Genomic DNA, 144179 nt, shown 5'->3' with positions numbered 1-144179 from the left:
TGTGGAGGTTCCTCAAAAATTTAAAAATAGAGCTACCCTAGGACCCAGCAATTGCACTGCTGGGTATTTACCCCAAAGACACAGATGTAGTGAAAAGAAGGGCCATATGCACCCCAATGTTCGTAGCAGCAATGTCCGCAATAGCCAAACTGTGGAAAGAGCCGAGATGCCCTTCAACAGATGAATGGATAAAGAAGATGTGGTCCATATATACAATGGAATATTAGCCATCAGAAAAGATGAATACCCAAGTTTTACATCAACATGGATGGGACTGGAGGAGATTATGCTACGTGAAATAAGTCAAGCAGAGAAAGTCAATTATCATATGGTTTCACTTATTTGTGGAACATAAGGAATAACATGGAGGACATTAGGAGAAGGAAGGGAAAAATGGGGGGGGGGGGGGAATTGGAGGGAGAGATGAACCATGAGAGACTATGGACCTGAGAAACAAACAGGGTTTTAGAGGGGAGGGGGGAGGGGTGATTGGTTAGCCCGGTGATGGGTATTAAGGAGGGCACGTACTGCATGGAGCACTGGGTGTTATATGAAAACAATGGATCGTGGATCACTACATCAAAAACTAATGATGTATTGTATGGTGACTAACATAACATAATAAAATTAAAAAAAAAAAAAGATGTGGTCCATATATACAATGGAATATTACTCAGCCATCAGAAAGGATGAATACCCAAGTTTTACATCAACATGGATGGGACTGGAGGAGATTATGCTACGTGAAATAAGTCAAGCAGAGAAAGTCCACTATCATGGTTTCACTTATTTGTGGAACATAAGGAATAGCATGGAGGACACTAGGAGAAGGAAGGGAAAAATGAGAGGGGAGGAAATCGGAAGGGGAGACAACCATGAGACACTATGGACTCTGAGAAACAAACTGATGGTTCTAGAGGGGAGGGGTAGGGGGATGGGTTAGCCCGGTGATGGGTATTAAAGAGGGCACATACTGCACGGAGCACTAGGTGTTATATGAAAACAATGAATGATGGAACACTACATCAAAAACTAATGATGTATTGTATGGTGACTAACATAATAAAATTTAAAAATATATATATAAATATATTATTTGAAGGTAATACATGTATATTGTAAAACCTAGAGCAGGGGTCAGCAAACTCAAGACACAGGCCAAATCCAGCCTACTACCTATTTTTGTACAGTTCAGAGCTAAGAATGGCTTTCACAATTCAGAGGGAGTGGAGGGTGGAAAGGAGATGTAAGACCATATATGTCATACTGAGCCTAAAGTATTTACTATCTGGTTCTTTAGAGAAAAAGTTGCTGAGCCCAGTCCTGAAGCAGGATTTCTCAACCTTGGCACATTTGACATTTTAGGCCAAAATGTCATTCCGTGATGTGAGGGTAGTCTTGTGCATTATAAGGTGTTTAGTAGCATTCCTGGCCTCTACCTAATAAATGCCATTAGCACCACTCCCAACTGTGACAACAAAAATGTCTCCAGACACTGGCAAATGTCCTTTTGGGACTGGGGTAGGAGGCCAAACTTGCCTGTGGTTGATAACTATTGCCCTAGAGCACAACTTAAAAAAAAAAAAAAAAGTATAGCTAATTAGCCAAATCTATATATATAGCTATATATATTAGCCAATAGTAAGGATTAAAGGGATCCACTAAAAAATATTTTTTAAACCCTCAATCCAAAAGATGACAGGAAAAAAGATTTTTCAGATAAGACATAAAAACTATAGAGAGCAAAATGGAGTGTCTCGTGTCAAGCAGGAGCCCATGTCAAACAAGGACACAAGCAGGTAAGGTCCTGCAGCTAGGAGATATCATCACCAGGACCTGCGTCAGCTGAGGACCACCCCCGCACACACCCCCCGCTGCCGCCAGAACTGATAACGAGCAGAACCAGAGAAGGTCTGCAGAGACCCAAAACTGATTAAATCCCTTTAAAAGGGGATTTGGGCAGTAAACCGTCAGACTGTTCACACCTGACCCCTCTATGTCTGACCACTTAAAAAAGGCAGCTGCCCCCGAAGGCTCTGCCCGATGGGTCTCCGAACAGAACCAAGAGCCTTCCCTGCTTGAACATCAGAAGCAGTCAGTGCCGAGAGCTGACCCCGACCAGACCGAGCCCTTATCTCAACTGCGCCCCCACAGACCGACTTTGCGTTTGGTTCGTTCACTTCCTGCACCCTTCTGTTAGCTTGTCTGTTGTGTGGCTTGTCTTCTGTCCTGCTTTGTGTGCTGTAAAAAGCCATGTTTAATCACTTGGTGAATTGTCATTGAGTTTGGAATCCTGAACTTGCTTTATAATTGTGATTTAACTTCGCTTTATGATTGACTAAAGCTGACACCGTGGAAAGACACAACTCGTGTGTGCACCTTCTTAGCGTGCTCATGACAAAACGCAAACCATAAAAGAAAATATTGATAAACTGGACTTGATCAAAATTTAAATTTCTGCTACTCAAATTATACTGTTAAGAAAGTGAAAACCCAAGCCACAGATGGAAAGAAAATATTTGCAAAACATATATTGGATTAAAAACTTGCATCCAGAATTAAAAACAAACAAAACTTACTACTCAATAAGACAAATAACCTGATTGGGGCAGGGGAGGGAATAGGCAAAAGATTTGAATACACACTTCACCAAAGATAAAGAAATGGCACATAAGCACATTAAAAAGATGCTGGACATCATTAATCATAAGGGAAATGCAAATTGAAAACACAATGAGCTATCACAGCATACTCATTAGAACACTTAAAATTTTAAAGACTGTCAAATATCAAATATTGGAGAGGATGTAAAGCAACTAGAACTCTCATATACTGACAGTAGGGAAGCAAAGTGGGATAGCAACTTTGGAAAACAATTCGGGATTTTCTAACAGAGTAAAATGTTCACTTACTATTCAGCTTAGCAATCCCACTTGTAGGTGTTTACCCACAGAAAAATGAAAACCTATGTTCAGACAAAGACTTTTACTCAAATAGCCTTAGCAACTTATCCATAATAACCAAACACTACAACATCCAATGTGGCCCATCAACTGGTGAATGAATAGATAATACTCAATATCCACACAATGGAGAACTACTCAACAGTAAAAAGAAACAAACTAGTGACACATTAAACAATATAGATTTATTTTAAGCATATTATGCTAAGTTTAAGAAGATGGGCACAAAAGATTACATACTGAGTCGTTCTTTTTATTATGTACTCTAGAAAAGGCAAAAATGGTGACAGAAAGCAGATCAATAATCTCTAGGGTCCAAGCATTAGGGGAAGGGATTGACTGCAAAGGAAAATGAAGGAAATTTTAGAAATGATAGAAACATTCAACATTGTGGTTTTGATAGTGGTTACACAACTACATACATTTGTCAAGACCCAGAGAATTATATACTTAAAATAGATATTTTTTGGTATCCAAAAAACTGATAAGAGCAGATTAAAAAAAAAAAAAAGCTCAATAGCCAAGAAGGTTTTGAAAAATAAGAACGGAGTGGGAGTAAGACTACATTTTCCCCAAGTCACCTTACTAGGAAACACCTTGCTATATGGAAGGTAGCCAGGAAACAGTTTTTCCAGTCACATTTGATTGAATACTAGTGATTTGGATCTTGGTAACAGAATATACATTTAGCTGGAGATTATTAGCCAGTAGTACTTAAGCCAGAGAGTCAGAAGTAGACAAACAGGGGAACTTAATAAGATTCCAAGAGGGAAAAGGATGAACCATTCAATAAATGGCATGGAGAGAACTCACTAACCATTTAGCAAAAAAGAGTTCCATATTATACCATACATAAAACCGTATTACAGATGGATTAGAAATGTAAATTTAAACAAGATTATAAAAGTACTAAAATATAAAATATTTTTATAATCTGGTGATAGGTAAGCTTTATGTAAACAAGTCACAAGACCCAGAAGAGCAGATTTGACAATTAAAATTTAAAAATTTCAGTGAAACAAAATATCATAAACAAAGCTCAGATAGCTCAAGAGATTATTTTATATATATACATGTATACTACATATAAGCCTATACATTTTTGGGGCGCCTGGGTGGCTCAGTCGTTAAGCGTCTGCCTTCGGCTCAGGTCATGATCCCAGGGTCCTGGGATCAAGCCCCGCATCCGGCTTCCTGCTCCGCGGGAAGCCTGCTTCTCCCTCTCCCACTCCCCCTGCTTGTGTTCCTGCTCTCGCTATCTCTCTCTCTCTGTCAAATAATAAATAAAATCTTCAAAATAAAAAAAAAACATATACACTTTTATGTAAGTATGCTTATATGTAATATGCATACTATATATGTATATATATATACATGCTTGCAATATAAAGGATTAAAAAACACCCTATATAAAACTCTTATTAATAACAAAGTCGAGCCACCCAATAGAACAATAGACAAAAGATAACAGGCAATTTTCTGAAAAATAGATATATGAAAATATAGTTAATGATAAAATATCAAATAGTAATCAAATAAACACAAGTCCAAATTATTTTTTCACTCATGAGATAAGCAAACTTTTTAAGATTTTAAGTAATCTCTACACCCAAAATGGGGTTCGAACTTACAACCCCAAGATCAAGAGTTGCATGCTCTTCTGAGCCAGCCCAGTGCCCCAAGCATATTTTTTTAATTGACAATATTTGGTACTATCAGAATATGGCAAACTGTCACTCCCACATACTGTGGACAGAGTATAAGCCAGTGCTCGTTTTCTTAGTGAACAGTCTGGCAATAGCTATCAAAATTTAAATCCACAACCATCAACCCAAAAAGTCTTCATCCAATAATTTTTTTTTAAGATTTTATTTATTTGTCAGAGAGAGATCACAGGCAGGGGGTGCAGCAGGCAGAGGGAGGAGCAGGCTCCCCACTGAGCAAGGAACCTGATGTGGGACTCGATCCCAGGACCCTGGGATCATGACCCGAGCTGAAGGCAGATGCTTAACTGACTGACCCACCCAGGTATCCCTTCATCTAATAATTTAACCACAGAAAATCTTAGAGATGTCACACGTGTTGCATTGCATCCTTTTTTCTGTCTATTTGTAATAATGAAAAACTGAAAACCTGAAAGTCCATCAACACAGGGGGAATATGTTAAGTTATGCCTCATCCGTCTCTGGCGAGACATCTATGTTTTTGCCTCCAAAGCAGCCCTTCCATCTGCTTCTAGAAACAGAACCTTTTCCTCTAGAAACTGCTCTTTCACCACCTAGGGAATGAGTCAATCACGAACTTCGACCCCTCATTATGTGACTCATTGAGAGCAGATGGCACCATCCCTCAGGTTTCTAGTGACTGGTCAAAGGACAAGCAGATACTGGCAGAACCAACCAGACATTAGAAGGTCTCTCTCCCTTCTGGGGCCATAAAAACAGGCTACTGATGGCCATTTTTGCCACCACATGGAAAAAGCCAACCTGAGGATGACGCCAACACCAGGAAAGGCAGAATTAAAGGATAGAACTACCCAACCATGCCCAAAATCAGCTCTAGTCTTCAGACCTCCTACTTCCAGCAACCAACCCTCATCAGCCTGAGTTGGGTTTCTATCACTTATAAATGAAAGAATTCTGACAATGGAGTTTAACACGATCAACAAAAAGAATGAGATGTATCTGTACATACAGACATAGATTTCTATAATGTGTTAGAACAGCAAAAGTAATTTTCAGAGCATTATATACTATGTTTTTATTGCTTTTAAAGGATATGTATTTTTCTATTAATAGTGAAAACTGGGAAAAGAGGAGAATGTTCACTTTAACACATATAAGACTTTAAAAATAGGGGCGCCTGGGTGCCTCAGTCAGTTAAGCATCTGCCTTCAGCTCGGGTCATGATCTCAGGGTCCTAGGATCGAGCCCTGTATTGGGCTCCCTGCTCAGAGGGGAGTCTGCTTCTCCCTCTCCCTCTGCAGCTCCCCCTGCTTGTGCTCTCTTGCCCTCTCTCTGTCAAATAAATAAAAATCTTTAAAAAAAAACTTAAAAATTTTGTACATATATGTAATTTTTTAAGTCATAGAATAAAATGTTTTAAAATTACATGCTAGGTATAAAATTTGCATCAAGGCCTAATCATCAGTTTCCATAGAAGCCTATGGAATTTTTTTCCTAGAAAGTAATAGAAATAAAAAGAGTAAACTGAATTACAAAGCAACATAAGTGGGATTACTCCTAGGTACTCATCAAAGTTCTATAGGTAAGTTTCCTCAACCTCCCTCCAAAGAGCCAAATCTGATAAGTGGGTATTTCTCCAACCTCCTACAACTAGAAATGGCAGAAGTCCTAGAAAAGTGGGATGGCCACACTTGAGAATAAATGACCTCTGCTGAATGAATGAAAATACATTCATTTACATATCTGTGGCATAAGAGAATAAGAAACCAAAGGAGATACTTCTAGAGAACCTCAAATACTCAAATCAAGGTACAGAATTTTGCTACCTGCCATAAATTCCAAGATTACACTAAGAGCAGACCACAAGGATAGGACATATGGTACTTCAATCAACATAATTCAGTCAACATTGAAGATAGTCCTTCTCCCATGTCAATGTTTTCATCTCAAATGTCAAATCCACAGCCTTCCAGAGCTCTCTCTCTACCCCTATACTAAGTCATCTAAAGTGTTCAACTCTTCACAAATGAGGCAAAATGTACTCTACATAACTTAAATAAGAATGCATTAGGGCCTACTCACTAATAACTTATCACATGAATAAAAATTAATATAAGTTTAGATTTAAACTTAGAAATGAAATCTAAAAACTATCATGTTTTAAAAAAGAATAAAGGTATTCATTTTACTTATCTTGTTACTTGTCATTCTCTTGACACTCCAGCAAGTTACAATATATGAAATCTAAACTCCAAGATAAAGTGGAAATTTGACTGGAAAACCAATTTGATTTTTTTAAAAAGCTGAATAAGTGATTTTTAAATCAGTATTTGGCTCAAGTTGATGCAGAATTAATTAGCATTACCTCTGCAACAGGATTTAAAAAGAGTAAAAGAAAAATGCCTTTCAATGGTCAAACAAAATATCCAACATAAATTCTTCCACATTTAGTAGCACTGAAAAATAAGAATAATGTATGCGAATTTAAGAAATAAACAACCACACTGAAGAAAAAATTTAATACTCCTTCTGAAACGCTAAAAAGATAAACAATTTTGTGTGCATTCCAAAGGGCCACATATGCTACACAGCACTATGGCCCATAACGCGTCTGGAAAAATATAACAACATTCAATTTATTATTTTATCATTTTAATTTTAATAAGCATATTAATGTCACATATACTTTTTAAAAATATAAATATTTTTAAAAGCTGTGTTTTACAATACAATATTCAAGAACACAGAGCTGATACATATTGTAAAAGTAATCACTGTGTGTAAGACATTTGAATTCGATCAGAATACTGTTATGGCGAAAGAAAAACACCTTCTTTTTAATCATTCATATTCAGCAACAGTGAAAATGCTCTATATACGCATTGGCTCTGAATAACACATCTCATATGTTTCAAACCTGCCATGCTATCTATTACTGTTTTGATGATTACATAGTTCAACACAAAAATGCATCCCACTCAGATTCTCAATAATAAGCCTGATTATGCAGATAACCTCCCAATCATAAAAGCTTTTATTTTAAGACAAGTATTATGCAAATGCAGCATGGAAATCAAACTTGCTGTAATTGGGAGAAAAAGACAAGTGTAAGAACCCTGCACATTTGACACCTATTGCATTTCTGCGCACTCATCTTGCATTCTCTGACTTTTTTCCTCATCTTTGAAGTGCTAGGTTAAAGTGTATTTACACTAGAAAGTTACTGATAGGCTTAATAATATGACAGAATGATGTGTTTGAGAAAGCAAGACTTTCTAGATAAGAAATCTTTAAATATTTTCTATATGCTTTTATGACCTTCCTTATACAGAGGGAATGTTTCACGTGCAACACCTGCAGATAGAAATAGATGTACATTTCACTCAAACCCAATCAAATTTATCTAATATAAAATCCAGACATGAAGTGAACTATGATAGCAGCAGTGATTCTTGGGACAGCATGTGCAAAATCCAATATTTTGCTATCTATTTACATCATGGTGGTCAGAAAAGAAATGTGCCAAAACTCCCTTTCCCATTCCACTTGAACTGGTTGCCCACAATTGAAACAAACATCTCCTGTGACATTAAGTTGTCATCAGCTTGTGTGATCCCCAGTTCACTCAACCTTTTCTTCTTCATCTGGCCCTTCTGTGTGGAGGCAGCAACTAGTTCATTTACAATTTCACAGTTGCCTTCAACCTGCTCAGAAAGGCTGGATCTTGCATAAAGCTCCATTTTGCCAGTTGCACACTGAATCAACTCTTCTAGATCCACCCTTTCCGCTGTGCCTGCCTCCTCACTTGTCAGAATTTTAAGTGCTCTATTTTCTGGAGAAACAAATTATAACAAAGTTAAATGTACAAAATAACCCAACAAAATATATTATATATATATATATATAATATATATATTTCTACATTCTATTAGAGCTTTCAAGTGTTTTCTGCCAAGGATTCCTGCTGTCATCCGACTGGATTCTACAAACTCTTTGCCATTAAGTATCTCAATGAAAAGCTGTCTTACTCTTTGTACCAAGGCTTTCTGACCCTCATACAGGATTACCAGTTTTGAATTCTTTTCTCTTATTATCCTAGAATGTCATTCACTCAACGGACCTTTTTTGGGTATTTACCTACTAAGCGTGGTGGTAAGGAGCTAGATGCACAGATTAATAAGACAGTGCCACTCTTCCTAAAAGAATTCCCACTCTAGCAGCTAATGCCAGCATTATGAGTGTTATAGAGGAGCAGAATTCTGGATGGTTCCTATGATGCCCAATCCCCGGTGTTACTTTCATGATTGTTAAATGGCAAAAGGATTTTCTGCATGTAATCAGCTGACTTTAAGAAGATAATTCAGGTTTCCCTAACCTAATCATATGGACTCTTTAAAAGCAGGGTTTTCTCTGGCTAGATGAAGAAGAGGAAAGCATGAAGAAATTCAAAACATGAGAAATTTGAAGGATGAGCAAAATTTGCCTTGAGGGAGGTTCTCTTAAGGAAGGTTGCTGAGACAGAGAGGTTATGGGGCAAGGACCTGACAGTGGCCTCTAGAAGCTGAGAACAATCCCCAGCCAATAGCAAAAAAATGGAGACCTCATTCCTACAGCCTCAAGGAAATGGATTCTGCCAATACGAATGAGCTCCGAAGCAGATGTTCCCCCCAGAGCTCTCAGATAAAAGCCCATTCACCTTAATTTCACCCTGTGAGACCCTAAGTACATAATGCAGCCAAGCCCACCTGAACTTCTGACCTACAGAACTGTGAGAAGAAAAAGACCTCAGAGAACTGGAGTGGGTCCTGAAGGCTGATGAGGACTACTTTCCTCACCCATGCCAATGCTTAATCCCTCGGACTGAGATTTCATAGTAATCTAGGTCATGGCTTGAAAGTCATGAATTAATGCTGAAATAAAGCAAACTAGATCTGGTTTTTATTTTTATTTATTTATTTTTAAAGATTTATTTGACAGAGAGAGACAGCAAGAGAGGGAACACAAGCAGGCGGGGGAGTGGGAGAGGGAGAAACAGGCTTCCCACTGAGCAGAGAGCCCGATGCGAAGCTCGATCCCAGGACCCTGTGATCACGACCTGAGCTGAAGGCAGACATTTAACAACTGAGCCACCCAGGTGCCCAATCTGATTTTTATTTTAAAAAATCACTAAATATAGCATACCTTCAATTTCATCTTGGACATTTTCCTGCAGGTCAGAGAAGATTGTAGGTTTCACCAAGACAACACCATAACCTTCATTATTATGTATGACATTATTCACCATGGATATTTTGGGAATGTCATAATGCTCATCTAAGAAGTCCTGTGACATTGAAAACAAATGTTTTAAGGAACTGTCATATTCAACACGGCCTGATTTTAAAAATCTTCTTTTTTCAGGCTATTCTAAAAATAAAGGAGAAAGCTATGCTTACTAATAAGTGGTAGCACAGTCTGAGTGACACAGCATTCCTCTGTCATTTCTGCAGATCTATAGACAGCAAAGTATTCTCACAAAAGACCCTCAATCACCAACTACTAATATCAAGAGCATTATTTTTTTTTTTTTAGATTTTATTTATTTGCGAGACAGAGAATGAGAGACAGAGAGCATGAGAGGGAGGAGAGTCAGAGGGAGAAGCAGACTCCCTGCTGAGCAGGGAGCCCGATGTGGGACTCGATCCTGGAACTCCAGGATCATGACCTGAGCCGAAGGCAGTCGCTTAACCAACTGAGCCACCCAGGCGCCCTATCAAGAGCATTATTAAGATGTATATACTGTTGGTGCTTTTCAAAACCAGAAAACAATAGAACTCAACATGGGAATTTAATGAAACATAACTATTTCTTAGATGAAACCATTCTAACTAACCTTTGGAAAGAGGGTGTTTTAGCAGGTGCACTTACCTTAATGAGTATCCCTTCCTTGCAGTGATGGATTTCATTGTCACTTAAGGTGCACTTACTCCCAGGATATATTTCTATACCAGCACCCTACAAGTTACATTTTAAGGTATCATAATCAGTTTTTTAAAGGCAGGACTACAAGAGAAGGTTTATTACAATCACTTCTTAAACCTTAACACAGTGCAAATATAAAGTGTTTTACAGAAAGTTTTATTAGATATTTCTAACCTACATTTCCATTTGCTCCATTTCCAGCAAGTTGTCTATCATTTATCACTTTCAAAACCATACACAGATACACACACAAAACACTGGCTAAGATTATCAACACCTGATTACTGTCCCACTCCCTTTCATTCTGGACAAGTCAGTTTTCTGATTCTGCCAAAGAAAAAGAACAAATTATTTGTTTTTGCACTTTTTTAAAATGAACATCCTCTCTGAGATAGTCAATTAGTTGGAGAACAGTATGAGTTTAGTAAATTTTTTTTTGCACTTATTTAAAATGAACATCCTCTCTGAGATAGTCAATTAGTTGGAGAACAGTATGAGTCTAGTAAAATATTGTAACATAAGGATAGAAAAAAGACCCGATATTTTTAAAAACACATCAGTTTTAAAACATCCCAATATAACTTAAAAATCACTTCTATGAGCTAAACAATTAATGGCCTCCACTACTACACACATGTTAAAATTAGCAGCCAATTCAAGTGTCTCATTTGTACAAAGTAACCAGAAAGATCCATGCATGCCCCAATTCTTTCATACTGTCCCTTGGGACCACAAGGTACCAATTAAGAAGTAATAGTAACAGTCATAATTTATTTCCTGAAGTTATACTAAGCACTTTGGGAAGTAAAAATAATTTACTCAAACCTCTATAGTTATTTAAGAAATCACTTTTTGGAATAATTTCATACACAATATCACACATGAAGAAGAGCTGCTATTAACCATTTATAACACACCTACTGCATGTATATTGAGTTGTTTCTCTAACAGTAATACATGCCATGAGAAAACATTTATTATTAATTCCCCCTTTGGGGATACGAGAACATATATGCCCACATGGCCCACCACACACCAGGGTAACTCTCTGTTAGGTAAAAGATCTGCTAAGTGGGCTTTCTTCCCCAGACTTGAGGCTGAAGAAGCTGGCAATCCATAAACACCAAACACAGACCAGAAAAGCCTCCTGAAAAGCCTGCTCTCTCTAGCCAAAGGACCAGGCAGCCCAGAGAGAAAACTTTCAGACAATTATAGCTCCCTTCCAGCCAAACACCAAAGATAGAAACAGTGGCCCATCCCCATGCATGCTGGCAAATGCCAAGAGAGAACAGAATTCCACCTTCTCAAGGCTGTTACCAGGCACCCCAACTCTCCCCATGGTGTGGTGTCAGAGAAGGCCAATCAAGAAGCCAGGATGTGCATACCCACCAGCCAATAACAAGGCCCTAGCAGCATCAGTGGAGACTACACACTCCCACCCGACAGTAACAAAGGGCCACTCCCCCTCCCCACTAGAGTGGTATCAGAGCAGGCCTGGTAGAAAGTCTGGACTTTCACCATTGCCCAGTGGTAACAAGGCCACTGCTGTGGGCCACAGTGTCAGTGGACACCATGTAAGAAACCAGAATTTCCAACCCCTCTCAGCAGTAACACCTCCCCCATTCAAACCGGGTATCAATGGAGGCTAAATGGGGAACCTGGACTTCTATGACCCTCCACCTGGCAGTAACAAGGCAGTGGCCTCCACCCCATCCCTCCCTGCAGTGGTGTCACTAAAACAGAAGATCCAGGCTCTCATAATACAGTACAAAATACCCAGGTTTTAGCTGAAAATCACTTGCCATACCAAGAGCAAGGAAGATGTCAAACTGAATAAGATGGTCAATAGATGCCAAAACCAAGATGTCCAGCGATGTTAGAATTAGCTGACAATCATTTTAAAGCAGCCATGTTAAAAATGTTTAATGAGCATTATGAACATACTTAAAACAAATGAAAAATGAAAGGCACATACAGAAATAGAAAGTCTCAGCGAAGAAACAGAAAATATAAAGGACCAAATGGAAATTTCAGAACTCAAAAATAACAAATAAAGAGCTCCATGGATGGGCTCACCAGCAGAAAGGAAAAGACAGAGCAAAGATTCAGCGAACTGGGAAGACAGAACAGAAATTACCCAATCTGAACAACAGAGAGAGCATGCACTGAAAAAGAAAAGTGAATAGAGCCTCAGGGATCTGTGGGACTATAACAAACTTATCAATATCAAGAATAAAATGAGACAGCAGCACTGACCCTGCAGACATCCAAAAATTAAAGGAACACTACAAACAACTCAAAACATGTAAACTTGACAACTTAGCAGAAGAGATGTCACCTGCCTCCCCAGGCTGGTGTGAGGCCTAAGAGGCTGGGTGGGAGGTGGTGCATATAACACCCGTAACACCAGAAGCCATGCTACCACTGCCAACAAACAGGAAAGCCCTTCACCACCACCCTGATGCCCACTCACAGGGGCTCTGTAACCTATGAGCATATCTGCTAACTCACCTCATACGAAATAGGTCATTTGAACAGCCCTATAACTACTAAGGATATTGAATTCATAATTTTAAAACTGCCAAAAAAGAAATCTCCAGGTTGAAACGGTTTCACTGGAAAAACCTACTAAACATTTAAAGAATTAATGCAAGCTAGTGAAGGGAACACTTCTAAATTTGTTTTATGAAGCTAATATCCTGATGCCAAAACTTGACAAAGACAGTGCAAATAAAGAAAACTTCAATATCCCTCATGAATACAGATGTAAAAACTCCTCACAACATATTAGCAAATATAATACAGCAATATATAAAAAAATATACACTATGACTAAATTGTGTTTATTCTAGGGATGCAAAACTGGTTCAAAATTTGAAAAAACAATGTAATCCACCATTTCTTTTGTCCAAAAAGAAAAATCATGTAATCATATGAAATGATGAAGAAAAAACATCTGACAAATGTCAACACACATTCATTATAAAAATTCTCACAATACAGGGTGCCTCAGATGGTTGGGCGTCTGCCTTCGGCTCAGGTCATGATCTCAGGGTCCTGGGATCGAGTCCCGCATCAGGCTCCCTGCTCCTTGGGAGCCTGCTTCTCCCTCTGCCTCTCTCTCTCTCTGTCTCTCATGAATAAATAAATTAAAAAAAAAAAAAATTCTCACAATACAAAAATAGAGAACTTCTTCAACTTGATAAAAAATATCTACAGGGCACCTCGGTGGCTCAGTCGGTTAAGTGTCTGCCTTTGGCTCAGGTCATGATCTCAGGGTCCTGTGATTGAGCCCCATGTCGAGCTCCCAGCTCAGCGGGGAGCCTGCTTCTCCCTCTCCCTCTGCTTTTCCCACGGATTGTGTTCTGTCTCTCTCTCTCTCTCAAATGAATAAATAAAATCTTAAAAAAAAAAAAGAATATCTACAAAAAGCCTACTTACCCTGTACTTAATGGTATAATACTGATACATTCTCCCTAATATCGAGAACAAGGTAAAGATGTCCACTCTGACCACTCTTATTCAACATAGTGCTAGAAGTTCTAGTCAGTGCCGTAAAGCAAAAAAAGGAAAAACACCATTCAGATCAGAAAGGAAGAAATAAAACTGTCCCTATTAGCAGATGACATGATTGTCTACATAGAAAATCCCAAGGAATCTACAACACTCCTAGAACTAAGAAAAGTCAGGAAGGTCACATGAGATAAGACAAAAGTCAATTGTGTTTCTATATAGTAGAAATGAACACATGGAATTGAAATTAAAAACATGAGATGACTTACAATCACCTAAAAAAATGAAATATTTACATACAAATCTAACAAAATACATACAAGACTTGTATACTGAAAATTATAGAAATGCTGACGAAAGAAATCAAAGATGTAAATAAATGGGAGAGACACAGTGTTCACAACATTGAAAGATTCAACATAAAAAAGATGTCCATCCTCCCCAAATTGATATACAGGTTTACTAGAATTCATATCACAATTTCAGCTAGATTTTTTGTAGATAGAGAACAATATTTTTCTAAAACTTTTATTGAAAGGCAAAGGAACTAGAATAGCTGAAGCAATTTTAGAAAAGACCAATAAAGTGGGAGGAATCATTCTATCAGATTTTAAGACTTTACAGGAGCAGGTTATGGTGGAGGGATAGCTACACAGATCAGTGGAACGGAACAGAGAACCCAGAAATGGGCCCACACAAATTTCCCAGATGATTTTTGACAAAGGTGCAAAACCAATCTCTTGGAAGAAGGACAGGCTTTTCAAGAGATGATGTGGTTACAATTGAACATTTATGGGCAAATAAATAAACCTTAACCTAAAACTCACATTAACACCAAAATTTACTCAAAAATAGATCATGATCTTAAGTGTAAAAGGTAAACTATAAAATTTTTAGAAAAAAAAAAAAAAGAGAAAATCTTTGCGATCTAAGGCTGGGCAAAGAGTTCTTACACTTAACACCAAAAGCACTGCCCATACAAGGAAAAATCGATAAATTATACTTCATCAAAATTTAAAGCTTTGCTCTATAAAAGCCTGTGTGAAGAAAATGAAAAGATAAGCTATAGACTAGCATAAAAATCTGCAGGGGCACCTAGGTGGCTCAGTCGGTTGAGCATCCAACTCTTTTTTTTTTTCTTTCTTTCTTTCTTTCTTTATTTATTTACTTGAGAGAGAGAGAGAAACAGCATGAGAGGGGATAGGGTCAGAGGGAGAAGCAGGCTCTCCGCCGAGCCGGGAGCCCGATGTGGGACTCGATCCCAGGACTCCGGGATCATGACCTGAGCTGAAGGCAGTCGCTTAACCAACTGAGCCACCCAGGCACCCGAGCATCCAACTCTTGATTTTGATTTGGGTCATGATTTCAGGGTCATGGGATCAAACCCCAGGTAGGGCTCTGAGCTGGACATGGTGCCATGGCTGGACTTGGGATTCTCTCTCTCCCTCTCTCTCTGCCCTTCCCTCCCCACCTGCTTGCAGACGTATGTGCACATTCTCTCTCTCTCTCAAAAAAAAAAAATCTGCAAAACAAATACCCACCAGAGGACTAGTATCTAGAATATAAAAAGAACTCTCAAAACTCTACAGTAAAAAAGAATAATCTAATTAGAAAATGGGCAGAAGTCACAAATAGACATTTCACTGAAGAGAAGGATGGCAAGTAAGCATATGAAAAAATGTTCCACATCACTAACCACTAGGTAAATGCAAATTAAAACCATACACCTATCAGAATGGCTAAAATTAAACAGTAAAAATACCAAATGCTGGTGAGGATATGGAGAAACTGTATCATTCAAACATCATTGATGGGAATGTAAAATGATAGAACTACCCTGGAAAAGTTTGACCATGTCTTTAAAAAGGGTATATAGTAGATGCAGCTACCATGTGACCTACAACCACACTCCTGGGCATTTACTCCAGAGAAATGAAAACTGTTCACATAGTAACCTGTGCACAAATGTTTGCTGCAGCTTGATTTACAATAGCCAAAACCTGGAAACAATCCAGATATCCTTCAACAGGTGAACAGTTAAACTGTGCAACAACCATATGCTGGAATACTATTCAGCAATAAAAAAGAACAAACACTTGGTACCTACAACTTGGATGAAGCTCCAGAAAACTGTGCTGAGTGAAAAAAACCAATCCCAGAAGGTTATGATGATTTACATTTACATAACATTCCTGAAATAGTGAAATAACAGAAATGGAGAAGAGAGTGATTTAAAAAGTCTGTAGGAGAAGCAAGTGGATGTCACTATCAAAAGGCAATATGCAGGATGCTTGGAATGATGGAAATACTCAACTTGACTGAGTGGATGCTATCCTGTTGTGCTATACAGTTTTGCAAGATGTTACAACTGGGGGAAACTAGTACAGAATACACATATAGGATCTCTGTATTACTTCTAACAACAACATATTATCTCAGCAATTCTCTCAAAACAAAAAGTCTAATTAAAAAACAAAAGCAACTGAGCTTCAATTGCTACAAAATCATTTACAAAGTTAAGAAATGTGAAGGGTCTAAATTTCTCAAAGTTACCACAGAGAAACTGAGATTTCTTATTTTTCTTCCTTATACAACTGAAATCTGCCTGACTTAGTACATAAACGTGTCTGACCTGCTTTGAAGAAAGAGAACAGGAGTCTGCATTTACATGTTGGTCCGACATTTTGTTTATGTATTTAGAACTTAAACCTAAGCTACTTCCCCAAAGGATAAGAGATTTTCCTACCTTGGCACCATATAAATCCGAGTTCTTCATTAACAATTCTGCTGATGTTCGCACTGTGACTCCTGTAGTTTCACACTGCAGCACACAGCTTTCCAATGTGGTCTTACCACGGTGAATTACTAGGATGAAAACATGCAGTCAAATGCTTTAAGTAATATGTGTTTCCAGTATTAGAAATGGTCTAGAGCTGACATTAGGTGGTCTAAATATTTCTCTAGCTACCATTTAAACTTTGTTACTGGAATTACAAATTCATAATATACAAAATAATGACTAAAATCTAAAAGCAGCATTCTTAAAAACAAATGAATTGATCTCAGAAATGCAAAATTAGGTTAAAAAGCACTTTTCATTACCAAAAAAGTATCAGAAAGTAACTTTCATGAGTATCTTGGAAGGGAGAAAAAAAGGAGACCCAATTTAAGAAAGGGGAATACAGATTCTAGAAAACCAATACCAGCACAATGTGAATAGAGCTGCATTGAGTCTAGGGCTAAGTCAAATACAAAGAACACAGACCACAATATTGGAATGTTTAAAAAAAAAAAAAAGTGATCACAAGGAAACCAATATTAAACTAACAAATTTTCAAGAATAGACTATTTTTTAGAGTAAGCTTCCTAAGTCATCATGTTATGTACATAAATAATCAGCCTTCCTTCCATATACTCAAAAGTGGTTTATTAAATTGCATCTTCCAGGAAAAGTAAAGTTTTCTTTTAAAACCTGAAACAAAATAATACAGGAAATATTCACATACTTACTCAAGATTCCTTCTACAGCATCATGCTGAATAAATTTTATTCCTGAGATTTTAATATCCACACCTGTACAATCCACAAAAGTATCTCCTTTGCCCCTCTTTTCTATCACAATATCATCTGGTAGACCATATCCTAAGGAAGAGAACAAGAGCATTTAAGATGGGTGAGGGGAAATGTCTAAACATAAAACTGCTACAATAGATTTCTCTATTTCAATGGCTCCAAATGATATGAGACCAGTCAACCGAGTTGCATTTAAATAAAATCTAATTATCTCCCCACATATCTTGTTTAATTTAAACCAGGGTATACAACTTTTAATAATAACAATTCCTCAATTTGCCACCATATCAGGAAGACTACCCTATCAACCAACTCAGACTAACTCAGCACTAAATTTGCTTATAAAACTGCTATATAAAAATAAATAACCCTAAATACAGCTGGTTCAAAAAGCTTTAAAGCATTTAACCCTTATAGGTTTTTTCCCAACTCTAAAATTCTATCATTCTAATATAAATTAGGTTTAAAAACCTAAGTATTTCTCAAGATTTTCTAATTTTAGTAGTCTCTTAGACTGACTTAGAATGTGACAAACTGACTTAAAACATTTTAATTATTGAAAAAATAGGTCTACTTTGTAAACCAATAAAAAAACATTGGATCTCTACAAATCCCAAACTAATAATACAGGCCAGACCTCTGAACAGGAGTACAAAAAACTGGAATATCAGAAAACTAGAGAAGTTGCCTGACTTTTATCATAAAACAAAGCACATAGACAAAGCTGTAAGAAATAACTCTCGTTGTCTAAGATGAGTCTTTGCTTGAGTAAATGAAAGCAGTCACTACATTAAAGGCAAAACCAGTGAAGTTGTACTCAAAGGACACAGACAAGCTTTCAGGGGCACTGAAGGAGAATGCAAGAGGACTCCATACTCGGGAATGCTGCCAGTGGTGGACTCTGGATGACTGGATTATAAGTATTTTTTTTCCCTGATTCTTTTTGTGTCTGCCTGTAGTTGGAACATTTTCTTTAATAACCATTGTTTTTTATCATCAAAAAAAAATTTAAAAATCAAATGTCGTATTGAGAGAAAAACAGATTACTGCATAAACAAGCTACATATTCTTATGTAGATAAAACCATCACTTAAGCGAATATATGTTCTAAACAAGAAAGAAAAACCCTACTACAAGTACTGTTAACACCCTACACACAGTGGTACTCAATTATATACCTCCTGTGATAAGTGTTAGCTATAGATCAGAAAAGATATCAGATAACCTTTAATCTTACTCATGAACAAGTACTCCATAAATTCACATTAGAGATACCATAGGATTTCTCAAATTCTCAGAAATGCCTTCTGTCAGTAAATCTAGTTATCTTTACACTTAACTATCAGAATTCTATATGGTTATTTATTATACTTTGGCAATTTCATTATTAATATCCTTACCAATCTAGGAAGAACTCTTATCCACCATACAATCTATAATATCAATGCTATTTTCACTAGGCCAAAAAGTAAAGTGTTTTTATTGCAGTGATTTATCCTGCAGATGTGTTATTTATACACACACATCTATTATATATCAAATATTGGAGAGGAGAAAGAACAAAAATTACATACATAAAACAAAAAAGGGGGTGAGGTGATGTACTAGTGAACAGCAGGAAATTAAACTCCCAGCCTTGCTTCCATTAAGAAGTTTTGACAAGATAAAGATAAAGAACATAGCTTAAGCAGTTTGTGAACAGCTGCACAAGTCCCAAAATGATAAACGATTTTTTGCATTACAAGCTTTATTGCTAACTTGAAGCTCTTTTGGTAAATAGTTGAACAGGTGCATCTAAATTTGACATGTTATAGAAATACACAGGACAAGATGAACAATTGTAAAGTAACCTAAATTTAGGAATCACTCTAAATGTACAATAAGATTATGACTGCTAAAAAGTTATTTTTAATAGAATCTTTCAACATAAATGTTCTCAAAAGTACACTTTGGTTACGATACGAAGTGTAGAATTTGACATTCAGCAAGCTTTTATTTATTTATTTTTTTCTCTAGAGAGAGAGAGTGCAAGAGCATGAGTTGGGTAAGGGCAGAGGGAGAGAGAGAGAAGCAGACTCCCCACAGAGCGTGAAGCCCATAGCTGGGTTTGATCCCAAGACCCTGAGATCATGACCTGAGCCAAAACCAAGAGTCAGACACTCAACTAACTGAGCCACCTTTAAAAGCCCCTCAGCAAGCTTTTAAATAATTAATAAGGATGCCTGGGTGGCTAAGTCTGTTTGGCATCTGCCTTCAGCTCAGGTCATGATCCCGGAGTTCTGGGATCGAGTCCCTGCTCAGTAGAGTCTGCTTCCCCCCTCTAACCCCCACCCCTTGATCGTGCTCTCTCTCATTCTCTCTCAAATAAATAAAATCTCTTAAAAAGAAAATTAAAAATAATTTAAAATAAAAAATAAAAAATTAATAAGATAAAAGATTTTTGGTCCACTTTCAAGTTGGACCTATACCCATGCAAAAATATGTTAAATTTAAAAACAAAAAACAAAAAAAACATGCATCAACATATTCATAACATATAAGAAATAAGAGTAAGCAAGAAATAAAAAATAAACTCTAAAAAAATATTGCTAGGAAAAATTTTTATTCTAGAAATGAGATTTCCTCTTCATAAACCACCTACAATCTAGAAATATACTTCTTCCTAATGGTCTTTTTTTCTCTATGTGCTTGTTTTCCCCAACACATACAAAGAATCATACCTCAAGTTGCTCAAACATGGAGTCAATCCCCCATACACTTTATTTTTTTTTTTTTTAAGATTTTATTTATTTGACAGAGAGAGCACAAGCAGAGGGAGAGAAAGGGAGAAGCAGGTTCCCTGCTGAGCAAGGAGCCCAATGTGGGACTCGATCCCAGGACCCTGGGATCATGACCTGGGCTGAAGGCAGCCGCTTAACTGACTGAGCCATCCAGGCGTCCCCCGATACACTTTAAATACTTTTAATATTTTAAGGCAACTCATTTGAGATCAAATGGATTAAATCATATTCTTGGAGCTTCAACAAGATCAGTGACTTACTGTCTTCTTAAGCGTATCATGCAAGAGAGTTTGGTTGCATGATATCCCAGACTCACCTTCCAACTCAATGGAATCAGCAATGGCGAATGTGCCATGTACCATGTAATGGCCAGGACAAACAATCACAGTGTCCCCTTCATAGCAGGCATTTATAGCAGACAACGGGTCACTATGGAACTAGAAAACAACAACAGATTGCAAATATATACCCCCCAAAATGGCAACCTACATATCACTCCAGGTCCCTCCTGCTTCACTTTATAAAGGGAGCCCAAACTGCATACTTAAGTATCTCCTCATGATCAACACATGCTTGGTAAGTCACTAATGCTGATGAAAGGCAGGGCTCTCACTACTACCCATTTCACAAATAAACAACTCTGGTAAGCTCCTGTAAACGCTTTGTAGGATTCAGGAAAACCGGAGTGAATTAGAAGAAAAAAAGCCACCTGAGGTAAAAACCTCCTTTTACCTGAATTTCTGTTTCCTCCTTACAAGGCTCCTGACAAAGCCTGTCCCTGAGCAGAGACCGCAGGAGACCAGTCATCATGGTGGAGGAGACTACATGCATGACCTTCTGACCATTTGGACGAATGCCCTTTGCTTGGATGTTCGAATTCTTCTGATAACCAAACACGTATCTTAGAGAAACCAACAGACCCATCAGTTCTTAGTAAGATAGCTGGTTAGAAAAGATGCCAACTAACTAAGAATAACAAAGACACACATACCTCAACAAAGGATTCTCAATGAGTTTTAGCTTTTGTTTCAACTGTTCAATCTCTGAATACAATTTTAACCCTTCAACCATGGAGATGTTTTCCTGCTCAGAATCAGAGCTACAATTTGACAAACTGCTTCTCAGATTTAAAAATGTCCTGTAACTCTCCTCACATTGGGACAACAGATTGCGGTAATCAACAATAAGTCCTGAAGGAACTCGGTCTTCAAGGATGTCATAATGCCTGAAAGTTTAAAAGCAAATTGAAATCCACTGCCTTTCTGACACATTTTCCTATCATTAAAACAACCCATTTAGTCCTCAAAGACCAGAAAGAAAAGCATTTTATCGTACATAACTCAGGTACATGGAAAGTCTTTCTGAATAGCACTCTATTATAAGTGGAAGCTATTGAAAGTTTTAAGAACCACTTCATTAAGGTCACTAACTTTTCTTGTTATGGGGAGTTGCTGGGTTTTGTCCTTAGATCCAAGCATTTGTGCTTTAGAAACACTGAAATTCACATTTTACCATTTGTAATCATTATTTAATAAAAAATTATGTTCTCATATATTAGATTCTTAATAAGCAGATGTCAGAGGGCAATCTGGGGGTGTGGGGTGGGGAGGAGGGACGTATCCCAATAGTTTCACAATGTTGAAGATTACCATATTTATAGGATCAAAAATTAAAAATGATTCAAGCATTGGCTTTAGTCCTTCCTCACATTTAAAGCACTACAGCACAAAATTATGCTGAATATTCTCTTAGGAAGATTATTACAGTATGTTTCAAAAACGTAAGTCTTTGAGATTCTCAGAAAAAAAATATAAAGCTGCCATTACTAAACTAGAGAGTGATTAAAACAAAATAACCTTGTATTGGACAACCTTATTGGCACTTAAAATTTATTATTAGTTTATATACCTTCTCAAACATATAGACAGAACCAAAAGTATTTCTAGATGCAATAAAATAATTTATGAATGTAGTACAATCACGTTAATGGATGTGAAATTAATGGATTTGAAAATAAACTGCAATTTTATTGTCATTACCTATAGTTTTAAAATAATTGCTTTATTTCTCAGTTAAAAGTGTATTGACTAGCTATGCCTGAGGCCAGAGTTTTTCAACCTTGGCTGCATATTAGAATCACTGGGGAGCTTTTAAAAATACAAATGCTCAGGTCCCCATTCAGACCAATTTGGTCTCTAGAAGTAGAGAGGTTTTTTTTAAAGTTCCTTGGGGATTCCAATGTGCAGTCAAGGTTGAAAACCATTGCCTTAGATGATGTTTTATCAACTTAGTCATGCTCTAAATAAGATAGGGGGAAAAACAAAACCGCATCCTAAACAAATTTACATGAAATTACAGTTAACATTCAAACAGTATTTAAAATAAATAAAAAATAATTTTTTTCCACTTTTCAAGGGAATGAATTAGGTGAAGCTTGAAAAGCATGGATTTTGTCTGCTTTCGTTAATCCATACTCATTTAAAGATATTGTAGAAATCCACTTTGCAAACAAACAATTGGGAACCAAACCACTGACTGCTTGATCAGGTCTATTAAGTTATGAAGATTAAGACTCAAATTTTAAAAGAAGTTTCTTAGCATTTCCAATATCATGCCAATCACCTTATTTCTTCTCATTAAAGTGATACTTTGTGGCCTGGAAGCAATGAACCAACATCCGTGTCTCAGACCCATAAGCTTTGAAGCACAGTGTTTTGAATTAAAAAGGAAGAACATTTACCTTACAGGACAAAATCAAGACAATATGGCTTGATTCCCTTTAAATCCTGCCTGTTGATAACACTACTCCTACCTTTGCCTAGGGACCTTCTATAGAGTCTGCCTACTTTTGATAACATTCCAGTTTCCCCAACAAGTACCGTAGTTTCTTCTCCATAACTGAAAGCAATTCCTCCCTTAGGCTTTCCCACCTGCCAGTGATGTACAAGGTATGTATGTAAATCATTTCTTGTTTTAACAGGTAAAGCAGTCAACTCAGAATACAGTCTTTTGCAAGATCAAATTTGCTAGATACATAATACTCACCTACCATTACATTTCACTTCAATCAAAACCAATCACTGCTTTCTAAGAGCAAGTGTACCAAAACTAGAAAATATGTAAGCTTATTGAAATCCTGGCATTTTATTGAATACACTATGGGAAAACAGGAAATGCACAATGGAAAAATTGGAAAGGCTAAATAGAAATCATACATAATTCTAAATCAGGTAGAACCATTAACCAGATTTTTCACATATTTTTTTACTTATTATTTACTACATAAACCAAGAGAAACTTACTAAATCTAATTGGGTTCCAAAAAATGTAAAGGGTAACTGCCTTATCTTATGTAACCAATCATCTTTCACAGAGGAAAAAAAATTTTTTTTGAGTGCAAGTTCTAATTTCTTATTGCAGCACTGCCTTTAAATTACCACTTATGAATAGAAGAAAAATTACCTGCTCTTTGAGTACCATCTAGTGGAAATCTGAATGAACATTTAACAAAACCACTGCAGAACAACTACTTGGGTTGCATGGTTAAGCTAGGTTTTTTATAACGTAAGCATTTTTCCCGATTAAAATATGACAAATTAGACTCCTAGGGCAAGATGGCAGAGGAGTAGGAGACCTGGATTCCGTCTCCTCTCAGGAATTCAGCTGGATAGGGATCAAACCATTCTGAACACCTACAAACTCAACAGGAGATCGAAAAAAAGAAGAGCAAAAACTCTCTCATCAGAAAAGCGACCACTTTCTGGAAGGTAGGACGTGCGGAGAAGTGAATCCGAGGCGATATTCGGGAGGATAGACGGCGGGGGAGGGGCCTCTGTCGGCCACTTCTGGCAAGTGATAGAGCCGCGGAGCACAAAATTGGAACTTTTAAAAGTCTGCTCCGCTGAGGGACGTCACTCTGGTGGCTAAGCGGGGGGTGGAACCCTCCGGGACAGTGTGGTCTCAGGACCCTCGGGGTCACAGAAAGACCAGGGCTGCCTGAGTGTGGCAGAGCTGCCAGGTAACGGAGCAGGGAAGCCGGTTGCAGAGGCGGAGCCCAGGCGCAGGCTCTCAGCTCGGGGTGGCCATAAACCGTGATCCGCGGCACAGTCGGGCCCCTGCTCCTCCAGCAGGGACCCAACAAACGGCAGATCCGGGGAGACTCACCTTCCTCCCCCGGGAGGAGCCGCGCGGGAGTGCACCGCAGGGATCTGCTGGGTTTGGAGACTCCACCCGGGGTCGGGGGCCAGAGATAGAGGCGCACGGTCGCAGGCCGGGTGAGCATGGAGTGCGGCCGGAGACCGGGGAGACGGGAGTGACTGACTGCTTTTCTCTGGGGGCTCACTGAGAAGCGGGGCCCAAGTTCTCAGCTCCTCTGGGGCGGAGATTGGGAGGCCGCCATTTTCACTCTCCGCCTCCAAAGCTCTACGGAAAGCTCCAGGGAGCAAAAGCACCTGAGAGCAAACCCGAGCAGATTACGTAGCCGGGAGGGGGCAAGGGCGGGGCAATTCCGCCTCCGGCAGAGACATTTGGAAACCACAGCAACAGGCCCGTCCCCAGAAGATCAGCAAGAACAGCCAGCCAAGACCAAGTTTACTGATCAATGAGAACGGCAGAACTCCAGCGCTAGGGGACTACTGCACATAGAATTCACGGCTTTTTTACCATGATTCTTTAGTCTTTTAAAGTTAATTTTTTTTAACTGTCTTTTTGTCTTTTTATTTCTTTTTGAATTTTTCTTTTTCCCTTTTTCAACCAACATCTTATCAATCCTTTTTTAAAAAAAAAATTTATTTTTCATTTTTAGAGTCATATTCTATCCCTTCATAGTAGTTACCCCTATTTTCGGCTTATATATATAAGTTGTTCTCTCTTTAAAATTTTGAGATAGTTTCTTCTAACAGATTAAAATATACCCTAAATCTCTACTATATGGTGTTTTCTATTCCCCTGCCTGATCACATCCTCTCCCTTTTTTTTTTCTTTTCTTTTTCTTTTTTCTTTTTTTAAATCCTCTTCTTTCTTTTTTCAAACAACTTCTTATCAATTCCTTTTATAAAATTTTTTATAATTTCCATTTTTACAGTCATATTCCATCCCTTCATCATATCAACCCTTATTTTTGTACATATATAAGTTTTTCTTTCTTTAAAATTTTGGGAGGCACTTTCTTCTAAAAGACCAAAATACACCCCAAATCTAGTGTGTGGCACTGATCTATATACCATATAGATCATATTTGATCACATTCTGGTTTTTTTTGTTGTTGTTGTTGTTGTTGTTGTTTTTTCTTTTTGTTTTTTATCTTTATCTTTTTCTTTTTTTTCTTTTTCTTTTTTCTCTCTTTCCGTTTCTTTTTCCACTGCTTCAGGTCTTTTCTGATTTGTTTAGAGTATATTTTCTGGGGACGTGGTTACTCTGCTAGCATTTTGTTCTCTCATTAATCTATTCTCCTCTGCACAAAATGACAAGACGGAAAAAATCACCTCAACAAAAAGAACAAGAGGTAGTACCGACTGCCAGGGACCTACTCGATACGGACATTAGTACGATGTCAGATCTAGAGTTCAGAATCATCACTTTAAAGATACTAGCTGGGCTTGAAAAAAATATGGAAGTTATTAGAGAAACCCTTTCTGGAGAAGTAAAAGAGCTAAAATCCAACCAAGTAGAAATCAAAAAGGCTATTAATGAGGTGCAATCAAAAATGGGGGCGCTAACTGCTAGAATAAATGAGGCAGAAGAGAGAATCAGTAATATAGAAGATGAAATGATGGAAAATAAAGAAGCTGAGAGAAAGAGAGATAAACAACTACTGGATCATGAGGGCAGAATTCGAGAGATAAGCGATACCATAAGACGAAACAACATTACAATAATTGGGATCCCAGAAGAAGAAGAAAGAGAGAGAGGGCCAGAAGGTATAATGAAGCAAATTATAGCAGAGAACTTCCCTAATTTGGGGAAAGAAACAGGCATGAAAATCCAGGAAGCACAGAGAACCCCTCTCAAAATCAATAAAAATAGGTCAACTCCCCAACATCTAATAGTAAAACTTATGAGTCTCATAGACAAAGAGAAAATCCTGAAAGCAGCTCGGGAGAAGAGATATGTAACCTACAAGGGTAGAAACATTAGATTGGCAACAGACTTATCCACAGAGACCTGGCAGGCCAGAAAGGACTGGCAGGATATATTCAGAGCACTAAATGAGAAAAATATGCAGCCAAGAATACTCTATCCAGCTAGGCTGTCATTGAAAATGGAAGGAGAGATAAAAATCCTCCAGGACAAACAAAAACTTTGCAAACACAAAACCAGCCCTACAGGAAATCTTGAAAGGGGTCCTCTAAGCAAAGAGAGACCCTAAAAGCAACATAGACCAGAAAGGAACACAGACAATATACGGTAACAGTCACCTTACAGGCAATACAGTGGCACTAAATTCCAATCTTTCAATAGTTACCCTGAATGTAAATGGGCTAAATGCCCCAATCAAAAGACACAGGCTAACAGACTGGATTAAAAAACAAGAGCCATCGATACGCTGTCTGCAAGAGACTCATTTTAGAACCAAAGACACCCCCAGATTGAAAGTGAGGGGGTGGAAAACCATTTACCATGCTAATGGACACCAAAAGAAAGCTGGGGTGGCAATCCTTATATCACACAAATTAGATTTTAAACCAAAGACTGTAATAAGAGATGAGGAAGGACACTATCTCCTGCTTAAAGGATTTATCCAACAAGAAGATCTACCAAGTGTAAATATCTATGCCCCTAACATGGGAGCAGCCAATTATATAAGCCAAGTAATAACAATAGCAAAGAAACACATCGACAACAATACAATAATAGTGGGGGACTTTAACACCCCCCTCACTGAAATGGACAGATCGTCTAAGCAAAAGATCAACAAGGAAATAAAGACTTTAAATGACACACTGGACCAAATGGACTTCACAGACCTATTCAGAACATTCCACCCCAAAGCAACGGAATACACATTCTTCTCTAGTGCCCATGGAACATTCTCCAGAATAGATCACATCCTAGGTCATAAATCAGGTCTCAACCGGTACCAAAAGATTGGGATCATTCCCTGCCTATTTCAGACCACAATGCTTTGAAACTAGAACTCAATCACAAGAGGAAAGTCGGAAAGAACTCAAATACATGGAGGCTAAAGAGCATCCTACTGAAGAATGAATGGGTCAACCAGGAAATTAAAGAAGAATTAAAAAAATACATGGAAACCCATGAAAATGAAAACACAACTGTTCAAAATCTTTGGGATGCAGCAAAGGCAGTCCTAAGAGGAAAGTATATAGCAATACAAGCCTTTCTCAAGAAACAAGAAAGGTCTCAAGTACACAACCTAACCCTACACCTAAAGGAGCTGGAGAAAGAACACCAAATAAAGCCTAAACCCAGCAGGAGAAGAGAAATCATAAAGATCAGAGCAGAAATCAATGAAATAGAAACTAAAAGAACAGTAGAACAGATCAACGAAACTAGGAGCTGGTTCTTTGAAAGAATTAACAAGATTGATAAACCCCTGGCCAGACTTATCAAAAAGAGAAGAGAAATGACCCAAATCAACAAAATCATGAATGAAAGAGGAGAGATCACACCAACACCAAAGAAATACAAACAATTATAAGAACATATTAGGAGCAACTCTATGCCAGCAAATTAGATAACCTGGAAGAGATGGATGCATTCCTAGAGATGTATAAACTACCAAAACTGAATCAGGATGAAATAGAAAACCTGAACAGACCTATAACCACTAAGGAAATTGAAGCAGTCATCAAAAATCTCCCAAAAAACAAAAGCCCAGGGCCAGATGGCTTCCCAGGGGAATTCTACCAAACATTTCAAGAAGAATGAATACCTATTCTTCTGAAACTGTTCCAAAAAATAGAAACGGAAGGAAAACTTCCAAACTCATTTTATGAGGCCAGCATTACCTTGATCCCAAAACCAGACAAACACCCCATCAAAAAGGAGAATTACAGACCAATATCCCTGATGAACATGGATGCAAAAATTCTCACCAAAATACTAGCCAATAGGATCCAACAGTACATTAAAAGGATTATTCACCATGACCAAGTGGGATTTATCCCTGGGCTGCAAGGTTGGTTCAACATCCGCAAATCAATCAATGTGATACAATACATTAAGAAAAGAAAGAACAAGAATCATATGATCCTCTCAACAGATGCAGAAAAAGCTTTGGACAAAGTACAGCATCCTTTCTTGATCAAAACTCTTCAGAGTATAGGGATCGAGGGTACATACCTCAATATCATAAAAGCCATCTATGAAAAACCTCTAGCGAATATCATTCTCAATGGGGAAAAACTGAGAGCTTTCCCCCTAAGGTCAGGAACGTGGCAGGGATGTCCACTATCACCACTGCTATTCAACATAGTATTGGAAGTCCTAGCCACAGCAATCAGACAACAAAAAGAAATCAAAGGCATCCAAATTGGCAAAGAAGAAGTCAAACTCTCACTCTTTGCAGATGATATGATACTTTATGTGGAAAACCCAAAGACTCCACCCCAAAACTGCTAGAACTCATACAGGAATTCAGTAAAGTGGCAGGATATAAAATCAATGCACAGAAGTCAGTGGCATTCCTATACACCAACAACAAGACAGAAGAAAGAGAAATTAAGGAGGCGATCCCATTTACAATTGCACCCAAAACCATAAGATACCTAGGAATAAATCTAACCAAAGAGACAAAGGATCTGTACTCAAAAAACTATAAAATACTCATGAAAGAAATTGAGGAAGACACAAAGAAATGGAAAAACGTTCCATGCTCATGGATTGGAAGAACAAATATTGTGAAGATGTCAATGCTACCTAGAGCAATCTAAACATTCAATGCATCCCCATCAAAATACCATCCACTTTTTTCAAAGAAATGGAACAAAGAATCCTAAAATTTGTATGGAACCAGAAAAGACCCCGCATAGCCAGAGGAATGTTGAAAAAGAAAAGCAAAGCTGGCGGCATCACAATTCCGGACTTCCAGCTCTATTACAAAGCTGTCATCATCAAGACAGTATGGTACTGGCACAAAAACAGACACATAGATCAATGGAACAGAATAGAGAGCCCAGAAATGGACCCTCAACTCTATGGTCAACTCATCTTCGACAAAGCAGGAAAGAATGTCCAATGGAACAAAGACAGTCTCTTCAACAAATGGTGTTGGGAAAATTGGATAGCCACATGCAGAAGAATGAAACTGGACCATTTCCTTACACCACACACAAAAATAGACTCCAAATGGTTGAAAGACCTCAATGTGAGACAGGAGTCCATCAAAATCCTAAAGGAGAACACAGGCAGCAACCTCTTTGACCTCAGCCGAAGCAACTTCTTCCTAGAAACATCGCCAAAGGCAAGGGAAGCAAGGGCAAAAATGAACTATTGGGACTTCATCAAGATAAAAAGCTTTTGCAAAGCAAAGGAAACAGTCAACAAAACCAAAAGACAACCGACAGAATGCGAGAAGATATTTGCAAATGACATATCAGATAAAGGGCTCGTATCCAAAATCTATAAAGAACTCATCAAACTCAACACCCTAAGAACAAAGAATCCAATCAAGAAATGGGCAGAAGACATGAACAGACATTTTTCCAAAGAAGACATCCAAATGGCCAACAGACACATGAAAAAGTGCTCAATATCGCTCAGCATCAGGGAAATCCAAATCAAAACCTCAATGAGATACCACCTCACACCAGTCAGAATGGCTAAAATTAACAAGTCAGGGAACGACAGGTGTTGGCGGGGATGCGGAGAAAGGGGAACCCTCCTGCACTGTTGGTGGGAATGCAAGCTGGTGCAGCCACTCTGGAAAACTGTATGGAGGTTCCTCAAAAAGTTGAAAATAGAGCTACCATATGATCCAGCAATTGCACTAATGGGTATTTACCCCAAAGATACAAAAGTAGGGATCCGAAGGGGTACGTGCACCCCGATGTTTATAGCAGCAATGTCCACAATAGCCAAATTGTGGAAAGAGCCAAGATGTCCATCGACAGATGAATGGATAAAGAAGATGTGGTATATATATACAATGGAATATTATGCTGCCATCAAAAGGAATGAGATCTTGCCATTTGCAACGACGTGGATGGAACTGGAGGGTATTATGTTGAGTGAAATAAGTCAAACAGAGAAAGACATGTATCATATGATCTCACTGATATGAGGAATTCTTAGTCACAGGAAACAAACTGAGTGTTGTTGGAGTGGGGGGTGGGGTGGGAGGGATGGTGTGACTGGGTGATAGACACTGGGGAGGGTATGTGCTCTGGTAAGCGCTGTGAATTGTGCAAGACTGTTGAATTTCAGATCTGTACCTCTGAAACAAATAATGCAATATATGTTAAGAAAAAAAAAAGAAGAAGAAGGTAGCGGGAGGGGAAGAATGAAGCGGGGGAAATCGGAGGGGTAGACGAACCATGAGAGACAATGGACTCTGAAAAACAAACAGGGTTCTAGAGGGGAGGGGGGTGGGAGGATGGGTTAGCCTGGTGATGGATATTGAGGAGGGCACATTCTGCATGGAGCACTGGGTGTTATGCACAAACAATGAATCATGGAACACTACATCTAAAACTAATGATGTAATGTATGGGGATTAACATAAGAATAAAAAAAAAAAGCTCTCCTAAAAAAAAAAAATATGACAAATTAGAAAAAGAATGTGTTTCAGTATTTAGGAAATTTTTATGCACACCAGTATTAACTGTTTAGTATTTTCATCCATTTGTCAAATAAGATTCAAAGACAAGAACTTGACAAAACACCCTGAAATAATTCTGTTAGTTTAACCTAGTGTGTTTTACTGTAGGAACTTAGAATAAAGCCAAATATTTTTTAAAGTACTCTTTTAAAAATTAAAGCAAAAGAAGTCTTCTATAATTCAACTAATTTCACTATTTTTCAAACAACTGTCTTTGAATTTAATACAGAGCTTTTTTTTTAAAACACATTAGCTCAACTGAGTTTTATTTAGACTTATAAAACAGTTAGCTATTTAACTTCAATGTCCCTGAACTCTGCTGTTACTCAGTTTATAAACTATGAGTAGGTTACTCTGCCTTTGCACAAGTTTCATTTAATAACTTTTCAATGGGTTATACTATTTGTATGGTGGCCTGTTCTTCTATGTGTGGGCCCCTTAAGTATATATACACCAGATGGGTAAAATTAAACCATGGACAACAATTTTTCCAAATGTACAAGGTCACTAATAAATACTTACAATCTCAGTCGAGGTTCAACACATCTGACAAAATAATCATACTCATCCTCCTCTTCTTCATCCCAGCTCCTCCAAATGTTTTGATAGAAAAACCTGAAAAGGAAATTCATATCATTCAAATTCAATCACTGGCTCAGTGTTAAGGTTTGGAGGGGTGCAAGCTAAAGAGTAAAACAAAACTGTATCAGCTCCAGTAGACAATGTTGCATAAATGTTAGACTCGATAGTCAGGAGTCATAGAACTTCTATGGATTGGCTAAAGAAATTTTTCTACAACACTGGTTCCATTATGATCTTTAATTAGAACTATTTATTGGGGTGCCTGGGTGACTCAGTTGCTTGAGTGTCTGCCTTCAGCTCAGGTCATGATCCCAGAAACCTGGGATCAAGTCCCAGGTCGACTGAGCAGGGATTCTCCTTCTTCTTCTCCATCTGCCCCTCCCCGCACCAGCTTGTGCTCTAAATAAATAAATAAAATCAAAAAAAGAAGAAAAAGATTTATTGACCATCTATAATTGGGTGTGGATGGTAGTGCCATTTGTTAAGACAGAAAAGACTGGTAGAGAAACAGGTTTAGGTTAAAAACAGAATTGTTTTCTCCATGTTTGAATGGAGATGCCTATCTGACCTCCAAGTGGATGATGTCAAGAGTCAAGATGAATATACAAGCCCAGAGTCCAAGGGAAAGGTCAGGGCTAAAAACATATATCTGGGAGTTGTCAGCATATTGATGGCATTAAAGCAACGGATGAGATCATCTAGGGACATAATATAAAGCAGCAGTTCTCAAACCTGACTGCATGTTAGAGTCCCCTTGGAAGCTTTTAAAAATTGGTTCCCAAACCTATTCCAGACCAATAAATCAGAATCTTTGGGGGAGTTGGGGGTTAGATACAGAATTCAATTTTTTTAAACCTCTCCAAGTGATCTAACAAATTTTTATTATGGAAAATTTCAAACATATACAAAAGCAAGTAGTATAATGAATACCATGTATGCATCACCCAGCTTCAACAATTATCAGTGCATAGGCAATCTTTTTTCATCTCTACCCTACCCACTTACTTCTCTGCTCTCCACCCCCACCATCCCAACACTGGATTACTTTAAAGCAAATGTCAAACATAGAACATCATTCACAAAATTTAGTATGTAGCTTTAAAATAAATCTTGATATCAAGAAAATGTCATAATTCCCTTAATATCCAAATATCCAGTTAGTGTTGAATTTTCCCTGTTTGTCTCTTCGGCTATTGTTGCTGTTGTTTTATCATTGGCTTGTTCAAGTAAGGATCCAAACAAGGGTCAACCATTGCATTTAATTAAATCACTTTTATTCTACAGATTATCCCCCCCTCCTTTTCTCCTTGCAATTTATTTAACAGTTTTCCACACTCTGAATTTTATTGATTGCATCCCCATGGGGTCATTTAACATGTTCTTCTGTTTCTTTTACTTCTGGTAAACAGTAAGATCTAAAGACTTGATCAGCTTTAGGAAAGATTTTTTTTAGCAAGGGTACTTAAAAGGAGACACAATGTACTTCCATCAGGAAGTATATGATACCTGGTCATCTCTTCTGATGATGAGGTTAAGAAACCACTGGATTCATGTTTGTCAGCCTGATACATCCACTACCAAGTTCCCCCTGTGAGTTTTTAACCAATGGTTGTAGTAGCCAATCATGATCATTGCCTAGAACCTTTATTTATTTTTTTTTTAAAGATTTATTTATTTATTTATTTGAGAGAGAGAGACTGAGAGAGAGCACATGAGAGGGGGGAGGGTCGGAGGGAGAAGCAGACTCCCTGCCAAGCAGGGAGCCCGATGCGGGACTCGATCCCGTGACTCCAGGATCATGACCTGAGCCGAAGGCAGTCACTTAACCAACTGAGCCACCCAGGCGCCCTAGAACCTTTATTTATTATAAGTTGTAAAATATTAATATTCTGATCCTATCATTCTCTCTTCATGTATTAGTTAGAACACTCCTATAAATAATGATCAGAAGAGCCACCACCAAAAATAGTGGGTGGTTTCTTTTTTTTTTTTTTTTCAAATAATGCTTAGAAAAAAGTGAATTTACCTGTAATCCCACTGAGAGATAATTGTTTTCAACAGTCTGGCATAAACATGCTTTCCAGACTTTGTCTCCATGAATGTGTATACATGTGTATATGTAGGTGTGTGTGTGCATGCACACGCTCATGCACACACATGTTCTCTTTAATTAAAAGAGGACAATACTATACATGCTGTGGGGAAGATTGCTGTATGCACTTAACATACAATCCTAATAACCTGGTCTTTTATATAAATTTGACCAGCAGGACGATAATGAGTAAAGGCAGCCAGGGGAGGCAGTAACAGTGGTCCATCCGATGGGTAAGAGAATTTATCAGTGGCATTGTTTATGAACACCAGAGCGTTGTGAATAAAAGCACACTGATTAAAAAAAAAAAAAACACTCCTATAAAATAACAATTCCAGGTGATTCTAATGTGCTTCCAAGGCTGATTAAAGAGAGAGAAGGGTAACTAGTCTAGGATGGATCCCTGGGTAACTCCAACATTTTAAAGTTTTGAGCAAGAGAGGAAAAGCAGGCCAAGATGACTAAGAAGCTGGAGGGGAGTGTGTTAAAAAGATGGAAATGATCAAATAACTAGAATGTGACCAAGAGGGAAAGCAAGATATGATCAGAGAAGAGGTGATGGGGAAGGAGAACATGGAGGACTTTGGTGACCTCAAGCACAGTTTCAGTGGGGCTGTGGGGCAGAAGCATTACTGGAATGCCAAGAAGTGCAGACTGAAACTACACAGAACTCTGTCAAGAAGTTCTGCTGTGAAAAGGAGCAGTGAAAATGAAGCCATCTCTTAATCCTTATAGATTGGACTGCCAGTCTCTTCATCCTCTAGAGTCATTTTTCTGTTGTTGTTTGGCGCTTTTTTTTTAAGATTTTTTTTTTTTTTTTTAATTTGAGGGAGAGAGAGAGCACAAGAGCAGGGGGAGGGAGAAGCAGACTCTCCACTGAGCAGGGAGTCTGACACTAGGCTCGATCCCAGAATCCTGGATCATGACTTGAGCCGAAGACAGACGCTTAAGAGAGAGCCACCCAGGTGTACCCTATAGAGTCATCTTTAAAAAAAATGAACCTGAGCATGCCTTTACTCAATTAAAAAAACTGCTGGCTCCTACCCTCAGAATGAAGTTCAAAATCCTGAGCGTGGCAGTGTTCCATGGGTTCACAATCTGGCTCTAGAGCTCCTCTCTTGCCTCAGACCTCCTACATGCCAACTCCCATTTCACAAGCTCTTGCAAACCTCCGTGTGACATACTGGTCAGGCTGTCCATCTTCTCCACCTGGTGAGCTTATACCCACATTTCAAGACCCAGCTCAAGTAGTAAGCTCACCAGTACCATACTGGACATTCATACACCATTCACATCTGCACCTCCTCCGGTGTTTATTCCCTCAAGACAGAAACCTTGACTTCTGCTATATCCACTCATATCTCCTCATCCCCCAGATCCACTCCACTATCAAGTCCCAGCCATCCTACCCTGTCGGGAAGCCTCCATGTGTCCCCTCCATACCCCACTCCCGTCTACTCTCTTGCCCCTCACCTGGTCTTCCTAGTCCATCTCCCTGCATTTGTTTTCCACACAGCAGCCAGAATGAACCTTTTAAAACAAAAAGCTGATCCTATTCACCTTTGAATAAAAACCTTTCAGTGCTTCCCCAGTGCTCTTAAAGACAAAATTGACTAACTGGCTGACAAAGCCCTGCATATTCTCCCTCCTGACCACCTATAAGCTGGTTTCCTAAGCCTCCCTCATTACTGTCTGTGTTCCAGCCACACTGGCCTTTCAGCGCCTTAAACTTACTCAGCTCCTGAAACTGTTCCCTCCCCACCCCTGCCACAGTCCCTTTCCACCTTGCCAACACTTCAGACCCAAGTTCAAATGCCATTTCCTCAGGAGACAACCATGTAACAGTCAGTGACCTAGTCTTAGAACACTCTACCTCTTCACTGCACTCACTGCAGTTTCCAATCACATATACACCGTTGTGTGATTAAGATTCATCTCCTACCTTTAGATTGACAGCCCCCTGGTGATGGTGATTGTGTCAGTTTCATGTACCAGTCAAATCTCCCCTTCAATTCAGGACCCAGCACTTGAATATTCATTGAATAAACAAATGAGAACCTGAATAATTTGAAATTTTCTGGGCATTGACCAGAATCTGAGCCCTCAAAATGAAGAATAAATTTAGTCAGGCTCACCTTCAAATAATACCATTACTAATTCTAAATACTAGTCTTTCTACCAACTTCAATACCCCTAGAGATTAGCTCCCTGACTCTTAATTTCCTAAACTCATCAATTATCCCTTTACCTTCAAATGCTTCAATTGACAGATTTTTTTCAAGTGAGAGAAACATAAGAGAATTATTCTGGTTCTGGACAGAAGCCAGTTGTTTAGATTTATATTGCTTGGCCTAATACTGAACATATAGGATTAAAAGTTCTTGGATACAATTAGAAGTTTTCCATAAGATCTTGGAAGCAGGGCCCGAGAAACATCCTGCTTCTTTGTAGAGCATTCAAATTAAGCTCAGCAAAACCAGGTTAACTCACTAATGGTTTAAAAACTGAAAACTATAAGACATTATGCCACACTATTAATGATCATTCTATTGTCCAGTCTCCCAGTTCCTAGAGGAATAGAAGTCCATTTTTAAATAGACAAAAGTCAGCTTTCCTTAGTGAATATACTTACAACACAGAAGATCCAAAAGAACTATCTGTATCAGGAACTATCTGACAAAAGATTTATCTGATGATGGTTATCAGAGGGGAGGTGATTGGGGAGACGGGTGAAATAGGTGATGGGGACTAAGGAGTGCACTTGTGTGATGAGCACTGGGTGATGTATGGAACTGCTGAATTACTATATTGTACACCTGGAACTAATATAACACTGTATGTTAACTACACTGTACTTAAAATTAAAAAAAAAAAAAAAAAAAAAACCCGCTCACCACTTAATCCAGGTAGGAGCTTTCCTCCTCATTCAAAGGACAAGGAGTGTACATGTTCAAGTGGAAATCAAGTATGCCAAAAAAGGTTGAAAGGTATGAACATATACCCTAAGGTTCCTGAAAATGACCTAAGAAGACACCTTCTTTGGCCAGATACATTCTTGGGGCGGGGGGGGGCGAGGGGGAGTGTGTCTTTTATCGGTGCACAAGACATGGTGTACCACCTACCTCACTTTCTCTCCTTTCCTCATATTCAAGTACATCAACCATAAACCTTAGCATCCACAACTTTTAAGAGTTTCTAAACATATGCAAACCAAATGAAGAATCTCCTATCCTTTGTTAACATTTGGGGACACTGAATAAAAGCCATACAGGAATTCTGTGTATTTTTTTCAACTTTTCTATAAGTCTGAAATTATCTCAAAATGAAAATTTAAAATGCTTTTTAAATCTTTTTAATTTAAAAAAGATTCCCCTATCTTTGAATATTTTAAAATACTGCAATGACCAACTTTATAGTATGAGTTTTAAATCTGGGTATATAACACAGACCAGAATTACTGCATTTCATCCAAAGTTTCTGGCCACGAGGTTATTTTTATCAACTCTCCTCTCTTCCTACCTGACATGTTCAATTGCAAGAGCTGTCTGGTCAAATACTCCAGAATCATCAAACACCACCCACAGCTCCTGCAGGGGCAACCGATGTTCCTTCAAATTGAGGAGCTCATTCATACACTCCAAGGTAAAAGAGCTCACTTGAGATTCACAGAGGTATGGGTCGGCAAGCCTCACCGCTGCCTTCAAGGCTGCAAAGTCCACATCGGTGACCTGAAATTTAAAATAATATGATTTACATGGAAATCAAAATTAAGATACTTAAAAAACACTACTAGTAGCCTGATTTTTTTTTTATGCGTGTAATGGGAACAGGGAGCCTTCTTCCATAATATAAAAAATAAACAAGAAGGGCCTGGCTCTTACCCAAATGGAGCTTACACTGTAACTGAGGAGACAAACAAGATGGTGATGAGCATGTGACAAAGTATAACCAGTAGGGGTGGTGGTCTGGTTTTGCTGGGATGGTCGGGAGAAGTCACTTCTTAGCTGTGATGTACAGAACAAAAGGGAAGCAGCCATCTGAAGAGCAGGAAGGTGAAAAGGCCCTGTGGCAGAGAAAAGCTTGGCTGCTGGAGTAGCAGACAGGCAGTATTTTTTGCTGGAACCAAAGGAAAGAAACGGGCCGGGAGAGGGGCAGCAGGAGATGAGGTGAGAGAAAAGGGCAAAGAGATCAGGACAGAAAGGGTATTGGAAGGAGCTTGGATTTTGTATTCTCTAGACAATGAGAAGCTACAAAGCCAACACCAGGGATTTGGTAAATGCAATGCATTCGAGGTTTTAAGCAGAGGAATGACACATTTCTCTCTTAAAACAATGACTTTGACAACTTTTAGAGAGTGGATCAGGGTGGAGGTCGGGGGTTGGACGTGGACAGCCGACAGGACAGATGACAACATTACCGTAACCAAATTAACAGGCCTTTACTGCAACCAAAGATATTAACATAATACGAAATTTAAATCACCAGGAACAGCTGCAATCCACTGCCTCTTCCATAATCACTGCAGTAAATGATATCATTTTCTAAAAGAGCTGCAGCAACAACTTGTATTCTCACTCCCTGGTTTAACATTTTAGTTAACAGGGTTTTCTGTGGTCCAGTTAACAAACACTGAGAAAAAAATCACAGCTGTAATTAGAATGCAAATTTAAGGTAAAAGGACCAGTCAGTTGAAAAATAAGATTGTTTTTACTTTTGACAATGGGACACATTATCAAGAGATTGACCATATATCTACGGATTTGTTAGGCAAAATATAGGCCAGTTTTAAAATGCCTGCTTGGTTTGAGTTATTTAATGGACTACAACTAAGAAGGTAAAAAATTAATTGAAATTCCATTGACTTCATAATGAGACCTCTTTATTTTTTAAATGGTCTCAAATACCTCCTCCACTTCATAGGTTTATAATTCATTTCCCCTTGTCAAAGGACACTGGAACTTTAACCATCTCAATTCCCTGGTAGCTCCTCCTTGGCTGCCTTTAAAATTTGCAGAACACTTCATACACCATGACAATTAGATGTGAAAAACATGCTATTTTCAATCAGCTCATAAACTTTAATTAAAAATAAGCACTTTGGCTGTAACAGTCTGAAGGAAAGTGCTTTTAGCTAGAGACAAATGTCTTAACAACAGAATTAAATTTACCTCAACCAGCACCTCAAACACATTAGTGTGCCAGACTGCCCGCCATCCAGATGGTTCAAGGACCTTCTCCAAGAACTCAGCTGTGAATTCTCTTACTTCAGAGGCCTTGCAGTCAGCTACAAACAGATTAAACACAGTAAGAATTGAGACTGCATAAAGCAGAGAAAAGTTAATAAATCCACTTTCTCAATACCAACTGGCAATCTGGAGACTGAGACAGACAATCTACTTGCAAACTGAAAAGATAAAAGCAGGGGGGAAAAAAGGAAAAGAAAAGAAAAACCTACTCACCTAAAATGTAATCTTGATAAGCTTTGAATCGCTCATAGAACAAAAGTTGACTTGTCTGGAATATTTCTGGGAAATGAGTCTTTCCTGAAGGCACAAAACTTGGTAAACTGGAACCTGGCTTATCATGATTGCTACAATCACTGCATGAATCTTCATCTTGGAACAGACCTAAAAGAACAAAGAAAATAAGCAGGCTTAACTATCCTAGACACTTCCAGTGCTTATAGACTGCTTCTAATTTCATATCCTTGCTTAGAAATTCCAAACAAAATACAAACAAGGATTTGGGTGTTTTATTTACCTTTATCACTGTCAGAAATTAGTTTTCCAAACTTGAAAATATCTCAAAATCCAAGTTCTACTTCAAAACAATAAGAACTTAAAATCTTTCATAGGTTAGGTCTTTGTTGTTCTGTGAAGTTTTTCAGGGAGGCAGAGACAAAGGGTCTTTTGATTCACTAGAAATCACTGAAGATCTCCTTCAAAGGTTAAAGCTATGATTCTTACTATAGTTAGCAACTTATAATGGTCAAATATCTTACAGTTATTTTTTTTTCCCCAAAACAATTCCATAAAGCTGAATTAAAGTTAGGAGCTGGTTTCCTATATTCCTTCACAAATGAGCTGAAGCCGGCGCTGGCTGGCTCAGTCGTTAAGCGTCTGCCTTCAGCTCAGGTCATGATCCTGGGGTCCCAGGATCGAGTCCCACATCGGGCTCCCTGCTCGGCGGGAGGCCTGCTTCTCCCTTTCCCACTCTCCCTGCTTGTGTTCCTGCTCTTGCTGTCTCTCTCTGTCAAATAAATAAAATCTTTAAAAAAAAAACCAAAAACACAAATGAGCTGAAGCCTCCCTTTATTTTCTGCAATATCAGTCAATGGCCCCTCAATAAACAGGGATGAGAGATTCTTTTTTTTTTTTTTTTTAAGATTTTACTTATTTATTTGACAGATAGAGAGACAGCACAAGTAGGCAGAGTGGCAGGCAGAGGGAGAGGGAGAAGCAGGCTTCCCGCTGAGCCGGGAGCCCGATGCGGGGCTCGATCCCAGGATCCTGGGATCATGACCTGAGCCGAAGGCAGCCGCTTGGCCGACTGAGCCACCCAGGCGCCCCGGGATGAGAGATTCTTAATAATGTGTAAGGTTTACTTTGCTAAAGCTACTTCGCTAAATGTTCCTCCTGATTTCAGTGATTGTCTAAAGAAAGGATTAGAAAATGCTAATCACATTAGGTTTGGGCTCTATGTAATTATGTTTCATAAGGCATGATTTGGTCAGTGGCATATCTAATTCTGTATAATACGATGGTTTTTGTTTTTGTTTTTTTAAGATTTTATTTATTTATTTGACACAGAGAGACACAGCGAGAGAGGGAACACAAGCAGGGGGAGTGGGAGAGGGAGAAGCAGACTCCCCGCTGAGCAGGGAGCCCGATGTGGGGCTCGATCCCAGGACCCTGGGATCCTGACCTGAGCCAAAGGCAGACGCTTAATGACTGAGCCACCCAGGCGCCCCTAATACGATGTTTTTAATAGACAAAACAACTACTAAATAAACAATGCTGGGCGCCTGGGTGGCTCAGTTGGTTAAGCGACTGCCTTCGGCTCAGGTCATGATCCTGGAGTCCCAGAATCGAGTCCCGCATCGGGCTCCCTGCTCGGCAGGGAGCCTGCTTCTCCCTCTGACCCTCCCCCCTCTCATGTGCTCTCTCTCTCTCATTCTGTCTCAAATAAATAAATAAATAAAATCTTTTTTTAAAAAAAATTAATTAAAAAAATAAACAATGCTGAGGGTAGCATTTAAGCTGGCAAAATAGTTTCCACAGGTTGTTTCAGGAAGGATATCTGAGACTATTATTAACAGCAATCTTTCTCTCCACCACACCCCACGCCACCGCCCCCTGCTCCTCATGTTTTCTCCTTCCTTCAACTTCTTTGCCTCTATTCAGGCCACCAGAACTACTTGACCCCACAAATGACCCACAGCCTACTCAAGTCTACTGCTCACATGCCAATGCACATGAGCCTCAGAGGACATCAATACCTCACTAGCTGTGTGGCAATCTCTCTGTGCCTCAGTTTCCTCTCCTATAAAGGGAAGATGAAAATAGCATGCCTATTTCAATTAAATTAACTAAATTACCTGTTAATCACTTACAACAGTACCCATCAAATAGTATATATAAATGTTTATTAAAGAAATAAGGGGCGCCTGGGTGGCTCAGTTGTTAAGTGTCTGCCTTCGGCTCAGGTCATGATCCCAGGGTCCTGGGATCGAGCCCCGCATTGGGCTCCCTGCTCAGCGGGAAGCCTGCTTCTCCCTCTCTCACTCCCCCTGCTTGTGTTCCCTCTCTCACTGCGTCTCTCTCTGTCAAATAAATTAATCTTAAGAAAAAAAGAAATAATACCTTCTCCTCACACCCATTAGGATGGCTATTATCAAAAAACAACAAGAAAAACTACCAAGGAAACAAGTGTTGGTGAGGATGTGGAGGAACAGGAACTCTTGCACACTGCTATAGGCAATGGAAAATGGTACATGGCTATGGGGAACAGTATGATGGTCCCTAAAAATTTAAAAATAGAATTACCATCCGATTCAGCAATTCCACTTCTGAGAATACATCCAAAAGAACTGAAAGCAGGATCTCCAAAAGATATTTGTACACCCATGCTCATTGCAGCATTATTCACAATAGCTAAGAGGTGGGAGCCACCCAAGTGTCCATTATTGGATGAATGGATAAGCAAAAGGTGATATCTACATACAAAGGAATATTATTCAACCTTAAAAAGGTAGGAAATGCTGACACCTGCTACATCATGGACGAACCCTGAGGACATTTCATGAGGTTAAATGAAATAAGCCAGTAACAGGAAGACAAATTCTGTATGAATTCATTGATATGAGGTACCTAGAGTAGCCAAAGTCATAGAGACAGAAAGTATAATGCTGGTAGCCAGGGGCTGGGAGAGCGGAAGATGGGGAGTGATAGGTACAGAGTTTCAATTTACAAGATGTAAGAGTTATGGGGAGGGATGGTGGTGACAGCTGCACAACAGTGTGAATATATTTAATACCACTGAACTATACAATTAAAAATGGTTAAGATGGTAAACTTTATGTGTATTTTAACACAATATAAAGAAGCAAAGAATACCTTGCTTCGGCACAATTCTTTACAGCCACTTTGAAAGTACTACTTTTCACACATTATTTCAATTCACCTTCAACATTCTGTAGGACCATGGCTCTGTTTTCCAGATAGGAAAACCAAGGCCAAGTGATTTTTGCCAGTTAACAAGAGGGATTAGTAGTGGAATCAAGTCACATGTATGTTTTCTCCGTTTGCCAGGACTCTTTCCGCTACATAATCCCACTGAAAATGTTAAAGGAAAAGTCTGAACAGCTTACAATATTAGGAAAAAAACCATAACGGAATCTCCATAAAGAGGTAGACAGGACTGAAAATTATACTTGGGCTCTATTTTTAGACTCTGCCCCATCCTGGCTCCGCTAACTTTGGGCGTGTCAGCTACCCTCAGTGCTCAGGGCAGCTACTGAGGCCAAGGGTTCACGTTTCTTTTCTTTTGGGAAAGGGTTCGTGATGTCCTCTGAGAATGAGATGAAAAAGAGGAGACGTCTCTCCACAGATGAACGCGCAAAAAACAAAACCCGGAAGCCCACCCAGACCTCCAGGTTGGAAATTCCTGAGCGGGCCCAACTCCCTTCCGTGTCAAGGAAGCTGAAGCCAGATGGGGAGAGAAGGGGAGATGCCCCGGGTACCTCCCGACTTTGACGTTCTGAGAAGGGGTCGGGGCCTCTCACAGTCACCGCCGCCACCCTAGCCGCCGGGTCCGGAAGGCCGATAAGACCCAGGGGCCCTCGGGGGGTCCCGACGCCCCAAGCCACCGCGGCGGACACGGCCGGCTGCTAGGAGGCGGCTCCTCGGACCCGACAAGACGGGCACTCACCTTTCTCCAGAGGCGCTGGCTCCTCCTCGACCGCCCAGCCCGTGCGCTCCGGCTGCGGAATCATAGCCTGCGACCCCAGCCCGACACCCGCCAGCAATCCGTCAGCCATTTCAAATTTCCGCGGGCAGCCGTCTAGCCCTGTCACAAGGTGACGCAGGCGTTTCTGATTGGATGGTGGCCGAGGCTCTCGGGCCAATTAAAGGAAAGCGTACGTTGCCCCATTTCCGAACGAGCTCCGCCCTCTCCAGCCTCCTCTAATCCCGGTAACAGCGCCTTTGCGCCACCTGCTGGGCGGGCGGACCGCTCTTCCCGTCCTCGCTCTTGGTCTTTTGTTTACTGTGACTAACGTGGACAAAATTGAACTGGAACGTAATTTGGGATGATTTCTGAAACATTACCAAGCGATGCCTGGAAATGGGTATTAGCATAAGAAGCACTGAACTGGGGATCAAAAAACATAGTATTTAGACTTGTTTCTGCCATTACGAGTGGTATTACCTTAAGCAAGTCACTTGACCCGTCGGAAGGTCATCTTCAGTTGTAATAGTGTATCGGCCTAGGTGGCTGTGAACTTTTCATCACTAAAAATCAGCCTCAGTGTCTTTCAACATCCCCCCCAACCTCTCTCTTATTTGCTATGTATGCACACACACAATATTTTCAAAGAATGTCAAATCAAATTTAGTAAGTAAAAGTATGTTTTACCCATAATTATTAATCAAAGGTAACTGTAATCTCCAATAATAACAGCTAACATGTATTGAGTATTGTGTGCAAGACATCACCTATACTATCTTTTTTCCAGTTTTATTGAGAAATAATTGACCTACATCACCCTATAAGTTTAAGGCATGCAGTGTAACCATTTGATTTACATATATTGTGAAATGATTACCACCCTGGGTCCAGCTAACATCCATTTTCTTTTTTTTTTTAAATCTCTACTTTTTTTTTTAAGATTTTATTTATTTATTTATTTGACATAGAGAGAGAGAGCAGCAGGTAGAGGGAGAGGGAGAAGCAGGCTCCCCGCCGAGCAAGGGGCCCGATGTGGGGCTCGATCCCAGGACTCTGGAATCATGACCTGAGCCGAAGGCAGCCACTCAACTGACTGAGCCACCCAGGCATCCCAGCTAACATCCATTTTCAAAGGTAGCTACAATAAAAATAAAAGAAAGAAGAAAAGAAAAAAAATTTTTTTCTCCTTGTGATGAGAGGATTTAGTCTCTTAACTTTTCAATAGGTCAAACAACACTCTTAGCTATAGTCATCCTGTTGTATATTACATACCTGCATTATTTTATTCAATCTTAAAAAAAATCCTATGACACAGGAAATATTATTATTCTCATTTTACATTTGAGGAAACAGAATCACCAAGAAGTAAACTAACTTGCCCAATTTAACCCAGCACAGTCAAGATTATAAACCAGCCAAACTCCGGAAGCCACCCCTTTATGCTTCAGCTGGGCCATGACCTGTCAGAACCGAGGTGGGCGGGTGATGGCAGAGGTTACCAGAACACCAAGTGGGCTGAGTCCCACAGAAGGCCAAGAGCCTGGTTGTGACAGTTAGGCCATGCAGTCTTTCATAGGGAAAATGTATCCACTTACTGACTTGAAGGAATACCTTGGGCTAAAGTCCCTCAGATCCCTTATGAATGAAACAAAATTAAGCCAGGGGAGGCAACTGTGGAAAACCGCACTTAATTCCACTAGCTTTTCCAGGAAATAAGATTTCTTTGACTCTTTTGTACAGCATCTGACCTTACACTTATTCATTCACTGAGCAAATATTTATTGAGTTCCACAAGGTGAAAACACACAAAACAAGAAAAATCAGAAAAGCATCAGGCCTTGAAGACGAAGCTAGCTTTCTCACTGTTGTCCTTTTAGCCCTCCCGCCTGCAAACACCACAGGTAGCGGGATTTCTCCTCACCTTTTTCCCTCAGCCCTGGAGACAACATAGCTCTCTTCTTGTTCAATTACCAAATATTTCATCAGCTGTCAAGATATTACCCAAACCAGTGCTTCTGGAAAAGTCTTGGAAAGGAACAGGAGACCACAGAGTCAGAGACAAAATATCTATGCTGCTGCAAACTCCATTAAGGACAAATTATTTATTAAACTGGATGCATTTCCAAACCTTCATCAATGTTTATTCATTACTTGCTCAATCATATCAAAAGTTTTTACAGTTTTCCCCTAAGTGGAGACCTGTAAGGTACACACATTTCTTGGGAGTTTGCCTTCCCTGCCCCCTCCCTGTTATCCTAAGGAAAGGATTTTTTTCCTTCTTCCTTTCCACTTGTGGCCTATCTCAACCTTCCACCTGCCCTAAGTTAGGATGGCACCCATTATTCCCACTCTTTTCTATATCTTTTCTTTTTTCATTTATTTTATTTTATTTATTTATATGAGAGAGTGAGAGTGAGAGAGATCACAGAGGGAGAGGGAGAAGCCGACACACCGCTGAGCAGGGAGCCCAAAGCGGGGCTTGATCCCAGGACCCCGAGATCATGACCCGAGCTGAAGGCAGACGCTCAACTGAGTGAGCCACCCAGGCGCCCCTCTTTTTTATATCTCTGCTCTCTTTCCCACCACTAGGTCCTTATATTATGTCTACACAAGGACTCAAAACTAACTGCCTTCCCCAAAAATCTCCCCAAAGTCCAGTTGCAATCCTAAGATACAGCCTATGTGCTTTCTTTCTCTATAGTGCATTCCTCTCCTGCTTTCCTGAGGGCCAGTAGCCCCCTCCATCACCCTCCACTTCACAGGAGCACTGACTGCCCAGCACCCCTCTTCTGTCGTCTTTCCTCCCTTGGCCTCTGGTTGCTCACTCTCCTGGTCTTCCTTCCTGCCCTTGTTCCTCTTCCTTCCCCTCAGGTTCCCTAAACCTAAGGGTTTCCCAAAGGCGTGTCCTGACTCCATCTTTCTCAGGAGGAAATATAAGTGAGTGAAGAGGGCCAAGGACTGTGGCAATCACTGTAAGCACACAGGAAAGTGGATTTGCTGATTCACTTGACAAATAATAAACATATAGAGTGTAGACTAAGTGCCAGACACCGTTCTAGATTCAAGGGAAATGGGAAACAAGACAGATAAGGCCCCTGTCTGCATGGAATTCACAGCCTGATGAAGATACACAATGAACAAGTTAAAAAAAAAAAAAAGCAATTAACAAGAGTCTATTATGAAAAAATACTAAAAATAAAATAAAATTTAGTGATATAGAGAATGAGTGAAGAGGAAAAATTCAGATTTTTATGTGAAAATGCCTGATTTTCAAGTAACAACTATTTTTTTAAAAAACTTAAACACTATGGAACCCAGAAAAACTTATTTCCTAGGCCAGCTCTGACCCATGGGCCACTAGATTGCAGCCTGTGTTCTAAGCCCCAACAACTCAAAGTATAGCCCAGGGGCCAGGAGCTTGTTAGAAATGCAGAGTCTCTCCCCCACCCCCAGATCTGCTGGATGGGAATCTGCATTTCAACAAGATCCCTAGTCCCCAACGACGACATCATTCATATTTGACACAAAGCCCTTCACACCTGACTTCTCTCCTGCCGCCAGTTCAGTTTTCATCTTTCTGCTGGAACACTTGATCTGGAATTCTTGCCCCTGATTCACATTCACTGTGCTGTAAAGCCAAGCTCAAGTGCAGTTTACCTTCCAGCATACATGACACTCATCTCACTCCACCTTCCCTGCCACAGCCCCGTAGGGCCACCACCATCTCCCATTCAGGCTGTCAAAATGGCATCTGGGAAGTCACCCTGTCTGAGAAGACTTCCCCCACCCTCTCACTTGCTTCCAGAATCAATTGCTCCCCTTTCACTGCTCCTACTACAGGGGTCTCAAGTATAAATGCCCAGAATGGCCAGGCAACTGACATAAGAAAAGAAGTGGACCCCTGTGTGAGTCCTATAGGAAGTAGTGATGGACCCCGTGTTGCCATGTTGGTTTTCCAAGAGAAGCCAGAAATCTGATTTTTATAAGAAATCTCCCATATTAAAAAGCTGGCAACTAATTTTAGAAACTTAAACACTGTGCCAGCCAAATAAACATATCTGTAGAACATCAGTTTGCAACTTCAGAGATTTAATCTACTCAGGACATTGATCAGAGACATTGCTATGGGTTCTTTGAAGACAAGTACCTCGTCCCATTCATCTCTGTATTGCTGGCACTGACGACTAAACTTCACTTAGTAAAGGGACAAACTAAATTAATACTGCTCCTCTTATATAAAACGTGTGAAGAGAGACAGACAACAGGCCCAAAATGGAGTCACTTGGGCTAAATCCACATCACCAAACCTAGATTTAATACCTAATCTAACTGCAGTTTCAACCTCTCCCAGGACTGTAATCTTAAACCATAAAATCTGGAACTTCCCTGTTAGCACTAGTGAGGTAATCCACTTGATAGACCCCTTCTGCCCCCAAAGTAGGATGAGGTCACAGTTCTTCCTTGCCCCTGTCCCCTTCTGCTTATAAAATCTCCCATTTTGTTCAGCTTTTTGGAGCTCCTTTCTATCCGCTAGACAAGTTGCTGACCTATTCATGAATCACTGAATAATGCCCATAAGATCTTTAAGGTTTATTCAGTTGAATTTTTTTTTTAAAGATTTTTATTTATTTATCTGACAGAGAGAGAGAGACAGCGAGAGAGGAAACACAAGCAGGGGGAGTGGGAGAGGGAGAAGCAGGCCTCCCGCAGAGCGAGGAGCCCGATGCGGGGCTCGATCCCAGGACCCCGGGATCATGACCTGAGCCGAAGGCAGTCGCTCAACCAACTGAGCCACCCAGGCGCCCTGAATTTTGTTTTTTTAACAAATGTAATATTACAACACCATTAAACCAAAGGCTCAGGTTTAGAATCAAGGGGCCGGGGGCCTGGACCACTCCTGCGGCTGCTGCCCAAAGGCCTCCTGGAATCACAGACTAATCATTAGCCTGTTTCCTAAGTCAAAGTCACTGAAGGCTACCTGGATTGAGGGCCCTCGGCTCCCAAACCAGCCCACTAGCTTCCCCAAGGACAGAAACCCCTCTAAGCTGGTGGGTGATTCTTTGTATAGCTGAAGGCTATGACCCTCTGGGAGACAGAGGTGCACTGTAGTCCCACTAAGCCACTATAGAAGGAAACTGCCCATCCACATGAATGAGTTTCCTGGAGCAGACATAAATCAGGATAGCAGTGCAAATTCTGACCAACACAGATGGGTACGGAGAGGCCCCAGAGCCTGGGAGGGGTCCCACTGGCAGAGGCTTGTCCCTCCACCTGCTGTTGTAGGGAGCTCCATGTGGGCCCAGGCTGGGCAGATATTCCACGATGTCCACTCTGGAACAGGGAGAGACAAGATGCTAGGTCTCTGCTACTCTGATTTGAAAGTCTGGGGACCCCATTAACAAGAACAAAAACAAAGCAAGCAAGCCAGGCCTGAATTTTGGGTTGTATTTTCCACGAGAGGGCAGCTTAAACTTTCAAAAGAAAATAACTCTTCAGCACTTGGTAAAACATTGAGTTCTCTCAGCAAGTCTCCTCTTGAGCCTCCAGGCCCTGTGTGAGGGTCTGGGATGGGAAGGGAACAAATAAACATAGCTCTTCCCTCGTGGAGTTCACGGTCCAGTGGGAGAGAGACATATTAAACAAGAGAACACTCCATGAATGTGAAGTCAGAACCTGGTATAACTACTGTTAAGGAGAGAGAATCCCAGAGCAGGAACCTCTTTGCACTGGGGACCGTGGGAAGACCTCACTGAGGGGAGGATACTGGGCTGAAACCTTCAGGATAAGGCAGAAGCAGCCATGGTAGGCGGTGGCAGGGGATTCAGGAAGATGAGGGGAATCCAGGAAGGAGAGTCGGGTGATGCAAGAAGAGGGCGGTCCCAGCTCTAGAGGCTCTGAGCAGGAGAGAGTTCTGTGTGTTGCAGAAACAGAACATAGTCCTTCAGTAGAGAGTGTGAGGGAGGAAGTGGCTGGCAAGAAGACTGTTGGGGTAACAAAGCCTCAAAGGCCATCTTTCATAAGAAGTTCAGATTTTATTCAACATGTAATGGGATACCATTGATGAGCGTCAAGGAAAAAGAGGTGATTTGACTGGCGCTCTGGCAAAAGCGTTCTGGCCACTGTACTTAGAATGCATGGCAGAGGGATTTGGGCATTTGGGTACATCTGCTGCCTGCCCACATAGATTGTGTAAAACTAACAGGAACACCCCACATTTGCACAGTGCTCTCCAGTTTGCAAAAGTGATTTCACTTGATCCTCAACCCTCTGCCCAATTTCTTTCCCCCTCTCCAACTTTACTATGAGATGTTTACCTAGAGGAAATTTGTTCGGTGAATTCTCATGAGTCAACCAAAGTCAGAGGGATCCATAAATGGGGGAGTCTGGATTCTAACCAAGGTCTGCTGGACTTCCAATTCAGGACTCTTCTAATCTTGACGTTAATCATCTGGTCCAAATACATATTACTTTATATACTTGTGTAGATAGATATAAATATATGTATACATCTGTATTTTTATTTTATTTATTATTTATTTACATTTGTCTAACATATCAAGTAAAAGTGATTCCTATATCCTGATCTTCAAAACCCTGCAGAGAATAGGTCAGGCATTTAGCTCTCCATATGTCTGGACGTATGCAGTCTAGGGAACTAGTACAGGACAGATTTGGAAAATTATTAAGAAAATTCAGAAGCAGAAAAGAGTGAGTTCAGCTCATCTAACCCCACACACACACTCCAATTCTTGGACATCACCAACCTGCACAGCCCAGTGTTTATGCTTACATTAACCAACTGTAAGAACATAGATGAGTACTTCTGCTTCTAGCTGGGGATGAGTAACGGGGACTAAACTTACGTTCTCACAATAAACAACAAAAAACTGGACAAAATATATGAAACAACAGTTTTCAAACAACAGCTGTTGCAGGACCATGGTCCCTGAAAGAAGAGAAGTGAATGGCATGAATCCTGTGACTGCCCTGCCTTTGTACCAGAGGCAGTTTCCTGGTTGTGGTGTATGAAAGGGGGATTTAAGCAGAGTCTGGCATCTCACTGAGCTGAGGACACAGAGATTGGAGTTTGGACAGACAGGCTTGGGATTTTGAGGAATGAAGACCAGGAAAAAGAGCCGATCACAAAAAAACTTCCAGCAATCAGCAGAAAATTCCCCTCTGGTCTGTTCCTGAATACTGAGTCACAGATGCATAGGGTGGAACCTCAGGAGGCACGGCCAAGAAGCTCTAAGTTAAATAAGTACTCACAACTCACACAGGCCTGAGAGACATTTGACTTCAGACCAGCCGGAAAGGAGACTCCTCAAAGGACTAGTATCTACAATATATAAAGAACTCTCAAAACTCTACAGTAAAAAAAAAAAAAAAACAAAAACTAATTAGAAAATTGGCAAGAGACATGATCAGACATTTCACTGAAGGAGATTTAAGGATGGCAAATAAGTACATGAAAAAAGTGTTCAGTATCATTAGCCATTAAGGAAATGACAATTAGAACCACAAAAAGAGGGGCACCTGGGTGGCTCAGTCGGTTAAGTGTCTACCTTCGGCTCAGGTCATGATCCCAGGGTCCTGGGATCAAGTCCCACATAGAGCTCCCTGCTCAGCAGAGAGCCTGCTTCTCTCTCTCCCTCTGCTGCTCCTCCTGCTTGTGTGCTCTCTCTCTCTCTCTGTCAAATAAATAAATAAAATCTTTAAAAAAAAAAAAACACAACGAGATATTACTAACACCTATCAGAATAGTTAAAATAAAAAATAGTGAAAACACCAAATCCTGCTGAGGATACAGAGCAACTAGATCACTCAAACATTGATGGCAGGAATGTAAAATGGTGAAACTACTCTGGAAAACAACTACTCTGGAAAACATTTTGGCAGTTTCTTAAAAAAAACTAAACATGCAACTACTATATGACCTACAATTCCACTCCCCCCCCCAAAAAAAAAACACTGCTTCCAGCCCCTGTCAACCACTGATCTGCTTTCTGTCACTACAGATTTGTCTTTTCTCGGTCTCATATGAGTAAAATCATATAGTATGTTTTCTTTTTGTTTTTGGCTTCTTTAACTTAGGATAATGCTTTTGAAATCCACCTATATTGTTGCATACAACAGTATTTCCTTATTTTTATTCCCATTGTATGGAAGTTTTCCCCACAATTTATTTAACCATTCACTTGTTGTTAGGTATTTATGTTGTATCACATTTTTTACCATTATCAATAAACCTTTTATGAATATTTGAATATGAGTCATTTTGTGATCATGTCTTCATCTTTCCTGAGTAAATACCTGGGAATGGAATTTCTATGTCACATAAGTATGTGTTTAACTTTTGGAGAAAAAATACCAAATTATTCCTTAAGTGGTGTGATAGGGAATTTTACGTATCACCTTCACTGGGTCATGAGGTGCCCAGATATTTGTTCAAACATTATTCTGGGTGTTTCTATGAGGTGTTTTGGATGAGATTAACACTTAAATTCCTAAACTGAGTAAAGCAGGTTACTCCCTAAGGTAGGTGGGCATCATCCAATCCACTGAGGGCTGGAATAGAACAAATACTTATTATATATATAATATATAATATATATTATTGGTTCTTTGTTTCTAGAGAACCCTGACTAATACAGATTTTGGTACTGAGAGTGGTTCTAGAGGAAAAGAAATATAGGGATGAATTTTCTGAATTTGTCCTGGGATTTCTAGAATTGACTCTCTAATCTGATTAGATTTAAAAATACCAGTGTCTTCTATTTCCAGTAAAGAGAGCACAGATAGTCCATGGTGTGACCTGGTAATCAAGAGATGCAAAATATCTCCATTGGATACTCCTAATAAACCACTTGTAGGAAGCAAGAAGCTGAGGGACTGTGTATATGATACTTTTGAACATTTTTTTAAGACTAATGAATATAATGACATTGGTTGGTTGCTCCCAATATCGCTGGGCAAACTACATAGAAAAAGATAAGCTTAGGGATCTAAATTTCCAGATCAAATGCCACATAAATGACCTGAAAGCTTCCATGTATGCCCTGAAACAGACCCTTCTCCCCTGTAGTTGCAGGGCTGAGATTGTTGAAAAACAAAGACAGAATCTCATCTTGCCACTGGCTGAATTACAAGGCAGGTTGAACTCCCAGCCTCACAGAGGTCTACTGGTAAGGTGAGGGCATTGATTGGGAAGCAAAGGGATCCTATAAGGTGGAAGAGGGATGTGTCAGAAACACTGATAAAGTTAGGGACATTGACCCCCTCAATTCTGATGGATCTTTGCAGTGGAAGTGGTCTCCCCAATCCCAATGGAAGCAGCAGCCTCTCCACCCCTGTCAGAGGATATTAACCCTGCCCTGTCTAAGGAAACTGTAATGGCCTCCCCTAAGGCACTTGCCTTGCAAGACAATGCTGATTCTCCTCAGGACTCATCCCCACCACCCCTTTTGCTTCTTGACCTATAACTAGACTCAAGTCTCACCAGGTCCTTAAAGGTAAAGAACAAAGTGTGACCCATGGGGAGATATGCTATACTCCAAAAGAACTAATTGAGTTTATACAAGCAGAAATCCAGAGAACATGTGCCTAAATGAATACGAGGAGGGTGGGATAATGGTGGAAGGAACATAAAACTGGATAAGGCCAAATTTATTAATATGGCCTCAATAAGCAGAGATTCTGCATTTAATGTAGCAACTCAGAGAATTAGAAAGGACTTTAACTTGGGTTTTGGGCCACAAAAGGTGGGCCCAGTGAACAAATTGGAAGTGCCCAACATGCTTTGGTTTAATGGAGAGGATGGGATTTGAAGCCTTAGGAAGGTTGGAATGTTAGAATAGATTTGTCATTTAAGACCTACTTACGCACACTGGAGGGTTCAGAAAACATACCTTTCACCACTACTGTGAGAAATAAATTTCTGAGGGCAACTATCCTTGAAGAGCTCCATAATGATTCTTCCTGTAGGCCAGACCTTGCAATGGGCACTGCAGCCACTGAATTAGGAAACCTAAATGCAATGGGAGTAATTGGGTCCTAGGGTGGCAGGGGCCAAGTGATGGCACTCAACCACCAGAAGAAAAGTGGGCGTGGTTACTGGTAATCCACAGCAGAGTCAAAGCTGCGATCAGATGGTCTGACACAGATCTGTGGTGCTGGCTAATTGATCATGGTGTTCTTAGAAGTGAAATAGGAAGCCAACTGAATTCTTACTGACCTGTATAAGCAGAAAAATTCTACATGGAGTAAATAAAAGTCTAACTTGAACCATAAAAACATAGTCACTGTGCTTCAACCAATTCCCAGACTTGAGCCAGTTTACACACCCAGAGTCCCTTGAATGAAGAGGAGGATGGGTCCCCTTGAAGAAGAGCCTTACTATACTGCCAAAATTTTACACAGTTAATTTTTCTTCTAGCCTTCCCCAAAGGGACCTACAGCTTTTTCCAGGGTAACTATGCACTGGGGAACAGAAAATAAGCAGAACTTTGTGGGACCTCTAGACACTGGCTCTGAGCTGACTCTAGTTCCAGAAGACCCAAAATGTCACTGTGGGTAGGGCTAATGGGGGTCAAATGATCAATGGAGTGTTAGCTCCAGTCCACCTCACAGTGGGGCCAGTTGGTCCCCAAACCAGTTCTGTGGTCATTTTCTCAGTTCCAGAATTCATCATTAGAATAGATATACAGAGCAAGAGGCAAAATCCCACATTGCCTCCCCAACCTCTGGTATGAGGGCTATTATGGTGCAAAAACCAAGTCTAGTGAAGGTCACTAGAACTGCCTCTACCAAGGAAAATGGTGAACCAAAAGTAATACCACATTTGTGACAGGATTGCAGAGATTAGTGCCACCGTCAAAGACTTGAAGGGTGCAGGGATAGTGATTCCCACCACATCCCCATTCAACTTGTCTATTCAGCCTGTGCGGAAGACAGATAAATCTTAGAGAATCACACAGATTATTGTAAGCTTAACCAAGGGGTGACTCACATTCCAGGTGCAGTGCCAGATGTGATTTCCTGGCTTGAGCAAATCAGCACATCCTCTGGTACCTGATAGGCAGCTATTTCTGCATCCCTATCTGTAAGACCCACCAGAAACAGTTTGCTTTCAGCTGACAAAGCCAGCAATACAATTTTACTATCCTATGGTAGGGGCATTATCAGCTCTCCAGCCCTGTGTCATAATTTAGTTCACAGAGATCCTGATCACCTTTCCCTTCCACAGGATACCACACTGGTCCATTATATTGATGACTTTATGCTGATTGGACTTAGTAAGCAAGAAGTAGCAACTACTCCAGACTTATTAGTAAGACATTTGCATTCCAGAAGGTGGAAAATAAATCTAAAAAAAATTCAAGGAACTTCTACCCCAGTGAAATCTCCAGGGGTTCAATAATGTGGGGCATATTCATAATGACATTTTTCTAGATATGTCTCCTGAAGCAAGGGAAACAAAAGCAAAAATAAACTATTAGGATTACATCAAAATAAAATGCTTCTGCCCAGCAAAGAAAACAATCAACAAAACTAAAAGGCAATCTACAGAATAGGAGAAGATATTTGCAAATGATATCCGATAAAGGGTTAGTATCCAAAATATATAAAGAACTTATACAACTCAAGACCCAAAAACCAAATAATCCAATTTTAAAATGGGCAGAAGACATGAACAGACATTACTCTAAAGAAGACATCCAGATAGGCAACAGACACATGAAAAGATACTCAACACCACTCAGGGAAATGCAAATCAAAACTACAATAAGATGTCACCTCACACCTGTCAGAATGGGCTAAAATAAAAAATATAAGAAACAACAAGTGTTGGTGAGGATGTGAAGAAAAAGTAACCCTCTTGGGGGTGCCTGGATGGCTCAGTCAGTTAAGCGCCTGCCTTTGGCTCAGGTCATGATCCCAGGGGCCTGGGATTGAGCCCTGCGTCAGCTCCCTGCTCAATGGGGAGCCTGCTTCTCTTCCTCCCTCTGCCATTTCCCCCACTTGTGCTCTCTGGCTCTATTTCTCTGTTTAATAAATAAAATCTTTAAAAAAAAAAGAAAGAAAGAAAGAAAGAGGAACCCTCTTGCTGTGTGGGAATGCAAGCTGGTGCAGCCATTCTGGAAAACAGTATAGAGGTGCCTAAAAAAGTTAAAAACAGAACTACCCTATGATCTACTATCGCACTACTCGGTATTTACCCAAAGAATAGGAAAACACTAATTCAGAAGGATACATGCACCCCTATGTTTATAGCAGCATTATCTACGATAGCCAAATTATGGAAGTAGCCCAAGTGTCCATTGATAGATGAATGGATAAAGAAGATGTGGTATATATACACAATGGATTATTATTCAGCCATAAAAATAATGAAATCTTGCCATTTGCAATGACGTGGATGGAGCTGGAGAGTATAATACTAAATGAAATAAATCAGAGAAAGACAAATACCGCATGATTTCACTCATATATGGGATTTAAGAAACAAAACAAACAAACAAAGGAAAAAAAGAAAAGAGACAGAAAACAAAGAAACAGACTCTTAACTATAGAGAACAAACTGATGGTTACCAAAGGGGAGGTGGGTTGGGCGATGGGTGAAATAGGTGATGGAGATTAAGTAGGACACCCATCATGATAACCACCAGATGATGTATGTAAGTGTTGAATCACTATATTGTATACCCAAAAATAATATAACACTATATGCTAACTATAATGGAATTAAAATAAAAACATAATAAAAAATAGTGTGGGGCATATTGAGATATCCCTTCTAGGATAAAAGTTAAGTTACTCATCCAGCCCCTCCCACAAAAGAGAGATAATGCCTAGTGAGGCTCTTTGGATTTTGGAGGCAACATATTCCTAATCTGTGTGTGTTACTTGGGCCCATTTACCAAGTGACCCAAAAAGCTGCTAGTTTTGCATAAAGCCCAGAACAGGAGAAGGCTCTGCAATAAGTCCAGGCTGCTGTGCACACTGCTCCACCACTTGGGCCAAATGATCCAGCAGATCCAATGGTGCTTGAAGGGTCACTGGCAGGTGAGGATGCTGTCTGGAGCCTTTGGCCAGGCCCTATAGATGAATCACAGCCCAGATTCCCTAGATTGGGGAATCATCTTGGATAATGACCCCGTTTTTGAGCAGGTTCTTCACCTGCTACTGGGCCTTAGCAAAGACTAAACACTTAACCCTGGGTTAGCAAATTATCATGCAAATTGAGATGCCCATCATGAACTGGGTGATATTTGACCCACCAAGCCATGACATGCACAGTAGCACTCCATCATCAGATAGAAACAATATATACCTGAGCAAACCCTGATGGTGTAAGTTACATTAAGAAGTGACCCAAATATCCATGATCCCCACTCCTACAACACTGCCTTGTCTCTCCTAGCCCGAACCTATGGCCTTGTGGGGAGTTCCCTACAATCAGTTCACATAGGAAGAAAAGAGTTTTCCGATGGTTCTGTACAACATATAAGCACCATTTGAAAGTGAGCACCTGCGGCATAACAGGGACATCCCTTAGGACAGTGGTGAAGAGAAGGCCTCCCAGTGAACAGAACTTCAAACAATCCACTTGTTTGTTCACTTTGTGACTGCATACAGATTCATGATCTGTGGCCAATGATTTGGATAGTCAAAGGCTTGGAAAGAACATGATTGGAAAATTTTTGACAAAGAAATTTGGAAACAGATATGGAATAGACCCCTCTTAATGAGCATAAAAATGTGAAGATATTTTGTGTCCCATATGAATGTTCACCAAAGAGTGACCTCAGCAGAGGATGATTTTAATAATCAAGCAGATATGGTGACCTATTGTATGGATACCAGTGCTCCTCTTTCCCCAGCCACCTTGTCATTGCCCAGTGTATTCATGAAGAACATGGCCATGGGGCGCCTGGGTGGCTCAGTTGGTTAAGCAACTGCCTTCGGCTCAGGTCATGATCCTGGAGTCCAGGGATCGAGTCCCGCATCGGGCTCCCTGCTCAGCGAGGAGCCTGCTTCTCCCTCTGACCCTCCCCCCTCTCATGTACTCTCTCTCATTCTCGCTCTCTCAAATAAATAAATAAAATAAATTTTAAAAAAGAACATGGCCATGGTAGCAAGAACAGAAGTTATGCATGGACTTCCACTCACCAAAGTGGCTTTAGCCACAACTGAGTGCCCAATCTGCCAACAGCAAAAACTTATACTTGAGTCCCAGAAATGGTATCATTCCCAGGGTGATCAGCCAGCTACCTGGTGTCCGGTTGATTACCTTGGACCACTTACGTGACTCTTCTTATTCTTACTGCTATAATACTTAACTCTGGATATGTACTTGCCTTCCCTGCATGCAATGTTTCTGCCAAAACTATTATCCATGGTCTTATAGAGTAGCTTATCCACCATCGTGGTATTCCACAGAGCATTGTTTCTGATCAAGAAACTTCACAGCAAAAGAAATGTGGTGATTGGCCATGCTCATGGAATTTTTGTCATGTTCTCTACCATCCTGAAGCAGCTGGTTTGACAGCAGAATGGCCTTTTGAAGACTCTGTTAAGCACCAGCTAGTGGCAATGCATTGCAGAGTTGGGACAAAGCTTTCCAAAAGGCTGTATATGCTCTGAATTAGTGCCAATACATGGTACTATTTCTCCCATAGCCAGGATCCATGAATCCAGGAATTCAAGAGGTGGAAATGAGAGTGATGCCACTTACTTTTACTCTTAATGACCCATTAGCAAAATTTTTTCTTCCTGTACCCACATTACGCTCTCCTGGCCTAATTAAGACCTAATTAAGGTCTTAATTCTAGTGGGAGGAATGCTTCTGCCAAGAGACACAACAATGATTTTATTGACCTGTAAGATAAGACTGCTACCAGGCCACTTTGGGCTCCTCATACCTCTGATTAACAGGCAAAGAAGGGAGATATTGTGCCATCTGGGGTGATTGATCCTGATCACCAAAGGGAAATTTGACCAGGGAGGCAAGGAAGAGTCTGAAATACAAGAGATCCTTTAGGATGTCTCTTATATTACCATGCCTTGTGATTAAAGTCAATGGAAAACTACAATAAGTCAATCCAGGCAGGACGACTAATGACCCAGCCTCTTCAGGGATGAAGATTTGGGTCACCCCACCAGGTGAAGAACTATGACCAACTGAGGTGCTTGTTTAGAGCAAAGGGAATCCAAAATGAAGAGTGAAAGTTGTTATAAATACCAGCCATGAGCATGTGACCAGTTACAGAAACAAGGACTATAGTTGTCATGAGTATTTCCTCCTTATTTCGTTATGAATGCACTTGTGTATGTACACACACACACACACACACGTTTTCTTTCCTCTACCATTCCCTAGCATGTAATATAAGATATGTTGATTTTATTTATTTTTTAAGGTATTTTATTTATTTATTTATTTATTTATTTATTTATTTATTTATTTATTTATTCATGAGAGACAGAGAGAGAGAGAGAAAGAAGCAGAGGGAGAAGCAGGCTCCCAAGGAGCAGGGAGCCCGATGCGGGGCTTGATCCCAGGACCCTGGGATCATGACCTGAGCCGAAGGCAGACGCTTAACCATCTGAGCCACCCAGGCGCCCCTAAGGTATTTTTATTTATTAATTTTTGAGAGAGCGAGAACAAGCACGAGCAGGGGGAGGGGCAGAGAGAGAAGCAGGCTCCCCGCTGAGCAGGGAGACTGATGTGCGACTCAATCCCAGGACCCTGGGATCATGATCTGAGCTGAAGGCAGACGCTAAACCAACTGAGCCACCCAGGGGCCCATATGTTGACTTTAAATCATTGTATTTATGTCACAGGATATCAAGAAGAGTAAGCATTGTTCACAGATTTTACCTCCTTTTCTGGGGAAGGGGTTAGTGTGTTTTTCATTTGACACAGGATTGTTGTGTCATGGTAGGTGGAATTATGACCTTGTTATTGTCTTTGTTTGGAGATTAAGTGTGGTTTAAGGAGAGTTGTATGGGTGCCATGTCAACAAAGGTGGACTTGTGATTGTTAATTTTATGGGTCAATTTTATGTGCTCAGATATCTGGTTAAACATTATTTCTGGGTTTGTGAGGATGTTTCCAGAATTAGCATTTGAATCCCTACACTGAGTAAAGAGGATTGCCTTCCCCATGTGGGCAACATCATCCAACCCACTGAGGGCCTGAATAGAACAAAAAGGTAGAGGAAGGGAGGATTTAGAGGAAAAGACACGGAGGGACGAAAGCAGATATGGCACCTCTCTCTGCCTGAGTGCTGGATGGGACATTTTTCAATTCCTGCCCTTCAGACTGAGACTGAAATCTATACCACCAGCTCTCTGGTTCTCAGGCCTTTACGTGTGTGTGTGTGTGAAATACATATATATGTATGTGTGTCAAATATATATGTGTGTGACAGATATGCACACACACACATGCACACAGTATGGATATACATTTCAAATGAGGACCCGCTGCCAATCCTTGGATTCTCCCACTGACCCAAGACTGCAGCAAGTCTAGACTGCATCCTTCTCCCGGCCCCTGAAGGTACCCCAAGGTACCTGGGAAGGAGGGTAGTAGGGGCATTACCTCACCTTCCTTTAGCTCAGCCCCAAGAAATCCCACTGCGCTGGTCCAACCCTAACATGGACAGAGCAGAAGCATGTGCCACATCCAATCTGATGACTCCAGAGCAGGGCAGACTCTCATGATCATCTGATTTGGAGACAGACATATTTTTAATTGAATGCCTCTTTATTACTTTAGATGCTTGTAACTAAGGGACATTGATAGTAAAATAAAGAAAGTAATTAAAATATTATAATTGACCCATGGCCCCAGTTAAAGTGACTCACACACCCCAGATTTCTGTGTCCCATTCACCAGAGCTCAGGGTCACCTTCTCTCAGACACTGGCCCTGTTCCTTCCACTCGGTATTTATGATCCATTCTCCATGTCTTTGCAAATCTTATCCACCTTCAAGGCACAGGGCAAGCCCACATCCTCCAGGGAGCCTTGTTTCCCTTCCTTGTTTGCTCTCCTCTGAACTTTTTCTAGTCATTAATCCCCTCTAGATCTTATTATTTGATGAGTTGAGAAAATAGCACATATATTACTCTATCACAAATATTTTATAACAATTTGATAACTGCATTTCATTATAATTGATTTCCTCTGTAATCCTATATATTTTATTTATGCACCTAAAATATTATTCTGTAAAGAGATCCAGAGGCTTCACCCAGTGGGATCATGGCACAGAAGAGGTTAAGAATTTCTGCTGATGCAATCATACTTCTGACTCTCCTATCAGCCCAGCTGAGGGCGGTCTGGGGCCTGGAGCAGCTGGAGGAGCAACCATCAGGACCAAATGCAGGAGCATCCTCAGCAACCATCTCACCTACCCCCTGGAGAGCACTTCCAAGAAGGCCCTGTGGTAATCAGACCAGCAGAGAGCCCTCTTTATGGCAGATGGAGGCTCTAGCTCTTGTCAGACAATGTTACGGAGAATACTAGTTGTCAGGTGAAAAGAAAACTTTGGGCTTAGCCAGCTTGGGTGCCCCCACTGGGACCAAATAGCCCTATCTGTCCTTAACAATGACACCAGGGCCACAGGGCCAACTCTGCTGCTTGTTGGACCACAAGATGGGCCAAGAGAGGCTGCTACAGACTGAATTTCTGTGTCCCCCCACCCCCACCAAAATTCAAATGTTGAAACCTAACCCCCAATTTGATGGTGTTAGGAGGTGGGGCCTTTGGGAGGTAATTCGGTCACAAGGGTGGAGCCCCCATGAATGAGATCAGTGCCCTTTTAAAGGAGAACCCAGAGAACTCCCTTCCACCTTCCACCATGTGAGGCCACAGCAAGAAGAGAGCCACCTATGAACCAGGAAGCAGGCCCTCCCCAGGCATGCCTTGATCTTGGACTTGATCTACCAGTGTCTTGCTCTTGAACTTCCAGCCTCCAGAACTGTGAGAACTACACTTCTGTTGTCTATAAGCCACCCTTGGCTTCCATCCTGTTACAGCAGCCTGAAAGAGGCAGAACTTTCTTCAGTCCTCCCCTGCATTCAGATTATTCCTGGATTCAAATCCCATATCTGCCACTTACTAGTTATATGTGGCTTTGGGAAAGGTGCTTGATGAACCTGTGCTCCTGCTTCCTCACCTGTAATGTAAAGTATAACAGGAATACCTGCCTCTTGGGACTGTCAGGAGATAGCATGAATTCACACACAGGTCCTTTATGAGAGAGCCTAGCATGTAGTGAGTAGTGTGTGAGTGCTGGCTTTTGTTGTTCTGTTGCTATGTATTATTTCCTATTCAGCCACCCACTCTTTGAGTGACATGGGCACATTAGTACCTACCCCACAGAGGTCTGACACCTAGTAAGCATTCAATAGTTATCCATTATTGTCATTTTCACCATGATTTCCAGATCCAAGGGACTGACTTTAGAAAAAGAAGATTCCAGACACCGGGCCTTTGGCTCAACATTGTGGTGTTGGTGTCCTAAAGGAGCCATTGCAAAGAATGATAACCCTGGATTTAGGGGCCACAGTTTGACCTGTGATGTAGCCTAGCTCACATTACAATGAGGATGGAGATGAGTCTAACCAAACTGACTGGTACATGAGCTGCCATCATACTCAAAATACTGAACACTCTACCTTTCCTTTCTGTCCCTGCCTCCCACATCCTTCCAGGACTAACACCACCCTGTCTGGGAAGCCCAGTCTGCCTACTCCAGCCCTCAGGATACCTCTCTGTTGTGAGGTTCTCAGCTCTGGCAGTCTACACCTCAGCACTGGGCCTTCTGCTGCCCCGTGCACCAGGCCCCAAGCACCTCAATGGCGAAAAATTAACTCCCCTGACCCTTTGTCTCATTGATACCTTCTGACACAGGGCATCTATAATGCCAGCTTAAATAATTCATTCCTGATAGATTGATTAGTTGATCAGTTGCTGGACTGGAGGCCAAGAATAGCAAGAACTTAACTAGTGATAAAGAGCGGGGGGGGGGGGGGCGCCTGGGTGGCTCAGTCATTAAATGTCTGCCTTCAGCTCAGGTCATGATCCCGGGGTCCTGGGATCGAGCCCCGCATCAAGCTCCCTGCTCGGCGGGAAGCCTGCTTCTCCCTCTCCCACTCCCCCTGCTTGTGTTCCCTCTCTCGCTGTCTCTCTCTCTGTGTCAAATAAATAAATGAAATCTTAAAAAAAAAAAAAAAGAGAGCCTCAGGGATGTTGGAAACCTACAGTATCTATTCTGTGTCTGGCTTATTGACTTATGGTTATGAACTAGATCTATGTGTATCAACATGGATACATCCTAGAAACACCGTTGAATAGAATTAACAAATTGCAGATGATATGCTAAACCTACTGGAGTGGTCATTAATGCTGTCTACCAAATATTTCCCATTCTCCCAGGCACAAGATTCTCGCTCCTTGGAGTTAGATGAGGCCATGTGACTTGCTTTGGCCAAGACATGACTTGCTTCTGGGTGGAACCTTTAAGGGACAGTGCAAAATTCGTCACTTTTTCCTTCTTCCTCTCTTGGCTTCCATCAGCCTGAGTCCCTCAGTGATGCCAATAAGTAGATCCCCATTAGAGATACTTATCAAGCATGTGTTGGAGTAAGAAATAAACATGTGTTAAGCCACTGAAATTTGGGAATTATCTGTTACCAGAGCAGAGCCTAGCCCATGGGCACGTGCCCCCACACACAAACACACACACCCACTGATACATCTTTTTAGTAAGTAAGTAAATAAATAAATAAATAAATAAATAAATAAATAAATTTTTTTTTAAAAGTATTCAATAGGTCAAATTTCTAAACTGGTAACAGGAGTGAGTCATGGAATTAGGGGTGGTAGTCAAAAGAGATTTTAGCTTGTATAGAAAATGATCTACTTTAAAAAGTAGAATAGATCTTATTTGATTTTATAATTTTTTTTAAGAATTTATTTATTTATTTGACACACAGAGCACAAGCAGGGGGAGCTGCTGCAGAGGGAGAGGGGGAAGCAGGCTCCCCGCTGAGCAGGGAGCCCGAGGAGGGGCTCGATCCCAGGACCCTGAGATCATGACCTTAACGGATTGAGCCACCCAGGGCGCCCCTGATTTTATAATTTAAAAAATTACAAAACAACATGGTTATGCCCTCTCGTGTCTTCAACGTGTCCTTTGACTGGCAGCCACATAACTGCTGTCACAGGGTCATGACCATATCCTTGTCTAGTCAACTTGCTCAGCCCACTGCAACAGACAGACCCTGCGAATCACAGTAGCGAGTAGAGGTGTCTAGCTGAACTGTGCAGGCCGAGCAGCTGCCTCAACACGGGACAATAATGCTGCCTTGGGTCCCTGGGAGAGCAGCCTCTTTCAGGTTCAGGATGGATGGGGGGCGGGGAGGGCAGCGGGCCGGAGTTCTTTCTGGGCATGATACCAGTCATATAGTGGCTGTATGTTCTCTCTCTGCACAGCCTCTCTTTGGGGAACCACCTCTCACCTTGTTCAGTCCCACCACTTCAGGGATAGCGGATGAACCAGGCCAAGCCAATCAGGGAACCCCATTCTGCCGGCTATAGTGATTGGCTCAGGGATGGGCACATGACCAAAGCTGACCAGTCAGAATTCTCTCCAGGACTTCTTTTTTTTTTTTTTAAGATTTTATTTATTTATTTGAGAGAGAGAATGAGAGACAGAGAGCATGAGAGGGAGGAGGGTCAGAGGGAGAAGCAGACTCCCTGCCGAGCAGGGAGCCCGATGCGGGACTCGATCCCGGGACTCCAGGATCATGACCTGAGCCGAAGGCAGTCGCTTAACCAACTGAGCCACCCAGGCACCCTCTCTCCAGGACTTCTGCTAGGGCCAGAAAGAGGAGCTTCACCTTTCACGACGACCACCAGCTATGAGGGTAACATCAGCTTAACACTGCCAGAGTCATATTTGCCTGCCCATGGAAGAGCCTGCCTGAATAAGATGATACAGAAGAAACCAGCCAAGAAGTACAGAAAAAAGGAAGATTCCCGGGAACAAGAATTCATTCCCTGGGTCCACCCGTGCCGAAGCCAGATTCATACAAATACATGCACAAACACACACGCGATGATCTTCCTGACTTCATGAATCAATAAGTTCCATTTTTCTATATTGTTTAAATTAACTGAATTGGTTTTCTGCCACTTGCGAATAGAGGGGTCTGTCCTGATTCATATCATGCTCCATCTTTTTCAAAGCTCCTTTGCAGTCCATGTGGTCCTCACATCATCACTATAGAGTGAATGCAGCATAGATTCTTCCACTATTTTACCAAAAGGGAAACTGAGGCCCAGAAAGAAGCAACTTGCCCCAACCCTACAACACTTAGTGTCATTGCCAGGACTAATGTCAGCATCCTGACTTCCTCATGCAACCACACTGCCCTTGAGTCCCTATTTATATTCTCTGCTGGGAGTCTTTCATCTGCAGGTTGGTGATGGCAGGCAGGGGAACCACACTCTTCCTAGCTGGAAGTAGGACAGGCACATTAATCTCTCCAATCCAGGCATTTTGAATTCACAGATACAATTAGCACAATCCCTCTTCTGCAATTCAGCCTCTGCTGTTAATCATTAGGTCATTAACCTTCACTCTGATAACAAGCTCATGTTTAATTCAAACAGGTCTGTTACCAAGGCAATCAGAATCTCCATCACCTTCTGGGAAGGGGTTGAGGGGTGGGAGTGGTGCGGGGAAAGAGAGGGAGGTTCTGGACCTTTCTCTGGCTTTCAGTGAGTTTTGCCTGATCTCAAGAAAATATCACTGCAGCCTCAGACAAATCATTCTGGTGAACTCCTGGGCTTCAGTTTCTCCAAATGAAAAATAAAGAGTTTAGACTAAACTCAGCTCCAAGATACCAGAGCAGTTTCGAGAGTGGGCCACGGGCACACAGCCCTGCACCCTCCCTGTTCCTCCTCAACCAGGGCAGTTATATTTTTTATGCCTTTTAAATTTTATTTTTACTGTAATATCATCAGAAACATAACCAGTACATTCCTATTGTAAAATATTCAACCAACAAGGGTAAGTTTCCTTGGCCACCTCTCCTAATTCTATTTCCCTTCTCCCTACCCCCAGAGGTAACTTATTAGTTTAGAAGGGTTTTACCCTTCCAGGCCTGTTAATACATACAGGCATACTCTGAGAAAATGTGTGAGAGTTCTTTCAGTTTTTTTAAATAAATGTAATTTTGAAGATTTATTTTTTAACTTGTTATTTGAACAATATATCTTGAATATAGTCCATCTTAGTATCTAGAATTCTACATTATTCTTTTTACAAGTCACTTCATTGGCAAGGCTTTGATATAAATCAGTAAAACATTTCCCACTTTCCTGTAGTTGGTCCGTTTTCTTTCATGGTTTTCCAAACCAGAAAGCCACAGAGAATCACAATGATGGGTTTAATAGATAATGAAAGCAGTCATTTGTTCAAGGTGAAGGTCATTATTGCATACATTGGTTAGCACAAAAATTTTATCTGACTTTTATGTGTGTGTCTCAAAAACATCAGAAAGAAAAAGTGGAGAGTGTTTGAATGATCCCCAGAGGGCAATGTTGCCCTCAGTGGAGCAGACTCATTAGCTTCCCATCAGTTCTGTAAGGTCGCTCCTGGGGGGACCTAAGCTCATTGGCCCTTCATTTCCCTGGTGATGATATAACTTCCCTCCAGACCAGCAGCTGCCTTACAGGCTTACCTCTTAATCTGGCCCTGGCTCAAGTCTTTCAGATAAAAAGAAAAGAGGGTGGACTACAGAACAAGGCCACTCACTGACTGGGCAAAGCTATGACCCAAATTGCCACTTTTCCTAAATCTGGAACAAGGCCCATAGCTCCAGGCGATAGGACCTGGAATGACCCAGTGAGGGAAACAGAAGATGAACACCTATTCTTTGTATGTCTGAACCAAGTTACGGAGACTCTCTATACACAGTCACTGAGGCAACCTCTGTTGCTAATTGGGGATGAGCAACAAAAGCAGACTGGCCAGGGGCACCTGGGTGGCTCAGTTGTTAAGTGTCTGCCTTCGGCTCACGTCATGATCCCAGCGTCCTGGGATCGAGCCCCGCATCGGGCTCCCTGCTCGGCGGGAAGCCTGCTTCTCCCTCTCCCACTCCCCCTGCTTGTGTTCCCTCTCTCACTGTGTCTGTGTCAAATAAATAAATAAAATCTTTTAAAAAATAAAATAAAAATTTAAAAAAGCAGACTGGCCAACTGAAGTAAAACTCAGCAACAACAGAAATAAACCTTGGAAGCATAAAGAATAGCTCAAAGAATAGAAGAAAAGCAAAAGGACAGGCATTAGGAAAGACAGGTTCCAAGGAAGCTCTGGGTTTGGAGTGAGTGGTCTCTTTGAAGGGGAAGTCTCATCCTCCCTCAGGATGATGCTCTTCCCCAATTTTCTATCCTTATGCCATCTGCTCAAGATTCAAATTCCTAGTAGATTTCAACTGGCTAATTTCAGTCCCATGCCCATCCTCTGGCTGGGTAAAGGCAGGCACCTTGAGGAGCCCCATTAGCTCCCATGGGTAGAAATAGTTTACAAAGAGAACTCAAGATTACACTGTTACCAGAAAGGGGGGAAGATGTATGCTGGGGAAGGGGGAAAAAAAAAACAAACCAATGCCCACCCTGTTAACAACCATTTCACAAATATTGAATTGACCCCAGTTCCCAATAGAGGTTGGACAGAAGAAGGAGAGGACAAGGTGGGAAAGAGGAAGAGGATAAGGCGGAGAAGGAAAGAGAATGAGAAAGTTGCTCTGAGAGCCCCAGGGGCCACCCTAGGCTGTAAAGCCTCCCCATGCTGTCCCTGGGCTCAGTGACCTCCTTACAGCTGGAAATGGTGCCCACGCTGATCGGCCCCGCCTCTGACCCACCACCTTTGGAAGATCTCTTTGCTACTGGACATTTTTCTGACTTTCTGTGGGTTTTGTCTGTTCTTAAGAAAATAACACTGTAATAAAATATTCTGATTACCCATAACCACAGACTCAGATCTGCAAAGAGCTGACAATCTTTTTTTTTTTTTAACTTGTAAGTACAGAAAAGCAGACAGTAGAATATTTTAAAAGCCATAATTTTCTCCCAGTCTTTTTTGTTTGCAAAGATATAAAAATCACATAACGTAGTTGGAATTAGGCAATATACAAGTTTTGTGACCTGCATTTCTCACATTTTCCTGTCACTAAAATTCTTCATAAACATAATATCAATGTCTGTAGAATACTCCACTTTATAATGACGTTATAATTCATTTAATGTGAATTTTTAAGAGCTTAGGGTATCTATTCAGAAGGACCTGAGTTGAAATCCCAGGTCTGCCATTTACTTATTGACCCTAGGCATATTGCTTATCCTACACGGGTCTCAGTTTCATCTGTAACTTGGAGATAATAAAGAATGCCTCCCTCCTAGTTTGTCAAGAGGATTAAATAAGAGGACACATGTAAAGCTCTTGGCACAGGGATACCCAGGGTAAGCATTTTCACTGGTATCATTAGTTTTTTTCTAAATTTTCACTGATATTATTAGAGGGTTTTGTCCTTCAAATTTTTGCAAATGTAAATGACCCTGTAATGAAAATTCCAGCACAGATTTCTGAATTAGAATTCCTGGGTATGCACTTTTTCAAGGTTCTCAGTACAGTTTGCCAGACTGCCCTCCTGGAAGGTCAGCCAGCACCCGGCTGGCTTTCGGTTATTGGCAATGATGAGGGAGCAAAAGGCAAGCTGAGGACAAAAGCACAAGCTGACACCCTACAACCCCCTCCCCACCCCCCAGGTGGGATCTGTGTGACATTCCTCAAGCCCTCTTGGCTTCTGGCTGCCCTAAAACTAAGGGAAGGAAAAACAAATGGTTAACTAATAGACATCACAGTCCTGCAAGACCTGAGTCTTCAGTTTACAAATGTCTTAGTGATTTACAAGGAAAAAGCATTCTTATCAATAGCCTAACTTTCAGAGACCCACAGACTCAGTTTCCTGGAACCCTAACATCACCTCCCCTCCATAGTGATGTGGGAAACAAAGGTAGAAGGGAATGTAAATAAAATTAAATTTCCTTATAACCTGCAGCCCATGGACAAATGCTTGAGCTAGGCAGAGTATAACATTCCTCCGGGAAACTTTCAACTACCCTAATGTTAATGCTTTGCTGTAGGGAAAAAACAACCTTAACTTGACAATAGCCAGGCCTCCAGTATCCTGGGGGTCTTCTTTAGCAGATGAAAGTCCTTTTGGACACCTCCCTTTTTCCTCACCTCCCCCACCTCCCAAGTATATAATCAGCGATTCCTCACAACCCCACTGCGCCAGCTCTCTCACCCATGGGTCCTGTCCCTGTGCTTTAATAAAATCACCTTTTTTGCACCAAAGACATCTCAAGAATTCTCTCTTGGCCGTCGGCTCTGGACTCCAACAACACACTCCAAAAACTGTATCAACAACAAGGTCTGAGTTTGTCTCTCTGTCTCTGTGTGCCTCTCTCTCTGTCTCTTTCTCTCTGTGTCCCTGTCTCCTGCCCCCTCTTTCTCTCTCTCTCCCACCATGTTATCCAGAATCCTGTTTTGATGGCGTCCTGACCCAAGCCCACAAGATGGGGGCTTGCTTATCCGAAATCCCAGAGGAAACCAGCACCTGGGGCCTGGTCACAGAGGAAGAGCCCAAGATTCAAATACCATTTTTCCTCTGCAGTTTGAAGGCTGTTTCAGTCAGCCCACCTGAAGTGTCTGCATTGTAGACTGCTTGTTATCTTCATGCTTTCCTCATTTATCCATCCAGATGGAGCGATTTCAGGAGCATTCCTTACCATTCTGTGCATCATTTTAATTTAGTCTTTTTTTTTTTTTTTTAATGTATGCCTGCCTGGCACCATTGGTATCTTTTTCAAAGAGGTGGTTTTGTTTCTATGGCAACTGAGGGGTCTATTGTAATCAAACATTGAGCCCCATTCAATTGCAATCTTCTCATCCCCCTACAGTTTGCTCTGGTGGTTATGCTGTATTGTGATGCTTTTCTTCTGCATCCTCACTCAGCCTGTTGCATTAGTTTCGCTGTATTGGGCAGGGGCCACTCAGAATGCTACTTTAGCTGGCTTACGAAAAGGCACTAAAAACTTTATGTCCACCTCAAACGCCAAAGTCAAAATGCATGTGCCTAATTGCCCTTTTAAAAGAGCAAAAACCTCCAAGAACGTTTCCTCAACAACAGTCTCCTGTCCTTATTGCCTTTGATTTACCCATCTGACTCCCAAATTGTACTAGGTCTTTCCAAGCCAACAACAACAACAACAATAATAATAATAATACGCTACCATTTATTGAATTCGTACTATGTGCCAGACACTGTACTAAGTCTTTTTTATTATCACTAGTTATAATCTAATTTTTGAATAAACAATAAACTCGAAGGTTCCAAAATTTTTTAAAAGGTTTTATTTATTTATTTGACAGAGAGTGAGAGCATGCACACAAGCAGGGGGAGCAGCAGAGGGAGAAGCAAGGTCCCCGCTGAGCAGGGAGCCCCACGTAGGACCCTGGGATCATGACCTGAGCTGAAGGCAGACGTTTAACCGACTGAGTCACCCAGGTGCCCCGAAGTTTCCAAATTTTAAAAGTGTGGTGCATTTTCAGTAAAAATATCTCTGCCCCCACTCTCCTGCTCTCACCCAGTTTCACTCCACATGAACAACTAATTTTACGTGCTCCCAGAGATGTGCTATACATGTACTAGCAAATATATGTGTGCGCAACCTGCACCTGACATCTCTCGGAAATCATTCCACATCAGTTCATAGAGAGCTTCCTTATTCTTTTCATGGCTAGATATTATTTCATTACATGGAAGTACCATAATTTATTTAAACATGTATATACTGATGAGGGAGCAGACGGCAAGTTGAGGACAAAGCACAAGCTGACACCTCGAAACACCTCCCCCTTTGGGATCTGCGTGACATTCCTCAGGCACTCCTGGCTCCTGGCTACCCTAAAACTAAGGGAAGGAAAAACAAATGGTTAATTAATAGAGATCACAGTCCTACAAAACATGAGTCTCCCTCAGTTTACCAATGTCTTAGTGATTTACAAGGAAAAGGCATTCTTATCAATAGCCTAACTTCCAGAGACCCACAACTCAATTTCCTGGAGCCCTAACACCACCTCCCTTCCATGAGTGATGTGGGAAACAAAGGTAGAAGGGAAAGTAAATAAAATAAAATTTCTTTTTCTTTTTTTTTAAGATTTTTATTTATTTATTTGACAAAGAGAGACACAGTGAGAGAGGGAACACAAGCAGGGGGAGTGGGAGAGAGAGAAGCAGGCTCCCCGTGGAACAGGGAGCCCGATGCGGGGCTCGATCCCAGGACCCTGGGATCATGACCTGAGCCGAAGGCAGACGCTTAACGACTGAGCCACCCAGGCGCCCCTAAAATTAAATTTCTTTTATGACCTGCAGCCCATTGACAAGGACCTGAGATAGGCAGAGTATAACATTCCTCCAGGAAGCTCCCAACCTCTTAAAAGTTAATGCCTTATAGAAGGAAAAACAACCTTAGCTTGACAGTAGCCAGGCCTCCAGTATCCTGAGGGTCTTCTTTGGCAGATGAAAGTCCTTTTGGACACCTCCCTTTTTCCTCACCTCCCCCACCTCCCAAGTATATAATCAGCCATTCCTCACAACCCCACTGCGTCAGCTCTCTCCACCCACAGGTCCTGTCCCCGTGCTTTATTAAAATCACCTTTTTTGCACCAAAGATGTCTCAAGAATTCTTTCTTGGCCGTTGGCTCCAGACCTCACCAACATTCTAAAACTACATCATATACTAATGAACACTTGGGTTGTTTTTATTTATTTATTTGACAGAGAGCGAGAGAGAGAGATCACAAGTAGGCAGACAGGCAGGCAGAGGGAGAGGGAGAAGCAGACCCCCCGCTGAGCACAGAGCCTGATGCGATGAGGGGCTCCATCCCAGGACGCTGGGATCATGACCTGAGCGGAAGGCAGATGCTTAACTGATTGAGCCACCCAGGCACCCCCTGGGTTGTTTTTAATCTTTTGAAAATTTCATGTGTGTGCAAGTATATATGGAAGAAAATTCTTAGCAGTGGAATTGCTGGGCCAAAGGGTAAGTGCATTTTTACCTTATTTAATTTATTTTTTATTTTATTTAAAAAAAAATTTTATTTAAATTCAACTTAACATATAGTGTATTATTAGTTTCATAGGTAGAATTTAGTGATTTATCAGTTGCATGTAACACCCAGGGGTAAGTGCATTTTAAATTTAAATAGATACTGCAGGGGTACCTGGGTGGCTCAGTTGGTTAAGCATCTGCCTTCTGCTCAGGTCATGATCCCAGGGTTCTGGGATTGAGCCCTGAGTTAGGCTCCCTGCTCATGGGGGATCCTGCTTCTCCCTCTCCTCCCTGCTCGTGTTCTCTCTCACTATCTCTGTCTCTCTCCCTCTTTCAAATAAATAAAAATAAATACATAGATACTGCAAAATTATCCCCATAGATTATTTGCCAATCCATGCTACCACAAAGAATATAGAAGAGTGTGTATTTCCCCATATTTTTTTGTAGGAAACCAAGAGAGGAATTTGTTTTGCTGAGGTGCAGATTGTGTGGCAGAGAAAAGAAGTTTCCTGTGAGACCGAGGAAGGCGGCAGATGTCAAAGGAAGAAAAATTCATTCTCTCTGGTAAAGAAAAAATTATTCAGTGGCACCTGTTAAAGCACAGTGAAGAAGACTTCATTCAAGGTGGGAGTGGACTATCATGATGGGTGTAGGGACCACTGAGGTCGGAGTTTGCAGCGGGGGAGAGAGGTTGGGCTCAACTCTGATTTCAACACGGGCAATGGGAATTTATATAGGTGGAGGTCAATGAACGGAAAAAGGAAACATCAGGGGTTGGAGGATTCTGGCTAAACCTGTTTCCAAACTCAAACTTGTCCATGCACCTGATGTACAGTAAGCCAGCATCTGGGACATCAATTTTGAAGCAAAAAAGTTTTATTATCAGAAGGGCAACCCAACGAGAAGGCAGAGGATCGTTCCCAAATCTGCCTTGCTTTGTTCAATCTAGGGCCAGTTTATACATGATTATGTAGGAATGTGAGCACATGAAGGGAGGTTTATGGGCTTATTGAAACTTTAGGGGGAAGTCTTGAAACCATTTGAAGGTATGTATTCTTCTGGACAGTGAAGCATCATCTGGGACCTGGGGACCTCAGATAATTTTAAGACAAATGTTACTGGGGCGCCTGGGTGGCTGTCAGTTAAACGTCTACCTTGGGCTCAGGTCATGATCCCAGGGTCCTGGGATAGAGCCCTACATCGGGCTCCCTGTTCAGCAGGGAGTCTGCTTCTCCCTCTCCCACTGCCCTTCCCTCCTTCTTGTGTGCTCTCTCTCTCTCTCAAATAAATAAATAAAATCTTAAAAAAAAAGACAAATGTTACCATCTGTTTTCCGTCAGATTCTTATAATCAATGTGCAAACAAGGGATAGAGTGAAAAGGGCAAGGTTAATAATTAATCATGCACAGAGCTTAAGGAAACATAATTAAACAAAGAACAGAATGTGAGGCTAGGTCAATAATACAACTATAGTACAGCTTATACTTTCAAAACGGGTCCAAGAACCAAGTGTCTGGCTTCAAACCCACCTATCAGGGTTCTTGCTGAGGGCAGGGCAGGGGGATCACACCTGATCAGGGATGGTGGGGGTGAGGAACAAGATTTGGAGGGTGATTAGACATCCAGGATGGGGGGGAGGCAGGGTTCTGGTTAACCCGACTTAGCAGGATTCTTGCTAAATTTGAACAATGCAAAGATGAATATGGAAGTCCAAAATTCAGGCCTAGTTAAGAGTTGAGGGGAGCCTGAGTGGATTCGGTCAATGAAAGAATCTTTGTCATAGGCTCCATGATCCTACCTTGTGATCCTCAAATCTTTAGCTAGAATGTATTAAACTCATAAAGTGCCTGGTGGGAATGAGCTTATCTTGGAAGTCGGTGGAAAAGTTCATTTTGCACCCAGCTGATGTGAAGCAGAGGCAGCCCTAGAGATCCAGGCATGAAAGCAGGAAGGACATGGAGGACCCACACAGAAAGTGGAGAGAAGGTTCTGGGCTTCTGGGGACTGTTTTTTTATGGAGTCCTAGCAAAGCTGAGCTGCTCTCCAGGGGCAGGGGGGCTGCAGGTGACATTTAGGACATACACACACAGCTCGTAGTTCATTTGGAAATAAAGCTGATGCTGTCTGGAAAACATATTTGGAAACAACAAGACAGAAGTCTGTCCACCCTCCTCAAGTCCTCTCTAAAATGATAGCCCCACCTTCTTCCTTGGAAATGCTCAGGCCAGTGGCCTGATTGAGGATGCAGAAGAAAAGCAGTGTGGAGCAGGGTAAAAGTCAGGGCTTGGGACATGGTTGGTCACCCCCTTGGGGAGTCTTTTTTTTTTTTTTTAAGATTTTATTTATTTATTTGAGAGAGAGAGAATGAGAGAGAGCACATGAGAGGGGTTAGGGTCAGAGGGAGAAGCAGACTGCCTGCTGAGCAGGGAACCCGATGCGGGACTCGATCCCGGGACTCCAGGATCATGACCTGAGCCGAAGGCAGTCGCTTAACCAACTGAGCCACCCAGGTGCCCCAACATTAATTTATATATTAACATATATGCATTAACACATATAACATAATTAATCTACATGTATATATGTGCAGGAAAGAATGGTACACGTTTTGTAGCCAAGCAAGCTATTTTTATTTTTAAAGATTTTATTTATTTATTTGAGAGAGAGAATGAGAGAGAGAGAGCATGAAAGGGGGGAGGGTCAGAGGGAGAAGCAGACTCCCCGCTGAGCAGGGAGCCCGATGCGGGACTCAATCCCCGGACTCCAGGATCATGACCTGAGCCGAAGGCAGTCGCTTAACCAACTGAGCCACCCAGGCGCCCACCCCCTTTGGGAGTCTTGCAGTCAAACATGACTTCATCTCTTTATTCCTAACAGCTGCCTTTGCTGGAGCTGTCATGCCACACTGGAAGCTTTGCACAGGTTGTTGAATATAATCCCCACAGCCAAACTCTATTATACTGCTTCCCAAATTTGCTGAATGCCAGAATCACCTGGGGAGCTTTACGAACTCCCAGTGTCCAGTCATATCTCATGCCAGTTAAATCAGAATGTCTGGGGATGAGGGGCACCTGGGTGGCTCAGTCGGTTAAGCGTCTGCCTTCGGCTAAGGTCATGATCCAGGGTCCTGGGATCGAGCCCCCCATCTGGCTCCCTGCTCAGCGGGGAGCCTGCTTCTCCCTCTGTCTCTGCTCCTCCCCCATGCTTATGCCCTCTCTCTCTCTCAAATAAATAAACAAACAAACAAACAAACAAACTTTAAAAAAATATTAAGAATGTCTGGGGATGAGAATCAGGCTCAGTATTTTTTTAAGACCCTTAGATGATGCATTGAGCAGCCCCATATGGGAAGCATTGCTCTATTACTATTCTTCCTTATAAATGAAGACTCAGTGTGACTAAGGGCCCACAGCTGATAGAAGTTGTAGAGCTACACCTTCTAAACCCACACATTAGCCACCAAGTGGAACTACCTCAGAGCTTCTACAGGGTAGGTCAGAAATTCTGGAGATAGGGGTGCCTGGGTGATTCAGTCATTAAGCGTCTGCCTTCAGCTCAGGTCATGATCCCAGGGTCCTGGGATCGAGCCCCAGGTCCTGGGATTGAGCCCCACATCAGGCTCCCTGCTCTGTGGGAGGCCTGCTTCTCCCTCTCCAACTCCCCCTGCTTATGTTACCTCTCTGGCTGTCTCTCTGTGAAGTAAATATTATCTTTAAAAAAAAAAAAAATTCTGGAGATACAGGAGACCTCCAAGTTCGTCTTGCCATTTTGACTGTGACATTGTATTAGGGTTCTCCAGAGAACAGAATCAATAGGATATTTATTTATTTGCTTGTTTGTTTTAAGGAATTGGCTTGCATTGTTATGGAGGCTGAGAAGTCCCAAAATCTTTAGTCAGCAAGTGGGAGGCCTGAGAACCAGGAGGTCAGATGGTGTGAGATACAGGGCAAGTCCAAGTCTGAGGGTGGAAAAAGACCCATATGCCAGCTCAAAGAGTCAGGCAGGGAGAGAGAATTTTTCCTTCTCTGGCATTTTGTTCTGTGTGGGCCTCCCACAGATTGGATGACGCCCACCCGCTTAGGGGAGGGCAATCTGTTTTAAGCAGTCTACCAATTCAACTGTTAATCTCCTCCAGATACACCTGCACAGACACACCCCGGATAATGTTTGTTTTAATTTTTTAAAAAGATTTCATTTATTTATTTATATATTTGAGAGAGAGAGAGCGTGAGAGGGGGAAGGGTCAGAAGGAGAAGCAGACTCCCCACTGAGCAGGGAGCCCGATGCGGGACTCGATTCTGGGACTCCAGGATCATGACCTGAACCGAAGGCAGTCACTTAACCAACTGAGCCACCCAGGTGCCCCTGTTTGTTTTAATTTTTATTTAAGTTTTAATTAGTTAACATACAGTGCAATATTGGTTTCAAAAGTAGAATTCAGTAATTCATCACTTACAACACCCAGTGCCCATCATAACAAGTGCCCTCCTTAATACACATCACCCATCTAACCCATCCTCCACCCACCTCCCTCCAGTAACCCTCAGTTTGTTCTCTATCCTTAAGAGTCTCTTCTGGTTTGGGACTCCTGGGTGGCTCAGTCAGTTAAGCATCTGCCTTTGGCTCAGGTCATGATCCCAGGGTCTCACATTGGGCTCCCTGCTCAGCAGGGAGCCCTCTTCTCCCTCTGCCTGCCACTCCCCCTGCTTGTGCTCTCTCTCTCTCTGACAAATAAATAAATAAAATCTTTAAAAAAAAGAAGAATCTCTAATGGTTTGTTTCCTTCACTCTTTTTTCCCCCTTCCCATATGTTCATCTATTTTGTTTCTTAAATTCCACATACGAGTGAAATCATATGGTATTTGTCTTTCTCTGACTTATTTTGCTTAGCGTAATACACTCTAGCTCCATCTAAGACATTGCAAATGGTAAGAGTTCATTCTTTTTGATGGCTAAGTAATACTCTAGTGTGTGTGTGTGTGTGTGTGTGTGTATGTATACCACACCTTCTTTATCTATTCATCAGCCAATGGACATTTGGGCTCTCTCCATAGTTTGGCTATTGTTGATAATGCTGCTTTCAACATTGGGGTGAATGTACCCCTTTGATTTGTATTTTTGTATCCTTTGGGTAAATACCTGGTAGTGCAAATACTGGATTGTAGGGTAGGTCTATTTTTAACATTTTAAAGACCCTCCAAACTGTTCTCCAGAGTGGCTGCACCAGTTTGCATTCTCACCAACAGTGTAAGAGGGATCCCCTTTCTCCACATCCTCACCAGCACCTGTTGTTTCTTGTATTGTTAATTTTAGCCATTCTGACAGGTGTGAGGTGGTATCTAATCGGGTTTTGAATTGTATTTCCCTGATGATGAGTGATGTTGAGCATTTTTTCATGTGTCTGCTAGCCATCTGGATGTCTTCTTTGGAAAAATGTCTATTCGTGTCTTCTGTCCATTTCTTAACTGGATTATTTGGTTTTGGGGTGCTGAATTGATAAGTTCTCTATAGATTTTGGGTACTAACCCTTTATCCAATATGTCGTTTGCAAATATCTTCTCCCATTCTGTCGGTTGACTTTTAGTTTTGTTGATTGTTTCCTTTGCTGTGCAGAAGCTTTTTATCCTGATGAAGTCCCAGTAGTTCATTTTTCTTTTGTTTCCCTTGCCTCTGGAGATGTGTCTGGGAAGAAGTTGTTGAAGAGACTTTTTCCATTGGATATTCTTTCCTGCTTTGTCGAAGATTAGTCGACCATATAGTTGTGGGTCCATTTCTAGGTTTTTCTATTCTGTCCCATTGATCTGTGTGTCAGTACCTTACTGTCCTGATGACTATAGCTTTGTAATACAGCTTGAAATCCGGAATCATGATGTCTCCAGTTTTGTTTTTCTTTTTCAGGATTGCTTTGGCTATTCAGGGTCTTTGTGGCTCTAAATCCTACAAATTTTAGGATTGTTTGTTCTAGCTCTGTGAAAAATGCTGGTGGTATTTTGATAGGGATTTCATTAAGTGTGTAGATTGCTTTGGGTAGTATAGACATTTGTTCTTCCAATGCATGAGTATGAAATGCTTTTCCATTTCTTTGTGTCCTCTTCAATTTTTTGCATAAGTGTTCTACAGTTTTCAGAGTACAGATCTTTTACCTCTTTAGTTCGGTTTATTCCTAGGTATCTTATTGTTTTTGAAACCCCATTGAAAGTGGGGTTGATTCCTTGATTTCGTTTTCTGCTGCTTCATTATTGGTGTATAGAAATGCAAGAGATTTCTGCACATTGATTTTATATCCTGAGACTTTGCTGAATTCATGTTTTAGTCCTAGCAAATTTTTGGTGGGTCTTTCAGGTTTTCTACACAGAGTATCATGTTGTCTGCAAACAGTGAACATTTGTCTTCTTCCTTGCTGATTTAGATGCCTTTTATTTCTTTTTGTTGACTGAAAGCTGAGGCTAAGACTTCCAGTATTATGTTAAATAGTAATGGTGAGAGTGGACACCCTTGTTTTGTTCCTGACCATAGGGGAAAGGCTCTCAGTTTTTCCCCATTGAGGATGATATTGGCTGAGGATGATACAGCTTTCATATATGGCCTTTATGATGTTGAGGTATGTTCCATCTATCCCTACTTTGTTGAGGGTTTTTATCAAGAATGGATGATGTATTTTGTCAGTTGTTTTTTCTGCATCTATTGACAGGATCATATGGTTCTTATACCTTCTTTCATTAATGTGGTGTATCACATTGATTGGTTTGTGCATACTGAGCCAATCCTGCAGCCCAGGAATAAATCCCACTTGATCATAGTCAACAGTTCTTTTAATTACAACTGATTTGCTAGTATTTTATTGAGAATTTTTGCATCCATGTTCATCAGGGATATTGGCCTGTAATTCTCCTTTTTAGTGGAATCTTTGTCTGGTTTTGGAATCAAGGTAATTCTGGCTCCATAGAATGTGTTTAGAAGTTTTCCTTCCATTTCTACTTTTTGGAACAGTTTGAGTAGGTAGGATAGAAGAATAGGTATTAACTCTTCTTTCAATGTCTGGTAGAATTCCCCTGGGAAGCAATCTGGCCTCGGGCTTTTGTTTGTTGGGAGACTTTTGCTTACTGATTCAATTTCTCTCCTGGTTATAGGTCTGTTCAAATTGTCTCTTTCTTCCTGTTTCAATTTTGGTAGTTTGTAAGTTTCTAGGATTTTGTCCATTTCTTCCAGATTGCCTGGTTTTTTGGCATATAATTTTTCATAGTATTCTCTTATAATTGTATTTCTGTGGTGTTGGTTGTGATCTTTCCTCTTTCATTCATGTTTTTATCTATATGGGTCCTTTCTCTCTCTCTCTCTCTTTTTTTTTTTTTTTTTGATAAGTCTAGCTAGGGGTTTATCAATTTTATTAATGCTTTCAGAGACCAAGCTCTTAGTTTCATTGACCTGTTCTGCTGTTCTTTTTGTTTCTGTATTGTTTATTTCTGTTCTAATCTTTATTATATCCCTTCTTCTGATGGCTTTAGGCTTATTTGCTAAATAGCTCCTTTAGATGTAAGATTAGGTGGTGTGTTTGAGACTTTTCTTGTTTCTTGAGGTAGTCCTGTATTGCTATATACTTCCCTCTTAGGAATGCCTTTGCTGCATCCCACAGGTTTTGAAATGTCGTGTTCATTTTCATTTGCTTACATGTACTTTTTTATTTCTTCTTTAATTTCCTGGTCAACCCATTTATTCTTTAGTAGGATGTTCTTTAACCTCCATGCATTTGTGGTCTTTCGGGTCAGGTCATGATCTCAGGGTCGTGAGATCGAGCCCTACATCAGGGTCCACACTCAGCATGGAGTCTGCTTGAGATTCTGTCTCACCCTCTTCTGCCCCCTCCCCCCTCCCATGCGCGCTCTCTCTCTCTGTCTCTTTAAAATAAACAAATAAAAAATCTTTAAAAAAAGAAAAGAAACAAAAAACAAAATATACATAAAAATAAAATAATAATTTAAAAAGGAATTAAAATAAGAAAAAAAGAAGAAGAATAATAAAAGTAAGAAGGAAGCTAGATCCTATTTCCTCTAGAGCTGCAGCTTTGCAACACTCTATGATCAGTAGACTTGGTGTGTGCAACGTGTGTGTGCTGGTCTTCTGGGGGAAGGACCTGTTGTGCTTCTCAGGGGGACCTGTCCTAGTGGAGATGCGCCTGCAGGGCACAGAGGGGTGGGGCTTGGAATAACCAGCTCCGGCCTCCACTAGCTGGTGCTGTTTTGCTCCCTGAAGGCTTTCAGTGCTGATGGGCGGGATGAAAATGGTGGTGCCCTCCTTTCTAGCCCTGGAGCTGAGAGTTTGTGCCCCCCACTCTTCAGAAAGCCTTCACAGAAGAGCAATCAATCACCCCTCTAGCAAAGCACAAGAGTTCCAATTTCTCCACATCCTCACCAACACTTCTTTTCCATGTTTTTGATGATAGCCATCCCAATAGGTAAAAGTGCTATCTCATTGTGGTTTTGATTAGCATTTCCCTAATGACTAATGATGTTGAATATCTTTTCATGTGTTTATTAGCCATTTGTATATCTTCTATGGAGAAATGTCTACTGAAGTCCTTTGCCGATCTTTTTAACTGAGTTGTTCATTTTTTGTTGTTGAGTTGTAGGAGTTCTTTATATATTCTGGATATTTAACCCCTATCAAATATATGATTACCAAACACGTTCTCCCATCCTGTAGGTTGTCTTTTCACTTTATTGATAATGTCCCTTGATGCACAAAAGTTTTTAATTTTGATGAAGTCCGATTTATCTATTTTTTCTTCTGTTGCTCATGTTCTTGATATCATATCTAAGAATCCATTGCTATATCCAAGGTCATGAAGATCCTAAAACCTTGTTTCCTCTAATTTTCTATTCCCTCCCCAAGAAATCTCATTCATACCTCTATATGTGCAAATGACACCAAAATGTCTATCTCCACCCTAGACTTGTCCTCTGTTGATTGCCTAGACCTTGGTTCAGCTACTTACTTATCTCCCCACTCAGCAGTCTCAATGGCACCCCAAAATTCAGCATGTCCAAGTTCAAACTCATGATCTCCACACCCAAAAAGCTAATTGTCTTCCAGTGTACAGTATCTCAATAAATGGCATCTATATCCTTCCATTCAAGGATATAAGCCAAAGTCTAGGAGTCATTCTTTCCATCTCCCTCTTCCTAAACCCCAGTATCCAATCCACTTTGAAGTGCTACCAATTCCATCTCCTACTATCCACTGTCACTGCCACCCTCCTGGTCCAAGCCACTGTCTCTCACCTGGACTATACCAATAACTACTCTCCTTACATCCACTCCATGCCCACCCCAAATCTGTTCTTCATAATATAGCCATATCATCTTTACAATGTGCAAGTGTGATATTATTACCTCGGCCTAAAATTCTTCAAAAAACTTTTTTGTGATACTTTTCAAATATAGACCCAAGTCATCTTGTATTTCTCTCACCCTGCCCTCCTTGCACTCTATACTCCAGCCACACTGACCATTTTTTGTTCCATCCACACATCAAGCTGTTCTTCACACATCAGGCCATTGCACAGGCTGTTCTCATGCCTGGAGTATGGTATCAGTCGGAGACCTGGCAGGAAACAAGCATCATGTTCAAAAAGGTTACCTGTCTTGGTCACTTCAGGCTGCTATAACAGAGTACTGCAGCCTGGGTGGCCTAGAGACAAGAGAAGTGCTTTTCTCACAGTTCTAGAGACTGGAAAGTCCAAGATCAAGGCACTGGCAGATTCTGTGACTTGTCAGGTCCTGCATTCTGGCTCATAGACCACTGTCTTTTCTCTGTGAGGTATCATCTCTCTGGGGTCTCTTTTACAAGGTCATTAATCCCATTCTTGAGGGTTCTGCCCTCATAGCCTAATCACCTCCCAAAGGCCCCATCCCTGGTACCATCATGTTGAGGATTAGGTTTCAATGTATGAATTTTGGTGGGAAACAAACATTCAGTCTATAGCAGTAACTTAATAGAGTTTAATGATGGGATTTTTTGAAAAGTTGCAGGCAGGGCTAAGGGAAACACCACCCAGGGACTAGCAATGTGAGAATCACAGCCAGGCCTAAAGAGGCAAGATAGTTGCTGGGAACCAGTGAGCTTGAGGTTGCAGGTAAAGGGCCTGTCAACAAAAGCAAGTTGTCCAGAAAACAGATGCTAAGATGAGATTAAGCATGCAAGGATTTTATTAGGGAAAATACTTATGAGAGAAAATGGGGAGAGAACAAAGAAAGGCTGGGAGAAAGATCAGACATGGTGTAAATCTGACCCCAAATAAAGAAAAGAGGGAAGGAGTGATAGGTAGGAGCATCCTAAACTGTACAGACGAAGGAAGTTTTGTCAAGGTTATCAGGGAGCCCTCTAGCCAAAATTAGCCAGCAGAGAAGTCCTGTATCTCCCAGGAATGCCTTAGTATCCCTACTCCATAGCCACTGGCTGGAAGCAGTCCATGCAAAACATGGCCTTGGTGCAATGCTCAAGTGGGTTTCAGAGCACAGAAACTAGGGCCCCCAGTTTATTAAGATTTCCGCAGTCATAGGTCTCTCTTGTGGTTGTCACAGAAGCCACAAGTAGAGGAATGCCCCCCCCAGGCAGGGAGGGAGACTGAGGAATAAGTACCATGACCTCACTCTGCTGCCTCGCACTCATTTTGGGGGGATGTCTCCCAGTGGCCAAACCCAGCTGGAAGCAAGAGCCTGGTGAGGCAGTCCCACCTGGGCACCGAGCAGGATGGGGAAGGGTAGAAAGTAGATCCTGAGAGGCAGATGCCTTACCTAATCATTTCCTACAGTTCTCTCCAACTCCAGCTCATACAGCACTTCAGGAAATCTCGCCTGGACCTTTGGGTAGGACAAGTTCCTCTGTTGATCCAATCTTTTCCTTCCTTGCACTTACCAGTGTGTCACTAACTATTCTCTCGTATGTGCCCCTAATTTTTCTCCCACCTGACTGCCAGGGTGCAGGGGCCACTTCTGCTATTTCTTGCCATTGTATTCTGTATTGTGTCTGGCACAAAGCAGATGCCCCATGAATCGTGCTTGAGTGAAAGAATGAGCGAATAAGGATTCAGAGCCAAAAGCTCCCCCGAAACCTCCAAACATGCTCAGCGTTTATCCGCATATGGAGAAGCTGAGGTCTGGAGAAGGAAAGGGGCTGCCCAAGATCACCTAGACCAGTGCTTCTCACACTACATATGGTTCATTTTTATTTCCCATTTGTTGGCAGACTGACACTTTTGTAATACACAATAAAAGTGAATTTCTAGAGGGGCGCCTGGGCGGCTCAGTCGTTAAGCATCTGCCTTCGGCTCGGGTCATGATCCCAGGGTCCTGGGATCGAGCCCCGCATCGGGCTCCCTGCTCCGCCGGAAGCCTGCTTCTCCCTCTCCCACTCCCCCTGCTTGTGTTCCCTCTCTCGCTGTTTCTCTCTCTCTGTCAAATAAATAAATAAAATCTTTTTTTAAAAAAGTGAATTTCTAGAAAAATGAAATAAAAACACAAAAACCTATAAAATACAAGCCCGTTTTTTATATAAGCAATTTAAAATTGCTCTGTCAAATTTATAATGTTTCTGAAGACTAACTTAATTTCTACACTTATCTCCTCTCAGAGCAGTAACAGTTGACAGACACTGACAGAAACCGTCAGTGGGGGACCCAGTGTAACCGCTACCCCAGGCTGCATCCCTAGGCAGGACTGGGCCTCCCACCCAGCCCTTCCATGTAGGTGCAGGAAGGAATCATAGGCAAGCCAGCCCTTCCCAGCCCTGGTCTCCCTGGAACTGAGTCTGAAGTCTATACCAGTTTGGGAGCTGGCTTCCCTCTCTGGCCAGTTGGGACCCAGCAGCCCCCAGATGCAGTGTTCCAGGAGCTGTGAGGCACAGACATGCAATTACAGAGCTGCCGTCTGTACACTGCTGCCTGCCTCCTTCATGCAAACTGCAGTCCTCTCCCCTGGATGCAGGTGAGCAAAGGGGCCTCTCCCTGGTCCTGCAGAGACTCTGGCCTCTCTTGCAACAGAAACACTGATCTGTTCCTGAGAGAGCACTGGAGGGCAGCAGGTGCAGCAATCCCAAACTGGGGTGCCCAAGCCTGAGGTGGCCTGGCTATGCAGACGGAGGTGTTCTTTTCCAATGGGGAGGCCCAGGTCCAGAAGGGAAGGCTGCCCACATTTCATAGGAGAGAGGAGCCAGTGACTCCCCCTTGCTTCTCCTCTTCTCAGTGGTCCCATTAGCATCCATGCTGCAACTGCCATGCACTCAAAAGTACCTTCACCTCCAGAGGTCCCCACACCTTCTTTCTGGCTCTCTTCCAGTCTATCCTCACAATGAAGCCACAAGCAGGTTCCCATCTGCTTAAACCCTTTCAAAGTCTTCTTGCTGCTCTCAAAGTCAGGTACAATTGTCTCGCTACAGCCAGCAAAGCTTGCAAGCCTGGATTGATCCACCAAACCCACTAAAAAAACCCTACTTAGATGTCTCGAATGAACTTAAAGTTCATTATATCCGAGTTGAACTTGAGCATCCTTGTAGACCGGTCCTCCTCCAGAGTTCCCCATCTTGCCAATAATATCACCTTTCACATAGCTATAGTATCCAGAATCAAGGATTTAGTTCTGATACCTCCTTTTCCCTCACCCTCTGCAGCAAAATCGGTTCCAAATGGCTTTTCTTCCTACATATATTTCAAGCCATCCATGCCTGTCCACCAGTCTAGTTTCTGCACCATCACCTTTAGCCAAGTGACTATGTTAGTCTCCCACCCAGAACCACACACCCACCTGGGCTCTTCTCTACCCTTTCTCCTTGCTGCCGCCAAACTACAGGTCCAGTCATATCCCCTCTGCTTCAAGCCTTTCAGAGCCTCCCCACTGGTCTCACAGATAGGTTCAACATCCTGACCATGGCCAGCTTGACCCTGTGCATGCTACTTTCTGCCTCCTCCAGCCCATCTCCACATCTCCCTCATTCACTTCTTTCAGGTGCTCAAACATCACACTCTCCCCCACCACAGGGCCATTGTACATGCTATTCCTTCTGCTTGGTGTTCTCCCTTCTCTGTCCTCTCCCTTCAGCCTACTCCACCTGCAGGTCTGTATTAGAATGAAACTTTGACAAGGTAAAATTCCTAGCATATGCATTCCTAGCACAGACAGGTGGCCATGTCCTTGACTTCACTGTAGAGGAGGAGCCACCTGCCCACACATTTCCCTCCCCACCACCTCTCAGCCCCCCACGCAGAGGCAAAGCTCCTCAGTGCAAATAACCACCTCTAGGGGGCTCCTGGCAGTCCCTGGCTCTGCCCACTGGCATGGCAGATGAAGGCAGAGCCTAAGTTCATGCATCAGCCTAGGGAGGTGACATAGGGACTGTGTTCCCAGCTGGCACACACTGCAGACCCAAGCTCTGAGGACAGGAGTTTGGGATCCCAGCACCTCACTGCTAAGACACTACCTCAGAGATGATATCATCCACCTACCTCATCATTGTCCAGATAGTGCTTGGAGCCTAGCAGGGGAGAGGGGTTCATCCAAGGCCATTTTGTCAATGGCATAGTCCAAATAGGAAGCAAGTCTCTTTACTCCCATTTCAGTGCTCTTTCACATCAACAAGGAGGGATGACAATGAGAAGACATACCATCAAGAGGCTTCACAAGAAGCAGATACAACAAAGGAGGTGAAGCAGAAAAAACATGGGACTGGTTCTTGAACTCACCTGAGACAGCCCCATACATTATAAGAAATAGCTGGATGAGACTTTGTGGTGGATAAAAGGCAGATTGTGACTAGAGGAGGTGCTGCTCCATGTTGGTGAGGACCAGAACTGGTGAAAAAGTACTGGTTATTGGGCGCCTGGGTGGCTCAGATGGTTAAGCGTCTGCCTTCGGCTCAGGTCATGATCCCAGGGTCCTGGGATTGAGTCCCGCATCGGGCTCTCTGCTCCTTGGGAGCCTGCTTCTCCCTCTGCCTCTCTCTCTCTCTCTCTCTCTCTGTCTCTCATGAATAAATAAATAAAATCTTAAAAAAAAAAAAAGATTAAAAAAAAAAAAAAGTACTGGTTATTACCATTCATAGGACCTCGGCCAGTCTACAGTTGGGAAAGGTCTAGGCAAACCCAGTTTCCATGTTAATAACAGCAACTTGTATGTAGGACTCTCTGAGATGAAATTGGAAATGTCCTTTAAGATACTTTTAGCTGTTTCAAGTTTGGCAGGGAACACCCAACCAAAAATACCTGAAACAAAAAACGACATTTATTCTCCCATTTTCCAAGAAATCTGGAGGAAGTTTCAAGTGTTGGCTCAGTGGTTCAAGGAGGTCATTAAGGTCCAAGCTCTCTCCATCTTTTCATCCTGCTGTCCTCACCAAAATGATGATGTTCCCCTCATGTTTGCAAGACAGCCAAAGTATCTCCAAGGAATCACATCACCACACAGAGAATTTCTCCTCCCTTACACCTCTATTATCTTGGATTGGATTACATTTTTTCCTAGGAGGTCCCATTCTCCCCAAGAAACTTCCCTTAAGATGTGATTGGCCAGGTCAGGTCACATACCTATGTTACAAAGGACACATACAAAGCAGTCCCTGGATATTTCCACCTGTATAAGTGGAAGTGAGTGCTGGTGAGTAAAAAGGAATGGAGAGTGAGCTGCTTGAATAATCGACTGACAGGTTCTGCACCACTGGACAAGTCAAGAACAGACCCACTGCCACATTATGCCAAGATCCAGAAATTTGCTAGAAAGAACTGATTATCTCCTGATAAGGACTTTCACAAAGATCAGTGAATCTAAGACAGGCTTGACCTTGTGGGTTGACTCGCCCCATGAGCAACCAGACATCTGTTCAAGATTTTCCTCCTCCTTCAGCTCTCCTGCTGCTCATGGGGCTGTTTACATCAAGTTCATTAAAGGTTCTCTGTCCAAGATTGTGCAAAAAGATGACTAAGCCTCCTTGTGAAAAGATCCAACCACCCAGTCATCAGTTTCTCCTTTGGTATGGGGAAGATAGGCCAAGAGAGGAAAAGAAGCAAATAGAAAAACCCTCATCTTCACCTTAAAGCAGCATCAAGGAGGCACAATGACCATAGTGAACTGGATATGATGACGCCTGAGTTCCAGGCTCTGTAACATCAAGCAGTTTCCTCCACCTCTCTAAGCCTTCATTCCTTCCTTAGAAAATGATTTTCAGGGGCGCCTGGGTGGCTCAGTTGGTTAAGCGACTGCCTTCAGCTCAGGTTATGATCCTGGAGTCCCAGGATCAAGTCCCGCATCGGGCTCCCTGCTCAGCAGGGAGTCTGCTTCTCCCTCTGACCCTCCCCCCTCTCACGCTCTCTATCTCATTCTCTCTCAAATAAATAAATAAAATCTTAAAAAAAAAAAGAAAATGACTTTCATAATCCATCCCCTTATTTAACTGAGATTATACAAGTTCATGTATATGGAAAAGCTTTGTGAAGCAAGAAGTATCTATCAGTCAGTCAACAAATATTAAGTACCAATTATGTGCCAGGTACAACACAGTGATGGATGTCCTTGTTCTCATGGAACTTCCATTTCAGTTGGGGAAAACCACAATTAAACAAGTGAACCAATAAAGAATGTATAGCTGGGAAGATATTTGTAAATGAAATATCCAATAAATGGTTAGTATCCAAAACTATAAAGAGCTTATACAACTGAACACCCAAAAGACAACTAATCCATTTAAAAATGGGCAGAAGACATGAACAGACATTTCTCTAAAGAAGATATCCCGATGGCCAACAGACACATGAAAAGATGCTCAACATCACTCATCATCAGGGAAACACAAATCAAAACTACAATAAGATGTCACCTTACCCCTGTCAGAATGGCTAAAATCAAAAACACAAGAAACAACAACTATTGGTGAGGATGTAGAGAAAAAGTAGCCCTCTTGCACTAATGGTGGGAATTCAACTAGTGCAGCCACTGTGGGAAACAGTATGGAGGTTCCTCAAAAAAATGTAAAGTAGAGCTACCCTATGATCCAGTAATCACACTACTGGGTATTTTCCCAAAGAATACAAAAACACCAATTCAAAGGAATAAAAGCATCTTGGTGCATTATCTACAATAGCCAAATTATGGAAGCACCCCAAGTGTCCATTGATAGATGAATAAATAAAGAAGATGGGAGATAGATAGATAGATAGATAGATAGATAGATAGATGATAGATAGATAGATGATATAGATATAGATATGGTGGGAAACTATTCAGCCTTAAAAAAGAATGAAATCTTGCCATTTGCAATGATGTGAATGGAGTTAGAGTATTTTATGCTAAGTGAAATAAGTCAGTCAGAGAAAGACAAATACCATATGATTTCACTCATTAATGGAATCTAAGAAATCTAAGAAATAAAACAAAGGAGCAAAGGGGAATAAAAGAGAGACAAATCAAGAAAGAGACTCTTAACTCTACAGAACAAACTGATGGTTACCAGAGGGGCGAGGGTGGGGAGATGGATGAAATAGGTGATGGGGATTAAGGAGGGCACTTGTGATGAGCACCAGGTGATGTATAGAATTATTGAATCACTATATTGTACACCTAATATAATACTGTATGTTAACTATACTGCAATTAAAATTTTAAAAATACATTACTAAAAATCCAAAAAAAGGGAAAAGAATGTACATCTGGGTAGTTATAAAGACTACAAAAAATAAGTTCACTGATAGAAAGTGACTGGGTGGCAGGGAAAGAGTTGGGCTTTCAACACTTGACTGAAGACCTAAAGATTTGAAAGAGCCAGGGCGCCTGGGTGGCTCAGATGGTTAAGCATCTGCCTTCGGCTCAGGTCATGATCCCAGGGTCCTGGGATTGAGCCCCGGGTCGTGCTCCCCGCTCAGCGGGAAGCCTGCTTCTCCCTCTCCCACTCTCCCTGCTTGTGTTCCCTCTCTTGCTGTGTCTCTCTCTGTCAAATAAATAAAATCTTAAAAAAAGATTTGAAAGAGCCAGCCAGGAACCGATGGGACAGGGCAGACAGTACTCGAGGCAGCAGGACAAGGGCTGTGCAGAAAGGCAGGCCTGGGCAGGACAAAGGCCAGTGTGATTGGAATGCAGTGAGCACAGGGAGTAGAAAGAGGAGATCAGAGGCAGGCAGGTCCAGGGTCATGCTGGGTCTCTAGGCCTGGTTTCTTCAAACTTTGGGTCCCAGTCAGTGGGATCAGGGAGTGCTTTTCAGCTTCTTTATAGTTTTTTGTTTCTCTTATCTGCAATGACCATATTTAACTTTTATAGTCATAAAAATAAGTTTAAAAACTGGAAACTGATGTCCACAGAAACCTGGAGGAGCAGAGAAGGCATGAAGAAAAGGGAATTGTTCAGGAAAATCCTCTGCCTTCCCTCCAGTCTGGCCTGCCTAGGGCTCTGCAGGCACCCTCAGCCCCTTATGACTCCCTGCCCTTGCTTCTTGCTCCTCTCCCTCTGTCCCTCCCTCCCTCCCTTCCTTTCGTCCTTCCTTTCTCCAGCAGTGGAATTGTCTTTTCCCTCAAATGGAAAGCCAAAAGTCCTTCCTTTACAGATAAGGACTCATGAACCTACCAACTTGAGCCAGCAGCTAGATGAGAGCATCCAATTCAGTTCCATCCGTGTTTAATAACTATAGCCCTAGTGGGTGTTTCCTATCCACCTCCCCAAATAAGAAGTTGTCTTTCATATGCCCAGCACCCTCATTTCCTGATGGGAGAAGAAAAGGAACTGGCTAGAAACTAGCATTCAGGGAAGGAGGACTAAGTTGGACTGACAGCTCCTTTCTTCCTGACGCCGAATGTAATTATGGGTCTCAAGCTCACAGGCCCAAGTCCATGGCAAGTATCATCAGTCAGCAAAGGCCTGACATAAGTGGTGAGGACTGTGGAACCTCTCACTCATTTTCATGGGCATATTTATTAATTCATATCCCCTCTTCTGGTAAGAGTCAAAACAGTAAATGTACGGAAAATGGAGAGAAGTAGATCTTGATAGTATTGTTGAAACCCCCAGGAGCCAGCCCTCCGGAGAACTAAAATCCTCATGGATATTTATGGATATTTCATTTATGCAAATACACAAATTCCTGTTTTGTTTTAGCTAGGTCAGGGTGGGTTTCTGCCTCTTAGAAGTGAGAGGGCCTAGGCTGATACCTACAGATACGGTGCTTTGTCCTTCATAATGCACTTTCACCCCTATGAATTTATCTGAGCACCAGAATGTCCCTGTGATAGGAACACTATCACCACCCTCTTTTTATGGACAAACTAAACAGCCTGAGGCTCAGCCTGGTCCAGTGGCTGGTACACCTCTCAGCCCAGTGTTCCGAGTCCTTGTATCTCTCTGCTAATAACTCCTCTGCCAATGCCATGCAAGCCAAGAAGCGACTTACCCCAAATATGATTCTCTCACCAAGTTCTGTGTAGGGTAGTATATGAATTGGTTCTATTTTCTGAAACAGATCACCTTGCCCTGATATGTGGCACATTGGATAAAGGGATAATTATGCACCTACATGAGGAATAATATTAATGGGGAAAATTAGGGGAATTTTTTTAAAGCAGAGACCATTTTCTATTTACTTTTATTATAATGGGTTCCTGGCAACAAATTTGTAGAAAGTGGGACAGCTGACACAGCACAACACACAAATGAGAAAGGCTTCCAGCAAAATGCCAAGTGGAAATGGCAGAATCCTTACGGCCATATTCATTTGTCCTAAGTATGAATAGGACAGAGTTTCCCAGAGTGTGTCTGTATAAACAGACCACTAATCTCTTGGGACAGTAGGGCAAGGTGGGAAGGGTGTTAATGTCAAAGAACAATGGGACAGCTGCACACACTACCCCTTTTGAAAGGATTCACTGACAAATCCTACAGTAAAGCGAACTATTTTACATGGGGTTTTCCAAACTTATTTTACCAGGGACATCTAGGAATAAAATTATTTGACAACAAACAACAGAAGCCAACAATAGTTAGCTTAAGAGGAGAAAGGGGGACTTATTGGACGGCTATAGCAAAACTTATAGAATTACAAGGTCTTTGGTTCTTTTTTTTTTTTTAATATTTTATTTATTTGACAGAGAGAGACACAGCGAGAGAGGGAACACAAGCAGGGGGAGTGGGAGAGGGAGAAGCAGGTCTCTTGCCGAGCGGGGAGCCCGATGCGGGGCTCGATCCCAGGACCCTTCAGCCCTTTTTGTTTAAAAAAATATGTTGTATAATCTTTTTTTCACTACAAAATGTCATCTTTATCATAAACTACATTCCCTATATACATGCTCCTAAATTCTGCATTTTGCTTCATTATTATATATTTTGATTCCTGAACCACCTTAACACTCTATTACAGTATTTTGATACACAATAGGACAACTTTCTTCAATCTTTTCTCAAAAATGCCTTGGCTGTTTTTGTGCATTTTCCTTCCCATGTGAACTTTCCTCAACAAACTTGTTGGGATTTAGTTGGGATTGAATTGAACTTATGGATTAATTGAAGAATTTTTTTTTTAAGTAGACTCCATGCCAAACATGGAGACCAATGCAGTGCTTGAACTCATGACCCTGAAATCAAGACCTGAGCTGAGATCAAGAGTCAGACTGAGCCACCCAGGCTCTCCTGAGTATTTATTTATGTATTTATACTATTGGTTCTTAAAAATGAGGAAACATTTGTCTCTACATGTATTCAGTGGTTCTTCTAAGTCTTTCAATAAAGTTAACATTTTTTCTTCACACTATTCTTGCACATTTCTTGTTAGGTTTATTCATAATTATTTGTGGCTTGTGTTGCCATCATAAATTGGATATTTTTTGCAACAAGCTTCTAATTGGTTATTGCTAGCATATAACAGAGCTATTGATTCCCATACATTTTTGAGAGGGACAGTCATCTCCCCACTGGCCATGTCTGTCAGCATCAGTCTGGAACCAGTTCTGTTCAACTGTAACTCCCTGGATGTCCTTGATTGAGTCTCTTCCAATTCTGGCCTGTTTCCCCACGTGTAAAATGAGTGGGTTCAACTAGATTAACTAGATTACTGTTTTTCAAATGCAGGTTGAGAGCCAGTTGAGGATCATGAAATAAATGTAGTGGGTCAAGACCAGCATTTAAAAACTAATAATAAGGGCGCCTGGGTGGCTCAGTCGGTTAAGCGACTGCCTTCGGCTCAGGTCATGATCCTGGAGTCCTGGGATCGAGTCCCACATCAGGCTCCCTGCTCAGCAGGGGGTCTGCTTCTCCCTCTCCCTCCCCCCACTCATGAACTCTCAAATAAATAAAATCTTTAAAAAAAAAAAAAACTATTAATAAAACGGAGTAGAACCAAAAGTACCAGAATTCATCAGACTAAGGGCAGTTACTATTTTTGTTAAACTGTTTCCTCACCAATATGTGTATGTGTGTAGTGTGTGTGTGTGTGTGTATACTAGGTTATAATGTAAACAGTATTTCCTAGGTGAGTTGCAATTCAAGAAACTTGAGGGGCGGCTGGGTGGCTCAGTCAGTTAAGCATCTAACTCTTGGTTTTAGCTCAGATCATGATCTCAGGGTCATGAGATCAAGCCCCACCTCGGGCTCTGTGCTCAGCAAGGAGTCTGCTCCTCGGGCTGCTTCAGACTTTCTCCCTCTGCCCCTCCCCCCAACCCATGCACACACACACTAAGATAAATTAAAAATCTTAAGAAAAAAAAAAAGAAAGGAAAGAAAGAAAGAAAAAGAAAGAAAAGCTTGAGGGTCACTGCAGAGAGTAACCCCCAAGGGCCCATCCCTGCTCTGCAATCCAAGAATTTGGAATTTGTATCCATGGCATTGGGTTGCTTTTCCCGCCACCAGAACAAACTGGTCTGCAAGAAGCAAATAACAGGACAGACAAAGCAGCTACCATCTGCATAATTTATACACATCCCCCCTTCACACACACACCACACACACACACACCCACACACACCCCAAACCTCAGGGAGGAGCGACCTGATTCTGCCCCAACCCAGGAGATAAAAGGGTTAAGGTGCAGTCTCCCAACCTCCTCCCCCTCCCTAAGGGACCATTATTCTCTCTGGGGAAAGGCTGTGTCTCCCCCATGACAATCCTGTAGTCCCAACAGGTATTCTACTCTGAGCCAGTTCCCCACAGGGAAGGATTTTCTGTGCTAGAGAAACAAAGGAGCCCAGGTGAGAGGTAAGGAGCTTTAGGAAACCAAACTACCTACTGACTACCTACTGTCAACCTTGAAAATAAAGCGGCCAGTTACTTTACCAGCAAAATGGATTTATTCAGAAATGGCAGAGGAATTGCAATTCAGACATGAAAGCTACGGCAAAACCACCCACACGTCCGGAGAACAAAGGACAGGAACGTTATAGGGAAAAAAGGGAAGTAGGGCGGTGCGCGGGTGGCTTTGAACAAAAGTCCATTGGAGGAAAGTGAGAAACGTGATGAGTTTCTCCTTGGCTGGGCTATTGTTGGGCAAGGAGAAAAATCTTCCTGCTTGCTGGGGTCGTAAAGTAGGCTTCTTCCTGTTGGAAAATGCAAGGTATGAGCTGGAATCTGCAATTGCCCTGGAGTTGGTAGGGGGTGAGCACTCCCCTTCTGGTCTCATGCCTCTATTTTAAATGAAGTTTCCTTTATTCAGTTCCACACCACTGTGAAAAATGTGTAAGTGGCTGGTTCAGTGGTAAATTAGAACAACTTTTCTAGAGGCAACCTGGCAACGTGTTATAAAATAAAATAGTAACTGTGCATCCCTTTTGCCCCAGCAATTCTGCTTCCATTAGTTTCTCCTGAGGAAATTGTGGGACAGGTGAGCAAAGATACACAAGCAAAACCAAACAAAATTTAGGAACAGTTTTTTAGAAACAGATTGGGCAAATATGCTCATCCATATGATGGGAAAACGGTATCATTAAAGATAATAATGGTGATCTGTATTCCATATGGATGTGGGAAAATGTCCAGATTTATTATTTCGTGGGACAGAAAAAGCAGATTATACGTTAGAACAGCCAAACCCCATTTTTGTTTTTGCAAATCTGTGCGGTGTTTTTTGTCTAGTTCTGTGGGGGAAGGAAGAGTTGGGGGAGGGGGTTAAAAAAAGAGGTCTGAAGCCTGGAAGGACTTAAACCAAAATGTTCAAAGAGGAAGGAGGAGATATGGTAGAAATTTTACTTCCATCTGATGCCCTCTATATTGTGTTTTACAAGTGCACTTACTTTCACGGATAAAACATAAAATATAATGAAACAAAATTATTCCTGTTTTGGCGGGGCGGGGTGGGGCGCGGGGGAACAGTAGTAACAACTTACTGGGAAGACAGTTCTCCCAGCACCCCCCCACCTCCTGCCATCCCCGACTCCTCCCACCTCACTCCCCTAGCAAGGCCCACTCCCAGCAACCCCCTCACCGCCCGCCCGCTGTCCCCAGTCAGGGCGCCCCGCCCCCGGCGTTCCGGACCCGTCGCAACGACGGTCAGTCAGTGGAGCGTCTTGACTCTTGATTTCAGCTCAGGTCATGATCTCAAGGTCCTAAGATTGAGTCCCATGTTGGGCTCCACGCTGAGCATGGAGCCTGCTTAAAATTCTCTCTCTCCCTCTGCCCCTCCCGCCCCCTGCTCATGTGCACTTTCAGAAAAACCGAAAAACTAGAAAAAATAGGCCAGGGGAGCAGACATACAAAACACGAGCCCTAATTCATTAGATCAACAGACATAAAATTGCCAAATTGGTGTTAAGTGTGTCTATTCTTAGTCCACATTTCCTTTGTATTTCTCTCATTACAGACAGGTAGGAGTTTAACTTGCTTCAGTCCATGGAACACTGATAGCCTGGCTCTAGCTATAAAATACGGGACTGCAGGTCAAGCATTAGCCTCACAAGGCTAAAAAAATGGCTGACTGCCTGTGACTTGAAGTCTCATGAGGATTCATAAAACCCTCTCCAGGCTTTACTCCAACACCCCTAACCCCCAAAAGTCCTTCTATGCTCTCCCGGAAATATTATATTCTATTACTGCTGGTCTGTCTTCATACTCAAAGCTAGGGACCATATCTTGTTCACCTTTATACCCACTGCCTGTGTCTGGCATAGCAGGTGCTCAAGTTTTGTTCAGTAAAGAAATCTGCAAATTAAGATTAGCAGAGCTCTGGTTTAAAAAAAAAAAAAATTAGTAGATTTTTGGTTTCTCAAATCTGGTCTCTTCACTTCACCAAAAAAATATGATATACTTTATACCCTGCGCTAACATTATTTTACCTCTAAGCTTAAATTCAAGTATTCTCAAGTCACATCTTTACCCTTCCAGCTGTATTTCACAGAACATGTGCATAAAATGAACATGTCAACTTCCATTCCACAATCAGGTTTACACAAAGTGACACCTGCAAAGTAAAGAAAGGGTTTGCTAGAATCAGGTTCTACAGAAAAGCTTAGCATACTTGATTTTAATGGTACCAATTCTATAACTTTACAGACACTTGTTCCCATAAAACCTGATGCCTGTTCAGGCTGCCATAACAAAATACCATAGACCGAGTAGCTTATAACAGAAGTTTATTTCTCACAGTTCTAGAAGCTGTTAAGTGCAAGAGCAAGGCACTAGCCTGGCTGAGTGAGGGCCCTTCCCCAGGTTGCTTACTGCCAACCTCTGTGTCCTCACGAAGTAGAAAGGGGCATGCCAACTCTCTGGGGGCTCTTTTATAAAGACACTAATCCCATTCATGAGATTCTACCCTCACGACCTAAGCACCTTCCAAAGGCCCCACCACTCAACATCTTTGGGGGTTAGGATTTCAATATGAATTTGGGGGCCCGGGGGGGGGGCGGGAGGACACAAACATTCAGACCATAGTATCTAACAAGTGCTAGACATCTATCAATGGGGGGGAGGGGGAGGAGACAGATGGTGAAGTGTTAAGTGAGGTGGTCATTTGAAAATGCCCATAAATTTGCAACTTCTCACTTCAAGAGGTGGAGCTGAATTCCTCTTACCATCGAGCATGAGCTAGACTTAGTGACTCCCTTCTAACAGAGTAAGGCAAAAACAACAGTATGTCACTTCCAAGGTCAGGTCATAAAAAGGCATGTGGCTGCCTCCTTGCGCTCTCTCGTATGGGTCACTCTGGGGAAGCCAGCTGCTATGTCATGAGGACCCTCAAGCTACCCTTGTAAAGGCCCACAAGGAGAGGAACAGAGGCCTCCAGGTAACGGGCATGTGAATGAGCTTGGAAGCCAGCCTCACTCACACCTTCAGATGGCTATAGCTACAGCCAGAATCGTGAGACACGCCGAGCCAGAACCACCAGCTAAGCTGCTCCCAAATTCCTAAGCCAGAAAACCGTGACATAACGGTTTGCTGCTTCAAGACACTAAGTTTTGGGATAATTTGTTAAATGAGCCTTCTGAGAGTTTACGTGGACACCATGCCTAGGAGAACAGGCTAAGGCCAAGGAAAGCAGATGGGTATAAACCAAAGAGGAGATGGTGTCTTGCTCAAAAAGTGCTTAAACTGAGAGTTGAACAAGCAAGTGCTGTAACGTAAGTCTATTAAACTCCACAGGCATTCTATTAGCTCCTTCTACACATCTAGTATGAAAGGGTAAAAAGTCCAAAATTGTTAATAGCAACTTTATTGTTCCACTGGTGCAAAAAAAAAAAAAAAAAAAATCGTAATTGTATGATGCATTTCCCCTTAAATTTACAATAATGAAGGTTATACATAAATTATATCGATCACAAATTTTCTATTTTATACTATTTAGAACAAAATTATCTTGATAAATATGCCCAGAGGACAACATAGGTTCTTAATGGATGATTGAGTCCAAATATGCAAAATATAGCTTTTGGTATTGACCATGGTGTTTTAAAATTCTCAAACATGCATTAATATATTCTAGTTTTAGGGAAAATATTACACATGGCCTTATCTTGCATTTAGGGAAAAGCCCAAGCTGAATTTCACATACAGTATCCCTTTCCTCTAAATTAATCTCAAACTGGACTAGAGAACAAAGAGACACACACTTTCAGGTTAGTACTCCCAAGTAATGAAGGAAATTACACAACCAACAAAACGGAATAAAGGAAGAAGAGCTTCATTATTAGCTGAGATAAGTGGTGGTTTGTTTTTGTTTTTTGTTTTTTTTTTTACAGACCACATGAGTTTTAAATAGCAGATCAATCATGCTACCTGGGGTGATCAGACAGATTGAACACTTATGAAGTGAATAACTTTATTAAGGTCCTGAAGGTGAGTGTCCGGAGGTGCTGGGTAAAACACATCACAGGTAAGAACAGGAAACCTACCTCAGCATTTCTGAAAGGCACAATCTATAGAAGGGAAACCTAGTATAATAAAACCCTCACTGGATGTACATGGAAAAGATTATGGTGAGCCTGTTTCCTTTTTAAAGGATGAGACCTTCATAAATTGGCCCCTCAGATTCTGGTGATTCCCGCCTCAAACGCAAATGCTCCAGTGTGTTATGAAAATGTTTGTTAATTTGCTCTGTTTCTTCACTGGACTCAAGATTTGGGAGATCTTCTCGAATCTTTTGGATAAGCTGGTTCAAAACCTGAATTGTGACCTACAAAAGAACATGTACAGTACAGTTACATAATCAAGCATGCACCATATAAAAAATATAATTCAATAAAAATGTTTTGAGGATCTTGTGTTACTCTCAAGAGTCACCAAAGTAATTATAAAAAAAGAGAGATGAAAACATGATTCCTGGTTTGAGCAACAACTTCTGGCAACTCACCAATAAATAAAACAAAACAAAAACAGTAAGGGAAAAAAACCCAAAAAATAAAAAATAGAGCATCACGAACCAATGAAAGAAAAGCAAAATTTTATTTAACCTATAAATCTTGACCAACGCTGTATTATTGCTAAAAGGATATCTCATTTAGGAATTATTCTAAACTTGTACCTGATGACCAATCAGCCTACTATATTTGTAAATTATTCTGTGTTTTTCAACAGTGACTGTTTTTATAAAATATTCATGAACAAAAGAGATGAGAATTTTCTTGCAGATAATGAGTTCTTCCCTTAAGAGAGATGCATCTATAGACAGAAAAGAATACTAGGAATGAAAGAGACTAGTAGGTGCATTCTCCAAACTCTGACCCTTATAAACAAAAAAGAAAGTATCAAGATGATAAACTTCTATGTATCAAACCTCTGAAGAGCAGGAAGGGAAAATATTAGTTCACTAACAATATTTTATTATAGTTTACTTACCGCATCATTTTCCTTTTCATAAAAATAGATATATCTGTTCAGGATTTCTATAAAAAGTTGCACTTGTAAAGAGGGGTCCATGCACTGATTTGCTATTTTCAGAGCTTTCTTTAGGCACTCCATTACCCTCTTGCCTCCATGAAGCTAGAATAAAAGGGCGAGGGGATTGGGCGGTGGGGTGGGTGGGTGGAGTATTGAAGAGATTATTGAATTACAAATGTTCCACTTCACACAAGAAATAAACATAACCCTACAGTGGCTCTTAAGGCATAAAACAAATTTAAATCCTCTTCATTTTTTTTTTTTAAGCAAACAGCTATACTTTACAAATATAATTTGTTTTATATGTTTATATGTAAAATGTTTTATATTTATTATGTATACTTTTTAAAGGCAGTGGTATAAACTTGCTGTATTACAATATCCTCAAAGTGGGGCTTGACCACAGGATGTAACTATACATTACACATTACTGTCCATTTCATTTCTTTTAATAAACAAAGCAATTTTCTTTCTCCAGTGTTTCTTTCTTCCTCCAAACGTTTCACCTCTAGTACACGAGGGCCATGGCAGCTATTCCCTGCTAACGATCCCCTTTCCTATAACATGGTCGGGAATGACCTTACCTCCTCCCCATTTTTGTCTGTGTTTCTGCCAGACCAGAAGAGATGTGCACAGGTGCTCACAGCTCGGCCCTGATCGGGTTTCTTCAGAAGTTTGGATGCAGCAAGTGCACACTGAGTCCTCAGAGGTTCATGATTCTCTTCACTGAAGCACTTCATCCTCTCAAAAGTACCAATGATCAAGGTGATGGCAGCCAGCTGTGCTTTGGAATCACTGATTTCATCTTCATACAAAGAAAATGCCTGGTGAACAAGAAGCAGAAGAGACCTTTTCTACCATCTATTGGAGCATTTTCTAAAGTACTTCCCAGCAAAACCCCTATCTTGTGAGATGCTCCATAGTCCCCCTTCAGATCACAACATGCTGACCCCTCCCTTGGAGAGCCAAAAGACACAGCTGATACAGGAAAGATATTGACAACCTGCAACAAGGAAGCTTGTTTTATCTTTTGTTTAACCCACAGTTCTCAAACTGAATAAAGGAACTTTTCACTCCACGAAACACTTACACCAAGACCCACCTGGACATCTTAAATCTCATTATAGCACCTAGTAACTGATCCATCTTCCTGCTCCAAACCAATCAATGTGACTATAGTATTAAGAAGGAGTTCCAAGATGGTGGGAAAGGGGTAGTCACAAATTCAGTGAAGAGAAAAATCCATGTGCACCACCACCATAACTACAACAGGTGACTGCACATAGCAAAACTGATTAAACACAGAAAGGAGAAAAGACCATCACCTGGGACATAAATTCGTATGCTACTGTTTCATGATTTTCAAAACCAATTTCTCCAGCAGCTAGAGCCCCTTGAAGAAAAAGTCTTAAGGGTAATTCTGCCAGCTCTGCTTTGATCAAAGCACTGATAGTCTGGTGAGCAAATGAAAAAATCTTCTGGCATTTCTTTTCCCATTTGTCATCCTACAAGAGAAAAAATAGTTTAAATTACATTACTTTCAAGATTAACTTGCTCAAGAATATTCATTTTATATGAAACTTCTATAGAACAAACAGGGAAAGCAGGAAAGCTGAGCTCAAGGTTCTCCTGTTATCGTCCTCCTCCTCCGTCTCATTTATGAAGCACACAAGTGAATCAGGCACAGTATCTTCTCAAAACATCCTTTTGTGGTTACTGGCTTTGTAATTTTTGTATATTTGGCATTTTGTTTTTTCTCATCAGAAAATCAACACACACCCCAACTGGACAGAAGTAGGAAAATAAATGAATTTTAAAACCTGAAATCATCCCTAAATCTACCACCCAGCAATAATCACTAATAACATTCTGATGTTAACACCTTCTTTTTTCCTATGCAAACGCGATGAACTGGGATCTCTAGTCTGGTTTTGTTTTCTACTTTATAGTAACTCACCAGAAGAGTTAAAATGGGTTCATGCTGCATATTACTTGCATCAGACTTCTTTTCCTTCACTTATTTTGTCATAACAATTTTCCTCATGATACTAAGCTACTGGAAATCACTTTAATGACTAGAAAATATTCCACACACTGGATGTAGCATAATTTACTTCACTATTTCCTTTTGGACATAATCTGCAATGCCACAATGAATGCTAATGCTCTATACACACGAAGTTTTACTGAATCCCTCATTATTTCCTCAGTATAAATGCTTAGAAGTGGAATTATTAGTTCTTTCAAGGCCCTACTTACATACTGCCTGTTTTTTAGAAAGACTGTAGTATTTTACATGCCCATCATTACTAGATGAGAATGAATTCTCATTACACCACTGCCATCGCAAACCTTTTTCTTTTCTCTTTACCAGTTTGATTTCTAAAACAGAGGTTCACTGTTGTAATTACTAGTGAGGTTAAATATTTTATCCATGTTTGACCATCCAAATTTCTATTAAAGCAATCAGTTTTTTACATTTTTAAAAGACGGTAATCATCATAGACTTGCTACAAGGATTAAATGCAATAATCCAAGTATACAGATAGTCTTTGGCATACTATATGCCACATAGTGAATGCTAGTTGCTATTTCCATTGTTACATTCACCAAAATCTATACATAGAATGCTGGAAAAGGGACTAAAAGAGCAGGTGTCATAATAAAAACTGGCCAAAAGCTGCTATGTCAGGCTGGCAGGTATACTGAATAAATCTTGTTTCTCCACTACTGGAAAAGTAAGTTCACTGAGGTTTATTTGTTAACACTAACCTGACTGTCCAACTTTCAGGTACATCAGATTAAAGTATTTTCTATAAAACTATTGAAGATTTAAGTCATGATTCTGCTTAAGGAATAAGTGCATAAAAAATATACACAATTCATAAAATTATTCGTTTTCAGGCTTTTAGAGAGAGGTTATAATGCAATGCTAGGCCCCTTCATGAGGCAAAACTACCTGAATTAGATCTCACCTGTTATGTACTTGCAACCTCTACATGAAATTACTGTATCACTTTAGAATTGGTAAAGACTCTAAGAAAGTAAAATCATTCTTAAACTAAAGCACTCTGAGCCAATTTTGTCATAAACTTATCAATGTCTCACAAGTAATCTTTATTTTTTTTTTAAGATTTTTAAAAATTTATTAATTTGAGACACAGAAAGAACAAGTACACGTATGATCAGGGGAGAGGGAGAGGGAGAAGCAGACTCCCCGCTCCACACCCCCTCCCCGACATAGGGCTCGATTCCAGGACCCGAGATCATGACCTGAGCCGAAGGCCCAACCATCTGAGCCATCCAGGTGCCCCTCAAGTAATCTTTAAATACAGGAAAACTTTTGGCATAAATCTGAACTGTTTTAATCTTTCATTTCTAAGTGTTTTTATGTGATCCCTTAGCTAGTATATGCAATACAATTGTCTATTTTTGTATATGTTTGAAATTTTCTATAATAAAGAACACACACACAGAGAAGGAAAAAAGTAGTGACATACTTAAAAGTAAACCCACCACTTTAGAATTCTCTTTGTAGCGAAATGCCAGCTGGTAAGCTGCAAACACCAAGGGTGGCAGTGTGAAGCGAATCCGCTGATTTCCACCAGCTCCAAAATGTTTTCGTGCTGTGTTTAAAATCTGACAAAAAAAAAAAATCCCCCCAAAACATTAATCTTTCCTGCACTATGATTAATCATTTATAAAATTAAATGAGGGCTCTAATCATGGTCATGGCTACCATTTTTTTTTTTTTTTTAAAGATTTTATTTATTTATTTGACAGAGAGAGACACAGCGAGAGAGGGAACACAAGCAGGGGGAGAGGGAGAGGGAGAGGGAGAAGCAGGCTTCCCGCGGAGCAGGGAGCCCGATGCGGGGCTCGATCCCAGGACCCTGGGATCATGACCTGAGCCGAAGGCAGACGCTTAACCGACTGAGCCACCCAGGCGCCCCCATGGCTACCATTTTTGACTACATCTGATGTACCAGGCTTTATAGTAGATGCTTTACATTATCTCACAGAGTCAATATAATCGACATCACAACCAAGACAGAGAGTAACCCCATTTCAAGAATGAAGAAGGCTGAGGTTCAAAGAGGCTGCATAATGTGCCCAAGGTAACACAACTAGTCAGGGTCAGAGACAGATATTAACATATTTCCACACACACATGTACAAAGTCTGCTATGCTGATAAAGACTGCAGGCTCTGAAGACAGACTTATATTTAAAAGTAGATTCTAACACCTACTACCTGAGTGACCCTGAGCAAATTATTTACCTTCTCTTAGCTATTAAAGTTTCATTTGAAAAATGCAGTGGTGGTGGCTGTTCTTGTTGGCAAGATCAAGTAATACATGTGAAGAGTTACCAGTACCTGACACAAGGCAAGGGTGCAAGGGCTCAGAAAATGCTGGCTATTACTAGGATGCAAAGCAGCTATGTGCGTATTGCTGGTATGTCTTACCTCCTGATTCAGGGAAAAAAGACCATTAAAGTAAAAGGAAATGGCAATATACTTTAAAAGAGCCACTCTGAAATAAACATCAGGTTGTTTAAGAAAAACCACAAGAATTCATGAAATACTTTTTAATATGTGTGACACAATGTGTGACATATTCAGGTTTTGTGAATTTCTCTGATATAATAGACAGATAAGAGAATGCATTCCCCCTTGCGGAAATCAGAGCTAATGATTCTCCCTTAAAGGTCTCTCGGTGCATAATCAATTGGCTACATGTGGAAGGCATACTTCCTACTAATACATTAGGACTGCAACAAAAAAAGAAGACACATGTAGGCATGTGTGTTATGTGAGACACAGAAACGTAAGGGAATCAGTTAAAATATTTGAACAATAAGCCAGTCACTGCGTACAGATCACACACAGTGCACCAATTGTGACACCAGAGTGCCCAGAATGTTTATCAGTAAGGCAAGGCAAAGACTATCACACTGCCAACAGAAGTCAGCTTCTTTTTCACCCTGCTTATGAAGGAGTACAAGAGTGTCAACTATAACAAAGGAAGTCACCAGAAGGAGAAAGTCAGGACTCAACCTCAAATAAAAATGTTCCTCATTATATCAGTCTAACAGCCTATGAATCCAACAACAGTTAAACTACACTTTGCCCAAAGAATAATTAGACTGCCATCTGTGCTACCTTTCATTAAAATAAATCATCCAGATCAGTCACCAACATTCCTACTCAGGCAACATGTTATTCATTTCACAAAGATTTATTGAGACTAATGATAAAGAAAGGGAAAACCTTAACTGATTGTTCTTTGCCATGAAAAAGGGGTTAAAAAAAAGACAATTTGAATTTTAAAGTCTTTTCACATATTTTCAATGTGACAAACACATACAACTTATATTTTCAAACCTTGGAAACAAATACAACTGAAGATAAGGATTGTTGCTTATACTTTAAATTTTATTATGATAAACAACTGGACAATTCTAAAAGCAGCAGCATAGTTCAAAAAGAAAATGAACATGGAATGGGTACTGAACACCCAATAAAGGAATACAGGTTTTCTGCAATTCTTAAGAAGTCTTCAAAGAAACTAGAGCAACCAACTTGTTTCCCATAAGCTCACAATTATGCTTTTCTATATAAAGTGAAAGTCCATGAATGTCACTTAATCTCTTATTCAGATGCAATTTTTTCAAAACCTTCTAAGACCACAGCTGCATCAGACCATTTGAGGCACATCTACATGGGATTTCACTAGGAGCTTTGAAGGTGTATGATAACTGAGTTAACTCATACCAAGTACTGCTGGTCAGGGTCCTCAGACCGCAGAAGATGAATGAATCTGCCCACAAGGCTCTGCTCATCAGCAAAGTCTTCAGGATCAGGGTCTTCTATGGGCTGATCTGGCTGATCCTGAATCAGTGTGGATACCAAATTCATTATGGAATCCACCTGTAACATGAGAGATGCAGAAACCCACTGAAGTGAAACCATCAGCATATAAAGTCACTGTCAAAAGTGTTTCCAGCTGTGTAAAGTTACCAAACAGTATTAACAACATAATTCCTTTTATTTTAAGAAAGTTTATGTATGCTGATACACATATAGATAAGAGTCTGGAAAGAGATGCACCAAAAATTAATTAATAGTAGTTATTCTCTTTCTAGTGGGATTATAGTTTTATACTTTCTTCTTTATAAACCTCTAATTTCTAATTTAGAGTAATGATGAGTAAGCTCATTGTAACCTTTTTTTAGTATTAAATTACCCTCTTCTCCCATTTCATGTGTGAGTCTCAAGATCTAAAATCATTACTACGTTATCTCTGTTTTCCTAATATATATAGCATGTTGGTATGCTCTTACCTGGTCTTGAGAAACAATTTCTGTGTTATAATCCAGAACATTACTAAGCACGTAACAACTCATGCTCTTTCTGGACTCATAGTCAAAGTACTCAAAAAGTGGGTGAAAATGTTTTAATTTCAAGACTGTTAAAATGTTGTTGTAAGTGTCAACAGGTATCTTCAAAAGTCTGGTGAGCTCCTTTGAAACTGCACTACTGGTAGCAATACTACAAAAGGAAAAACAACAGCCCTTTAATGAGTAAAATTAACTTTCTACATATACAAATACACTAATTGCATAAAAACTTAAAAATTTTCATTTGTACATGAAAGGAAATAGGTCAGGTGGACTACACCATCTCAAAATACTCCAATGACCTCTTTCTGAGAAGATAAAGATGCCTAGTTAAATACAAACATGTACTCATCTCTTAATGTTCTATTAATACAAAATAAGATGTAACAACATCGAAAAGGTTGTACAGCTGGAGGTAAAATGACTGTCTGGCATTTGACATTTTTAGGAAAGTATTTTAAGTGGTCGTTAAGTTCCTGGACAGCCAATAAATACTGTATATTCATGATGAAAATAAGTAGAGAGAAAAAAAATCTGTGCAAAGCTAGCAACTCCACAAAATAGAAAAAAAAACCTGCTTCTTCTCCATCAGATGTTGGTGATCAAGGAAAAGCAGGCTGAATTTAAGGTAGCCTATAGAAGCATTCTGTGGAGATGAGGCATACCTGGGGTATTTATAAGACCTATACAGGTTGGGATTTCTAATTCTTTGTCTAATTTTACTTTAAAACTTACTTGGTGGGGGAAGATACAGATACATAATTTAATTTTCTCTCAAATCTGGAATGTTTTTCAGTTCACAAAAGTGGAAGTAACTAAAAGAAGCGGCGATGGTGAATAAAAAGAGGTAAAGGAAAATAAGAAATCTTCCTGATGCAGCTAAACCACAAGAAGGGAGATGAAAAAGAAAAAGATTATATGAGGTAAAATTATGCATAATAAGGGTAAGGGGAGAGGGGCTGGCTTGACCCCATGTTCAGATGCAGTGCAGGACAGGACTGTAAGGGGACTGCCAGGGAAAAGGTAAAGGGATCAGAATTGCACACAGTGGCCACTAGAGGATGCCACAGACTAGGACAGCACAGTTGAGGCTCCCAGCTAGGCAACAAAATACTTCGATGGTATCAAAATCAAAGCACAAAACAGAAAAATATTTTTAAACAATTTAATTTCCACGCCTTAAATATACATATGCTCCTAACTTTTTACAACTTATTCATCTCTAGGAAACCACTTCCTATGGCAACACTGCTTAATATAAACACAGTTGACCCACAAACATGGATTTGAATTGTGCAGGCCGACTTACACATGGATGTTTTTCTACAAATACAGTACAATAAAATGTATTTTCTCTTCCTGTAATTTTTTAAATAACATTTTTCTCTAGCTTACTTAATTGTAAGAATACAGTATATACTATGTAGAATGTATAAAATATGTGTTAATTAACTGTGTTACCGGTAAGGCTTCTGGTCAACAGTAGGTTATCAGTAGTTAAGTTTCAGGGAATTAAAAGTTATAAGCAGTTTCTCAATTGCACGGAAGGTCAGTGCCCCAACCCCTGTAACACTGTTCCAAGGTCAACTCTTAATTTCCTTACCAGTATGAAAACTCATTCATATATCAAAGGGGTTTGAAATGGAGAGACTCTGGTCCACAAAGACTACTTATAGTCCATGAGTGCCACGACTTGATCAATGTACACAACCAAGAAATTGGATGCTACTTTCTGCGCTGATTAACACCAAGCATATCAATCTAACAAATGCTTAAGACAAATGCTAACATTTCAAAAAGCAATTAAGAAAAACAAATCTAGGATTAAAAAGAGTGCTTTATGAGGATTTTTATAAAAATGTAACTTTGACTTACTGTTCAAGGTTGAGCTTATTAAATATTTCCACTGTAGTTTCTAGAACTTTGTCAACATAGTCCACACGATCAGGGTAACACTTCATAGCGAGATTAATGAGAGAGACTTGTAAAGATACAACATCCTCTGAAGGCATATCTTGTCTAGACTGAAATGTTGAGAAAACCACAGAATTTATTTTTAACAATCACAAAAGGATCTACCAGCTGAGAAGTTTCAAAGTTCTGAGAACTTAGGAGAAAAGCCATACAAACCTGTATTACTGTAGCCACCTGCTGTGAAAATATGTCAAAAAGTTTAATATCTGCTGGGATTCCAGGTCCATCTTCACGGTGAGCAAATAAAGCTAATCTGGAAAATAAAATAATCTTTATTTTAACAAATACAGGAATTTTTAGGTAGTGGGATCATGGATGACTTTTTTTTTTTTTTAAGATTTTATTTTTTGACATAGAGAGAGAGACAGAGTGAGCACAAGTAGGGGGAGTGGCAGGCAGAGGCAGAGGGAGAAGCAGGCTCCCAACAGAGAAGGGGGAGCCCGATGTGGGACTTGATCCCAGGACTCTGGGATCATGACCTGAGCCGAAGGCAGTCGCTTAACCAACTGAGCCACCCAGGCGCCCAAGCCCTTGGATGACATTTTATTCTTTATACTTTTCTGTATTTTCTACAAGGTATTTCTCCTAGAACATTAAAAAAGATTTTAAAAAAGGACATGGACTGGAGCCAATCATGCCCTCAATTCATTTTTTGAATTAAGGTTTTAATTCCATTACAGTTGACAGTGTTGTTAGTTTCAGGTGTACAATATAGTGATTCAACACTTCCACACATCACCCAGTGCTCATCATGACAAGTGCACTCCTTAATCCCCATCACCTATTTCCCCCATTCCCCCACCGACCTCCCCTCTGGAAACCATCAGTTTGTTCTCTAGAGTTAAGAGTCTGTTCCTTGGTTTGTCTTTTTTTTCCCCTTTGTTCATTTGCTTCTTAAATTCCACAAGTGAAATCATCTGGCATTTGTCTTTCTCTGACTTATTTAGCTCAGCATAATACTCTCTAGCTCCATCCATGTCATTGCAAATAGCAAGATTTCATTCTTTTTATGGCTGAATAACATTCCATTATTTATATACCACATCTTCTTTGTCCACTCATCTATCCATAGACACCTGGGCTGCTTCCATAATTTGGCTATTGTAGGTAATGCTGCTATAAACATAAGGTTGCATGTATCCCTCTGAATTAATGTTTTTGTATTTTTGGGTAGATATCCAGTAGCGTGATTGCTGGATCAGAGGGTAGTTCCATTTTTAAGTTTTTGAGGAACCTCTACACTGTTTTCCACAGCGGCTATACCAGTCTGCATTCTCACCAACAATGTAAGAGGGTTCCTTTTTCTTCACATCCTCGGCAACACTTGTTTTTCTTGTGTGATTTCCATTTTAGCCGTTCTGACAGGTGTGAGGCGATAACTCACTGCAGTTTTGAGTTGCATTTCCCCTGATGATGAGTGATGTTGAGCATCTTTTCATGTATCTGTTGGCCATTGGATGTCTTCTTTGGAGAAATGTCTATTCATGTTTTCTCCTCATTTTTAAATTGGATTATTTAGTTTTTGGATGTTGAGTTTTATCAGTTCTTTATATATTTTGGATACTAACCATTTATCAGATATGTCATTTGTAAATATATTCTCTCATTCAGTAGTTTGCCTCTTAGTTTTTGTTGACTGCTTCCTTCACTGTGCAGAAGCTTTTTATTACGATGTAGTCCCAATAGTTTATTTTTGCTTTTATTTCCCTTGCCTCAGGAGACATATCTAAGAAAATGTAGCTATGGCCAATGTCAGAGAAATTACTGCCTATGTTCTCTTTTAGGATTTTTATGGTTTTCATTTAGGTCTTTAATCTATTTTGAGTTTACTTTTGTGTATGGTGTAAGTGGTCAATTCATTTTTAACTGAACGGTTTTGTCAATGAGGTCTTATTTCACTGCATTCTTACTATATGCCCTATTTTATACCATACATAAAAAGGTTTTCAACAGCCTGATTCTGCCATATTCTTTGAAGCCTAATCAAGTACATCACAGATAAAAATTAAAGTGACAAATGTATTTAACAGCCATGATTTTAAAGAGCCATCTTTAAAAGATAAATCCCATTATTAGCTTCCATTAAGAGTATGCCCAATTCGGGGCACCTGGATGACTCAGTTGGTGAAGCGTCTGCCTTTGACTCAGGTCATGATCTCAGGGTGCTGTGATCAAGTCCCACATTGGGGTCTCCACTCAGTGGCGAGTCTGCTTCTCCCTCTCCCTCTGGGATCCCTCTCCCTCCCTGATCACTTTTGCTCTCCCTCAAATAAATAAATAAAATCTTTAAAAAAAAAAGAGTATGCCCAATTCACATATAATTCTTGCTACCCAGATTTAAACTGGTGATTTGGAGAATTTGCTACATAAATTCTTAGACTTTAAACTAGTAACTTAGGTATTTAAAATACAAAAAAAAAGTATTTGCACAAATAAATCTTTATTTAGGTTCCTGGTTTCATAAGGTCAATGATGTGTAAGCTAACAAGAAGGACACATATCATATACTAGCACTCAGCACAGTTGCCAAGCAGACACTCATTAAAGCCATTATTAAAGACCCAAGTTTTATACTTTTAACCAAGACCAATGTCTAAAGAAGTAAAATCTAATGGGATTTACTAAACATATTTAATACTTTGAAATTCTTCTTTAAAAAAATGTGATGACAGAATGATTACTCCAACATTCTTTTTTTTTTTTAATTTTTTAAATTATTTATTTATTTATTTGAGAGAGAGAGAGAGAGAGCAAGAGAGAGCACAAGCCAGGGGAGGGGCAGAGAGGGAGGAGTAGACTCCCCGCTGAGCAGGGAGCCTGATGTGGGGCTTGATCCCAGGACCTTGGGATCATGACCTGAGCTCAGGGTAGACGCTTAACTGACTGAGCCACCCAGGTGCCCTTACCTGAACATTCTTTTTATTTTATTTAGACATAGTGAGTGAGCAAGCGAGAGAACATGAGCGGGAGGAGGGGCAGAGGGAGAGAGAGAAGCAGACTCCCCATGAGCACGGAGCCCGACATGGGGCTCAATCCTGGGACTCCAGGATCATGACCCAAGCCAAAGGCAGATGCTTAACTGACTGAGCCACCCAGGCGCACCCCCCTTACCTGAACATTCTTAATCATCTATATCTAATGGCTACTTGATAAAAAAAGATTCCAAATCAAATCAGTTCCCACTAAAAGGTAACTTTCATTATTATAAAAAACAAATCTTGTTCTTTGAATTTGTAAGATTTAAATAATGGATCTGTATGACATAGGGGCACCTGGGTGGCTCAGTCGGTTAAGCGCCTGCCTTCGGCTCAGGTCATGATCCCTGAGTCCTAGGATCGAGTCCCATGTTGGGCTCCTTGCTCAGTGGGGAGCCTGCTTCTCTCTCTCCTTCTGCCCTCCCCCTGCTTGTGCTCTCACTCTCATTATCTCTCCCCTCTGTCAAATAAATAAACCAAATGTATAAAAAAAAATTTTTTTTAATAAATAAATATCTAGATTAAAAATATTATTTCCATGCCTCCTGCTAAACCTCTTTCATGCCTAAGCTAGGCAAACACCTGGTACATACTCATACTTACAGAACAAAGCTGTTCATAGTGTAATTGCTTTAAAATCATTAATATAATAAAGATGTAACAGAAATAAGTAATTCACTAAAATGTTTTAAAGTCATTAGTCCCCAGTCAGAACACTGCCCTCCAGTGTTGGAAGCACTTACCTATCAATTAAAGCAATGATTATGTTCTTCACATTTACATTTTGGTGTAACTCAGCACAGGCCCGGAGAAAAGGATTCAAAGTTTGAAGGTGGAATTCATCAGGGAAAACCTAAAAATCAAATAATAATTAATTGACACAAGTAAAAGTATTTCACATTATATTCTGGACTTACGGTAAAGTTCATATTTGTGGAATCAATCGTTTAAATCTTACACAACTAAATTCAAATACATTACTTTTGAGCCTCTTTCAACAAAGTACATCTACAATTAAACTAAAACTAATGAGAACTAGAGAACTTGGAGGCTACTCCTTCCTACATTTTGGGGGGAAAAACAGATCAATACAAAGACCACATTATCATAAGAGAAAATAATTCTTTACTCAGAACAGCTTATTTTCTCTTTTCTTTTTTTTAAAAAGATTTATTTATTGGGGCACCTGGGTGGCTCAGTCGTTAAGCGTCTGCCTTCGGCTCAGGTCATGGTCCCAGGGTCCTGAGATCGAGCCCCACATCAAGCTCCCTGCTCAGTGGGAGGCCTGCTTCTCCTCTCCCACTCCCCCTGCTTGTGTTCCTGCTCTCGCTATCTCTCTCTCTGTCAAATAAATAAATAAATAAAATCTTTAAAAAAAAAAAAGTATTTATTTTAGAGAGAGAATGTGGGCGAGCATGCACATGAGTGGGGGGAGGGGCAGAGGGAGAGCGAGAGCAGCAGACTCCCCACTGAGCCAGGAGCCCCATGCAGGGCTCGATCCCAGGACCCCCAAGATCATGACCTGAGCCAAAATCAAGAGTCAGATGCTCAACCCACTGACCCACCCAGGTGTCTCAGGATAGTTTATTTCTATTCTATCAAGATTTTTTTTCAAAACAATGAAAATTAATGAAGGATAAAATGAGGGTTTTTTTTTAAAGATTTTATTTATTTGGCAGAGAGAGAGACAGCAAGAGAGGGAACACAAGCAAAGGGGAGTAGGAGAGGGAGAGGGAGAAGCAGGCTTCCTGCCAAGCAGAGAGCCTGATGTGGGACTCGATCCCAGGACCCTGGGACCATGACCTGAGCCAAAGGTAGACGCTTAACGACTGAGCCACCCAGGCGCCCCTAAAATGAGTCCTTTTAAAAGGTAAAATAAATGTCCTTACTTACCTGAATAATACACTCCATAAGATATTCTTGAGCCAAAGCATCCCTGCAATTCACAACTTGCTCCAATATGCCAGTCAAAACAATCTAAAAGAAAAAGGTAAGAGTTAAAACATTATTTTTAAATCCTAAGCCACTCCTCTAATAACGTATTTAAGCTATTAATTTGAGAATTTTATTTTAGATTTTTCCCAACCCATACTTACTTTTTAAATTAAACTTTAACATTTTACAGAAGAATTTTTCAATAAAAATTTAAATCTGGACTTCTACTTAATAAGTCATTTAGGATGAAGTTGATTTTATCAATTTTTTTTCTGATTTGTGCCTTTTGTGTCCTAAGAAATCTTTGTCTAATCCAACATTATAAAGATTTACTTTGTATTTTCTTCTAAAAGTTTTATAGTTTTAGGTTTTATATTTAGGCCTCTGATCCATTTTTTGAGTTTTTCTATATGGTAGGAGAATGGGTCATAGTTCAAGGATCTTGTTTGCACACAGATGTCCAACTGTTCCAGAAACATTTGTTGAAAAGGTTACTATTACACTTTTATCAAAAGTAACTTATTACATATGGTGAGCCTATTCTGGACTATCTTTTCCAGGGCTGAACAAATCTAGCTCAATGTCTGCTTTTGTAAATCACTTCCATATTTTCTGTTGTTGCTTTTAGCTACAAGTGCAGAGTTCAGTAGTTGCAGACAACATGGCTTACAAAATCAAACAATCTTTACTATTTGGTCCTTTACAGAAAAAGTCTGTCAATCTCTGCTTTATTCCTCCCACTGATTTATGTGTTTATCTCCCCCACCAATATCACATTCTTAATGCAGCTTTAGAGTCAATCTCAATTTAAGAAAAATTAGTATCGTAATAATATTGAGTCTTCCAATCCACAAACACAAACTGAAAATATATCTTCCAATATACTTGTCTTTAATTTTAAAGTGGTTTTCAATGTAATATTATTTAATAAAAATATTTTAATTGAAAAAAATCAGACTTCAATTTATATTGACATGTATTATGTCATGAAGTCATGACATAAGAAAAGGTGACAAGTAAAAAGGATATACACCTGTTTGTAACGTTCCACATTTACACCTTCCAATTGACTGAGGCGCACCAAATTTGTTCCCACTAAAATTCTCAGTTCTTGTCTTTCTCGTTCTCTTTTTTCTCTATCTCGGCTATGTCCCTGATGCTGCATTCGCACCCAGAGCTTGTTCATCTCTGCAAAGTTAAGTAGTACAAAATCCATGGAATCACTGATATCGCCAGTTGTTTCTTCACTGCAAAGAGAGTTGAAAAAAAATCTTTACATATACTATTTACACTATAGGACCATCTTACTGTTATCGTTCTCCTTTGTGCATTTCCTTCTTATCTCTTTAATACATCAATGTTTTACAGAAGAAACTTTCAACTTCATTGGCTTAGTGTTCAATTTCAAGGGAAACAGACTCGAGAAAAAAAACACCAGGGAGAGGACACAGTACAAGTGTAAAGGAACAAAAAACTTTCCCTCATTCCCTACCCTGGGTCAACTTGTTCTCACAGCAACTCCATTAATTCGAAAAGCTTTAAAAAAATGATACTTATAATGTACTAACTACGTAATTTTTAAAAAAGATTTTATTTATTTATTTGAGAGAGAGAGAGAGCACGTGTATGAGCGCACAACCGGTGGGGAGGGGCTGAGGGAGAGGGACAGGGACAAGCATACTCGTGCTGAGCACAGAGCCCAATGCGGGACTCAATCCCAGGACCCTGGGATCATGACCTGAGCCGAAGGCAGATGCTTAACCTACTGAGCCACTCAGGCACTCTAACTATATCCTTTTACTGTTGAACATTTTACGTTTTCAACTGGAATATAAGCTTTGTGAGGGAAGAGACCATGTATTTCCTGCTTGTTTTTCATCTCGTAGGATAGAGAACATAGTTTTCAAAATTTTTTAATGACTGCCTAATTAAACGCTCAAAATTGACGGTCAAATCATAATAAAACAAATAACCTCACCATCTTCTCAACACCGTTAAATTTTTACCTTTTCTATACCATTTAACTTTATCACAGGCATGGTAAATTTTTATACTTTTTCTCTTAAAAAGGAACTGATACAGATATACTAAAAACTACTGAACTGTACACCTTAGAAATAAATGAATAAATGAACTTAAACAAGGAGTGCCTGACTGGCTCAGTCAGTAGGACATGCGACTCTTGATCTCGGGGTCCTGGGATTGAGCCCCATGTTGGATGTAGAGATTACTTAAAAAAACAATTTTTTTAATAAATAAATAAACTTAAACAAAAGGAATTAAGTTCCTCAATCTAGGAAATCTGCACATAAATAGTTCACCTAACTGGTTGCAGACCACAGCTGGCTGACCATCTACCCCTATGTGGAATTTAAGTGCAATGGACGTGGATACTGGAACACTGGTCACACAAGAGACAGGGCTCTCATTGAAAGGCTTTTGTTTCTTCTGTTTTGACGTTAATATGTAATTTGTGTATAGAGATAATGTAAATCACTTATATCCAGGGTATCTGGCAGTCCATAAATGACAAAAACTGATTAAGACATTCAAGAAACAACAAGAAAATTAGCTAGTTCATAGAATAAGTTAAGCATATGTCAGTACTTCATCACAAATATAACTTCAAAATATAATTCATTTAAAAAGTCCCATCGTCAAAGAATACTTAATGTAATGGAAAAATGCTCTCATAAAATTACGTTTAATGAAAAAAGCAGGTTCTAATAAGTAATCCACAAACACAATTTTTATAAGAGTATATTTTACATCATACCACATATGCTGAAGGAAATCTCTACATGAAATGCTACAAGTACTGCCTGTGGGTGGGAGAAATATTGATATTTGTTTTTTTCTATACACTTGTCTATACTTACATATTCTACAACAAAAAAGTATAACAACTAAATCAAAAAAGAAAATCACTTACTCTGTTGGCTCTCCTTCATCAGGCAAGATGTTTCTGGTACACTGAAGAAGATAGTTCCGAAGAAATAAACCTCTCAAGGGATGCTGCACACCACGACACATTTCTACCAAATCTTTCAAAATATCTTTCCTGGACTGAGGAAATGACTTGACATATACAACTCCAACTGTGATCAACAGATAACTAGGGGAATTATAAGGAAACATTTCATTAAAATATTCATAAATAAATAAAATACTCAAGTCAACAATTTGATTGTCTAAACATACTGAATCCAAACACATTAAGCAAGACAGGGACCAGGTTTTTCTTCTGCACAATGAAAAAATATCTAATTTAAAATATAACAACTCACTGACCTTCCCCCAATCTATACATATATTTACATACAAACTACATACACATATATTTACAGACATATAAAAATATGTGTACATAAGTATATAAATATGTACACACATACATATATACATACATAAGTATCATTATCACCTTTAAACATACTAGTAAGAGAATGTCATATTAATTTTTCTAGTAGCCAAGACATTAAACAAAATAGTATGTCTACTTTTTCTATTTCCAAAATTCTTCAATTATCCATATAGAAATAAAATTAATTATACTTTAAAACTTAAAAATCCAGAATATCTACCAAAATGTTAATTTCAATTTGTCAAGAAATTAAATAACCTTAATATTGGTTTTTAAAAATCAAAGTGGAAAATGCAGATATAAAAACCCTCAGATTCTCAATTACTTACAGCCTTGGGATAATGTTTCCAGCATACTGTACAAGTTCATAGAGATCTGCCACTTTTCTTCCTTTAGCAAATTCATCTGTCAGGTAGACTTCCAAGTAGTGTAGTTCATCAGAAATAGCCATATCTTTTAATTATGATTAAGGACTCAAATAAATCTAAGCCAACCTAAGCAATACTCTGGAACTTGCTGGAGTCATTAAACTATCGGGCAGATACCTTAAACGTTAGTCCTTTAAGAGAACATGTTTAAATGAAGACGGAATTTCAGTTGGGCTTTCCTTATTTTAAAATAAGGGTTTTTATTCACTTATATGTAGAATTTAAGAAACAAAACAAATGAGCAAAGAGAAAAAAAAAGAGAGACAGACAAACCAAGAAAGAAAGAGACTCTTAATTAAGAGAACAAACTGATGGTTACCAGAGGGGAGGTGGGTAGGGGAATGGATTATATAGGTGATGGGGATTAAGGAGGGCTCTTGTGATGAACACCACGTGATTCTAATAAAAACTTAAATAAATGAAATAAAATAAAATGCTAGGGATGCCTGGGTGGCTCAGTCGGTTAAGCGTCTGCCTTTGGCTCAGGTCATGATCCCAGGGTCCTGGGATCGAGTCCCACATTGGGCTCCTTGCTGAGCAAGGAGCCTGCTTCTCCCTCTGCCTGCCTCTGTCTCTCTCTCTCTCTGATAAATAAATAAAATCTTTAAAAAAAAATAAAATAAAATGCTAAAAAAAATAAAGTTAAGAGTTTTTGGGACGCCTGGGTGGCTCAGTCGGTTAAGCGTCTGCCTTCAGCTCAGGTCATGATCCCAGGGTCCTGGGATCGAGTCCCGCATCGGGCTCCCTGCTCTGCGGGGAGCCTGCTTCTCCCTCTGCCTCTGCCTCTCTCTCTCATGAATAAATAAATAAAATCTTAAAAAAAAAAAAAAAAAAGAGTTTTTAAAGATGTCTGGTAAAGCGGGGCACCTGGGTGGCTCAGTTGGTTAAGCAACTGCCTTCGGCTCAGGTCATGATCCTGGAGTCCCGGGATTGAGTGCCACATTGGGCTCCCTGCTCAGTGGGGAGTCTGCTTCTCCCTCTGATCCTCCCCCTCTCATGCTCTCTCTATCTCATTCTCTCTCTCAAATAAATAAATAAAATCTTAAAAAAAAAAAAAAGATGTCTGGTAAAGCAAAGCAGTAAAAATAAGGATTGCCCATCAGACTACTAGAGGTTTTGAAATGGCAAATCATTGAATTCATTTTCACTTCAGAGTCCTGCATGACAAAATCTAAGCATTAAAGAACCAACTGCCTAATAGCCTCAATATCCTTCATGAAGGGAATAAAAATTGAAATATAGCAACAAAGAAGTTTAAGCATAGAAAGAGGGTTTCTGATACTAAGTTTTTCTTTTTCTCACAAAATTTACATGGAGGAGTACTATTTGGTTAAGACAAAGAAAAATAATGTAATGCCAGAAAAACTTAATAAGAAAAAAACAAAATATGGCCTTATCAAGAAAAAAGTATGGGGTGCCTGGGTGGCTCAGTTGGTTAAGCGACTGCCTTCGGCTCAGGTCATGATCCTGGAGTCCCTGGATCGAGTCCCGCATCGGGCTCTCTGCTCGGCAGGGAGCCTGCTTCTCCCTCTGACCCTCCCCCCTCTCATGTGCTCTCTCTCTCTCATTCTCTCTGTCTCAAATAAATAAATAAAATCTTAAAAAAAAAAAAAAAGTATGATCAGAATGGTCTTCAACATTCAAAAGATACAAAGTTCATAGTAGCTCTTTGGTGATAACATAGAAGTCCGGAGTTCACCAAGCATATTAGAAGCATGTTTCAGAGCATCCATAAGCTTGTTTTTGTCCTACAGAAATACCAAGAGAATTGATGGGAATGTTTAATTTAAATAAACATTTAACTTGGATTTGTTACACAGTATATAGCACTTAAATTATTTTAATTACATAACAATCAGGTTTAGTTTCACCTTGCCTTCTCTCTACTGAAATAAAAAGATTCATGGTTCCTCACCTGGACTGCAAAGCTTAGTAAGTCTTATTTAACTAGGACTATAAACTTCCTGGCATAACTCTAATCTTTCCAACTTCTAGTGACTATAAAAGTAGCTCCATTAATTCACATTTACCTGCAATCAGGAGAGCTGGCATAGTAATTCTTTTAAAGCAAGCTACTATCCTGACAATGGCTTTGTCATAAAGACAGAGATGTCTGAAATGACCATCCCTTAAGTATGCTTTCCTCTGCACAATGCCCATGAGTCCCACTCAACACATACATGCAGACAATGCCTTTAAATACAGGAAACAATACTCATACTCAGAAAGAGACAGAAGCAAGCAATAATCAAGCTCCATACCCACCCATTTTCTCCATTCCAAGACATTTTTTTTTTTTTTGCAAGGAAAAAATACAATACATATAAACGGTTAAAACAGCATTTAGAAATTGTGAGAAGGGAATTTACAAAGGTAAGATATCATCATCAGAGCAACTTATAACTTGAAGTACCAGCCTATTTGGTTCCATTTCTTAAATTTTAATGCAGAGAATCTATAGTTTCTAAATAGATTACTTCCTATCCTGTCTTTCAGAACATGAAACACAGAAATTGGTGTAAGTGTAATTTTCCAGCTGGTTGCTGCAAAAAATATGTATCTATTCAGAATGGAAACAAAAGACTTGTTCAAGATAGGAAAAAAAGATGAATAATCCAAAATGAAAGCATTTAAATATATCCGTTCAACAAATATTTATTAAGCACATTTATTATGTCAAGTACTCCTCAGGTTTGAGGTACAGAACCAATGAGACTAGTAACTAAGGTCAGATATTGGTATCATGATAAAAGGTAGGGTGGTCTCTTGTCCTCGGGAAGCTTCCATTCTGATAGGGAAGACAATCCCAAATCATAAATGTAAATGCAAGTAAACAGCGCTCTCTGCTGGAATTGTTCCATGCAGTGCTTGAGGGAGGTGAGATGGAAGATGTATGCCAGAAGACACTGAAGATTACATTCAGCAGAAGCAGTGGTACTATACAACCTTACAAAACATACAGACGGCAATTTTGCCTCCCATACTGACATTCTTACCAGGCATCTCTTCATTTGGAATGACTGGACCTTCACAGCCTGTATGGCTTCATCCAAGAGCTTTTCCTGCTCATCCTGAGGTGACTGCTGTGTTGTAGGCTGAAAAATAAAAAATACTTCATTAATGTCTCATTAGCACTCTCTTCTAAAAAATCTGTTATTTCTGTAGTTCTAGCCATAGCCCTTTTCCAAGGCTTTCATAAAAGGCTCATTCCAGTTCTAGATCTCAAACCTATTTATCTATTTTTGACAACTATTGAACCGAGAGCCATACCCAGTCACCCAAATTAATAGCATAATAATGCTGAAAGGGGGGCGCCTGGGTGGCTCAGTTCGTTAAGCGACTGCCTTCGGCTCAGGTCATGATCCTGGAGTCCTGGGATCGAGTCCTGCATTGGGCTCCCTGCTTGGCAGGGAATCTGCTTCTCCCTCTGACCCTCCTCCCTCTCATGCTCTCTGTCTCTCATTCTCTCTCTCTCTCAAATAAATAAATAAAATATTTTAAAAAAAAATAATGCTGAAAGGGAACAGTAATGGGTAGAGAATCTCTACTCTCTCAGAAAATGACTCAACATTCTTGTAGCAGGTTGGCCTAAAAAAACATGTGGTGTTAGTCTGAATCCAACAACAGAATATAGCCATATAACCAATCTAATCCTTATGATATGTATAGTCTCACCCAAATCTCTAAAAGCCTTTTTCTCCTCTATACTACTTTTCATCTGCATTTTAGTCTAGTCTTAGATCAAGAAACCAGTTTATCAAACAATGACCTTCTCAGGCAATATGCCACAAAAGACTAAAGAACTTAGAAATAAAATAGCTGAAATTATTATTAGTGACTGATAGTAGACCATAAGGAGTACTCTCCTCAAGTACCTACCTTATCATTTCAAATAGAAAAATCTACAGCTGTAATGGACAAAATATATCTAGATATGCCTCCCTCTGTTATCAACAAAACCCTGCTTGCAAAATTAATTAGATCTACTGGTCAAACAGAATTAACCACTCCATCCTTCACATGTATAAACACTGTGTTTACACCTCTACTGCAGTATGCATTATATTGTAATTATAAATAATGGTCATTTTGATGTCCTCGGGACCCAACACATTGCCTGACACATGATCACTGTATGAACGAATGAGCTGGTTTTAGAATGTTTAGGTTATATATTTAATAAAAAATGGCTAAAGAATCAACAGATGGGGGTGCCTGGGTGGCTCAATCAGTTAAGTATCTACCTTTAGTTCAGGTCATGACCTCAGGGATCAAGCCCCGCATCAGGCTCCCTGCTCAGCAGGGAGTCTGCTTCTCTCTGTCCCTCCCCCCACTCATTCTCTCTCACTCTCAAATAAATAAATAAAATCTTAAAAAAAAGAATCAACAGATGAATGGCTAACTTGTGGTATACACATATATAAATACGTATACTGGAATATTATTCAATCATAAAAAGGAACAAAGTAGTGATATATGTGATGTGAATGAAACTAAAAAACATTATGCTAAGTGAAAGAAACCAGACACAAAAGACCATGTATTGTATGAGTCCATATGAAATATCCAGAACAGGCAAATTATCCATAGAAACAGAAAGCAGACTTGTGGTTACCAGAAGAGAGAATGGGGGAATAACTACTTAATGAATACAAGTTTTCCTTTGGAAGTGATAAAAATGTTTTGGAACTGGACAGAAATGGTGGTTGTATAACACTGCAAATGTATTAAATGCCACTGAATTGTTCACTTTAAAATGGTTAATCTTGGGGGGCGCCTGGGTGGCTCAGTCGTTAAGCGTCTGCCTTCGGCTCAGGTCATGATCCCGGGGTCCTGGGATTGAGCCCCGCATCGGGCTCCCTGCTCCGCAGGAAGCCTGCTTCTCCCTCTCCCACTCCCCCTGCTTGTGTTCCTGCTCTCGCGGTCTCTCTCTCTGTCAAATAAATAAATCTTAAAAAAAAAAAAAAAATGGTTAATCTTGGGCGCCTGGGTGGCTCAGACGGTTGAGCAGCCAGCTCTTGACTTCAGTTCAGGTCATGATATCAGGGTCCTGGGATCAAGCCCTGAGTTGAGCTCCATGATCAGCGGGGAGTCTGCTTGAAGATTCTCTCTTCCCCTCTGCCCCTCCCCCAATATTCTCTACCTCCTCTAAAATAAATAAATAAATAAATAAATAAATAAATAAATAAATAAATAAATAAAATGGCTAATCTTACGTTATATGAATTTCAACTTAAAAAAATGTTTAAAGGTAAAATGCCTCTTATACAATGAAATGGAAAGGAGGAAGGCAAAGACTTACCCATAAACCTAAAAGTTAAATCTGGTCTGTTTTATTATCTAAGACAAAACAGCACTGAATTTGAGATTAACAAAAACCACATAAAACCCATTTTTTAATTAGAATCACTTATAAAAATGGAAAACTTCTTGGTCTAACTTTGGAAAGAGAAAAAAATTAATAATACGAAATGCCAAGCATCTCTATTTTTTTCCTATAGCAAATCTAGTAACCTGTGCTTCCCTATGACCACGCTTCTTCACAAACATATACAAATTTCAAAGAAAAAGTTATGACTTTTAAACTAAACTTAAAGGGAACCTTAATTTATACAGCAGAACTACCAAGTGTAAAATGTTGGTTTCAGAGGCAAAGACAACACCAGCATCTGAGGATTCTGACTTAATGAAATTCACTACCCATCCTGGGCTAGTCCTCTGAGAACTTCAGTGACACCAAGCTATGGCTTGGATTTTTTTGGCTTTTTATCTCTAGATGCAATAGATTTAACAATTATTAGAATCAATGGATTTCATTAAGTTCAGATGACCAACTTAGAGATAAATCAGGAAATTTTTATAGTTATTGTGGTAAAATATATGTAACATATAATTTGCCATTTTAACCATTTTTTATTTTTATTTTTTTAAAGATTTTTATTTATTTGACAAAGACAGAGGGAACAGAAGCAGGGGGAGTGGGAGAGGGAGAAGCAGGCTTCCAGCTGAGCAGGGAGCCTGATGCAGGGCTCAATCCCAGGACCCTGGGATCATTACCTGAGCCGAAGGCAGATGCTTAACGACTGAGCCACCCAGGTGCCCCATTTTAACCATTTTTAAATGTGCAGTTCAGTGGCATTAAGTACATTCACATTGTTGTACGGTCATCACCACCATCCATCTCCAAGTATTCTTTCATCGTTCCCAAAGGAAACTCTATACCCATAAAACAATAACCAGCCATTATCTACTGCTACCCCAGGCAACTTTCTCTATGAGTCTGTCTCTATCAGTCTGACTTCTCTAGGTACCTCATACAAGTAGAATCATACTCTTTTGTATCTGGCCATTTCAACTTAGCATAATGTCTTCAAGGTTTATCCATGTTGTAGCATTTGTCAGAATTTCCTTTCTTTTTAAGGCTGAATAATATTCCATCATATCTATATACCATATTTTGTTTATCTATTCTTCTATTGATGGGATACTTGGGTTGCTTCCACCTTTTGGCTATTGTGTATAATAACATTAATATAGCAAATAAAACTGTAGTTACAAAGAGACTACAGAGATGCCTGGGTGGCTCAGTTGGTTAAGCATCTGCCTTCAGCTCAGGTCATGATCCCAAGGGTCCTGGGATCGAGTGCCGCATCGGGCTCCTTGCTCAGTGGGGAGCCTACTTCTCCCTCTGCCTGCAGCTCCCCCTGCTTGTGCTCACGTGTTCTCTCTCTCTCTCTCTGGCAAATAAATAAATAAAATCTAAAAAACAAAACAAACAAACAAAAACAAAGAGACTGCAAACAATTCTAAAAATATTTGTATAGAATCCAGTAGATTCAGTGATCTATAAACAAAACCTTAGCAGAACTCTATTTTGTATCAACTGGGTTTAAAATAGAAACAAATACAAAATATAGAAAATTACAGACTTATTACAAGGTAGGCTACAAATGAAGAACTAAAGCTATGATAAAGAAATGAATTTTAATTAATTATTTATTTATTTTTAAATTTTTATTTATCTGACAGAGAGAGCACAAGCAGAGGGAGAGAGAGGGAGAAGGAGGCTCCCTGCTGAGCAAGGAGCCCGATGTGGAAGTCGATCCCAGGACCCTGGGATCATGACCCAAGCCGAAGGCAGCCGCTTAACCAATAAAGAAATGTATTTTTAGATATCACTCCCGAGACAATGTAGTTATGCAAATGTAGCCATTATGTGGCTATTCTAAGGGAGTGTCTTGATGTCCTTCCTGGGAATTGTCACATAAAGCAAAAACAGTAAGAACTGTTATGAACATGCTATCATTAAACACAAGCCAGGTAATCAACGTCTCCTCACTTATGGAAGTAGTTCTCCATTTACAAATGACTTTGTACTTATCAGTTACATGGATGAGAGAAAAATGGAAACACTAAAGAATCAAGATCAAATTAACATTTGTAACTAGGCTCACTTTAGCTTGAGACCTAGGACAAACAGTCCTCCTAAGTCTGTATCATTGTAAGGTTCAGAGAAAGTGATCCATCATGGACAGATCAGTTATAAAACTACTCTCCATTCCAACAATGTGCATTCGTTTCCTCTTCTATTAAAAAGGGACAATAAGAGTACTTATGAGGAATAAACGAAATGACACAGATAGAGCTCAGAACATGCCTAGCACTTAGTAACACTTTATAAGTGTTACCATTATTATTATGCCCCCTCAGATACAAACAATTATCTCCACCCATCCTAGCAACTCATTTGTTGATCCATCTCTTCACTGATATGCTGCAGATATAATCTAACAACACAATGTAAATCAACTATAAAACAAAAATAACCAATCTCACAAAGACACAGAATTTCATCACATTTAATGAAAATACTATTTTTAAAATTGTAAGCCACAAAATTACAATTGAAGTAGGGAGCATTAAGGATGATGAGGGCTTGGGAACATATAATTTGAACACTAAACTGGCTCCAACTTCATTTACCAATACATTTCCCCAGGAATTCTATGCTGGTACACACCGTGAATATTCACTTCTCCCAGCTTCATCTACTGGCAACACTTTTTCTTCTCCACCTGGAGAATTTTTTTTTTTTTAATTTTATTTATTTATTTGAGAGAGCGACACAAGCAGGGGTAGGGGAAGAGGGAGAAGCAGACTCTCCACTGAGCAGGGAGCCCAACTTAGAGCGCAATCCCAGGACCCCCAGATCATGACCTGAGCCAAAGGCAGATGCTTAAACAACTGAGCCACCTAGGCGCCCCTCCACCTGGAGAATTTCTGCTTATCTTCCTCCCTGTATCAGTTCACATGTTACTTTCTGTAGTCTTTTTCAAGCCCCCTTTCTCCCTCCATGACCCCACAACACTGAGCTGACAGTGCTAATAAAGCAATCCTCAGACTGTATTACATTAAGTTCCACAAGCATATCTCCCCCTTAGACTCTTAAGCATTTGACAGCAAGGACTATGTTTGTTTCTAGTGCCCAGCAGTCCATGATATTAGAAGGCATACAAGATGCTTGATGAATTGAATTGGATCCCAGAATTTTAGGACTGGGAAGTGCCAAAGAAGCAAAAATAAATAAAATCTAAAAAACAAAAAAACTTTCGGATGCAAAAGTGAGACTCAAGACTGAATGACTTGCCCAAGTCATAGAAACAGTGACTGTGACAAGACTGATACCCAAGTTTCCTTTCTCAAAAATGTTCATGAGGACAAGACTGTGTGTCCTGCTCACTGCTCCAAACTGGTTCATCTAGCACAGAACCAAGATGTATAGCAGATCCCCAACTAAGTGCTTTCCATTATAAAACACTGTAAATATCAATTCATAAACGCAGAGAAACAGACAAACCCTAGTTAAATTTTTACACTGTCCTTGTATCACTTCCCAATAGTAAAAATTCTGGGAAATAAACAAAATCATCTTGTATGGCAATACAGTATATTAAAGTAGTACATGTCAAACATTTAATCCTACTTTCTGGCATTAACACATCTAAAGTGAGGCCTGTTTCCAGGCTTACAGATTTAAAGAAACCTGTCTACATGAAGTAAATAATGAGAGAATTAAAATTGCCATAGAGCACACCAACATTCAAAAACATTATTTATACACTGCAGACTATGTCAAAAGCTAATGAAATGCAAGTGACAACTTGCCTTTGTGAAAACTAGGCACATGGATTCACATTTTGAGGAAGTTCAAGTTTACTGGCCAACAGCCACACCGCGATTTGCTGCCATCACGAAGAGGCGCTAACAAGAACGAAGGCCTACTTCCAGCAAATAAAATACTTGGATTTCATCAATGGGGAGACATGTAAGAGAGCCAGGGTGTCCAATGAACAAATATTAAAGGAAACAAAAAGTCTCCTTTCTCTCTATCAGAATTAATGGATATCAGACAGCATGCGTCCTTCCAGGAAATTCACGTAAGCGAGTCCCTAGAATTCGCTGACAAACAGCGCAATGGAACGGGGCTATGAGGCCGAAAAAGAGCAGGGCACCATTTGGACCCTCCAGTAGGTATTTCTTGCACAAGAAAAGGGCGTGGGGCCAATAGAGCACTATCAGGCACGAAGGTGGAAACGCACGCCAGCGAGAGAGCAACCTCTGGGCGGGTCCCGACGCCACCCCGAGTCTCAGGCCCTTCGCACGCCCCCGACCCAGCCTGACTCTCAGACCCGTCCCCTCAAGGCGCGGTGGTGGCCGACTCCATCAGAGGCGGCGGCAGGCCTCCACGGAGTTCAGAGCCTACAGGCCGAGACACCCCCTCAGAAAGGCCATCCCATTCCTGGGCAACCGCCGCTATCAGGAGCCACCGCCCACCCCGATCTCGGATCAGCCCGCCTGCGGCCTTCCCCGGCCTGTCCTCAACCCGCAGGCCAAGCCCGGCTGGTCTTAGCCCTGATCGGGCTGCGGGGCACCAACTCCGCCCGTAACGCTCCAGGGCAGTGGGAAAGCGCAGGGCTTGGGAGAGGGATCGGCCCGGGGCTCGCCGCCCCTCAACACTCACCATGGCGACTCTCCTAAGCCTGCAGCAAGCAGCACCCACCCGGCGCGGAGCCTCGCGTGGTCAGGTGACGCTGCGGCCTCTTCAAACCCCGCCCTCTTTAGCCCCGCCCTCGGACCCCCGCAGGCCGCTCCTCGATTGGCCCGCTTCTAGGAACTCAAGTCTCGCGTGTTTATTGGCTCTTGCCACTTATCGGTGGACTGACGGACCTGGGTGCCAGCCAGTCTCTCCACAGTGTGAGAGGGCAGAAAAGTGCAGAGTAGCAGGGTATCTCTTGGTGGTAGGAAGGAGCCAGCAGGAAGTAAAGGCATCGTTTGAGGAATTTGTCAAGACGGGAGAAATGGAAGGAGGGGGAGCAGGACTGTTCACCGGCCCAGGAGTGTGCAGTGGTGGTGCGCATGAGCAAAAGGAAGAGGAGGCTTGATTTGTGGAGCGAGCGCGACTTCTCGTCCCAACCAATCCAGATGCAGCAGAGGGGTGGGGTCTGGCCCTCACTGGCGGACGCGGCGTTTGCGCGCGGGTTTCGTCGCGTTGCAGCGGCTCGCGCGAGTCGTCTTCCGCGCCATGGAGTCTGGGCTGATCCGGCGTTTAGCGGCGCGCTTGGGTATTGCCGAGCCAGATGTGCTGAGGTGGGTCTGGTGGCGTACACCTCAGCGGCCTTGGACTGTCCTCAGGCGAGGCCCGCGAGTCGGGCGGCGGCGCCGAGTGAGGGGGGACGCTGGAGCCGGGTGGCATTAGGCCCTATCTCAAGAACTTCCCAGCAGTGGGCTTATATCAACTGGCAAGACGGGGCGATTGTAGACGTCCTTGGGAACAACTGGCTCTGTGGGATGCACGGTGGTGGGACGGGGAAAGTCGATCTTTGGTCGTTCCGCAGATACTTGCTGACGGACTGTTTACAGCGGTGAACCACACAGGCGGGGTGCAGACCTCCTTGGAGGTCACTGTATGACGGCGAGAACTAGGAGGAAAACGAAACCGTGGTGTGCCGAGTCGAGGGAGGGAGGAGCACAGAGCGCGCCCTGGCGGCTGCTTGTCATTAAAAACAACAACATCCTAGATGCATGTTAACTAACTAGAATTTAAATAAAAATTTGAAAAAAAAAAAAATCTTAGAAAGGCCTCGGAAGGGCTGCCCCTTGTGCTGAGACCCGACTGATAGAACGTGCCAGCCATGGGAAGATGTGGGAAGAGCGGCCCAAACTGAGACAACAGCTTGTGCATAAGCCCTTTGCATAATCCAGGGTTAGAAATAAAGCTATTGTGGCTGAAGTGTGAAGAGCAAGACTAGGCCCAATGGCTTGCTGCTCAGTTAAGTGAGGGAAGGGAAGGAAAGCACTTGTTGAAAGAGTTGAAGTAAGACCTGAACTCCGTAATCATTTAGAACAGCCGTTCTCGAAATGGGGTTCCTGGACCAGCAACATCACTATCGTCTTGGCACTCGTTAAAAATGCAAAAATGCAAATTCTTGGGTCCCACTTCAGGCCTACTGATCAGAAACTCTGAGGATAGGACCCAGCAATCTGTTTTCACAAGCCCCAAGGTGATTGTCTTGTACATTAAAGTTTGGTATCACTGATTTAAAGGAAGGGGTAAAAAGAAGGAACCCTGGTGTAACTGCCAGCGTCTCTGATAAGTTCATGTTTGTCCCAGTAATGGAAGGATGAAAGCAGGTGTGTTTTGTTGTAAGAAATTGAACTCACTTTTGCTTAAAAGTACTTGAGCACAGTGGAGTCTGAAGTCAGGGCTGGTTCTGTCTTAGAAAACATTGTCCCACAACTCCAAAGGATGTACCTTTCATTCCCACCCCCACATAAACTTGCATAGGAGTTAGGCCCAGAATGAAATCCACTGCTGTATTCATTGTTTACCAAAGTGTTGAACAAACTTCTGGAAAAGAGTTTCAATGAGCATGTTGCCTTTATAACCAGGAAAGCAGAGGAGTACTTGCGACTGTCCCAGGTGAACTGTAGTGGCCTATCTGCACATACCACAGAAACCAGCAGTGCAGTCATGTGCCTGGACCTTGCAGCTGCCTGTATGAAGTGCCCCTTGGACAGAGTAAGTACGTCACATTGAATGTCTAAATAATCCTCTACAACATTTTAATTTCTGGTTGGACTACACTCAAAACTTTTGTGTTTTAGAATTTTCCTGGCTATTGTCATATATGATTATTCTAGATGAACTTTAAAATCATTTTTGTCGAGTTGCAGAAAATTTCCTTTACTATCTAGTTTTCTTGGCCACCTCTTTCTTTACTCAAGACCATCTTTTATGCCACTGCTAGCATCCTCCTGAAGTGCATGCTTTAAAACCGATGTGTGTTTTTCTTCTAGTATCACAGTGGTTGAGCGCACAAGCTAGGAGTCAGGAAGAGTTCGATGTTGAGACCAGATTTCAATACCACCAGTTACTAGCTCTGTGAGCTTCGTTTTCTCATTCATAAAGTGGGGATAAGAATATGCATTTCACTAGATTGTGAGGATTAAACCATATACTATATGTAACACACTTAACAGTACATATCACATAATGATGGTATTAAAAACACCGTTAGCTCCCAATGGGTTGGCTCCCCATTACTGTCAAATTCTCCAGCTTCTCTTGAACACTAACCTCAAGCTACACTATTTACTTAACAGACCATTCACTTTAATGATTTACAGCTTTGCAAATGCATTTTTTTTTTATCTGCATTTCTTTTCTGATAAGCTTCTATTTGTCTTACATGACTCTGCCTTGTTGTTATATCCTTTATGAAGCTTTCCTTGACTCTCCCAGGCAGTGTTGCTTTCCCTCAGTTGTTGATCCTCCTGTTTCCCAGTTTCCCTCTCTCCCTTTCCCCTCCACACACTCATCCTTCCCACCTCCACTCCCGCTACTTCCCTCCTTCCTTTTCCCAGTGAATTACACATTGGCATTTTCCTTGAAAAACAGGTGACCATGTATGTGTCTCCTGTGTTTTTATTCACAGCTTGGCTATAGTAACACTTGTTGTTTTTTAAATTATCTGTGCTCCATGAAAAAGTGCTCAATATCGCTCGGCATCAGGGAAATCCAAATCAAAACCTCAATGAGATACCACCTCACACCAGTCAGAATGGCTAAAATTAACAAGTCAGGAAATGACAGATGTTGGCGGGGATGCGGAGAAAGGGGAACCCTCCTACACTGTTGGTGGGAATGCAAGCTGGTGCAGCCACTCTGGAAAACTGTATGGAGGTTCCTCAAAAAGTTGAAAATAGAGCTACCATATGATCCAGCAATTGCACTAATGGGTATTTACCCCAAAGATACAAAAGTAGGGATCCGAAGGGGTACGTGCACCCCGATGTTTATAGCAGCAATGTCCACAATAGCCAAACTGTGGAAAGAGCCAAGATGTCCATCGACAGATGAATGGATAAAGAAGAGGTGGTATATATATACAATAGAATATTATGCAGCCATCATAAGGAATGAGATCTTGCCATTTGCAATGACGTGGATGGAACTGGAGGGTATTATGTTGAGTGAAATAAGTCAAACAGAGAAAGACATGTATCATGATCTCACTGATAGGAATTCTTAATTGTAGGAAACAAACTGAAGGTTGCTGGAGTGGGAGGTGGGGTGGGAGGGATGGGGTGACTGGGTGATAGACACTGGGGAGGGTATGTGCTCTGGTAAGCGCTGTGAATTGTGCAAGACTGTTGAATCTCAGATCTGTACCTCTGAAACAAATAATGCAATATATGTTAAGGAAAAAAAAAAAAGAAGAAGAAGAAGAAGGTAGCGGGAGGGGAAGAATGAAGTGGGGGAAATCGGAGGGGTAGATGAACCATGAGAGACGATGGACTCTGAAAAACAAACTGAGGGTTCTAGAGGGGAGGGGGGTGGGAGGATGGGTTAGCCTGGTGGTGGGTATTGAGGAGGGCACATTCTGCATGGAGCACTGGGTGTTGTGCACAAACAATGAATCATGGAACACTTCATCTAAAACTAATGATGTAATGTATGGGGATTAACATAAGAATAAAAATAATAATAATAATAAAATATTAACATTTATTTAAAAAAAAATTATCTGTGCTTATGCATGACTGTCTATTGTGAGCCCCTTGAGAGCAGTGCTCAGCTCTGCCTGACGTGATTACTGACTTTTGACTAAATGAAGCTAAACTTTTAGGTAGAGCCACTTGCCACAGAATTAATTAATTTTGAAAAGTTGACTTACTAAACAAGTGTTTAAGGGCACCAATATATAGAATGATTATGATTATAATTTTTATGATTAGTGCATTTTTTTCTTTCAAAGGCTTATTTAATTAAACTTTCTGGTTTGAACAAGAAGATGTATCAGAGCTGTCTTAAATCTTTTGAGTGTTTACTGGGCCTGAAATCAAATATTGGAATAAGAGACCTAGCTGTACAGTTTAGCTGTACAGAAGCAGTGAACATGGCTTCAAAGATATTGCAAAGGTATGAAGCATAAAGAACCTTAATTGAAAATTTATACTGATACATAAAGCAGAATTATCTAATGTCCTGTTTTCAGTCTTAAAAAATAACTAATATGGTAAGGTGACATAATGCATTATCTTGTACATTTAAATAGCTTACAAATTCTGATTTACATTTTCAGTCTCTTTGAAATAATATTTTTTAACAAATAATTCTGCAAATACCGCTTTCCCTTAGCTATGAATCCAGTCTTCCACAAACACAGCAGTTGGATCTCGACTTATCCAGGCCACTTTTCACCACTGCTGCATTACTGTCAGCATGCAAGTAAGTGTGCCTTTTAACCTTGAGGAAAGTCCACAATTTACAAATAGATTTCCCATTCCCAAAGAGGGCTTCTAATTACAGTTTATTTCAACTCAGAGCATGTTTTCCCATATAAATAATGTTAGAAATAGTGGCCGAGTGACCAGGTTCTGTTTATCCCACAATATAGCTGACAATTTGGAACCCCTATTGCCAGAAGTCTACTTGCCAAATGGCAGCTATATATATAAGCAGGGTATTCTGTTTTCAGGGTCCACCTTTTTTGTTTTGTTTTGTTTTGTTTTAAGTTTTTTATTTTCTTTAGTAATCTATACACCCAACATAAGGCTCGAACTCACAACCCCAAGATCAAGAGTCACATGCTCTTCATCTGAGCCAGCCAAGCACCCCCAGGCTCCACCTTTTTTAAGTGATGAAATCTGTCATTGAATCTGTGGTTTGTGATTTTTCCAGTCATACATTTTTTTAAAGTACTGATTGCAACTGTTTTTTCAAATAATTTACAAAACACCAATGATAAATATTTACATCTGGATCTTAAAATTTGGGGTTATCTTTGTGCATACCGAAATGTTACCTTGGAATTATTAATAATTGTTATTTTTTTCTAAAGTTGTCTTGTTTTATCTTGCTGGAAAACTCCTTAATAAAATAAAAGGTGGGGGTGCCTGGGAGGCTCAGAGAATTAAGCATCTGCCTTCAGCTCAGGTCACGATTCCAGGGTCCTGGGATTGAGCCCCACATCCGGCTCCCTGCTCCGCAGGGAGCCTGCTTCTCCCTCTCCCTCTGCTTGCTGCTCCCCCCTGTTTGTGCTGTCTCTCTCTCTGTCAAATAAATAAATAAAATCTCTAAAAAAAGAAAATAAAATGTAGTTGGCCCTTAAAGACTGGGTTTATTACTACCCAGCCTCTAATTTTGGTTGTTTAGCTCTATTAGCCACATACTTAGGAGCGATTAATTGGCATTCATAGAAAATGTCCCTTTGATTCAACAAAGATATGTGTATAGAGAGAAGGAGTATGGCTGCTATTGGAAAAAACAATATTGACAAGTAACCCCACTTTTGAAACCAAATTACACTGAGCAAAGAAAGGTTTGACTTGATCTATTATCCTAAATAAGAAGTCTGTTTTGTATATTTCATTAGTAGTTGTTATGGAGTGGTAAGTAGTTCAGCAAATCATTAACATCTGAGATTCACTAAGAAAGAATTATTTGAGGCATGAAGCACTAGAGCTTCAAGAGAAATGTCTTCTATGCGCCCCTTTCATTACATAGCAGATCTCATGTATATTTTGACTCAGTCCAATAAACTAAATAGCTTTAAAAGACAAGTTTACATAGTTATAGCTAATAATATATGTTTGGAATAAAGGGGAAACTAAACAGTTGGGAACTCTTCATAAAGCATGGGTGGAAAGGAAGTAAGTTAATAATTTGGTTGGCCAGAGAAGATAACTATATTGGTCTTAAAAACAGTAATTTGTCAAATTCTTTTGTAGGATTCTAAAGCTAAAGGTGGATAAAAATAAAATGGTAGCTACATCTGGTGTAAAAAAAGCCATATTTGATCGACTATGTAAACAATTAGAGAAGATTGGGCAGCAGGCTGATAGTGAGTATTCATTCCATATTTCAAGAATGTGTCATCTGAAAATGTAAGCCAGCTGGTAAAAGTCTTAATATTTTCAAACTTGCAAAATGGCCGCTTTCTGAATTCTGTATTTAATGTAAGACCAGGTAAGTTTTTAGTGAGAGATTTTTTTGTTTTTCAAGTAAAGTAGCTTAATAACCTTTAAAACACCTGTGACTGTATGACTCCATGCCTGAAAAAACAGATTCTCTGTTAACATGCTCCAATGTTAAATGCCAGCCTCCATATACATAAACTAGAATAGAAAAGATTCTTAAGTCTGACAAGAGAAACCAAGGAAGAGAAGGGCGAGATCATTTGCCTTCTCCTTATCCTTGTATTTGGTCAGTCAAGGTGTCTAATTTTTTTTTTTTTTTTTTTTGGTGATCCAAAATAAACCCAACTACAAAAATTGAGAATAGGAGAAAATTTAGCCCTGATGACACATGTTTTTTTCCTTAAGGAGAGGCTGGAGATTCAGCTGCTCCACCACAGAAGAAAAAGAAGACAATGGCTGAACCTCTAGCAAAGGGTAAGGCGTACTAACACTGGACAGACTTTGAAATTAGTGCAATGGGATTAGGTGTACAGTGGGTTTCCTGCAGTGACTAGTCCTGTGCTACTTGCCTGACAAGAGTCAGGTTTTAAATAAATCAAGACAATCATTTGATAAGACCAGTTTTCCAAGCAGTCATTTACAGAAGTTAACAGAAATACTATGTAAGAAAAAAGAAATACTATAAGAACACATCTAAAGCCAGACTGCTTAGGTTCAAATCCTACTTTACCACCCACTGGCTCCATAACTTAGGAAAGTCACTTAATTTCTGTAAGCCTCATTTCCTAATCTATAAAGTTGTGATTAATATTAGCACCCACTTCATAGAATTGTGGTGAGGGTTGAATGAGATGATGCTATTGAAGTGATTGGTACAGTGCCTCGAAGCACAGGATAAGTGCTTGATAAATGCTAACTACTTACAGGACGTTGTGGAGTGCTTGGGGTATAAGAGCAAAAAACTGATGTGTTAGCTGCTATTTCCACTTTTCATTTCAGCATGATAGTCCCTATTTTTAATTAACTAATTAGATCCTTCAAACAAGTTTACTTGTTTACTTGTCAGCATAAGAATTTTGAAACACTTTTGAAAATTTTCTCTTACAGAAACAGAAAAGGTAGTAGAAAGCTCACATAAACTGCAAGAAGATGACGATCTGACACAGGATTATGAAGAATGGAAAAGGAAAATTTTGGAAAATGCTGCCAAAGCACAAAAGGCACAACAGAGTGATTGCAGCTTCTAGACTACCTTGGGTTGCAAACCAACAGTACATCTGCCACCTCAATGAAGATGTGAGAGCTTGGGAATTTTGTTTGAACTTTTATAACAAGGATCCTAAGGCTGTTGCCTTAATAGCAAAGAAGCGAGCACTGCAGCTGAGCTCTTGGCGGCAGGCTGGCTGGTGACATGGGCAACAAATTCATTAGGTCAGGCACAGTGCCTGGTTGGCATGGCCTTGGCTCCCCACAGGTATGCATTCCTACAAAATGGAATTGAAGCCATTTTGCTCTTTCGTTTTAAGCAAAAGATAGTTTCCTGTCCTATCCAGAATATAAAATTCAGGTTGAATGGAGTCTTAAGGATTTTACTTGGGTTTTTATGTAAGTTTCATGGTTTGACTAAATCAGTGTATGGTACAGCCTAAGTTAATAAATGTTATTTTTATATGCATTCAGGTTGCCCTTGTCATCAGTTTGGGAGTCATTGCTATGCCAAAAACTGTCTACTCTAGTAGAAAAAAGCCATATGCTGAACCATACTGCTCACCAGACCACAAACTCACTCTCAAATCAGACTTCTGGGTTTAAGACCCTGCTCAACCACTTACTACTTGTCAGACCTTGAGCAAATTAGTTAACTTCTTTATGCCTCATCTATCTATAAGTAGGACTCAGAATGGTGTCTACTTCATAGAATAATTTGGAGGTATGACTGAGTTGATACATGTAAAACATTTAGCACAGTACCTGGTATAAGTAAGTACTTAGCAAATGTTAGAATATAGAGAGAAATTTACATATAAATGTCTCACGTAATGAATTACACACTAGCAGCATATTAAAAAGTCAGATGGACTGAGGGTTATTTTTTTTTGAAATCCACATGCTGAAGAATGTAACCTTATTAAATACTCCTTGTTTTAAAACTATAGGAAAGGGCCTTTGTGGAAGATAAGTTGCTAGGGGCTCTGAGGCATCATGCCAGGCATGATTTTAACTAAAATTAAGAATACATAGTCTAATTAAATATTTCCATAAAGAATGTAATAAAGAGACTACACCCAAATTTTAAAAACCTTCAGAATGGTATCAGTAATACTAGTGGTTGCATTTTATCTGCTATAAGTAAGGCATAATACCTGCTGCATAGGCCTGGAGTGCTGAAAGAGTGATTTCTCTTCTTCCCCTGACCTTTTTAATTCTAGATACTTAGCAGCTAAGGTGAAAGAAATACCACAATCAAAGGATCCCAACACAAGCTTAATATCCAGCAAGCCCTATGGTAGAGGGGAATGAACATGAGCTTTGAAAGCAATTACAGTGCATTTAAATTCTGACTCTGCCACTTCTACCCTATGGAAATTTCAAAACCTTAAAGAGCCTCAGTTTCCTCATTTATAAAATAGAGATATTTTCTACCTTGTGAGGATTAAAGGTAATATTTCTAAAGTACATGGCACTGAGAAGGCATTCACTAAACAGTAGCTCTTGTTATTACTTTGATCTAAAATGGATAAGTGAGTTTTTTCCTCATTTTTTTATTAAGATTTTATTTATTTGAGAAAGAGAGTGCAAGTGGTGGGGAGGAGGGTGGCAGGGGGAGGAGCTGAGGGAGAGGAACAAGCAGACTCTGTGGATCCCTGAATGGGACCGGCTTAAATCCCACAACCCCGAGATCATGACCTGAGCTGAAATCAAGAGTCGGACGCTTAACCAACTGAGCCACCCAAGTGCCTCTTTTCCTCATTTATTTTAAGAAAGTGTATAATTTTTTTATTTGGTGTCAGGATTTAGATTTCTGGCTTTGGGCCAAAGCAATCTACTCATTACCAAGTAAAATTGGGCACATTCACTTTTTTTTTTTTTAATTTTTTATTCTTATGTTAATCCCCATACATTACATCATTAGTTTTAGATGAAGTGTTCCATGATTCATTGTTTGTGCACAACACCCAGTGCTCCATGCAGAATGTGTCCTCAATACCCACCCCCCTCCCCTCTAGAACCCTGTTTGTTTTTCAGAGTCCATCATCTCTCATGGTTCGTCTACCCCTCCGATTTCCCCCGCTTCATTCTTCCCCTCCCGCTACCTTCTTCTTCTTCTTTTTTTTTTTTTCTTAACATATATTGCATTATTTGTTTCAGAGGTACAGATCTGAGATTCAACAGTCTTGCACAATTCACAGCGCTTACCAGAGCACATACCCTCCCCAGTGTCTATCACCCAGTCACCCCATCCCTCCCACCCCACCCCCCACTCCAGCAGCCCTCAGTTTGTTTCCTGCGATTAAGAATTCCTCATATCAGTGAGGTCATATGATACATGTCTTTCTCTGTTTGACTTATTTCACTCAACATAATACCCTCCAGTTCCATCCACGTCGTTGCAAATGGCAAGATCTCATTCCTTTTGGTGGCTGCATAATATTCCATTGTATATATATATACCACCTCTTCTTTATCCATTCATCTGTCGATGGACATCTTGGCTCTTTCCACAGTTTGGCTATTGTGGACATTGCTGCTATAAACATCGGGGTGCACGTACCCCTTCGGATCCCTACTTTTGTATCTTTGGGGTAAATACCCATTAGTGCAATTGCTGGATCATATGGTAGCTCTATTTTCAACTTTTTGAGGAACCTCCATACAGTTTTCCAGAGTGGCTGCACCAGCTTGCATTCCCACCAACAGTGTAGGAGGGTTCCCCTTTCTCCGCATCCCCGCCAACATCTGTCGTTTCCTGACTTGTTAATTTTAGCCATTCTGACTGGTGTGAGGTGGTATCTCATTGAGGTTTTGATTTGGATTTCCCTGATGCTGAGCGATATTGAGCACTTTTTCATGTGTCTGTTGGCCATTTGGATGTCTTCTTTGGAAAAATGTCTGTTCATGTCTTCTGCCCATTTCTTGATTGGATTCTTTGTTCTTTCGGTGTTGAGTTTGATGAGTTCTTTATAGATTTTGGATACTAGCCCTTTATCTGATATGTCATTTGCAAATATCTTCTCCCATTCTGTCGGTTGTCTTTTGGTTTTGTTGACTGTTTCCTTTGCTTTGCAAAAGCTTTTTATCTTGATGAAGTCCCAATAGTTCATTTTTGCCCTTGCTTCCCTTGCCTTTGGCGATGTTTCTAGGAAGAAGTTGCTTCGGCTGAGGTCAAAGAGGTTGCTGCCTGTGTTCTCCTTTAGGATTTTGATGGACTCCTGTCTCACATTGAGGTCTTTCAACCATTTGGAGTCTATTTTTGTGTGTGGTGTAAGGAAATGGTCCAGTTTCATTCTTCTGCATGTGGCTATCCAATTTTCCCAACACCATTTGTTGAAAAGACTGTCTTTGATCCATTGGACATTCTTTCCTCCTTTGTCGAAGATGAGTTGACCATAGAGTTGAGGGTCCATTTCTGGGCTCTCTATTCTGTTCCATTGATCTATGTGTCTGTTTTTGTGCGAGTACCATGCTGTCTTGATGATGACAGCTTTGTAATAGAGCTGGAAGTCCGGAATTGTGATGCCGCCGGCTTTGCTTTGCTTTTTCAATATTCCTCTGGCTATGCGGGGTCTTTTCTGGTTCCATACAAATTTTAGGATTATTTGTTCCATTTCTTTGAAAAAAGTGGATGGTATTTTGATAGGGATTGCATTGAATGTGTAGATTGCTCTAGGTAGCATTGACATCTTCACAATATTTGTTCTTCCAACCCATGAGCATGGAACGTTTTTCCATTTCTTTGTGTCTTCCTCAATTTCTTTCATGAGTATTTTATAGTTTTCTGAGTACAGATCCTTTGTCTCTTTGGTTAGATTTATTCCTAGGTATCTTATGGTTTTGGGTGCAATTGTAAATGGGATCGACTCCTTAATTTCTCTTTCTTCTGTCTTGTTGTTGGTGTTTAGGAATGCCACTGACTTCTGTGCATTGATTTTATATCCTGCCACTTTACTGAATTCCTGTATGAGTTCTAGCAGTTTTGGGGTGGAGTCTTTTGGGTTTTCCACATAAAGTATCATATCATCTGCAAAGAGTGAGAGTTTGACTTCTTTTTTCTAATTTGGATGCCTTTCATTTCTTTTTGTTGTCTGATTGCTGTGGCTAGGACTTCCAATACTATGTTGAATAGCAGTGGTGATAGTGGACATCCCTGCCGCGTTCCTGACCTTAGGGGGAAAGCTCTCAGTTTTTCCCCATTGAGAATAATACTTGCTGTAGGTTTTTCATAGATGGCTTTTATGATATTGAGGTATGTACCCTCTATCCCTATACTCTGAAGAGTTTTGATCAAGAAAGGATGCTGTACTTTGTCAAAAGCTTTTTCTGCATCTATTGAGAGGATCATATGATTCTTGTTCTTTCTTTTGTTAATGTATTGTATCACATTGATTGATTTGCGGATGTTGAACCAACCTTGCAGCCCAGGGATAAATCCCACTTGGTCATGGTGAATAATCCTTTTAATATACTGTTGGATCCTATTGGCTAGTATTTTGGTGAGAATTTTTGCATCCATGTTCATCAGGGATATTGGTCTGTCATTCTCCTTTTGGATGGGGTCTTTGTCTGGTTTTGGGATCAAGGTAATGGTGGCCTCATAAAATTAGTTTGGAAGTTTTCCTTCCGTTTCTATTTTTTGGAACAGTTTCAGAAGAATAGGTATTAATTTTTCTTGAAATGTTTGGTAGAATTCCCCTGGGAAGCCATCTGGCCCTGGGCTTTTGTTTTTTGGGAGATTTCTGATGACTGCTTCAATTTCCTTAGTGGTTATAGGTCTGTTCAGGTTTTCTATTTCATCCTGGCTCAGTTTTGGTAGTTGATACATCTCTAGGAATGCATCCATCTCTTCCAGGTTATCTAATTTGCTGGCATAGAGTTGCTCATAATACGTTCTTATAATTGTTTGTATTTCTTTGGTGTTGGTTGTGATCTCTCCTCTTTCATTCATGATTTTGTTGATTTGGGTCATTTCTCTTCTCTTTTTGATAAGTCTGGCCAGGGGTTTATCAATCTTGTTAATTCTTTCAAAGAACCAGCTCCTAGTTTCGTTGATCTGTTCTACTGTTCTTTTAGTTCCTATTTCATTGATTTCTGCTCTGATCTTTATGATTTCTCTTCTCCTGCTGGGTTTAGGCTTTATTTGCTGTTCTTTCTCCAGCTCCTTTAGGTGTAGGGTTAGGTTGTGTACTTGAGACCTTTCTTGTTTCTTGAGAAAGGCTTGTATTGCTATATACTTTCCTCTTAGGACTGCCTTTGCTGCATCCCAAAGATTCTGAACAGTTGTGTTTTCATTTTCATTGGTTTCCATGTATTTTTTTAATTCTTCTTTAATTTCCTGGTTGACCCATTCATTCTTCAGTAGGATGCTCCTTAGCCTCCATGTATTTGAGTTCTTTCCGACTTTCCTCTTGTGATTGAGTTCTAGTTTCAAAGCATTGTGGTCTGAAAATAGGCAGGGAATGATCCCAATCTTTTGGTACCGGTTGAGACCTGATTTATGACCTAGGATGTGATCTATTCTGGAGAATGTTCCATGGGCACTAGAGAAGAATGTGTATTCTGTTGCTTTGGGGTGGAATGTTCTGAATAGGTCTGTGAAGTCCATTTGGTCCAGTGTGTCATTTAAAGTCTTTATTTCCTTGTTGATCTTTTGCTTAGACGATCTGTCCATTTCAGTGAGGGGGATGTTAAAGTCCCTCACTATTATTGTATTGTTGTCGATGTGTTTCTTTGCTTTTGTTATTAATTGCCTTATATAATTGGCTGCTCCCATGTTAGGGGCATAGATATTTACAATTGTTAGATCTTCTTGTTGGATAGATCCTTTAAGTAGGATATAGTGTCCTTCCTCATCTCTTATTACAGTCTTTGGTTTAAAATCTAATTTGTCTGATATAAGGATTGCCACCCCAGCTTTCTTTTGGTGTCCATTAGCATGGTAAATGGTTTTCCACCCCCTCACTTTCAATCTGGGGGTGTCTTTGGTTCTAAAATGAGTCTCTTGCAGACAGCATATCGATGGCTCTTGTTTTTTAATCCAGTCTGTTAGCCTGTGTCTTTTGATTGCGGCGTTTAGCCCATTTACATTCAGGGTAACTATTGAAAGATAGGAATTTAGTGCCATTGTATTGCCTGTAAGGTGAATGTTACCGTATATTGTCTGTGTTCCTTTCTGGTCTATGTTGCTTTTAGGCTCTCTCTTTGCTTAGAGGACCCCTTTCAAGATTTCCTGTAGGGCTGGTTTTGTGTTTGCAAATTCCTTTAGTTTTTGTTTGTCCTGGAAGCTTTTTATCTCTCCTTCCATTTTCAATGACAGCCTAGCTGGATAGAGTATTCTTGGCTGCATATTTTTCTCATTTAGTGCTCTGAATATATCCTGCCAGTCCTTTCTGGCCTGCCAGGTCTCTGTGGATAGGTCTGTTGCCAATCTAATGTTTCTACCCTTGTAGGTTACATATCTCTTCTCCCGAGCTGCTTTCAGGATTTTCTCTTTGTCTATGAGACTCGTAAGTTTTACTATTAGATGTCGGGGAGTTGACCTATTTTTATTGATTTTGAGAGGGGTTCTCTGTGCTTCCTGGATTTTCATGCCTGTTTCTTTCCCCAAATTAGGGAAGTTCTCTGCTATAATTTGCTCCATTATACCTTCTGGCCCTCTCTCTCTTTCTTCTTCTTCTGGGATCCCAATTATTCTAATGTTGTTTTGTCTTATGGTATCGCTTATCTCTCGAATTCTGCCCCCGTGATCCAGTAGTTGTTTATCTCTCTTTTTCTCAGCTTCTTTATTTTCCATCATTTCATCTTCTATATTACTGATTCTCTCTTCTGCCTCATTTATTCTAGCAGTTAGCACCCCCATTTTTGATTGCACCTCATTAATAGCCTTTTTGATTTCTACTTGGTTGGATTTTAGCTCTTTTACTTCTCCAGAAAGGGTTTCTCTAATAACTTCCATATTTTTTTCAAGCCCAGCTAGTATCTTTAAAGTGATGATTCTGAACTCTAGATCTGACATCGTACTAATGTCCGTATCGAGTAGGTCCCTGGCAGTCGGTACTACCTCTTGTTCTTTTTGTTGAGGTGATTTTTTCCGTCTTGTCATTTTGTGCAGAGGAGAATAGATTAATGAGAGAACAAAATGCTAGCAGAGTAACCACGTCCCCAGAAAATATACTCTAAACAAATCAGAAAAGACCTTCCAGAAAGTGGTCGCTTTTCTGATGAGAGAGTTGTTGCTCTTCTTTTCTTCAATCTCCTGTTGAGTTTGTAGGTGTTCAGAATGGTTTGATCCCTATCCAGCTGAATTCCTGAGAGGAGACGAAATCCAGGTCTCCTACTCCTCCGCCATCTTGCTCCCTGATTTTTTTTTCTTGGGGCGCCTGGGTGGCTCAGTCGTTGAGCGTCTGCCTTCGGCTCAGGTCATGGTCCCGGGGTCCTGGGATTGAGTCCCGCATCGGGCTCCCTGCTCCACGGGAAGCCTGCTTCTCCCTCTCCCACTCCCCCTGCTTGTGTTCCCTCTCTCGCTGTCTCTCTCTGTCAAATAAAATCTGGAAAATGATGATCTCAGAGATCCTTTTCTATCTTCCTTGTTGTTCAACACAAAGATGGAACTTGAGAAGGTTCACCCAAAGCCAGCATAGGACAAATGACAGCTGAGGCCCAGAGGTCACCCTCTCACTTCATGTCCATTGTCATGACCACCTAAAGGTTTAGAAGCGGAGAACTATATAATTTGGTGTTTCGGTAACTATGGCAACCTCAAAAGTTAACTACCCTAAAGTAACCAGGAAACAAAACTTCACCTTCCAAGTTGGCCGGACACCACGAGCATCAGGATTCCCTAGTATCGCCCACTTTTTTTTTTAATTGTAAAATGCACCTAACATAAAATTTGCCATCTTAACTATTTTTAAGTGTACAGTTCAGTAGTGTTAAGTACATTCATATTGTTATGCAACCAATCTCTGGAGCTCTTTCATCTTGCATAGCTGACTGCAGCCATTAAACAACTCTCTGGGGCGCCTGGGTGGCTCAGTTGGTTACGCGACTGCCTTCGGCTCAGGTCATGATCCTGGAGTCCTGGGATCGAGTCCCGCATCAGGCTCCCTGCTCAGCAGGGAGTCTGCTTCTCCCTTTGATCCTTCCCCCTCTCATGCTCTCTCTCTGTCTCATTCTCTATCTCAAAAAACAAAAAACAACTCTGTACCTCCCTCCCCCAGCCCCTGGCAATTACCATACTGTTTATGTCTGAATCTGTCTATTCTAGATAGGTACCTCATATGAATGGAATCATACAGTATTTGTCTTTTTTGAGTGGCTTATTCACTTAGCATTATTCCTTGAGGTTCATTCTTGTAGCATGTGTCAGAATTCCCTTCCTTTTTAAGGCTGAATAATAGTCCATTGTATAGATATACCACATTTTGTTTATCCATTCATCTGTAAGTGGACATTTGGGTTGCTTCCACCTTTTGGCTCTTCCACCTGAATAATGTTGCTATGAACATGGGTGTACAATATCTCTTTGAGACCGAGCTTTCAATTCTTTTGATGGATATATACTCAGAAGTGGGATTGCTGGATCATGTGCTAATGCTATTTTTAAATTTTTGAGGAACCATCACACTGTTTTCCATAGGGGCTACACTATATTATATTCCCACCAACAGTACACAAGAGTTCAATTTCTCCACATCTTTGCCAACACTTATTTTCTGAACACTTATTTTCTGGTTTTTTTATTCTAATGGATATGAGGTGGTATCTCATTTTGGTCTTTACTTGCATTTCTGCAATGATTAATGAGCATTTTTTCATGTGCTGCTGGCCATTTGTTTATCATCTATAGAAAAATGCCTACCCAAGTCTTCTGCCCATTTTTGAATCAGGTTGTTTATTTTTGTTGTTGCTGAATTGTAGGAATTCTTTATATAGTCTAGATAATAACTTCTTAGCAGATCCATGATTTGCAAATATTTTCTCCCACTTCTTAGATTGCCTTTTCACTGTTGATTCCATGTGAGTAAATAGAAGTTATGTTTGTGACTTTTTTTTCCCTTTATGCCTTAAAAGCGGGTGATGGTAATTATTTTGATTATCTGAAACATAGTTATTTCTTATGTGGTTATTTCTTAAGTTAATTGGGGTCGGGGGTGGGGATTGCCTTAAAGCAATTCTTTCGACAACAATTTTCCAACACATTTCCATTCCCAGTGATGGATGCTTACTACCCAGTGAGTATGTTTCAGAACTACTGTAAAGACTTTGTGGAAACTCAGTTCTTTAACACCTCCTCATGGTGTTCATTTAACTGATTTAAAAACTTTTTATATGAAAATTTTTGAATGTGTAGAACAGTATAATGAAACCCTGTACCAATCACTCAGACCCAACAGTTAACAAAGATTTTGCCACATTTGTTTAGCTGTATTCATTTTTCCTGAAGCCATTTAACCTACATTATAACCACATTGCCATTATCATAACTCACAAGATTAATAGAAATTCTATGTATTATTTTTTTAAGATTTATTTATTTTAGAGAGAGAGCATGAGTGGGAGGGGCAAAGGGAGAGGGAGAGAGAATCTCAAGCAGACTCTGCTGAGTGTGAAGCCTGACACGGGGCTCCGTCCCAGGACCCTGAGATCATGACCCAAACAGAAACCAAGAGTCAGACACTTAACTGACTGTGCCACGCAGGTACCCCTAAAGTTCTATGTATTATTAAATATGCAATTTAACATTTTATTTCCCTGGAGGGCTCTAAAATATTCTTTTATTGTTTGTTTGCTCAAATCAAGGTCAAAACAATGTCCACGTGACATTGTGTTGGCTGATTTTTTATTATAAAAGCAATAGATGCTCATTGTAAAAAAAAAAATTTCAATTATTCAGGAAGTTATAAAGTGAAAAGTGGAATTCCCTCCTCCCCATCACCCACACTCCACACCCTACTGTTAAGTTTCTTTCATATCCTAGAAAATTTTAATGCGTGTATAAGAATATGTCTCTCCCCAAATGGGATGATGCTATATATATGTTCTATAATTTTCCTGTAATAAAAGGTGGCTCTCAGTACATCTAGATCTGTTTATCAGCTACAAGGTATTTCCCTATATGGATGTGGCAAAATTTATTTAACTAAAATCATACTGCTAGGCATATGAGGTTGTTTTCATTCAGCCATTAGCAAGAGTGCTACAGTAAACATTTTGCATAAAACTCTGTCCACTTGTTCAAGTATTGCTGAGGGATAAATTTCTAGAAAGGAAATTGCAGGGTAAAAGTGTGGGTATGACTTTTATTTAGATACAGACCCATCAAAAGTGGAAGAATTCCATTTTCCCCACAAGCACACCAATCTAACAGGTAAAAAAAAGTGGGTCCTGACTACCTTTTAGAGTTTCTCTGCTCAGCAGTTTCCAAAGACTATTCATTCAAATGGAAAATCCATTAGAAATAGTTGATGCCAGCACAGTTGTAATCTAAAAATACCAGCAAAGTAGAGAACTGAAAATACCCCAAAATTTAAAGCTTTAAATAAGTTCCCTTGAAGTTCAGATAAGGGAGGCTAAAATCATACTACCTCTCACTTGTGTGGGCTTGACCTAAACAAAGCTCTCCTGAGGGGACTCTAGGTAAAGAATAACAGCATACAGGGGAAAAATAAAACAAAATCTGATAGGTAAAGGATTCTCTCTATACCCGCCCTGTCCAATGTAGAAGCCACTAACCACATGTGGCTATTAAGCACTGAAAATGTGGCTAATGCAACTGTAGGACTGAATTCCTATTTTTATTTAATTTAAGTTAAATGTAAAAATGGATACCTAATTATTAGAAAACATTTGAGGTGTTTCAAACAACTTGAGTATGTGAGTATATTTTTCCACAGTAAGTTCCATGAAATCTAAATACAAACTAAGCATGTCTGATGAAAACCTCGTATCTGAATTGAAATGTATTTTAAGTGTAAAATACATATCAGATTTTGGAGATTTGTGTGAAAAAAAAATATCAATAGTTTTTATGATGATTACAAATTGAAGTGTTTTTGATCTTATTGTTAAATTATTAAAATTAATTTCACCAGGGTTTTTTTAGAGGGGCTATTAGAAATTTTAAAATTATGTATATGGCTCATATAATATTTCTATCACTGCTGCTCTAGATCAAGATAGCTAACTACATTTTTCTGGGGAGAAGATTCATAGCATTCCCAAGAGCCTGAAGCCCCAAAGGAGGACACGGTAGCTGACAGAATTATAAGGTCACCTCTCTGGCTCCTTCTGGAGGCTGCCCTCATAAAACCTTTTCGGAGAAGAAATTTGTTTTAAAATAAGGCATTTTACCAAATCACTGTACTCTCCCATGAAAGGGAGGTTTTCAGCACCTATCTCTTCTGATGTTCATCCCCTGGGTGGCCAGCTTGGAGCAGGCCTTACATATGCTGGTACTGAAAAATCTTAGTTCTCGACAAGAGTTAGCCTTCCAGAGAAAAGTTACAGCGTG

At 40.5% G+C, this 144179-nt stretch overlaps 3 protein-coding genes and 1 long non-coding RNA gene across 5 annotated transcripts; 1 reads left to right on the top strand and 3 right to left on the bottom strand.

Annotated features, from left to right (window-relative positions):
- Positions 1 to 7284: 7284 nt before the first annotated feature.
- Positions 7285 to 43511, bottom strand: SHCBP1 (SHC binding and spindle associated 1). Its single transcript, XM_045892130.3, has 13 exons — positions 43359 to 43511; positions 39389 to 39556; positions 39098 to 39213; positions 37449 to 37657; positions 31778 to 31870; positions 21467 to 21700; positions 21208 to 21376; positions 20792 to 20912; positions 17633 to 17764; positions 16869 to 16987; positions 10556 to 10642; positions 9830 to 9971; positions 7285 to 8480 (listed from the first exon to the last, which is right to left on the bottom strand). The coding sequence occupies exons 1-13, from the start codon at positions 43465 to 43467 to the stop codon at positions 8155 to 8157; spliced, it is 2025 nt and encodes a 674-aa protein (XP_045748086.2). The 5' UTR covers positions 43468 to 43511; the 3' UTR covers positions 7285 to 8154.
- A 26386-nt stretch (positions 43512 to 69897) lies between these two features.
- LOC135362792 (uncharacterized) lies at positions 69898 to 85678 on the bottom strand. 2 transcript variants are annotated; one of them, XR_010408001.1, is made up of 3 exons: positions 85314 to 85678; positions 81087 to 81181; positions 69898 to 70437 (listed from the first exon to the last, which is right to left on the bottom strand). It is a non-coding gene; the product is annotated as an uncharacterized LOC135362792 (long non-coding RNA). The 2 variants fall into 2 exon arrangements; XR_010408002.1 differs by lacking the exon at positions 85314 to 85678 and adding an exon at positions 85077 to 85196.
- An 11045-nt stretch (positions 85679 to 96723) lies between these two features.
- VPS35 (VPS35 retromer complex component) lies at positions 96724 to 125094 on the bottom strand. Its single transcript, XM_045891170.3, has 17 exons — positions 124992 to 125094; positions 117967 to 118065; positions 116622 to 116718; positions 114872 to 114995; positions 114111 to 114293; positions 112212 to 112425; positions 111137 to 111220; positions 109987 to 110096; positions 106425 to 106521; positions 106170 to 106318; positions 104238 to 104445; positions 103669 to 103824; positions 101410 to 101532; positions 99219 to 99398; positions 98478 to 98717; positions 97852 to 97995; positions 96724 to 97189 (listed from the first exon to the last, which is right to left on the bottom strand). The coding sequence occupies exons 1-17, from the start codon at positions 124992 to 124994 to the stop codon at positions 97010 to 97012; spliced, it is 2391 nt and encodes a 796-aa protein (XP_045747126.1). The 5' UTR covers positions 124995 to 125094; the 3' UTR covers positions 96724 to 97009.
- Positions 125095 to 125393: 299 nt separating this feature from the next.
- ORC6 (origin recognition complex subunit 6) lies at positions 125394 to 133127 on the top strand. The gene is made up of 7 exons (XM_064581537.1): positions 125394 to 125617; positions 126920 to 127049; positions 129289 to 129452; positions 129672 to 129761; positions 131264 to 131376; positions 131858 to 131926; positions 132560 to 133127. The coding sequence occupies exons 1-7, from the start codon at positions 125553 to 125555 to the stop codon at positions 132697 to 132699; spliced, it is 771 nt and encodes a 256-aa protein (XP_064437607.1). The 5' UTR covers positions 125394 to 125552; the 3' UTR covers positions 132700 to 133127.
- The last annotated feature ends 11052 nt before the right edge of the window (positions 133128 to 144179 follow it).

This window comes from Mirounga angustirostris, unplaced genomic scaffold (genome assembly GCF_029215605.1).
Source record: "Mirounga angustirostris isolate CCGP_5_RB_7025 unplaced genomic scaffold, mMirAng1.0.hap1 SCAF_16, whole genome shotgun sequence".
Taxonomy (NCBI): Eukaryota; Metazoa; Chordata; class Mammalia; order Carnivora; family Phocidae; genus Mirounga; species Mirounga angustirostris.
Note: the sequence above shows the minus strand (reverse complement) of the source record. Positions and strands in the feature narration are given on the sequence as shown.

What these genes read in the sequence shown, in the direction of transcription:
- SHCBP1 (XM_045892130.3), bottom strand. Translation starts at nt 43,467, where the DNA reads ATGGCTGACGGATTGCTGGCGGGTGTCGGGCTGGGGTCGCAGGCTATG. An exon ending in CGGATTTATATGGTGCCAAG is followed by an intron (nt 10,643 to 16,868) that starts GTAGGAAAATCT and finishes TGTAACTTGTAG; the next exon opens with GGTGCTGGTATAGAAATATA. An exon ending in TGTCCAAGATGAAATTGAAG is followed by an intron (nt 8,481 to 9,829) that starts GTATGCTATATT and finishes TTGTTTCTCCAG; the next exon opens with AAAATAGAGCACTTAAAATT.
- VPS35 (XM_045891170.3), bottom strand. An exon ending in AAAGAGCTACTATGAACTTT is followed by an intron (nt 114,996 to 116,621) that starts GTATCTTTTGAA and finishes CATAATTAAAAG; the next exon opens with ATATGGCTATTTCTGATGAA. An exon ending in ACCCTGACCAGCAGTACTTG is followed by an intron (nt 101,533 to 103,668) that starts GTATGAGTTAAC and finishes TTTTTTTGTCAG; the next exon opens with ATTTTAAACACAGCACGAAA.
- ORC6 (XM_064581537.1), top strand. Translation starts at nt 125,553, where the DNA reads ATGGAGTCTGGGCTGATCCGGCGTTTAGCGGCGCGCTTGGGTATTGCC. An exon ending in GCATTACTGTCAGCATGCAA is followed by an intron (nt 129,762 to 131,263) that starts GTAAGTGTGCCT and finishes ATTCTTTTGTAG; the next exon opens with GATTCTAAAGCTAAAGGTGG. An exon ending in GATTGGGCAGCAGGCTGATA is followed by an intron (nt 131,377 to 131,857) that starts GTGAGTATTCAT and finishes TTTTTCCTTAAG; the next exon opens with GAGAGGCTGGAGATTCAGCT.